Source organism: Beta vulgaris, chromosome 9 (assembly GCF_026745355.1).
Source record: "Beta vulgaris subsp. vulgaris cultivar EL10 chromosome 9, EL10.2, whole genome shotgun sequence".
In the NCBI taxonomy this organism is placed as follows: Eukaryota; Viridiplantae; Streptophyta; class Magnoliopsida; order Caryophyllales; family Amaranthaceae; genus Beta; species Beta vulgaris.
The window spans coordinates 5,782,442-5,900,296 of record NC_079210.1 but is presented as its reverse complement, the minus strand read 5'-3'; the positions used below and the strand labels follow the sequence as shown (position 1 = coordinate 5,900,296).

The window sequence follows — 117,855 nt, the reverse complement described above, 5'->3', positions numbered from 1 at the left end:
TTATCTAATTCAAGATAATAATACACTATTTTAGATAGTAGTCTTCATCTTAAATGCATTTTGAAACTTAAACAAGATAACAATACACTATTTTAGATAGTAGTCTTCATGTTAAATTTAGAAACTCAATTCACAACTTTAATTAAATAATAATAATAATAATAATAAATAATAATAATTTGCTAAATAATAAATGATAGTTATGGCTTAAATAATAATCATAATAATTTCAATAAAAATAACCAAAATTTCAAATTAAAGTTAGTAAGTTACTAAACCAAGACAATAATTAGTAAGATTATAACTTATAATTAAATAATTATACCTAAACACTAATCATAATAATTTCAATAAAAATACTTAAACACTAATCATAATAATTTCAATAAAAATAACCAAAATTTCAAATTAATAAAATACTTGACTAATTATTAAAGTTCAAAGTTACTAAACCAAGACAAGAATTAGTAAGAATATAAAAAATATAATATTGTCAATCATGTGATAAATCATCAATTCATGTGCTAGATCATTCTCTTTTCCTATTGGCCAAAGATTAATGTCATGGATCATGAATTACAACCCTTGATTTGAGAAGGATCAACATCTAACCATCAATCTCTCCAAGACTCAAACTTATCTCCCATTTCTGATTTCCCTTCTCTCTTCCATCGCTCCTTTCTAAAACCCTAATCCCCATCCCTCTCTCATCGAACCACCCTTTATTCCTTCTGTCATTCTCTCTCCTCAACCTACCACCCCACGGCACTACCCCTCCCACTCCATCCCTCGTCGATCTTCGCTCGTCGTCGTCGATCTTCGCTCGTTGTCGTCAGTCTTCGCTCGTCATCGTCGGTCTCCGCTCGTCGTCTTCACTCGTTGTTGGTCGGTCTTCGCTTGTCGCAATCGGTCTTCGCTCTTCGTCGTCGGTCTTCGCTCGTCGTCATCACTCGGTCCGGCCAGATCTAGTTTTGTTCAAGATTTTTTTTCCATTTTTTAGTTTAATTTGTTAATTTTTGTGTTGATTAATTTTGTTTTTGTGTAATATCGTTCAATTCTATCCCCAGATTTATTGACTTTTGTGTAATTTCATATAATTCCACATTTATTCTTTTTGTGTGATTTTTATGTAATTTCACTAAATTTTGATTTTGTTGTATAATTTATTATAATTGCAGATTTTTATGAGCTCGTATGTTGTTGTTTAGTATAGTGTTACGAGCATTTGAGATATTATTTGGTAGAATATTAAAATTGGAGAATTTGGTAAAAAAAAATGAGGAAAATTTAGTAGAATATTAAAATGGGATAATAAATTTGGAGTATAGGATTTAATAAGATATTTTTTAATATTATTTGAGAATGGAGACATTAGATAATTATAGAAAATATAAACAAAGTAAATGATATTTAAAGTTTAACTCTTAAATTAAATGTAATTTATTTTTTTATTTAATTAATTATTAAATATAAGAAAATTTATAAATTTATATATTTAAATGATTTTATAGATATATAAAAAATTGAATTTTAGTAATATCTGGTTAAGTGCGGTCGGGTTCAAGTTTTACTGCAGGTCTGTCTGGTCAGGTCAACATATAATCTTGGCAGGTGCCGGTCAGGTCTGGGTAATCTCATGTCAGGTTTCGGTCAGATTTGGAGACTTATCCTCACAGGTCGAACCAGGTTCAAGTCAGGTCAGAATCAAGTTGACCCAGCGGTCAGATCTGTTTCTGACACCACTAATTATAATGCTTAGTGGGATTGTTAAGAAGTGGTTTGACTTCTTTGTAGACTAGCTTGGTTATGTTGGTTTTTTTACAACAGAATTTACATTAAGGCTCCGTTTGGTAGGGCGTAAAACGTTTTCCCGGAAAACTGTTTTCCTCTATTTTCAGTTTTACATTGTTTGGTTGGCAAAAGAGTGTAAAATCATTTTCCCTTGGTGTAAAATTACTTTCCCAAGGATGGAAAACCATTTTCCTTTCAAAATGAAGGGAAAACTATTTTCCTTCTCTCTCTTGTACACTCCTCTCACTACCTCCTTACTTTTCCTTTCATTTTCCTTTCATTTCATCATTTTTTTACATCGAACCAAACAACGAAAAACTAATTTTGGAATTGTGTTTTTCATTGTAAATTGTTTTCCATGAAAATCATTTTACACTGAAAATATTTTACGCCCTACCAAACGGAGCCTAAGTAAAAACGGAAGTGTAACTTAACACTAATACAACTCAACAAAAGTAAATAAAGGAACTAAATTGAGCTTTACTCGCTCTTACATAACAGTACAATAACATACAAAACTTGGATAAAACTGCTCTACTTGTAGGTCTGTGTTGTACGATAGTGAAGTTCTTCTGCTTGGTTATGTTAAATACGAAGGAGGAGCAACAAGAAAAGGTTGTAGAATGATGTGTGCATTTCATGGTGAAGGCTACAGCATAGAAGAGAAGTGAGATCGTGCACAAATTTGACTAGGACGAGTATACGAGTGGTAAGAGAGATAAATACAATATTAATTCTAAAGGTATTATTTTTTTGATTAATGTTAAAGTATTTTTGTTGAAGGTATTAAGCGTGATCTATCTCAAAATACACAATTTTTAATATTGTAATTGTTGTGGACCTGTGGTGGTTTTTATTATACTCTTCAATACTACTAGTGAAATTTTGACCGTGGAAATCGGAACATTTGTTTTTTTTTTTTTTCTATTGTTGAAAGGGGTTTCCATGTAAGAAATATAATGTATCATATTCTTCCTTTCGTATTGTACTTTTCTTCCCGTTATCTTGCATATTTTTTTGCTTATTTCCCAATATTTGTTTCTTATTTCCCAACAAACAAATTATAGCAACCTTTGTCTTTTCATGATATACTTCGGTTCTTCCATTTCGAAATACTACTAGCTACTACTCTTTTTTTTTTTTTGGTAAGTAAGTATTATATAAGCTCAACAGAACATTACAACCTGTCACCAGGACAACCCTAGCCAATAGCTATACAAATGCTACTGGTAATAGGCACCAAAGCATATAACCATTACAAATTCTAAAGCCAACTAATATCCATATCCTCCATTTTTTGTGCAATCTATTCCCTACTCTTTGTTTGACTGTATATTGTATATGCTTTACAACCTGAGCTACAACTCTTACTTGCATATTCCAAAGAACATTATTACGTTCTTGCCAAATGATATAAACAGTGGCAATGATACCTGCTCTAATCACTTGCTTCATGAACTTGCTCCCCTTACATCTTCTCTTTGTCCAGTCTAAAAGCCTTGTGAGATCTCTAGCAGTGTGGATATGCCCAACCATTTCTTCACCAAATTCAAGCATTGTGTGTTGTAGGTACAATCAAAAAATAAGTGTTGATGATCTTATGTTCCCATATCACATATTAAACACTTTTCATTATCAACTACACAAATGGAAGCTAGCTTCCCTCTTGTTTGAAGTCTCATGTGCATTGCCAACCAACATATGAAGTTGTATTTGGAACATTATGGTGATCCCAGACTTCTTACACCAGGGGAGTTTCTCACCAGCAGCATGCAACTTCTTATACAAATCAGAAGTATTATATGATCCATCTGTCAACCAGCTAGTACCAATCTGAGGACTGATCTCTTGTTTACTTTTGCAAATAAACTTCACAGCCCAACTGGCTGAGGGAGGGGCTGTAAATTGAGACCAATCCTGCTCTTTAATGTACATAACATGCACCCACTTCACCCATAAATTATCATCTTTTTTTTGATGAAATGTTCCACACTTGCTTGCCTACCATAACTAAGTTCTAGTGCATCAAATACTTAAAACCAAGACCATCCTTAGCTTTTGGCCTACATACATTATCCCAGCTCACATAACCAGGCTTAGGACTAATGCAGGTTCCAGTCCAAAGAAAAGCTCTACAAGTAGCATTGATATGATTGATAACTCCTCTAGAAATGAGAAAAATTTGTACCCAGTACACACAAATACTCAAAAGAAATGTGTCTGGTGCTCCACACTCTGATCCTACCTACCATCCTCTCAATAAGCTTCTCACAATCAGTTGTACGTAGTGAGTTTCTTGACACTAATAGGTACCCCAAGGTACCTTAAAGGAAGGATTTCAATCTTAAAACTTGCACTACCCACAATACTCTTCATCTCCTGATCACTCATTCTGAGAGATTGAGGGAGTGATACAACATTGTCATAGCATGCCTTCTAGTAGTCATCTAGGTTCCCAAGCCACAACTCATAGAGTCATTCAGAGTGGATTCTACTAGCTTACAATTTTCAAGGATGCTCGTGCTTTTTGTGTTTCTTGTGATGCTTGCCAAAGGACCAATAATATTTCGAAGAGGCAGCAAATGCCACAAACAGGTATTTCGAAAGTTGAACCTTATGATATATGGGGAATCGATTTCATGGGACCATTCCCTACTTCTTGTGGAAACATGTATATTTTGGTAGGTATTGATTATGTAACAAAATGGGTTGAAGCCATAACATCACCAACCAATGACTCTCAAGTAATGAGGAAAATGTTCAAGAAATAATTTTTTCCCATCTTGGTGGGCCTAGAGTTGTCATAAGTGATGGAGGCTCCCACTTCCATAAAAGCACTTTTAAGGATTTGTTGAAAAAACATGGGGTCACTCACAAGGTTGGCTTGGCTTATCACCCACAAACCAATGGCCAAGTAGAGGTGTCCAACAGACAGATCAAGAGGATTTTGGAGAAATAGTCACGAAGGCAAGGAAAGATTAGTCCTTGAAGCTTGATGATATTATTTGGGCTCTGCGCACAACATTTATGAATCCTTTTGGAAAAACTCCATATCGGATGGTGTACTGTAAAGCTTGCCATCTAAAAGTTGAAATGGAAAATCTATCTGCATGAGCTACTAAAGAAATGAACCTGGACCTACAATCTACAGGTTAGGCACGACTTCTTCAATTGAATGAACTGGATGAGCTTAGACTGGAAGCTTACAAGAATCACAAGCTCTATAAGGAGCAAACGAAGAAGTTTCATGATAAGATGATAGAAAAAAGGAAATTTCATGTGGGTGACAAAGTATTACTATTCAATTCGAGGTTCAGACTTTTTCCTAGAAAACTTAAGTCTCGATGGCCAGGACCATTCGTGGTGCATGATGTCAAGCCACATAGAGCAGTTGAAATTTCCAAGAATGTAGGTGAGAACTTCAAGGTGAATGCGCAACGCTTGAACTTGCACCATGAGGGTGCTTTCATAGGCCTTATAGAGGACATTTGCTTTGAATCTACTCATTCTAAGACATGATTGATGAGATAACATGATCGTGCGGGACCTTCATCAACCAGCGATTTGCGAGAGGCAACCATATCTTTTCTTCCTTTTACTTAGATTTCTTTCTTTTCTTCTTAGTTTTGCTCTTTTTATAGTGAATGAGTGAGAGGGTACTAATCTCCATTTGAAGCCTATTTAATGCAGGGTGGTTGTTTTCGATAAGCCACAAGTTGCCTCGAGAAATAACGAGACCAAGGCAAGCTTTAATTTGAAATGCAGTCCCACTTTATCTTATTCCTCCCATCCTTCAACTCTTACCTCCATCAGAATACCTCCCACCTTCAAGAAAATCACCTCCTTTCTTCCTTCACCCTTTACTTTTTCTCTCACCACTTTCCCCACATTTCTTCTCTACCCATCTCATCCTTCATCGTTCCACTTTCCTTCTTTTGTGGGTTTCACCAAAGGTTTCAAAGGGCATCCATGGAAAATTCCCGAAGATCTCAACGTGGCCAAACTTCAAGGGCTAGGGGGAAAGCACCACCACAAATTACACCGGATGAAGAATTTTTTGAGGTGGTTTTCGAATCTGAGAAAAAAAAGGAGAACTTCCAACGATTGCACGTGTATGAGTTCCGAGGCCCGAAGCCGATCCTTCGGGTGTGAAGAGATTTGAAGACTTGGCGTCAAATGACAATGGAGCTCTTTTTGAAGAAAGTCTGGCGTCATCCACCCAATCGGGCGATCATTTTTCTCCAAGTAGCATATGTCTTGGGCACGATCGGGCGTTACTTGCCCGCTCGCAATTCGCTGTGGGTCCCGATCAGTGTGTCCGCCTGGTCTGATCGGGCGCCCTGCTTTCCTAAGCCTGCTGAAGAACTACATCGCTGGAGGCCCGTCCGACGGAATCGGGCGCCTGACGTTTGATCGGGCAGTTGACCCGGAAGCTAAATTCGGACTTTTTTATTTCCTTTTTTTTAAAATCTTTTTTCGGAGTTAGTATAAATAGCTTTGTGAAATATTTGGCAAGGACCCCTTTTTCTGATTTTGATTTATATTCATTAGTTTTCTAAATTCTATTTCTCTCTCTCTAGCACTAATTATTGCACATTGGAGATTATTCAAGTTAAATTCAAGTTCTTCCTTTTTCGTTTCAAATGATAATTGTCTCTTCCATAGTTCCGTATTTACTTTCAAGTATTTGTCTTTTATTACTTTTAATTGCTTTAAAGTATGAATATTTCAATAGTTATTGATTTTGTTGTCTTTGGCATGAGTGAGTAGATTCGTCTCTTGGGCTTAGTGAGGGAAGCTATGTTTATGCCATGATATATTATTCTTGATTTCTATAGTAATTACATTGTGGTTAGAGGAATTCTAGCGTGATTTAATTTAATTTGAGATTTATGTTAGTGTTCAATTTTATGAATTGTTTTTGGCTAATAAAATTGTTTGTATTGACCAAGATCTTACTTTTAGAGGCCTAGAACACACTAGTGAGTCTGATTATGTGATGTGACCATACTGCATATGTTGACTTGAGAGTGTTAAGACCCGACCATAAGATTAACGCCTACTCTAATTGCTCGACCTTATACTTAAGTATTACTAGTTGTCTGAACCGTCCTGATTGGTATAAGCATGGTGGACCGATCGAACGCCCTAAATTTTTAATTAGTTGATAAATTTTCATCTCTTGTGATCTGATCTATACTAGTTATTTTAGCTTAGTTATTAATCATTCAACAACATTTCTCTCTAAATAGTTAAATAATTAAGCATCAATCTGTAGAATTCCTCTCCATGAGGATAGATCCGTATTTACTAAGTATTTGATACAATAAACATCATGCACTTGCGCTACTATTCTAAAACCCATCACTCGCCTAAGCAATAACTTAATAACTGGGATGTAAGTTATGTTTTGTTACTAGTTTAGCTATTAGTTGCATAGATAGATTTCTCTTGATATTTGGATTGTGTATCTATTTCGTAGTAAAAAATCAACTAGTGTTTAATCTTGTACCTCCCCGAGTTTCACACGTATGTGCTATAATAACGCTCACTTGCGGTATTGAAATAAAACCCCAACATGAGGCTATAATACCGTTTACTTTTGTAAACCTTTGGAGTTACTCGTATGATTAAATGAGGTTACTCGTATGATTTATTGAAGTTACTTGTTTAGATAAATGAGGTTACTAGTATGAATTAATTGGGTTACTCATAAGATTAAATGAGGTTACTCATAGATCAAATAACATTACTAGTATGAATTAATTGATTTACTCATATGATAAAATGGAATTACTCATATAATAAAATGGAGTTACTTTTGTGAACAATTGGGGTTATTTGATCAAATAGGGTTATCATATGATTAAATAAGGTTAATATTGTGAACTAATGATGTTACTCGTATGAAAGAACGAAGTTACTTTTGTGAATTGAATGAATGCGGTTACTTTTGTGAACCTTTGGGGTTACTCGTATTATTTATTGAAGTTACTTGCATAAATGAATGAAGTTACTAGTATGAATTAATTGGGTTACTCATAAAATTAAATAAGGTTACTCATAGATTAGATGACATGACTAGAATGAAATAATTGGGTTACTCATGTGATAAAAATGGGGTTACTCATATAATAAAATGGGGTTACTCATCCATCTGCTTCCTCACAATTGTTCACAAAAGTAAACCGATTTTATTATATGAGTAACTCTATTTTTATCAGTAGATTGCCATTTGCCAAATGAAGATCATAGAACTGTTTAATGGTTCTTTCTCCTTTTATTTCTGTCTTCTCTCTCCTCTCTCTTCTCTCACAAAACCCTACTTTTTAATTTAGGGGCTACCACCACCCTTTTGGGCGGTGGTAAGCCCCCTTTTCTCCTTTTGTTACTAGTTTTTTATATTTATATTTCTAATAAATTTTAGTCTCTCTGATGGAGAGTTTTTGTATCCTTGTATTTTGCTATATCTACCCATATATTGGGTTTTATATCTCTCCATATGAGAGTTTGGAGACTTTATTTTTGGGTTTTTGTGTAATTCAAAATATTGATTTGTTGATCGAAATTTGTGCGGAGTTGCAACAGATGTCAAGACTTCATTTACAATCACTTGAATTAAATCTAGTTCTACTTCAAAACTACAAAAGATCGATAGACCCCCTTGCAGAAGGCTGCATCAGACATCGATGTGAAATACCAGATTTCAGAAGTGTTAAATCAACTCAATGATCGTGGTTTTAGCATATTAGAATTGTATTTATTTCATTTTGATATGTATTTGTTTAGTTTCTACTTCTATTGTAGATGTCGTATGACTTTGAATCAATGAATTAATGAATTAATGTTATTTTCAACAAAAAAAAACACAAACTCCATTTTTATCATATGAGTAATCCAATTAATTCATACTAGTAATGTCATTTAATCTATGAGTAACCTAATTTAATCTTATGAGTAAACCAATTAATTCATACTAGTAACCTCATTTATTTATACAAGTAACTTCAATAACTCATACGAGGAACCTTATTTAATCATAAGAGTAACCCCAAAGGTTTACAAAAGTAACCGCATTTGCTTATAAGAGTAACCTCATTCATTCATAAAAAATATAAACTATTTCGTAACCTCATTTCTTCACAAAAGTAACTTCGTTTTTTCATACGACTAACCTCATTAGTTCACAATATTAACCTTATTTAATCATATGATGATCCTATTTGATCAAGTAATCCCAATTGTTCACAAAAGTAATCCCATTTCATTATATGAGTAACCCCATTTTTATCATATGGGTAACCTAATTAATTCATACTAGTAATGTCATTTAATCTATGAGTAACCTCATTAATCTTATGAGTAACCCAATTAATTCATACTAGTAACCTCATTAATTTCTACAAGTAACTTCAATAAATTATACGAGTAACCTCATTTAATCATACGAGTAACCCCAAAGGTTCACAAAAGTAACCGCATTTGCTTATAAGAGTAACCACATTTCTTTATAGGAGTGACACATTTTATTGTTAAAATTAACCACATACTCGTACAAGTAACACCATTTGGTCATAAGAGTAACTCCATCTATTCATATGAGTAACTCCATTTGTTTATAAGTGTTTGTGCATAAGGGTTAATTTCAAAAAGTCATATCTCACAGCACACTTAATATTTTGATAAGATTTCAGTTGGAGATGAAAATCTGGCTCGATAGCTTTCCAACGTATGGTTAAAAACTCGATTACAATGAGAAACGAGTAAGATGAAAATGAGCTGACGGGCTAACAGCGTGTCGCGCAGGCGGCCACATCTGTAACTTCTCGTGTGGCCGGCCTCATATAAGAATTTGTGGGTTTTTTTAGGAGTTTTTGTGGGGATATACCAGGATAATAGGATATTTTGTGACGATATACCTCACTAATTTTTTTTGTAGGGATATACCAACCTAAATTTAAATTTTGTTAAAAGGTACTAAAAACACGATTTTCGGCGAGGAAGTCAATTTTCCAGCCTTTGACTTTGTAGGAACTCGCAAGTGAGCCACAAATTGACAGTGGGGAAGTTGGAGGAAAATGAATGTAATAGAAGCAATTGAATATCACGCACTATACAAAGAATAATTAAGCAAGTCAAAGGTCGAAAATTTGAATTTCTCGTTAGAAATAGTGTTTTTGGTACCTTTTAAAAAAAACTTAAATTTAGGTTGGTATATCCCCACAAAATGATTTAATACCCTGCTATATCCCCGCAAAAACTCTTTTTTTAATTGCACCATATCGTTTTCACGTTTGGCGAGAATGTCAATATCTATGAATGTGCATAGTATTTGAAATCCTTGCATTGAGACGAATTTATTAATACCTCACTTGACTATGTTTTTTCTTATATAATGATGCGAGATAGGTTAACAATAAAGTTGGTTGATGGATAGTGCAAAAACAAATGGTGGAATAAAAAAAAAACAGAGGAAGTATATGTAGTATTTGCATATACTTAGACACACTTCTCACTAAAAGTTCTCTCATTAAAGGAAAATGTGTGTTATTTTATGATGGATGAAGTATTACATATAAAGTAGGATAACCTCTAGGGAGTATTTGGTCCATATGATTCTGGTATGAGGTATGGGTTTAGAATGAGCAAAACTCATACCTAGTGTTTGTTTAATAAATTGATAAATTTAAAACCCATAACTGAAGCTCATAAAGTATGAGGTTTAGAAACCCAAGGGAGGAGGTGGGTATTGATAGACGTGCGCGCACCTAACAAAAATAAATAACCTAACTAATCCTCCTAACTATGTAGTAGAGTAAGTCAGAGTCGATCCCACAAAGAGAAAGTTGTTCTATGATTAGCCATTAAATAATGGTAAGACTAAAGGAGATTAATATCAATGATCGTCGAATGAACTATACTAATCAATCTATAAATAAAAGACTCTCTATTAGTATAATAATATCAATGATCAAAGAAAGGTTGATTCTTGAAGAAAAATGAAGATCTACAAGTTTTTCTCTCTAACTTCTCTCTAGAAATCCTAAAAAAGTGTATATAATAATACTATCCCGTCATTAAACAAATAAAAGAGTATTTATAACTTTATAAAATAATAAAATCGGCTTCGCAAAACGCATTGACGTGTAACAATAAAAAGTAGTATACGAAAATAAGCTACTGTAAATCAAAAGGACACGGACGTGTCAAAACTCAAAATTGACACGGACGTGTTGCCCTGTAATCGTCGGATTTCTCAACTCAACTTCGAACAACTATAACTTTTGATACATAGCTCCATTTGACGCATGTAATATATCATTGAAAAGCTATTCAAGTATAGTTTTCAAACCATTTAGAATCACCTTATTATCATTTTTGTGTCAAAAGTTATGGGTATAATGGTGCAAATGTGTCATATTTCTCACAAGTACATGCACAAAGTCCTTTATATCTTCTTCAATTCCAATCCGTTTTGAGCATGTAATATATCGTTTTGAAGGTAACACAAGTGTCACAATCATCATGTCCTCAAAAAGGAGTCCAAAGTACCTGAAATTACATTAAAATACCAAACAACTCGTGAAAGCACAATATCTTATAAAATGGGACCTAAATATGCAAAAATACAATGTAGATGCTCTAATGCTACATGAAAATGCACTCTAATATGCAACTAAATAATGTTAGAATATGTACTTATCAAGTATGACTCATACCAATACCTTTAGGTATCAAATAAATGAAAATATTTTAATTTCAAATGAAACCAAACACATGGTATTAGGTATCAAGTTCTGAACCTATAACACCTTGATTTCATTGCTGATTCCAAACTCATATCACTAAATGAACCAAACGCCTAAAGTTGGCCATATATCGATCATGGACAAAAATCTAAAAAAATTAAAAAATAAAATAAGCTATCCAAAGTAATTCCAACTTGGCAACTGATTGTTTACATAGTTTGTGGCCTAGATTAACCCTACAAAAAAATATCCAGCAACAAAATCTTGCAATCCTAGATGGCCAAAAATCAGCCTCTCTTATCAGTTATCACTCAAAAATCCACGAGGAAAATCTACACATCAGGATGATGACCAATAGGATAGTAGTGATGTGTATTTTTCCTCATCCACATCTTAATTCATAACCCACATTACTATATAAAATCCCACTCTTGGCCCTTAAGAATTACAATCACTTGAAGGCAACCACCAGCTTACATAACCCATACCAGCAAACCAGAAAAACAGAAAAACAAAAAAAAAAGGTAGAAGGCATGGCAACCTCAACTATCCAACAATCTGCATTTGCTGGGCAGACCATCTTGAAGCCCCAGAATGAGCTCGTCCGCAAGTTCGGTGGCAACGGAGGCCGTGCTTCGATGCGTCGCACTGTCAAGAGCGCCCCTCAAAGCATATGGTAAGTTCTTGTACAAGATATACAATACTAGCTCATTAATACTTCATGTTATTCTGTTAGAGATATAAGATATAATCAGTATCGGAAAATATATGTTTCCGATACTGATTATATCTCATATCTCTAACATATTCATATAGATTGATTTAAAGTAATAGGGTATTGGTTGGATTTAGATTTTATTAAGTGGATTCAACCCATGTAAGAAAATGAGTAAAGTATTTGAGACAGTCTTGAAAAAAAATTAGAGGGAGTTCTTTCCAAACCATCTAAACTGCTCTAAATTCTCAATATATAATTTCAATATCTACTAACTTTGATAGTTTTACTAATATGTAACGAAAGATATTGGTCGTTAAAGTAGTACATTAAAGTTTGTAAAAGACAAACATGATAATTATCTGAAGACATAAGGAGTATAAACTATTCTAGATGTGCTAACAGTTGCTAATAACAACTTACACGACAATAGTTAGTATGATCTTATAACTTGCAAGTAGCTCTTGTGATATAAACTTTTAATACTAATCATGGAGGAAGAAGTGAAAAAATCACATCATATTGAAACAGAGTTATATGCTTGCTACTTCAATCTATACATTTGTTGGAAGATTATTTCCATAGTAAATTACATGTAACAAGCCACATTTCACAAAATACATGTTCCATTGAAAAATAAAATCAACTACATAATTGTACAGCCTTTAATAAGTTAAAAATCATACATAATTACATGCTCTTCAGTTTTCTAATAAGTTGAAATTCCAATGCAAAAATCCCAGGAATAGTTAATTAGTTATATGGTGAATGAGTAAATAACATATGTTGGAACTGATATGCAGGTACGGTCCTGACCGTCCCAAGTATTTGGGTCCCTTCTCAGAGCAGACCCCATCATACCTTACTGGAGAGTTCCCTGGTGACTACGGTTGGGACACTGCTGGACTATCAGCAGACCCTGAAACCTTCGCTAAGAACCGTGAGCTCGAGGTGATCCACTCTAGGTGGGCAATGCTTGGTGCCCTGGGATGTGTATTCCCTGAAATCCTGTCTAAAAACGGTGTCAAATTCGGCGAAGCTGTGTGGTTTAAGGCTGGATCACAAATCTTCCAGGAAGGTGGACTTGACTACCTAGGCAACCCAAACCTGATCCATGCCCAAAGCATCCTTGCTATCTGGGCTAGCCAAGTAGTCCTTATGGGTTTGATCGAGGGCTACCGTGTTGGTGGTGGGCCATTGGGTGAAGGGCTCGACAAGCTCTACCCAGGTGGAGCTTTTGACCCACTTGGTTTGGCAGATGATCCAGAGGCCTTTGCTGAGCTCAAGGTTAAGGAGCTCAAGAACGGAAGATTGGCTATGTTCTCCATGTTCGGGTTCTTCGTGCAAGCTATTGTTACTGGAAAGGGTCCCATTGAGAACCTCTCAGACCACCTTGCTGACCCAGTGGCTAACAATGCCTGGGCCTTTGCCACCAACTTCGTTCCTGGAAAGTGAAAAGTAACTAGGATGTATGTATAATCACTTAATGAGGAATAGTGTGAACAAATGTATGTTTTCGAGTTATGGCTGTGAACTTTGAGTTGTGCAGATGATGCAACCTTGTATTTGCTGAAGCCGTGGAATGTAAGGACTAATTTACAACAATGGATCATCAATCACCCAAATATTAACTACTGTATTACTATTAATTAACATCATTACAAGCCTATTTCAATTTAATCGAACCAATTACATCCCATATATCAGTGAATACATGATGGCAGTCTAGAACCTACAGGCTAAAACGCACAGCGAACACACAAAAACTAAACGGAAGAAGATATACTAACTTATATCACACAACAATTCAGTACTAAAACACTTCCAACTGTCGCTTAATTTATTTGAATCATACCACATTCGTCAGTCAGCACTTGACAATATAATAGGCTCGCTTGATTACCTTCACTCGAAGCTCCACGAGTATAGCATACATATTTGATTGGAGTATCCACTAGTGGAAGTAAATGCTAAATAAACATTCTTGGTGTTGAACATTTCTGACAAGTCTATAGGGCAATATAACGAGGGATGAACTGGCCTTTTCTCACCCCATCTAGCAACCCTGACTTCAACTTGTTTCAAGCTCGCTTCATAATCAACCCAACAATGCAATCTCTTCCCACTATTCAGCTCCAACTTCACAACACTATGAGCAACCCTATTAACTGATGCAGGTCTATTCACATAAATTCCAACATGATTCACATTACCAAACTCTTGATCATAATTCGTGTCAAGTTGGACCGCCACAAAGTCCCTCGTAAAATACTTCGAGAGATACCCTTCTAAGCTCATTATAAACATAATACCATACTCATTTCTTTCAGAAGACATGGAAAATGAGAAATGAGTGCTAAAAGAGCCTTTTTTTGTGAGCCTAATGGGTTGTTGGTATGTCACAATACCAGCACTTAAGTTCCAGGGTTGAGTCATTTTTATATATGACCCTTCTACATCAAATGTTGCATCAAGATGAATCATGATCTCGGAGTTAAATTTTTCCGAATTCATATCAAATTTTTCGAAATGAAATGAGTCAGTTGATGAACGAACAGCTAAAAACAAGAACACAAGGAAGCAAAAGCTGAAAAAGTACTTGAACATGTTTAGAGCCATTGTTGCTCATGTGGGGGTTCTCTTGTGAGCTTTCCTTGGATTCTTTGAGCCTTTATCGTAGTGAGTTGGGGTTGCTTATTGCATTTTGTTCCCATCTTTGGCTATCTGAACTTTTGGACAGCTTTAGTAAAACTTAGCAAACATCTCAATCAAAATGATGGTGGTCTAAAATATTGTGCTCGAATTTTAGCCTTCCATTACTCTTTATATCATATGAGTAATGAATATTACTATTTTGAATCATATCTAGTTTATTATAATAGTCTCTAGCTAATAGATAGTTATCTTCACATTCATATTTCCATCTTTGGTTAGGTTGAATTTGTTTTTAACTCCTTTATTGCTTTTTCTACAATTTGATGTTTGGCAGTTACAAAATGTAAAAGGGACAATCACATGAACGGAGTAAAATCAAGTTAGCAAATATGTCTTGATTTTCATACTAGTTATTTGTTCAATCAGTTTTAATTAAAATGTTCAATATAATCTTACTTAAACGAGCACTAGAAATGGCTTTAGAACCCCCATCAACCATTTATTATTTCGGTTTTGTTTTTGGGCTAACACTGCAGCATAACATTAAGCTAAGCCAGAGTACAGAGTTAATGGGAGATTAAATCATCAACGCTTGGAAAAACAGAAATGGTGTATCATTCCACAAATTAAAAAAGGTTACAAAGATGAATCTTTTATAACAGATAGCAAAATAAAAAACTGTCAATGGACCAACTCAACCAAAAGCTTAAGCTGATGGTTGAAGTCCTAGGAATAGATTTATACTCTATCAAACCCCCTCACGCAAGAGTCCTTTGGGTTTGAAGTGTGGATGCAGCACAGGTCTCCTTCATACCTAGCGCTAAATATTCCACGAATCCGTGACCTTTTTTTGTCACGCTGGCTCTTGATACCATGTTAAAGGACCAACTCAACCAAAAGCTTAAGTTAATGGTTGATGTCCCAGGATTAGATTTATACTCTATCAAAAGCTACACTATGCTAAATTTCCCTTACATCTTTTCTAGGAATGCAAACATGCATATGAGAATGAACAATTAACTTTGCATCTCTCTTGATCCTAGATGACAACTGACACGGCAGCTATATCAGCTGAATGTAAGAAGAAGACCTTATTATCTTCAGCTTGAAGAAAAACCGTACTAACGCCCTTTGTGAATAGAAAAAGAAGGGAGAAAATGTTTTCAGCGCGACAGAACCAGTATAATATCTGGCTACATCGAAGTTCTGACATGCGGAGATTCCAGCGAACCAACAGCACAAGTAACAGATGAAATGGGACTCCCGACTCCCCACTCGCGTATGCAGACAACAAAACAAATAATCACACATTGTGTGAAGGCTACTGGCAAATCTCCATATATCATAGTAAGCTTTGTCCTCCAGAATGTAAAAACACCATTGCGTCTAGTATGGTACGAACTACGAAGCCCAACTAAAGGTTGTTTTCTACCAAAGTACACTTACTGCGCCTGGAGACATAAGTCTAATATTCTCTAGGGGTGATTGGTACACAAAAACGCGAAATATGCATTCTATTCAAAAGTGTGACATTACAATGCACTGATCTCATAATCTTTTTACAAGAATTTAGTGAGACAGTATATGAACGAGTACCTATATATCTAACTGAGCCAAAAGTTCTTTCCCTGGTTCAAAAAAACACAAACACCACCGAAGTTAAATTAGAAGATCAGGAATAACAGATACCGGTCTCCAGCTTTCTAGCAGCTTCGAGAAACTGGCCTGTAAGCTCAGCTTTTACGAGCATTAGAAGTGGCTAAACCAAAGGGCCATGTTTATTAAAAGTCAATGAGACCTCTTATCAAACTATGATAGGCTTTGGCTCCCATTTCCAAGTTGGCTTTACAACAGTAGAAGTGTTTAACTGACGGATAGTCAAATCTGCACGACATGGTCTGTTCTTAGTATAATACATGCCATGAATATTAAATCTCAAATTTGATCGTCATTGTCAATCAGATATTTATTGTACCTCTTCTCCGATCTTATATAAGTGGCCTATTTGCCATTTTCTTGCAGTACCAAATGACAGCAAAGTGGTTTAGAATGAAGGAAAGTTGTTGATTGCAATGGACAGAGAACTAAGCTCATGTCAGACACAGGCACAATCTGATGACCTGAAGCATGATAAAGGAGTAGAAATAATGGCATCCAAAACATACATGGAAATGAAAGCTTGATAGAGACGTTCAAACTTTAAAGACAAGGCTGATCAGTTAACAACATTACAATCTAACATTTTAATCGAATTAATTGCGTCCCATCTTAATGTGAAGTACAGGATGGCAGTCCAGAACCATACAATCATAGCACAGACACTACATCACACAACAACTTAACAAGAAAATAGGACATTAAAAACTACACCTACTCCAGGTACTCGAACTTCACTTATTCATATACCACAGCTTGAACAGACATTCTTCAGAACCATCAGGCATTCAGACTTAAACTCAAACCAAGCATAAGCTCACTCGAATCACCTTGACTCGAAGCTCCATGAGTATAAGTTGCATATTTGAGTGGAGAGTCCACTAGAGGACATAAATGATAGATAAACATTCTGAGTGTTAAACATTTCTGACAAGTCTATAGGGCAACATAACATGGGATCAACAGGCCTTTTCTTACCCCATTTAGCAATCCTGACTTCAACTTGTTTCGAGCTCGCTCATAATCCAGCCAGCACTGCAATCTTTTCCCAGTATTCAGCTCCAACTTCACATACCTGTTTGCAACTCTATTAACTGCTGCAGGTCTATTCACAAGGATTGCAACATGATTTAAATCACCAAACTTGGGATCATAGTTTGTGTCTATTTGGACCGCCACAAAAGCCCTTGTCAAATGTTTCGAGAGGTACCCGTTTAGGCTCAGCCTAAACAAAGTTCCATAATCATTCTTTCCAGGGGACATAGAGAATGAGAAATGAGTACTAAAAGACCCTTTTCTTGTGAAATTATTATGTTCCATAAGTTTAATGGGTTGCTTGTATGTCACAACACCAACACTTAAGTTCCAGGGTTGAGTCATTTTAATAAATGACCCTTCTACATCAAGCATTGCATTAAGATGAACTCCAATCTCTGAGTTAAATCTTATGCAATCTTTATGAAACTTTTCGAAATTGAATGAGGGTGATGAGTGAGCTGATAAAAGAGCAGACACAAACAAAAACTCAAGGATGTACAAGCTCAAAAAGTAGTTGAAAATCTTTGAAGCCATTGTTTTTCATGTAAGGTTCTCTGGTGAGCTTCCCATATGATTCTTTGAGCTTTTATTGTAGAGGAGTCAGGGTTGTTGATTGCATTTTTTTTTTCCCCATCTTTGTCTATGTCAACTTTTGGAGTACTTTCCCTTCTTATGGTATAGGCCATAGGGGTGTGGGTACTTTGAACCTAATATTTCTTGAATTGATCCCAAGTGAATTTATTAAAACTTATTCTCCTGCAACTTTTATTAAGGTGAATAGAACACACATATACTGTGGACGAATTCTGATCGTCCATTTCTCTCATTGCATGAGTAGAAAAAGTTCGAACATTTTGAATATATCTTTGTTAACATAATAGTGTCTTTCACAATAAAAAGACCGGAACACTTATATCTTTACTTTATTAAAGTAGTGTTTAATGTTGTTCGTTGTAGGGGCAGTAGGGGTATAGAGGGTGATCACTCTTATTCTCCATCTTTGGTTATGTGAAATTTTTCGAACTACAAATTTCTACTTTTTATTCCAGAACTTGGTATCTGGCACGTTACAAAATGTAGAAGGGAAAAATATCAACAAAACAAAAATAATTAAAGGAACAGTCATTGACGGAGTAAAATCAAGTTAGCTGCATATCACCACAAATTCACAATCATATCAGGTAAGACCTCTACCCTTCTTAAAGCACCATGCATAGAAAACGAGACTCAAAGATTGTTAACTAAATATAATTATTATCACACAATCACACAATCATGTAATAATTTCAAAAACTTCACTTCCTTTTTATATATTGCCCGGAACAAACATCATTTTTACAAGGTATCATATTCTGAAATAAGAAGGATCACAACAACTTTAAGGTTATGCTAAAAAGATCCTCGGAGAGCACAAACTTCGGTATAGCAAACCGTTGCAAAGAGAAGGTATGGCCAGGAATAATACCAAGTGAAAGTATTAGCTATACAGCTTTTATCTTGAATCTGGGACGATCATCAGTTATAAGTTATAACTGCTCCACCTGGATGGCATGGGCGAATAATTGGTTGAACAGGCAGCTCATTTGACACCACTGGAAATGGTACCATGCCTGCCAAACAAGGTAGCTGTGGCAATTCCCTCAAATGCTCCACACCTGAGCAACAACCAGCAACAATAGCAGAGTTCACCAAGGACCACTAGACTTCTTTGACGTCAGCCTTGTTGGGAGTTTCAACTTACTAATGATTGTTATGTCGCTTGATGGGACAGAGAACAACACTGTCAGTTGCGGTGGAGACTCGAAGGACGATTGTCCATCAGAAATTGCAGTTAAGCTTCATGGAAAAACTATTGCCTCTCGAGTGCTTGGCATTACTTTAGGATTGATGAGTACAACCGCAGGGGTATATATGGAAAACCACCATCTTTTCAGACAACAATCTATTCCAAAATATTCAAGAAAATTTGTCCTGCAGCATATAGCTATGCTTATGATGATCCCGCCAGCAAATTTACTTGCTGCAATGTATCAGACTACATTGTGATTTGTGACATCCTGTGTTCGAGGTAAAATCTGGTTGAAAAGCATTTATCTATATCAGCTCAAGGCAAAGGATGACAAACATAAAAGTTTCATGTTATCAGTCAATAGAAGCATAAAAATCCTCAAAATGCATGCATGCACATATCTGTTCATACTTTGACAATCCTAAGGACCAAAACTGTGTGCACTTGTCATGATCAGCAGCTAGCCTGCATCAGATTGGGGTTTAAGAAAGGAATGGAGGCACTTCATCGGAGATGGTGGATCGTGATGCTTTCTCTATTTTCAATGATTAGTTGACAGAAAAGAGGAGCAACAAAAAAGGGGGAAATTTTTGCAGAGTTAGCTCAGTGAAAGGCCCTGATTGCTCACTCTTATAGGGACATCTGGTCAATAAAACTTTTGTTGTTCACCAGCCCAAGTCAGTTCATAAAAAGCCAAAGCAACGTGAACTATAATGGTAAAAGGAGAAATTCTAATTGGATGCCCTGTGTTTTGGCAATTCGACTGCTAACCAAGACAAAAAATTTATTAAATCAAATGACCCTAAACTATTTTTTGTTCTAAAGTGTGAACTTAATGATACAATTTTTTTTTTTTATTAATTACACACTTTTTTGAGATTCATTAATGTTAAAGTAACTTCATTAGACCACAAAACAACACAAAGAATAACACAAAACGATACAACACTAATAAATGGCCATTTGAATTAATTTTTGCCCAAGTTTATGATTATTTTTTACGAGATTAGGTTTTGCTTATGTCATTTTGTGTCCTAACGAAATTACACAACCTTAATTAACCTCAAAAGATCATAATTAACGAAAATATTTAGCAAATTTTATCACTAGAGTCATGTAGTAGATTAAACAAAAATATAGGGTTATTTCATTGAATAAGTCATTTTCTTATTTACCAAATATAAATAGCCGAAACATAGGGCTATGAATGAGAATTTCCCATAAAAGAGTGAGTTACCATTTACCTATAAGTTTTGGAGCTCAATGCCATTAGGGAAAAAGAAAAGGCAAGACGGGGAGGGGAGGGGAGGGGAGCGGAGAGGGGGAAGACAGGTTAGGACATCCATTTAGGAATTACCTATTCACCTTCACTCTGATTTCTCTTGTGCCTCCAATTTGTTGGTTTGATGCATTGGGCCCTTTTGATCATTCTCAAATGGCAGTACTACCACTGGAGCAGCAGGCACAGTTTCCCAACGATCTTTCACCAATTTCTTGAACCTTAGAACCATTTCCCTCCGGAATTCGAGTTCACGTGTAAATGTATCAAATATTAAAAAAGAGAGAACATACTTGAAAGGGACAATAAGCAGGATCGTTGCAGACGATAGAAGAACTAGAGCAACTTCAGTAGTTATCTGGAAAACATCAATAAAATATTACAGAAAGATGGATGAAGCAATGCCCAAAATTGGCAAGCGAATCATACAGAAAATTCAATAATAATTACACAAAAATCACATAGGACCGGTCTCCACAAACTTGATTACTGGATATTGCTGGTTCTACAATGCACTTGAATTGTATAATTAGATAGGAAATACTCCATTCACTGCCTAAATTTTAAATTCTGACTCATTTCTGGAAGAGTTATTTGCATACAAGCTAATATAGAATCGTAAATCTTGACGATTCAGGTATTGGTCAAGTGAGGCAAGCGTTCACTCATATTTGTAAGGTTTCAGACTTTCAGTACAATGGGTAATTGGACCAGAAGAAAGTATTAATATAGAATATATTACGTACAAGCAAATATTTGTTTTTTAGGGAGGAATATTTTCCAGTTCATTAGTAAGAGATCATATAGAATAGGAAAAATCTGTTTCGCTTCCTTGGGTCTCTGGGCATCAGCAACAAGTTCCGCACTCATGATTGTGGTCTTCTACAGCTTGGAAAATGTAGATAGAAATTTCGCCTGAATTCTTACCTTCACAATTTGGTTTATTAATAGAGGAGGGAATAACACCTTATGATTCATGCCTCTTATTCCACCATGTTGTATCCAGACAAGAAACTAACAAACCCTCCGTTTCCCTTCTCTCTCTTTCCATCCACATTCTCCTATCAATATAGACCATTACAAAGAATTTCTTTCCTATAGCAGATAAGAAACAGCAAATTGTTGAGTGAGTATAAGATTAGATGGTTAGGTCAAAACGGTTGGCAATTTGTTAAGAAGCTTCTCATGTCAAAGAATTAGAAGAGATGTGAAATGTCAAGTACCAACAAGGGCCTAAACATTCCATTAGATCAAGGCCAGAATCATCTAGAGGATTCTGACAACATATGTCTAAAGCAATTTTTCAATCATCAGGAATTCTTTTCAATTGATTTATTTTACAAAACTTCAAAATCATCTGTCAAATAGTTCTCATTAGGATACACTTCCAAAAACATATTTACTTAGTGGAAGTCTTCTTCATCAGTCTAAATAATTCGACGCATGAAAGCTTAACTCAAGAACACTTAGGGCTCGGATAGTGGTGAAGTCCATACCCATTTCTTTTTGTTTCTTGATATATCTCTTGGAAGGACTAACATGCCTTTTTCCATGGCAGCATCCAGGAGGAAAATCCGTTCGGGAGAAAAAATTTCTATGATTATGATGTATCTATCGGGCAATCTCTGATTTTACTTACGTTTATGTAGTTGTTTTCTTTCTGAACTCCCCCTAATTCGCTTAACAATGTTAAAAAATGGGAGAAAATCAACATTAATAGTCCGAAATATGAGCAATTACTTATGCATGATTAAAGTTATTAATGCTCAAAGTTGTACATTGCCAAAGGTGCCAATCCCTTTAGTACACCTATTAGAAAATGGAGAAAGTATAAATCTCTAATGTCGCCATCTGTTGAAAGCAAAAAACTCTTAGGTGTTCACAAATTTGCTCCATGCTTGGGAAGTTGATTTTGTTCCGCTGAATAATAGTACGAGTGATATTGGTAAGACAAAACAGAAAAAGGAAAACATGGATGACTAAGTAAGTCTGCTTTAGTTGTGCGTAATAATAGTTAGGTGGGATAGATTAACTGGATACGTGATTCTACATCTTCCCTTTAAACTCTTTTCGCTCCTAACAAATCCCTTTTTGACTATAATTGCCACATCAGCAGCAAGCTTCACCAGAGATTCCACAAAAAAAAAAGGTTAGGGAACCATCTTTATAAATAAGTACATAGTTGGGATTATTGGCAAACACTTTAATAGATCGGACCATTATTCTTCGATATCCCAACAGTTGGGATTATATGTGTTGATTTTTCCTAAATAATTCTATTCATTCACCAACTTCTTTCCCCTTGTCCTCCCACTTAATTAGAGTTATTGTGTTAGTGCATAAGTAATCAATTTCCACAGAAAAGACCTAAGAGTCCTTAGGTGGGAGGCTTGTACTCTGAGGTGCCTATATTGTTTGTTAACTCTCCTGATGCCACTACAAATGCAAATGCATACTGTGTTTTCAGTTATGTAGGACTCGCAGCAATTTATCAACAAATATTTAATAGGAATAAACTAATATTTATCAACAAATATTTAATAAGACCTAAGAGTCCTTAGGTGGGAGGCTTGTACTCTGAGGTGCCTATAATGTTTGTTAACTCTCATGATGCCACTACAAATGCAAATGCATATTGTGTTTTCAGTTATGTAGGACGCGCAGCAATTTATCAACAAATATTTAATAGGAATAAACCAATATTTATCATCAAATATTTAATAAGACCTAAGAGTCCTTAGGTGGGAGGCTTGTACTCTGAGGTGCCTATATTGTTTGTTAACTCTCCTGATGCCACTACAAATGCAAATGCATACTGTGGTTTCAGTTATGTAGGACGCGCAGCAATTTATCAACAAATATTTAATAGGAATAAACTAAGGCAGAATGACAAGTTAAGACAGTGATGACCACAAATTCATTCTCCCGACTCCTAACTAATGACCTACAGCTAAAATCAGGTAAATTGAACACATAAGACAAAGACAAACTACAGTTTACACATGTCCAAAGACGTGTCTTATTGTGGGTAAAAGTTTTTAGATATAATCATATAACCTCAATCATTGTGTTTCCTAGGACTTGCCTTAAAAGCAGGTAAAAGTATCTAGATATAACCTTAACCATTATGTCTTTCCTAAGACTTGTCTAACTGAAATTTCTCCACCCGAAATAAAACAAAACCAAATAAACATGTTTACTGAAAGTCAGTCAAACCCTTTAAATCGACAAAAATATTATTTAGTTTGAAAAGCTACAGACAATTCAAGTGCACATCACATACCTGAGGCTGACCAGAAAGGACAATGGTGCGTAATTTTAGAAGTGTGACATTGATATTTTGAAGGAACTTCTCCATATCACGCATGGCTTTCTTAAGAGCTATGATCTTCTGAACTGTGTTCGAAGGTGGCTGGTCACGAATAATAACCTTCCCAAAGAATCTTCCAAGACGACCTTGCTCCCTTAGTGCCTTCAGTGACAGCAGAATGGTAGCTGCTACCATCAATGTTGTTGGAAATACATATGCCAGCAAGTTTCTGACAAGGTTTTGATGAGAGTAACCAATACTATTCATTAGTGAATATGGATGAAAGTACCGCACAAAGTCCTTCCTTCTACCAATACTAGGAAATATAATACCTGAATATAATAGCATATGCCAGTCCAAGAAAAGCAACTGTCATATATGGATTCTCCCAGCGTCTAAGCTTTTCAAAACTCCTAACCATACTGGTTAGAGGGAGGATAAGTTCCTGAAAACATTTAATCATATTTTAATCTTCTCCATGACAAGGTTTCAAGGTCCCATCTTTCTTATACAGTTCTACTATAGCAAATGTAAGCAGTGAGACCTAGCATGCACAACTTCAGTTAAAAAGAAGAAAAAAGAGAAGATAAATGTAACTTTTAGTTCATAAGAAAGTAGACTGACCTTGAAAAGGTCAATGTTACTTGGTATCCCTTCAAGGGTAGCAGCATCGATGGTGGCCTGTGTTTTTTCAATAACTTTACTTTTATCCCTACATATTCTTACTGCCCTTTCGGTCAAGGAAGCACCACCAACTATAAGATTTTTGCTGAGAACTAATCCTTGTTTGAGTGGTGCATTCCTCCAAAAGGATATAGAATTGTTAGACGCCCAGGTTGGAGATCTCATCCACTGGCTCAAATACACACTTCCATCCACGTCATGTACATGGTAATTTACTTCAGAAGCCTCGTCCAGGGACCTAGCATTCTTTGTATAAGGGCTTTTTACTTTCTTCCACTTCGGAACTAGTGATCCACGTCCACCCCAATAGTTCAGAGCAAGAGTTTGGTAAACAATATCACCATAAGGGGCATATTTTAAATATGAGAACTGAAGAAGTTTCAATGGTTCATCCAGTAGCTTCCTGATAGATTGGAGGGATTGAAGTCTAGAGATACTATTAACAGCATCTATTTTAGCTCTTTTTTTCCCCTTGTCAGCACCATAAATGCTAGAAGCAAACTCATCTTCCTGAGGTCCATATTCATGCACAAACTTGTGAAAAGCAATAACTTCACTCATTGACGCATGCCAAACATCTCGCCTCATATCACCTCCAAGATCAATAAACTCCAACACCCACGGTTTGCATCTAATTTCACCAAAAAAGAGAACGCATATTTATGCTGAAAACAATTTTGAGTCGCATCCACCAAACAAGATAAAATAATCTGACTAATGTGACACAAATTATGCCACTACACCACCCAATATGACTAAGATATACCAATCTAATTTTAATTATATGAGAGATACAGAATCACTATACCAAGACGTATTTAGATTTATGGACAAAAGCAACATTAACTGACAAGTATGACTAAAACTGGAAAGGATGCTCATCTGACAAATATTTTTTTTAGATTTCATTAATAGGAAGAATTGTGTACTATTAACTCATTTTTAATAGGGTCGGGAAATAAGTAAATTTCATGGAAATTCCACTTGGTACCACTGTACTTTGGGCTTTTCCATTTGGTACCCAATTTTTTCTTGGATTCTATATGGTACGACAGTAGTTTGGACTTTCTCTACCGTAACATTATGTTAAACAAAACATTAGTTTGGGGATTAAATAAGGTTAGGGATTTGTCTAATTTTGCATAATTAAGATTTTGGCAGTCATTTTTGCCCCTAACGGCCAAATTTAAGGTCCAATTTGGTAAAGAAAAAAAGTAGGAATTTCCTGACACGTAAAACGAGGTTCTTGTCGTTTTTCTCCAATTTCGACTCCAACTTTGACCAACAAGAACAAATATGACTCCCAAACCTTAGCTGAACCGTTCTCGATATACAAGGCACGTAAATGAGGCAAACTACTAACCCTATAGAACCCAAAACTAATGTTTTATTTAACGGAATATTACAGTAAATAATAAGTCCAAACTATAGTGGTACTAGGTAGAATCCAAAAAATAATTTTGGTACCAAATGGAAAAGTCCAAAGTATAGTAGTACCAGGTGGAATTTCGCTAAATTTTAATATCTCATACAATACCACAAAAACTGATGAAAAAACCCTTATACATATAGGTCCCCCTCCCCCTCGAGATTTAAAAAAAAATCTTTCATTTGGTTCTCTCTTTCCTGCTCCAATTTTGTCCAGACATAAATGTCCCAACATTGTTGATTGGGGGGGGGGGAGAGGGCATAGAATAACAGCACAAAATAGAAAGGAAACAGTCAAACAGGTAGAGAAAAACACAAGGACTCTAAAATAGGGTTGGTGTTCTCATAACTAGTATATATCAGATTCGGTCTTCTCCAGATTTTCCTTATATATTTATGTATAAATTTCTTGTAGGCGATTCACCCTAAATCCCTAAAAATGGCCATGACTTATAGTAGCATTGGCTAGATACTGAGAATTATTACTCTTGCAGCAATAATCATTGCAATTCTATTCTTTGGAAGTATGGTGTTCCGTGTACCACAGTGGCTACAGTTCACAAACAGACTGAAGCAGATCATTCTCAAAACTTAAACATGACTTAACATAGGGAGGATACAGAGCTACCAGGTAAAAGCAACATGGAGAAGCTTACTCCTTTTCACCAGAAGATATAGAGACAGCTGAGTCAAAGAGCTCCGATCCAAATAAACCAACTTTAGTCTTGTTCACCTGAGCATCGTGCCCCGAAATATCCAATCTCTCAACTTTTTTGCTCTTTGAAAAGTCTAGTGGCTGCCAAACAGATGCAAGCAGCTAATCTTTTCAAAAAGGACTTGCAATATATAAAATTTCAAAAGATATAATGCAGTGCCTGTGTATTGCAAGATGCTTTTGGAGAAATATAAGACGACTGTGCACAAACTCCAACAATGGTGATGTTAGGTCAAGCAAATTCCTTTACAAGCACTTTCAAGCAGCTTGTAGCTTTTGTGCATGAATGACACCTTAAGTGCATATGACCAACATCTAAACTCATAAAAAGCACTTCTAGTTCAGAAATGTTTTTGCAAATCAAAGTGAACATAACCAACCATGGGGATACCAAGGTGGTCAAGGCCACTAACACGCTGAGGGAAAAAATTATTTTCCTTCCAAGAGAGACAAGAATGGATAAAATAGTTCTTTAGATATCACGGAAAAGCAAATATAATTCAGGTCCAATAGAAAAATGGAGAAAGGTTAGTTCTTTACAATGTAATGGAGAAGCTAGAGTATCATTCTCCAAATGACCTAGCTTTTATTTCCTGGGTCCTACTTCATGTGATATACTTTGGAGCTCAGGCTATTAACTTAAGGGTAGGCTGCTTTTACGAATTCCATTCCTTGATGAAATGTATACTGAGTTACAACCTTTTTAGCAACAAAAATAGAAGATAATTAAGCAGGAGGGCATGGTGCTAGGACTGGCAAGTGGATACAACTATAAGTCTGTAACTCCATGTGTACTTTTATTTTGAACTATAAGCAAATAAAGGCTATTTGACTTATGTTTCCCTTGCCCATCATGTTTAGTTTTAATAAGAGTAACTTCCTTGAGCTAACTATCAACCCCCTTTGTATACCTAGTCAATAAGATTAGGGGACAATAAAGATATTTATTGATAGCACAAGGACACATTTCGTCTTACTTTTCTTCCATATACTCCCTCCTTTCAGTAAAACTTGTCACATGTTTCCTTCACTAAATCTCCTATAATTCAGTCAAACCTTTTCACCCAAAGACAGGGGAAGTATTGCACAAACGGGATGTTTCCTTAGTTTTTCTAATGGCTAAATAGCAGATGTTCTATAAACGGAGTACGAAACATATATAACTGGAAATTTGGAATTGTGCCGAGGTCATAACATTGCTAAATTACTGTACAGTGATTAGTTCCAACAATGAAATAGAAGTACCTCAAAATAAAGGGCTCTTTCCGTCAAAGTTAGTTTTCCTGGCCATGCCATGTTGCCTTCCCATTTAAGAACAGGCTGCTTCCTACTAGAACCCACACACAAAACTTGCTCTGATGGCATGTGGGGAAGTTGAAACTCATAGGATTTCCTTTCGTTGTGCACTCTACAGCAATTATAAGCACACAAAACATATACAATAAGTCACCAAATGATGTAAATTTAAATCAAAACTCCAGTCTCATAAGCTAGAATTGTGTAAAAAAACATTCAATTGATTTAAGCTTATTTGATTATGTGTAGATAGGCCATGAGTTCTGGGAGAAAACCAACCATGTACTATGAAATAACAGACCAAATGAAAAATGATTACAAAGCTCTCAAGAGATCTCACTCTAAAGCTTTCTCTAAGCCTCTCTCTTCAATTTTAGAATATGTGTCAGGTATCTGTGGTACGGTATAAAAATCAGTTCTTTGGGTATATGAAGTGCCACATCAATAAATAATAAGTGGGCAGATATAGGACGCAGCATTGCAAAACTAGGCCAAAAGAACAAGCTTCCATGAACACATAAAACGTTCTAAGTGGGCCATGAGCAACAGGGTTGGCATGCCCAGACGGGTGATAGTGCTGTTGTCGAGCCAGTTCTTGTCGACTATGCGGCCCAACACTTTCAAACTAGCGTGGTGACGCCACTCCTCAGTTATATGCCTCATTGCCTCCAATGAAGTTCCATTCTTAACCCGAGTGCCATCCCTGTGCTTCCACTTTTTTATTGCACGAAGTCCAGAAACCCAATAGAAGTTAAGCTTCCACGAGGAGATAGCACCCATCCAGCCATATAAGGCCTTTAAACTTATAGAATGCAGCATGATGATGAGGAACAACTATAGCAGCCAAAAGCAAATGAGCTTATGATCTAACCTCAAGCAACCATTAGAAAGCAAGAATAATCTGAAAAATATAAAAATTTAACATGAAGGCTTTATACAGAAAGCATGAAATGTAGATCCTTCAACCCCCCCCCCCCCTAACCCCCACTCAATAAACTGCCCCAGTCAAGGATTGGATTAGAATTGATACATTGCCAACGGAAAAAACAATGACTAATAGGAAGTGATCAAAGAACATAAAGAATCTTCAGAGTTGTAACAAACTCCCAAGTTGAAACAATCTGTCAATCCCTTAATAATCGAATTCTGGATAGGCTCAAGTCCAGGTATATTCAGCTTTCCGTCACTCGGATCAAGTTCAAATGGGTCTATTCAATTATAAGGTATTATCATACTTCCGATTGTATCAAATCAAGATAGGTTTTTTTGATGCAGATCTGATCAGTTTCTCCTAATCGGGTCGGCTTTTGCCGAGTAAACTGTAAGTCCTTCAGAAGTGATATCTCCAATCATAACACATGAGCTTCTTACTTAGGAATTAGGAATTTAAGATACTACTGCCCCGTAAAAACCTCCCCTTGCTACCGCAACGTCCTTCCTCCTCTCCTCTAGAAGCCTTGAATTATCCTTTTGGGATTATGTACAACCAGCAAAATCATCCTTCCACAGCCACAGTATTTTTCTCTCCCTCCCCAATTCTGGAATCTGGCGACGCATAGATGCGGTTCACAATGGCAAAACCAGGCTCCTCAGCCCTCCACAATACATACTTGCTGCTCTCTTCTTAGGCAGAACACTTCACGACCCACCTGCAGGAACGTTCTGCCTGTGGCCAGCCCCTGATGCATTTCCCCTCCTCCTGCACACACAACCGTCCCCGGACCCCTGTCCACACCTCAAATAGTATCCACTTCCTCCAGACTACAAACTATGAGTCCCACCCCGTCCATCAATGATACACCCAAGTACATACCTCCCCATGGCATAAAAACTCAAGTACGAGTAGGATAGTCAAGGCTCAATAAAGACATGTTCTCGCAGAAAAAAAAAATGTTCTCACAATCACTTCTTTTGTTGCAGTCTTTTCCCTCTTTTATACTCATCTCAATATTCTCTAAGATTAAAATGCAATGCCACCATGATAGACGAAGATAAATTACAAATAAGAAATAAAACATAGGCTTTAGTACCCCAATCTGAATGGTTCATTATGATTGATTGTATGTAGCTGTATAAGTGCATATCTTGCTAAAATGGGCCTTTCGAATGTCAATGGTGCACCTTTGACATTCACAGAGTACTCAACCTTGCAGTTGCCATAAAATGGTACGCACACCAACTGGCAGACAGAAATATCTTCCTAAGTGGAAATCACCAAAAACATGTGTACATCAGTACATGCATCAACAACCAGGAGTTGTAGACACTATTGCTCCAAAGCATGTATATCTCCTGATGAAGCACAATGGTTTGCTGCAAATCTATACTATCCCTGGCCTTCATCAATTAAAACCGTGATCCCTCTCTTTTCATCTTTCAAAGAAGTAAAGACATGGCTTACCTCCTTTATTTAGATCATATTTTCTTGCTGCTTGTGTCACAGAACATTACCTCTCTGCTTCTTTCAGAGAGCCAATGTTGTAGCTGAAATCTGTCGACCCCACAACTTGCTAAATGAACTACATCATCCCCTATGTCAAATCACCACTATAGTTTAGTACTTTATTGTGATAAATTTGATGTGTTTTACATTAACGTACTAAAGATGTGGAGATGGATATCCAATTTGTTCATGGAAAGTTTGCTCTTGGCCATATTTGTATGTTGCATTCCATAATCTTCCACCAATTTGCAAAAGACCTCGTTCGGTAACTATTCTTGGATTTTCACTCTAATCAAAGCTTTTGCCCTCCTTTGTCTCTGATTGCGAGGACATAATAGAGTACTAATATGATGATAGCTATACATTTTTTTTTCTTATTATACTGTATTTTGTAATATTATCTCACTTAAAAGCTGCTTTCAGATTATGCACTCAGATCAATACTAGTTATGTATATTTTGTGATATATGATAGCCTCCTTAGGGAGGAACCAACAGTAAAAGAAAACAAAATGCAAATCACATTCTCCAAACTCAATTAACATCCTGATCAAGGAATATAAACCACAATCAGATTTTCAGTTCACAAATGAAATGCTTACTTCAGAAGTTTATTGATGTATGAGGACCAAATGCTAAAAGAGATTCCCCCTTTATCACCAGCAAGCGCTTTGTAGATATTATGCACAGTTGATCGATCAGCAACACCAGGTATAGCAGGTGCAATGCGAACAAAAGATTCTTCTCCGACAAGCCTTGTCTACACAAGAAAGAAGTCTTCCTTTAATCCAAACGTCCAATCTATAGATACAGATTAGGTTAGAAAAAGAAGAAATGGCATTCATTATGAAAGCAACTAGATATGCAAAAACAAGCCATAAAATGGGCATTCATGTTTTGGAATCTGGATCAAATAAGAACAGGTAAACTATCACGCGGGAAAACAGATCACTAAAGATGTGTAAAGACGTCTGAACAAACACATGTGCACGCAGTTTATGAGTGCCAACAAGGTCATTGTACTTGATGTTTGCATAGCGTTTATGCTCATTAAGTTTACTGCGCTTCAAACAAGCAGCAGCACTTTGTTAACGGACGGAGTCTGGTAAGAAAGAGACCATATTTCTTCCCATGTTCAATCTCATAATTAAACCATGGGTAGTAATTAGATTTACGGAGGAATAAAAGTAAAATTGCTTTGAACAAATGCTGCAATCATTTGGCATCTATGACTTGCAATTATCACATCATTGCTAATATGGTCTATGACTTGCAAGTATTTGGCATCTATGACTTACGGAGATGGAAATGATCAAACAGTATTAAAAGATCAGACCCTGAACGATATTCAGTCCAACACAGACTTATCAAAAACAAAATAAAAAAAAGTCAGTCCAAGACAGAAAAAATTAGCATTTCCCGACTCCAAACAACACAAAAAGGCAATGACACAATTCTTTTGTGGAGCATAAGCCAACAATAGAGATTGAGCATATGGTTCATGAGAAAACTATAGATAACCAGAACTTGTGAGGATTAAGGACAGTGGAAAAGAAAGGTTGTGAAATGGAAGTTCAGAAGGCAAAATGTGTGATTCGATTTCCATGGATAATAGCAGAGATGACAGCATAATGAAGAATAGATGATTGAAATGTTTGTGGGTAGAGAGCCTACCCTAATATACTCGTAGAAACTAGTTCTGAAACTATTCTCCAGTTTTATTATGGAAACAATCAATGTGTTTTATGTTCTCTCATAAAAAAAAAATATGATAATGGAGTGAGGACCAAGGATGCGCCCTCTCAACCTGCCAGTTTACGTCCACGTCAGCTGATGACAATTTGCAGCATAATTTGCTTCTCATTTTGGCACTGGGAGAGTGGGGTAAATGCTGCCCAAATTGTTAATCGTATCTTTGTTTTTATTTGTTTACTCCATCCCATATTTATTTCCTTGTAGGAGACCTAAATATATTGAGATCCTTTTTGTGCTCGCATACAACCTTTTACATTATGGTTCTTCTCAGAACTTGCACCCACCAACTATACGTCTTCGTCTGGGGTAAAAGAAAATTTGTGCATCATTTTGGGATGACCAGAAATCTTCTAACTTTCCTAAATAAACTGGTATATAATTGACTTAAAAAAAAGCCTATAACTTGATGGGAAGAGTGGGAATGGTCCAGCTATTATAAAAGGTCTATTACTAGAATCACTTCATATTCTTAATCACAAGGGGTTGGGATTTGGGACAACATGACAATTATTTTTTGGATGAACGCTATTTAATTTTAAAGAAAAGCACGTATAATTCGATTCTAGTAACAAGGGTCAACTCAAGAAGCACAAGGATTTTTTTCAGCATATATAATACTTCCTCTGTTCTTTTTTAATTGCAATGCTTCCCTTACTTGGAGGTTTCACATTAATTGCAACATTTTTGTATTTAGTAATATCTTCTCCGTATCTCTCTCCTATCATATGGCTCCTACTTTTTATCTATCTCTATCTCTTTCCTCTTCACATGGCTTTCTTAGATAATGTGTCAAGGGGTGATGTTACAGTAATAATAGAATGGAGGAAGTATATAGATGCAAACATGGTTATGGGCATCCAGAACAAAGACAAGAAGAACATACTAAGAATTTAGGATGGAAGAGCAATAATTTATTACGTATCGCTTCCATTCATGATTTTACAAGGTAGATGAACCATAAGTTGTCTAAGGAGGGCCAAGGATATTCAATATAGAGACTCTGTTGAGGGGTGCGGGCTGTTACTGGACCTGCATAATGTCAAACGGAGGGTAGGGCGTAATTCCCAGCAAGATGTCAGAAATATCTAGTTTCATGATACATTGTCTAGAGAATTCCATATAATACTTTAAGTGACAACCACACGAGCTGGTTTGCCAAAGCTAAGAGCTGTATCGTATTAATTTATGCTTGTTTTTAGTGTAGATTGGGCGGCAGCTCCTGGATTAAGAGTCTCGGTAAAGACAAACAAGAAAATAATCAACTCCACAAACAGAAGCTTCCTTCTCAAGTGAGTCTGGTATGAAGCAATACAACTTTTTGGAGAGAGATCATAGTTGGAAGAACCCCAGAGGCCCAGACTATGATCCCAAGTCATAAGATCCATCAGAGTATTGACTGCCTAAAGAATAGGCTCCCAGGATTACATATGAGGAGGTTCAACACAGGTAGGTCATTGGTTATCCCCCTCCCTCCCACCCTTTTCACTCGGGAACCAAATGAGAAGAGAGGAAATGTGGCTGATTTTTACAAAAAGGAATTGTTTACCACACCAACAGCAAGCAGGGTTATGAAATTTGGAATCCATCACGATGGAGATAAAGGTTGCGAACCACTTTTCCGTGAATTGCGATGGTTGGCTGCCGATGCAGCCTATATGGTTGTAGTAAGCTCAAGAACCATTTGCCATTATCAAGTGATCATGATGCGGCCAAGATTTAATACCCTGGCACAACATAACCTAAAAAAAAGGAAAAAGACTGAAGCTTGATAGAGTAGACTATGATGAGTAAATAAAAAAAATCAAACCTGTAAAGATGCCTCTTCGGAGCCATCAAGATAGGAATCATTTTCTAGTCTGTAAGGCTTTTCCCAACCAAGCATAGTAATGAATATTAGCCTCCGGAAGGCAAGTTCCTGAACAGACAGATAATCGAATGCAAAACTTACATCAAATACTAACGTTTATTTGGCAATGCACTAATGTAGCACAAAACAAAAGTAGGCCAGGCAAGTGGCAATTACAGCCTAGGCCATACTCATAAAAATACCCAAAAGCATATCAATCATGTTAAATGGCCACACCTTAACAAAAGTGTATCCACAATTTTGAACTAATAAATTGAGCAAATGGGCAACTTTGTTATTACACGAAAAGATGGCAACTTCGTCGTAAAGTCAACGGAAGTGTAGATGCTGAAGAAAATATTCTTAACACATGATAGGTTTCACATCTTGAAACGTTAATAATTTGTCTAGATATTGGTTTTTGGAAAATGAAAGGATTCATTTTCCCTTATTTGGACACTAATGTGAGGAAAGGGAAGGAAGAGAAGAGAAGAGAATTGGAAGGATTCATTTTCCCTTATTTGGACACTAATGTGAGGAAAGGGAAGGAAGAGAAGAGAAGAGAATTGGAAGGATTCATTTTTCTTCCCCTCTTAATAAACCAAATCCTTCCACTGTTGGAAAGATCTGGAAGACAAATGCAAGCTCACTCTTCCCTCCCCTTCCTTTCCTTATGCTTGCTTCCCTCCCTCTTCCCTCCACTACCTTTCCCTCCATGAGTGCTAACAAAATAAAGTGTAAGAAACACAATTGCAGATAGTTGAAAAAAGTCGAGAATGCTGAAAGAGACGGTGTAAGCTCCGATCATGAGGATTCTAACAAGGGTAACAAAAATAACAGTGACCTTCACAAGAATTTACAGCACCAGAGACATAATTCAAACATCTAAACTAGCATCGCATGTAGATGCTTAACATATCCAAGTGGTTTGCATTAAAAAAAGGGAGAGAAAACACTAGACAAGGAAACCATCAACTTAACATAAATCCTAAGTTTTCACAGTACAAATTTTAATACCAACACAAGCAAAAGGCATGAATATGAATTGAGAGCACAACCCGAAAATTGACTATGAACAATATCAAACACCATGATGATAGAACAGTTAAGTCAAAATAGGGGAAGAAAAGGACATGGAAATCTAGCCCAATAACTCCTCATTTTCTACAGCTTTGTTTGGTTGGCTGGAAAGATTTCCAATGGGAAAGGATTCTCTATGAAAAAAAACACTTTCCAAGGGAAAACACAATTGTAGATAAGTGTTCCTCTGTTTGATTCATTTCATGAAAAGTTAGAGAGAAATGAAAATGGGAGGACAAATGGAAGGAAGGTGAAGAATAGGAAGGAGAATGTAGCATTCCTTCCATTAAGGAGGAAAATTTTCCACCATTTGAAAAACTGTATTCCACCCTTTACAAACCAAACAAAGGAAAATGGGAAACTACTTTTACGGGAAAATGTTTTCTGCCCAACTAAAAACTATGCAGAGGTAATCTAAGAAATGAAGTGAAAACGACATAATGATCAACATAAGGAATCTAGAAACACTAACCTGAAGGCAAGGATGAAAGTCAGAATTATCTCTCGACAAAAACCTAAAGCAGCAATACTCGACTAAATTACGGGCATCCTTGTGCACCAATTTGGGTACAAGAGCCTCAAACAATTTTTGCATCTTCGGCCCAGTGGATCCGTTCATCCTGCATGATGCATGTCCATGCTTAGCCAATCAGATGAAACATTTCATGAAGTAATTATAACAGCTACAGTTGACTTATAGGGTATGCCTTAAAAGTTAAAACTAATTTAACGATATCCTTTAAGGATTTTCTTTAGAAGGATCACAAGAAGCTCAAAGTTTATTCCAATTCATAAGACAATTTCCCCTTGTTATCTTCGAGGGCTTCAATGCACATGTAACCAAATGTGAAAGACTAATGGCAAACATGGCATCTACCTTGTGGTGATAACGAAGCGTTACCTCCCCTAAGCTAGAATGACTGTTTGAGACTCAAATGATGGATATGCAAGCATAATAACTTATATGCTGTTGAGATGAACTAGTTAAAATTTGACTCAAGCAAGTTCAACCTAAGCTAAAACTCTACGAGACCTACTCAAAAGTCAAGACCCATTCGAGGACTTGATCAAGAAACTTGTGTGTTTATTGTTTAATTTTTTGGAGAGTAATAGTTATCTTTCTTCAACCTTCGCTAAACACTAACGTACACCATACACATAAAAATTCTATATTTATACTTAGATATAATAATAGTATAATAGCAAGAATTATATTATATATATCAAGTAATCCAATGGTTTTATCACCTTAGTACTGCTCCCTTATATGCTTTTATGTTCCTTACCCCACTCATAGAAAATTTTAATAAATTCCAACAGAAAAAGATGAAACAAGGAAAAGTAAATCAATAAAGATAAAAGACTAACTTCAGTTACTCAAGCTCGAGGTAAACATCGAATTAAATACATTCAAGCTTCTCTAGCACAAGTGGAGCCTTCAAGTTTCAGGATCATGCTCTAGAAGTTGATAGCCAAACTAGAGCTTGACTCGTTACACTATCACCCCTAATCCTAACTCCTAAGTGTCAACTCTCAAGGCTCCTCAAAGCAGGAAGTGAATGGCATGAAGGAACATAAACTCCAAAAGAAAGAAGGTAGATGAGTAACAAGATACATCAAATGATAATTAGAAGCAACCAGAATTATTAACCTCAATGGACATCAATCTATTTATGATCCTTACCGGCATATCCTTATGGGAACATACTTCCAAACTATTTCAAAAAAAAATAACAAGCAAATGACAGGAAAATAAACATAATTTGAATGAACTTTTCCTTACTTTCTTAGCCAAAAATACGCCAATTTTGTCGATTTGCATGTACAACTAATACAAGTCACTTAGGAGTCATAAAAGAGCAATACTCTCTAGGAGGACTAGTAACTTGTATTTTAAGTGACATTATGAAATTACATGAAGCTCCTAATTTACAATTAAGGACTTGTTTCACGAGACTAAAATCCACACAAGTATCTTAAAAGAATGTCGTAGGTCCCAATTCTGTGAAGAGAAAGCCGGTAGATTTCTTTTACGGATTAGGAAGCAACTAATAAGCTAATACAGCAAGCATCCAAATAACCAGCATATTCAGGAGAAAAGATGAAATGGTCAGCCCTCAAAACAGCATGTCATAACCCAGCTGGCAATTAATCTACTCCATTCCTTAGTAGAATTGACCCAAGGTACTTAAAGTACTTACTAATGGGCAATCCCTTTCTATCTAATGTTACCACATCCTCAACTGTCTCTCACAAAACTAAAAGTACACTCTATGCAATCTATTTTGCTCTGGCTTAAAGCTAGACCCTCGAGATTCTATATTTGCCTCCATTTTTCTAATTTAAAGAGAAATGTCTCGAAGAAAAAAAAAAACTTCCAATTTAAAGAGAAAAATCAGGGTGGCTTAAACGGAGAAGGGAAACTAGGATTTTGTGAGACCATATGCACATCAGCACATCCAAGATTAATAAATTAAGAGATAGAATTCGGATGAGGATAATTGAATGAGGGTTAGAGTTGTAGACATTAAGGATAAGACAAGTGAAAATTGGTTACATAAAGGACACCAACTAGAATAGTGGGTGGTTGATGAGAGATTGTAGAAGAAGTCATAGGAGGCCAAAGATGACTTAAATGAAGGGTGCTATAGACGAAATAAAAACAAGCAATAGCATGCAGTGACGGAGCCACACTTCAAGCATACAGGTCAAGTGAACCCACTTAGAAAATTGATATAAATTAGATAACAGGGAATAATAGCATAAAAAGACTTCTTGGCACAGTGGTGAATGTCTAACAATTGGTGTTATAGGTCATGGGTTCAGTACTTGATGATTGCATTTTCAAATTCTGTGAACCCAATTGAAATGAAATGCAGATCCACCACTGGGAGCATGTACCACTTGATAGAAGACAATAGAGGCAGAGGTAACATGTACACGACCATCAGAAATAAAGTATTGACTCATGTTGCAAGTACCCATTTTAATGAGACCAAGGTTCTGACATTGTTGTTGTTGTGTACATTTCGTCTCAAAAGAATGTACGATAATTCATTCTTTTTTATAATGTAGAATGAAGGAAAGTTTAAGAAAGGAATGAAAGACAAAGTAGGGAAGAGAGAGAAAGAAGAACGCAGATCACAGAAGACAGGTCACTTGTGCTGCGTTCTGAAAGCCAATCTAAGAGTTTTATAGTGACTCTCTCTGCTGTGATAACGATTGCCTAGGGAAGAAAGGGTAGGTAGAAAGAGAATTGTATTTGTTGAAAACACTATCAACCTAGAGCCCTTGTATTTATGCTTAACATTCCTATTTTGTACATTAAAAAGTTAAAGACATGGGGCTTTAGATTGGAAGGGGGGAGGGAGAGCATGCGTATGCTCCTCCTCTTTGTGGAACATCCCAATCACTTGGCTACTGGAATCTGGATTACGATCAAAGCATATCAAAGATAGCAAGTGAAATGCCATAAATGTCAAACCTATTAATATCATGCCACAAGTTTCAAATATTCACTCAATTTGTACAGCAGATTTGCTGTAATGCTCGACAACTTTAAGTTCTTTCGCAACTAAGGATATACCCCACCAGCAACTTAGTTTACAGCTCAGCACATTCCCGGCTTTTTTCTTTTTCCTACTACAATTTGTGAGTCTGCAACAGCAATTCCCATTTCCTCATTACCTAGCTTACCCATATTCTTCTTCTTATTTCTCTTCTTTTTTTTTTTTAAGCATCCACTCAACAAACTTTCTACAGGCTTAAGTTGATTAAATTCAATGTTGATTTTACCTTCTTCTTCAGTTAGCTTTTTTGAGTTCTTAGTGGCAAAAAACTATAAAACTTACTTAAACAACAGCTAGATATACATGTTGGGAACATCTTTTCCCACATCAATCTCCATATAAGTTAATGTTAGGAAAATGTCCAGGAGGTAGTGCGAGGAAGGTTATTATCTTTTCTTTACTCTTATCCACATTATATAAGCCTTCAGTCTTGGTCTGCTTGGCATTAATCTTGAAAGGGATCGGACCAAAGCGGCTGCTTACTTACAACTTCTTCAGCCATGAAGGGTTGAAATTTCAGATTTCAGGGGAAGATCAAAGGGAATTTCAATATGGAAGATAGACAAAAGTAGCAAGGGTAAGGAGTTTTAGAAGATGAAAGAAATTTGGATTAACAAGGGATGATAGTGAAGACTCTTCCTGTCTTCTCAGCTCAAGCTAATAGAACTGACAAAATGCTTATTCATTTTACAGGCTGCACAGTATGCAGCTATACCTAAAGTTTAGGGAGGACATGTATCTCATGCGCAAACTAAAGAGCAAAGGCTAACCTGGAAATTGTGCCAAACTACACTGTACATATAGAAATACCCTCAAATACTGGCTCTAATCTAATACGTTCCATCATCAACATGTAATACACATCGGCATTGACAAGATTATACTAGCATCAGATTGAATGTTATCTAGTATAGTCAGAAACAATGAAAAGCAGGTTGAAAGAACTTTTACCTACTGAACTGTTCAATTGAAACAACAGCAGCTAAAGAAAGATTCCCATCAAGGAGATCACTCTGAATAGTCTGTTCTCCCACAAGTATATCCTCACTGTCATGATAATCGACATCTTTGCTGTCATCAAGCTTCCCAGTTTTCACCAACGGAGAAGTCATCTCATGAACAAAGTTGTGGGTCTTTAATAACAATTTATTCAAATTTTTCTTTACAGAATCTAGCATGGTGAAAAATAAAATTAGTCACAGCTCAATAACCCTTAATCATCGCACCACATCATAAAATTTATAGGCACAGAAGAATGATTCGTTTAAATTGATGAAGTGCCGTATGTTTTGCAGGAAAGAGAACATTCAGTGTACAATAAATAGTAGTAGTACTCCCTCTCCCTTGAAGCTTGTTTGACAATTTAAATTCAGGACTGCTGCGCCAACTGCCAAGCAACATAACAAGTAATGCCCCTTAATATGAGTGCTTACTATGTTCGACAAGTTTTAAGAGACAAAGGGAGTGAAATAAAGGACCACAAATCCTCCAAACTAAAAACCAATCAAACACGAGCGCGCCAACAACTTGTCAAGATTGTACATGGTTGATGAGACCCTTTAAATCCACACATCTTTGTGAGCAAAGTTTGGGTTGCAACACTTCCCTTTTCATCTTATTTCAAAGTAGTTACAACAATACTTTTGGTGATGGTTCTTTCTATCTGATCTCTTCTCATCACATAAGTCCCTATTATTATTTCTATTATCTCCTCTTCGCATGTACTCCTTAAACCTTGTGTCTCCCCTCATGTTGCAACTAATTCGGAACGGCGAAAGTATCGAATTATGGGTCCATAAAAAATTCCCTCTCCATCATTGTAGGGGTAAGGTTACACTTACATCAAAATCAAAATCAACACTTCTCATCAATCAAACAGAGAATGATCAAACAAGCAACATACAACCCACAATGTAAAAACTAACAATTGCTCAATAATTAAACAATTAACTAAATTTCCTGCAGATTCTAGTCCTTGTTCATGATTAAAACATCAGAAAAATCAAAATTCGTTCAGATTTAAATTCAAGAGACAAAAAACAAGACTGACCAGGATCAATATCAGTAAACTTCCACTTAGAATTCCGCCATTGAAGAGGGAATTTAAAGGGTAATTTGCGATCAGTAGAATCATTTGCAGAGGATCGAAACCTGCAACAGCAAAATTCATGGTGGGTTAACTTTAATGGCGGATGCACTGGAACTGCAAGTACCATTGACTGTTTTAGTGATAATTTTAAGAGCATCTCTCTCTTTTTTTACTGTTTTCTCTCCTTCAAAGTTTTTTTTTTCACTGCAAAAAATGGTGTTGAAATTTTCTGGGTGATGAAAGATTGAGTTTTTGAATTGAATTGTCCAAATGCAGGATGAAGAAGAGTTTGTTTTCGTAATTGCAAACTTTTGAGCAAATACAGCACGACTTCTCTTTTTGTTTGGATTTTTACAAAGACGTCAACCACTAGTTGCTACTTGCGCTATTACATCGCTGCGTTGTCAAAGTCGCTACTTTTGACCCTCTATAATAATGCACAACTATTGTGTTTATCTCATTGTAGTGAACAACATTTTTTTCCAGGGAATTCTAGTGAACAACATAAGAGCATCACCAATGGCTTGGTTGGTCTTGGTTGGTCTTGGAGCTTTTTTTCTTTCTCTCTCCTTCCCTCTTTCTTACACCTCACATCCCACTAAAACTCCAACTAAGGCTATGTTCAGTTCACCTTATTTTTGCTTATTTCAGATCTAATCAGATCAGATCAGATCAGATCAGAAAAAATAAGTTCAGATCAGATCAGATCTGTCAGTTTTTAAACTCATTTTTACTATTAAATATCTTTCATTACATATTAGTAAAAATTATAATAATTGAATATTAAATAGTATTCATTGAGACGAATCAAACAAGACCCCACATGACTATATTTTTTCTTATATATTGAGAGAAATCTAAAAGATAAGATCTTGTAATCAGATCAGTTCAGAAAAAATAAGTTCAGATCAGATCAGATAAGTTCAGATCAGAAAAATTCAGGTGAACTAAACATAGCCTAACTCATCTTTTTTTTGTCACAATGGCTTGGTTGGTCTTACTTGGTTTTTCTATTTCTCTTTCTTACTTTTACCAAACCCCACCATATACTCTCTCTCCTACTTTTACCAAACCTCACCATATTCAATGTTTAATTTTTTTTTATATGAAATAGATGATTTAAATTAATAAAAGCTTATTAGACTACGTTAAATTAATTACGAGCTAATTAGCTTACGTTAAATTAATTACGATAAATTAAATTACGTTACAAGCTAATTAGCTTACGTTAAATTAAATTAGCGTTAACTTGAAATTATAGTAAATATGTGTTAATTAGCTTACTTTAAATGTTTTACATTATAAATTTAAAAAAACGAACACATTACATAAGATAGATAATTAAAAAACACACACTGATTAACATAGATAATTTAAACACAACATACATGATAGATTGATACATAAAGCTAAGATAGATAATTTACACACACAAATACATGAAAGTTGAAATTAACTTAAACCATAATTAATTAAATAAAGTTAGTTAATCAACTTGACGATTAGGCCCAAACTTACGCCATATGTGTTCAACCAAGTTATTTTTTAGTGAGATGTGAGTTTCCGCATCTCGCATCTCAGATCTTCTCTCCATGTATGCACCTAAATTTCGCGCATCGAGTCTTCCGTTGTGCACAACGAATGAGTCTTCTCCGACTTGGTTAGATGACCCCTCATTATTTTGAGTTTGAAGCTGATCATATTCGTTTGGATTTCGGTAATTTTGATAAGTATCACGCTCATCTTCAACAATCATATTGTGCATGATGATACATGCCATGATTATTTTCCACAATATGTCTTTATCCCACGCGAGAGCGGGTTTACGAATAATTGCAAATCTAGCTTGCAATACTCCAAATGCACGCTCTACATCTTTTCTAACAGCTTCTTGATGTTGTGTGAATAGTCTTTGTTTGGGGGTTTGGGGGAGCTTTATTGCGGGGATGAATGTTGACCATCTCGGGTAGATGCCATCAGTAAGATAGTAACCCATGTTATAAGTTGTCTCGTTCACCGAGAAGTTGACCTCTGGGGCTCTTCCTTGTAGGACATCATCAAAGACGGGAGACCTCTACAATACGTTTATATCATTGCATGAACCCGGGGTGCCAAAAAAAGCATGCCATATCCATACGTCACTTGAAGCAACCGCTTCTAAGATTATGGTTGCTGTTTTGCTTCTTCCTTGATACATTCCTTTCCAGCCCCAAGGACAATTCTTCCAGTTCCAGTGCATGCAATCGATGCTTCCCATCATGCCTGGGAAGCCACGACGCTCGCCTTCATGTAGGAGACGCTCAATGTCATTTGCATTTGCCTTCCTCAAGTATTCATCTCCAAATCTAGCAACAACCGCTTCGACAAAATGAAGAAGGCACTCTCTAGCGGTACTTGAAGCAATTTTCAGGTACTCGTCAACAGCATCAGATGATGAACCATATGCCAACATCCTGATAGCCGCTGTTCATTTTTGTAGTTTAGATGCACCCATCCTTCCAGTAGCATCTGGTTTTTGCACAAAGAATTTAGCATCTTGAATTGTTACACCTTCGACAATAAAGGAAAACATGCCTATGCATACGAAACCTACAACGAAAAATATTCTCGGGGTATAGAGGTTCGTTGCTGAAATAATCATGAAACAATCTTTCATGAGCTTCCTCACGTTCCCTACGCACAAAATTTCTAGTGCGGGGTACAATTTCTTCTTCATTTTGTTGCTCATCATCAACGGATTGACTCCATTCTATGTAATCTTGAACCATGTAATTAAAAAACTCAGAACCTGAACTAGAAGAACTTGAATCATAGTTCATTTTGGAGATATGTTGATTGAAGAGGTGCTTTCTAGAAAATAAAAAATTGAGAGAAAAAGTGAATGGAGTTGTGATTTTATTGTTGAAGTTATGCTCTATTATATAGGAAAAATCCATCATATGTACATAACATTAATTCATTTACAGATTAGACATATCAATGCAATGTAGGAGCAGACAATTCAATGCAATGTAGGAGTAGACAATTCAATGCGGCACTATGCATCATACTATTCAACGTCAGGTGAGTTGACAATTCAATGCAGTACTATTTGTGAGTGATTAGACAATTCAATGCAATAATAATAATAACAATAATACTACTAATACTAGTACTACAACTACTAGTAGTAGTAGTAGTACTACAACTACTAGTAGTAGTAGTAGTAGTACTACTACTACTACTACTACTACTACTACTACTACTACTACTACTACTACTACTACTACTACTACTACTACTACTACTACTACTACTACTACTACTACTACTACTACTACTACTACTACTACTACTACTACTACTACTACTACTACTACTACTACTACTACTACTACTAATAATAATAATAATATAATAATAATAATATATAATAATAATATATAATAATAATATATAATAATAATAATAATAATAATAATATAATAATAATATAATAATAATAATAATATAATAATAATAATAATAATAATAATAATAATAATGATATGGTAATAAATAATTATAACGATAATGATAATGATAATGATACATTCATGATCAAAAGTTAAGACACATACATATTCATAATTAAAAATTATGATACAACTAAATTGCAAACTAAAACATTTAAAAACATGAACACTAACTAAACATATTTGTCCTTAAATTGTAGCTTAAGTTTTTATACATCTCTCTCTCATCCGGATCAAGGGAAGACTTAGCCATTAATATATTCCAAATTTTGAACTTTCTATCTTCCTCTTTCGTTGATTCTCTCAAGGCATCACGCTCCTTTTGATACTCAAGTAAGTCCTCTCCCACACGAATCCTCCTCGTAAATTCCGAAGAGGATGGAGATGGAGATGTAGAACTTGGGGCTTTTCTCCTACTCTTGACTTTCTTGACGCCGTCAGGACGTATTGAGCTCACACCTTCATCTGGACCAGACCGTTTTGAGCTTCCGCCGCTCATTTGGGTGCCATCTGTCCATTTGTCGTAGTGTTTCAGAACATTCCATGCATGCTCCAATGTAAATCGGGGCCCATGGACTTCTATCCACATCTCACGGGCTTCAGTCAGGACGTCTTCAACATTGCAGCCGGACCCTTCTTCCTTTTCGCCTCGGTATATACCCGACCCATGCATTCACATCTCCGTTGATTTTTTTCCAACGACTAGTGATAGCTTTGAATGTCCTTGGGCGTAAAGTTGGATTGAGTCGTCGTGACTCTTCAACCCTCTCAAATACCGAACCCCAAAAACCGTCACCATTTTGGTCGGTTCCCTTTAACACATCTCCTCCACACTCTAGATATGCCGAAATGAGTGCATGATCTTCATCTACACTCCATTGAAACTTTGATGTTGTGGCTTTTTTTGAAGTAGGGGTGTTTTCATTTTCCTGCGATTGGATTTCAACTACATCGTCGTTTTCGTTAGGTTGTCATGTTGTTGTGAAATATGTTGGGATATAGGAAAAGATGGTTGAACTTGTTGTTGGGATAGATGATTAGAACTTTGTGGAGATTGTTGTGTAACCTGTTGAGAATTTTGGTAATTCGATTGGCTTTGGAAAAACATAAACATTCTTTGAAATTCTGGATTTTGTAGCACACTTGGATCGAATTGGAAATTATTTTGGGGATTTTGTGGGTGGTTTGGATTATTTTGGGAGTAATTAGGATTATTTGAATCCATAATATTGACTTACTTTAAGTAATATTAGGTAGAGAGCTAATTAGATAAAAAAATATATTAGGAAGAGGTGTGGTAAAATATATGAAATTTGGGCTCAATTTATAGATAAGAATATTTTATATCCGTTATTGTAATTTTTTTTAAAAATTTTAACGTCATTTTTTTTTTACCGTTACAAAATTCGTAACGTTACAAATTACTGTTTTATGGAAACATAAATTTGTAACGTTAGACTGCAACTGATTTGCTGCAACTACGCTGGCGGAAGGCACACTTGGCAGCAACTGATTTGCTGCTCAGTGGCATCTGACGCGCATCAGAGCCACTGACAGCTCATCAGTCACTTTGCCCCACACGCAAGATGAAACGCTACACTTTCCTTGCTTTCTTCCACCTTTTCACCCTTCAACCCAGCGTTTCACGCTTTTTTTCGCCAGTTTACTTCGCCACGTGGCGGCTCGTTATTAGCTGTGTGCACGCCATCCGAGGGGTTGTTGGTCTGGAATTCTAGACCAACCAGCTCCAAGGACCAAGTGTCCCAATGGTTAGACTAAGTAAAGCTAGCTTTATTTTTTGCTAGACCAACTAAAACCAAGCCATTGTAGATAATTATACATTGAGTTAAATCTCAAAATCCGGTCAATAAATAAAAAAGTCAACACATATCTCATGTATTTAGATTTTTCTATAGAAAAAAAACTCAATTTTGCATTAAAAGTTTATTTTTGGATCCCCGATATGGTAAGATGAAGGGCCCTGTCAAATCGCAACCTCTCACAAGTTAACCCAACTTGGGTTTATAGGCAGACATTTCGAGAGCGGGAGAGATGGTAAGGGGAAACCCCTCTCGAAATGCACCTAGTGGGATCAAACCTCAACCTTGAGGATGGAAGGTTGTTTCCTCACCACTAAGTCAAGCTTAGCTTGGTATTTGGCATCAAAAGTTAATGATGGATGTAAACTAGATGACAATTAGCATACAACTTTTATTATGCACCTAGGTGTATTGTGACTTGTGAGCATGGTACACACAAGACTATTTTTTTTTGTTCATTGGAACCTCAAAATGTGAGGTGTACAATAAATGCACTCCAATTAGGACTGCAGATGAGCAATATGCTTAAAAACTACTCAGTAACAAGCTCCATCAAAACTCGTTCAACAAATAAACGAAAATGGTCCAAACAAAAAATTTAAGCTTGTTTAGTAAATGACTCTAACTTGCTTGAAGATTTTTACGTTCGACTCGTTATATTCACGGGAAACTTATTCGATACATACAATTTTTTACATTGAAAAAAAGTTTATCTTGTTGATATAATTATTATTTATTATCGAAAAATAAATCAATACAACCATGTGTACATTATCCTTTGAACCAAGGATGTCTTGGCCTAGTGGTTAAGATTGAGGTGCTGTGAACGATAGGTCACAGGCTTGAATTCCCCCTCCTCTTCTTTGTACTTTGTACCACCTTCGTGGCTCATATGGATCAAAAAAAAATGTGCACATTATTCTTTCCTAATAGATAAAAATAATTTCCATATTAAGCTGGAAACATTTGCAATTTTTGGTAGTTGGACTTCATCTTTCTGAGATCGCTTCATTTTGGACTTTTAGCTATGCATATTCGTTCTAGTAGTTAATTGGAATTGTTGCTTCAATTAGTAAGCAACAATTAGAGTTGACAAGCTCGTGTACAACTTGTTTAATCTCTAGCTTGACCTAGAAATGTAAGTCAACATTATTCATGAACTAAGCTCGAACAAGAACTTTAAAATTGATTCGAGATCAAGTCGTGCTTAAGCGCTCATAATACTTATCAAGCTTAGCTCAAACATAGTGAAACTGGTCGTACTCGACTTGCTTGTAGTCCTAATGGCAATCACAAAAAGCATATTTTTTATGGGACAGCTGGATCCTGATTCTAATTATTCATGTAAACAAGTCGATCTTTAAAGAATATAGGGAGTAATGTGTGAATGATGTTCTATGTTTTTCAATATTTATTTCTGAATATGACTCACAAAATTCCATGAACAATAGTTGATTCAAACTTTTGGAACTTTTACATGTGGGGAACAATTACATTTACTTTAAACAAAATCAAACTTATTTTGAAAAGTAGTATGTATTCTTTTCAATTTATTAGAATACGTTTCACCAAAGGTAGTTCTAATTAGAAAAATTATTCTAAGTTCAAAAAGGATAAGCTAAGTTCAACAAATACTCCCTTTTAGAGGGAGATGTGGTAGCTCAGTAAGTACCACCCCAAATTTCAAGGCATTGTTCAAGGTTTGAATTCTCATCTCAATAATATATTGGGCCATTTAATTTTGGGTTATTTAGTCTTATACCCAACCTATGAGTTGGTGTGCCATACATGCTAGTAGTTTGATAAGCTGTTGTACACCCGTCAAAAATAATTCCTGCAAAACCTTCTAACAATGTAGTAGGGTAAGCAGGGTCGAATCCACAGAGAGATGGTCGTTTTAATCTAGTTTATAAGGTATAGAGAAACTAAACAAGATCACAAATATCTGAATTAAAGTTCTAAACTAATCAAACTACGAAAATCAAATTAAAAAGGATCTAGAGTAATGGTTCACCATGTTAATAACTATAATCTATCAAAATATCATCAAGGGAAATTCCCATTGGTAACCTTGTGTTTTTTCGTTTTCCCATTGGTGACCTTGTGTTTTTTAAAATCCCAAAAATAACTTTAAAATGTGATTAGCTTCACAAACGTGACTTTAATGAAGTGTTAGGCGTTAATTGTCAGTTAAGTTTATGTTTTTTGCTTAACCATGGTTTAATGAATTTATTTCACCCCAAAAAATTACTCCACCTTCTCAACTTCCTTATTTTACTTTTCTCTCTCCTGATCAACTCTTCTTCTTCGTCTCTGTTACGCTTCTTCTTCATCTCTGCTACTCTTCTTCTTCGTCTCTGTTACGCTTCTTCTTCGTCTCTGCTACTCTTCTTCTTCATCTCTGTTACGCTTCTTCTGCTAAATTTTTTTTTTTATTGCAAACTTTTCAATGGTGTGGAACAAGGGTTGAAGAAAAGGGTGCGTTCGAGTTTCATGGTTTACTTGCGTTTTTGTAAGTTTTCTTAGTCTATGAATTTCGTTATTTGCGTTTTTGTAGTTGTTCCTTTTTGAGTTGTGACTGAATTTCTGAAATTGGTGAATATTGCAATGTATGAATTTAAATTCCATTGCTTTAGAATTTTGAACTGGTGAATTTAGAATGACCGATTTTAAATTGTGTTTTAATATTGGTACATCTTGTTGCTTTGTTTGTTTGTGTTTAGGGTGAAAAATACCAGACATGGAAAATATTGTGCTAAGGTTTCAGTATTTAGGGAAGAATACTGATGTAGTTGTGAAGGACATTGATAAGGTTTCTTTGATTGATTGCATTATTGACTACTTGGACAACGCAAAGAAAGATAACACCAAAGTACCCACAAACCCTCAATTTCAATATGTACATAAGATGAAACATGTAGAATTGACTGATGACAAAAGTTTACTGAAAATGTTTGAGAACTTAGGAGCAAGGGATTTAATATACATTTGGGTGGGGAGTGTACCTAAGCCTAGCAAAGTGTTCACAGCTGCAAAAACACTTAGAGAGTCACAATCACAACCACAAGTCACTCAGAATGAAACTGAAACTCAACAATCTGAACCACCTATATCTCCTCCAAGACCACTGAAACAACCTCCAAAACCAGTTATATCTCCTCCAAGACCACTGAAACAACCTCCAAAACCACTTATATCTCCTCCAAGAAGAAGTCCTAGACTTTTAGCAAGTGTGGAAGAAGCTGTGGTCATCCCATCACAAGAAACTGATCCACCAGAATCACAAAATACACAACCAGAATCACAAATATTTGACCCAAGTCATTCACAAAGTTTGGAGAATATACATGATAACATTGTGGACAACCTTTCATACTGGGATAATATAGAACTGACTCCTGTTGAGGAATATGTAGGAAGGGGAAGAGGGAGATCTAGGCTTAGAGGGAAAGGCAGGGGAAGAGGAAGAGGTAAAGGATCCTTTCAGCAACCTATTGTCCTTGATCATATACCTGAGACTCAACCCTCCCAACATGTTGTCATAAGAAGAAGTCAAAGAAACAGAGGTGAAACAACTGAAATGCAACCTAATGAACCACTGGAGCTTGTAGTACAGCAACCTAGTGAACCACCATTCTCAGAAAATACACAACCTGAACCACCATTATTAGGGAGAGGAGAACCATTTATTAGAAAAAGGATACCAAAGTCAACTGCTAGGAGGAAAGGACTACTGAAACCTGCTTCTGTGGGTGGTGAGATGTCCAGTACTGGTGCATTATTGGGTGGTGAGAGGTCCAGTGCTGCAATAGAGAGTAATTTAGGCCATGAAAGTACTGATGATAATGCTTACAGCCCTTCCAATTCAGGGGACACTGATGAAACAATAGGTAGTGTTGAAAATGAAAGTGACTTAGAGGGTGAAGAGGATGACTTTGAGGGTCCACCTGAACATGATATGTTGGCAATGATACATGATAGATTTGATCCTTTTGAGGGACCTATATGGGAGGATGATTGTGAAGATATGGACAATTACATGGCTAGGTTGTACAGGAATGGGGAGTTTTACAAGGAAGAAGAGTTTGGGAAGATTATCATCAGACCCTGGCAATTGTATACAGACAAGAAGCATTTGAGGGATGTGGTGAGAGATTATTGTATACAATGTGGGTTTGCTGTTGTTGTTGAGAAGGCCAGTAATTGGGTATACACAGTGAGGTGTAGTGATATGGATTGCCCTTGGAGATTACATGCTTCAAAGCTTCCAGATGGGGTGACATGGGCCATTAAGTCCATTCAAGGGTCTGAGCACACATGTTTGGGCTTGGAAACAATAAACTCCATGGTGTCAGCTAAGTGGGCTTGTAGAGTGTTGTTGGAAGACATAAGAGCCAACAATGACATTCCTGGTAAGGCTCTTAATGAGCTGCTTTGGACTAGGTATGGAGTCCAGATGAGCAAAAGTACACTATATAGGATGAAAAATATGGCCTTAAAGGAACTTCATGGTGGCCATGATGTATCATACTCTGAGTTACCTGCATATTGTGAAGCTATAAAGACAACTAACCCTGACTCTGTTGCAAGCTGTGCTTGGAATCCTGAATCACACCCAGAGAGTCCATTAGGCTTCAGTAGCATATTCATATGTTTTAAGGCTGCTTTGGAAGGTCTGTTTGGTGGATGTAGAAGCTTAATAGGAATTGATGGTGCCTTTTTGAAGGGAAATTATGGTGGGGTATTATTATCTGCTGTGGCCTTGGATGGAAACAATGAGATGTTTCCAGTGGCTTGGGGAATAGTGTCTGCAGAGGATGAAAAGGGTTGGAGCTTCTTTATTTACCATTTGAAGAATGTCTTGCAACAAAGTGACAGAGGCAATAATTGGTGCATAATATTGATAGACACAAGGTAAATACACAATGCCATTACTTGCTTTTGTGGTTATTTTTTATGAAAATTATTAGCTGACTAACATCATCTAACTTGTGCAGGCCATAGATAAAGCATGTAGGGAATTATGGCCAGAAGTTGGGAGAAGATACTGCACCAAGCACTTGAGTGTGAACTGGAAAAGGGTTTTTTCAGGCCCTAAGATGTGGCAACTTTTTTGGCTTGCTGCTGGTGCCACATCTGAATTCACATTCAAAAAGGCAATGCAACAAATTGAGAAGGCCAATCCTGCTGCTAGGATTTGGTTGGCAAACCTTGGAGAGCAAAAGAGATGGACCAAGCATCAGTTTGATACATCAATTAAGTCAGATGTGAATAAGACTAATTTTGTAGAGTCTTTCAACTCCACTCTGGGAATTGATAGGTGCAGGCCTGTCTTAACATTGCTTGAAGGTAATTAACATTAAACTCAAGTATTTATGTTGGTTAATACTAGTACACTTGTTAACATTAAGTTGGTTTATACTAACTAACTAGTGCATTTGGTGATAATTTCAGAATCAGGAGAGTTACAATGGTCAGAATGGCCACAAGAAGGGAAATATGTGAGAAATGGGAGAGGTCAGATATATGTCCTAATATTGTGAAGAGGGTGCAAGCTCTTTGTGTGGAGTCAAGGGCATGTAGGGCCTATCTGTCAAGCCAGGGAGAGTATGAAATTGTTGATGGGAAATCAACTCTCCCTGTTAGCTTGAACAATCACACATGTGTGTGCAATGCTTGGCAGCTAAATGGTATCCCATGCAGGCATGGAATGAGAGCCATTTTGATGGCTGGCCTTGACCCACACAAATTTGTACATGAGTGGTATTCTGTGAAGAGGTACAAAATGGCATATGCAATGGAATCAAATCCATCCCTGACAAGGATCAATGGCCTGAAACTAACCTTCCCACTATTCACCCACCTGTTCTGAGAAGGGGTGTTGGAAGGCCTGTGAGGAACAGAAGAAGAGGTGAAGAAGAACAGAGGAAAGGAAAAAGGAGTACTTCAATGAGGTGTGGAAATTGTGGTGATTTTGGCCACAACAAGTTAACTTGTCAAAGAGCACAACAAAGAAGCAGAAGAAATTGAAGGAAGCTGCTGTTGCAAGTACAAGTGCTGCTGGGAGACTAAGAGAAAGGCAAGTACAAGCAACAAAGGAGCAGCAACTAAGAAGAAGAAGAAGAATTAGGCTTATATTAGGTTAAATCAATTATATTCTGCTCTATTTAGACCATTATTTGGCAACTGTACATTGACCTTTTGTGGTGAAAGTTTTTGAGATTTCCTTTTTTGAAATTCAATGTCAATTTCCTTTTTTGGCAGATTATTCAATGTCTCTAAACTGAAACTCAATTGTATTGTGGGTGACATGTTATTTAATGGGAAATAGATTGCAATTTGAAGAATTTGGAAGAATGTCACTTGAATGTTGTTAAGCATTTATGATTTAATTTGGAAGAATGTCACTTGAAATATAGTTACAACCAAGGTAAAAGAACAGTACTTTTATTCCATCCAAATTCAATACAACCTGAACCATTTAATTCACTTAAGAATCACACAAATTAAAAGACAAAGAACATCACCACTGCCAACTTCATTACAACATAAAATTTCTTCTCCAACGCCCTAATAATAGATTTCAACTCAGAGATGTCCCCAGCCCTTGTGTTGCTTGCTTCACCATTTTCTTGAGCATCAAACAGTTTTATATCATCTTCACCAACCCACGAAAACTCACCACATTCATAGCACTTATAGTATGGCCTCCCAGGGTTGTTTCGGGATCCTGAAATTTTGATGAGGCAATACTTCATTGGCTGACACTTGCTGCAGTTTCTGATTTTCACCCATGCTTGACCTCCATGGATGAGCCTAGCAGCATTTGAAGAAAAGGAAGAAGATGAGAGTTGCGACATTTTTATAAGAGGGAAGAACGTTAATGGGGGCAAAGAAGGAGGGGTTTTATAGAGTTTAGGGTTAAAAGAGGGTGGGAAGCTTAACATCTGATTTTGGAGGGAAAAGGAAATAAGGAAAACCATGGTTAAGCAAAAAACATAAACTTAACTGACAATTAACGCCTAACACTTTATTAAAGTCACGTTTGTGAAGCTAATCACATTTTAAAGTTATTTTTGGGATTTTAAAAAACACAAGGTCACCAATGGGAAAACGAAAAAACACAAGGTTACCAATGGGAATTTCCCTATCATCAATGGTTCAATCAATCAGATATCTAGAGCACAGATTAATCCTTGGTCAGGCATTAACGCTCTCAAATCAACATATGCTAGTACGGTCGCTCAACATAATCAGATTTGCTAATTGTAGGTAAGCCTCTAAAGAGTACTATCTCTCGATCTATGACTCGATATTAGCAATATTTAGTCAAACAATTGATCAGATTGCAAGATTAACAATAAAATACTAATCAATTAGAGAAATCAATAAATAATCAAACTATGAATAAATATCAATCAAATCATAGCATATAAACATGGATTCCAAAACCCTAGAAATAAAAAACTACTCTAACATGAAATAAAAGATCAGATTTAAAACTATAAAAGAAAATATAATTATAGAAATCAAGGAAAGAAACTAAAAGAAATCATGAATTAATGAAAGAGATGAAAACTAGGGTTTACAACTAAGAACTAGAGAGAAAAGAAGAGGACTAAACTAAACCTAGAAAATATAAAAAAAATAACGACAAGGAGAGGGCAGGAGAGAGAAAAAAGAATAAAAACTAATCTAAATAATATTCTTTAACCTAATATGACTAGGAAAGTCATTTACAAGATTAGGAAAGTCTTAATCAAATCATTAATAGGCGGATTAGTGATCCGCGCGTACGCGTGCAAATTCCAGCAGAAACAGTGCAATCTTCCGAAAAGCATAACTCTTTGACTAAAAGTCTCCTCGGGGCGTGCCACCTATCGTTGGAAAGTTCTTCAAGTCTAGTTTCCAAATCTGCTGGAATTACTCGATTTTAAGTAGCACATCAAAAGTTATGATCAGAAGAGTAGACGTGACTCTTTTTCACATTTCTTCTAATGATTTTCCGCTTCGTTTTTGCTCAAACTCGTACTATGACATATCCATACGATCCTTATGCATTGTAACTCCTTTCCAAGTGCTCCTAATCCTCAAGTTTAGCTAATCATACTCCAAATACGTCTTCAATGCCTGAAATTCATCAAAAACAAGAAAACATACCGAATACAAATAGAAAAACATAACTTAAGACTACAATGCAATAATGAACCTAAATATGAAACTAAATGCTCTAAAATACAACCTAAATGCATCTGAAAACTATATATAAATATGGCTTATCATAGTTTAACAGAAATTGGTCTTCGAACCAATTTCCTAATGAATAAAAAGAACAAATACTCCCTTCAATACAAAATATGTACTCTTGCCATCAACTATCTTGAGTGGATTGAGCTTTGAGCATATTATACTTGTAATTCAGCGTATCTAATTTGTTCAATTCCATAATTAAAGAACAAAAGTACATTTCAACTCCAAATTAAATAGTAGTAAGATCTTAAAAAACAGGGTATCGTTTAATTTTAAAGGTATGTTCTTTTACTCTTACAACTATCTAGTTCATCTTAATAGTACTCTTCTAATTTAAAAGGTATGTTCATTTCATTAATAGTACTCTTCTAATCTAAAAGATATGTTTGTTTTATTAATAGTACTCTTCTAATTTCAAATAGTAAAATTTACTCTTACTATTGTCAGAACAAAATGAAATGTTTTTTAATACATAATAATCACTACACGCAATCAAAGTTTTCTAATTTTGACTAAAATATTCCAGGTTAGAAAGATAAAAAAATAAAAAGAAAATACATAATTTATAATCAAAGACCATACGTAATTTTCATTCATAAAAAACATATATAGTCATGAAAAAACACATAGTAAAAGGAGATATAACATCAACTTTATATAAAAAAAGGTAAGACCATAAATAGAACATCATCTTTTTCACTGAGCCAAAAGCTCTGATTACATCATTCAGAAACTAGAAAAAAATAACAATTAGGAAAATTTGTTTTTAATAAGTCAACTTTTGGTTGATCTTCTCAAAATAAGTCAATCTTTTGATTATCATAAAATAAGTTAACCTTATATCTACTTCTGCTGTAAACGAATTAATGCCGTTGAAATTATGGTACATGTCGCATTTAACTAGGAGTTCACTCATGGTACACCCAGGGGTATTTTTGTAATAACTTAGAACTTTAGGTGTTCATTTGACACCAATTTGCTCATATGTGCATTTTGCTCATTTACTCATTTGCTCATTTTGTAATAAAAGGGTTTGCTCATCTCCTTAAATGAGTAGAAATGTTTGTTCATTTGTTCATTTGCTCATTTGCTCATTTGGAGGAAATAATCTTGGATGTACCATGAGCATCGTACATCCAAGTGTACTATAAATATTCTCTTTTATTAGGATACTATTTTGATTTAACTTATTTATAGCAAAAGTAATACGAGATTAATTTATTCATAGTTAATCGAAACATTGACTTATTTTAAAAGAACGCGTAATGGTTAACTTACTAAAAATAATTTTTCCTAACCATTAAATAAATTTTTCAGCAATCCAAAAAAAAAGTGAAATAACGTCGTTTATGAGGTTAAATCAGTAAATTGCGACTTCGAGCAAAGCTGCAGGAGTGCAGGTTTGATCTTCAGAATTTGTGGCGTAGGAGGAAGAAAGATAACAGAAATAACGATTTACGCACGTTAGATTTTAAGAGCTCTGACAAAATAACACCACCACCAGATCATCAAAATAAACGGACATGATTAATTTTCAGTTCTTATTACCATGAATAGTAGAGATAATGCAGCTCAATCAAATACACACAAAAAAAAACATGAGTTGTAACGTAAGCTTCCACCCTCTCAAAGCTCTGCCTTTTCTCTCTCCTCCAAAATGCAGACCTTCATTCTCCAGTAAATACACTCACAAGCTAGTCTGTAGTTCGAGGCCGAATCAAGCATCGGTATGTTTAATTTGTCCGTTTACTATCTCTAAGACTCTAATCTAATTTGTTCGTGCCAAGTCCTTTGGTACGACTGATGATCAAGGTTGGCCGAGTGGTTGTAAGACCCTACTTCTACTCCTGTGACATGGGTTCGATTCTTACCCCTTGTGTAGAAAGGATTCCCGGAAAAGAAAGTCATCTAGATTTATTTTATGGTAATCAATTTGATTCTTATTTATGAGCTTCATGTAGTTGTTTGATTTGCTAACAGAGTAATGGAAGCATTTCATTGAAACCCAACCAGAATCACTTTGGGATTAATTCTAATTGGGTGATTTCAGCTGGACTTTTTGCCATCACTGTATGAAATTTCTATCTTTAACTTTATTTAATTTGATTAATGTTGTACATATTTTTGCTTAATTGATAAATTCGATGGGTAATTTTTTGTATAGGTTGCTGAACCAGCATTAGCAGTTACAGGAGTAAACAATCAAGAAGATTTGATTTGGGTTTTGATAAAGTGTGGAGTTCTAGCTTTTGGGTACTTTCTCATCATGCCAGTAAGTATATTTCTCCCTTTCTGCTATGATTGTTAAAAACTTAAAAATCAAAGCAAATACTCCCTCCGTTTCCTAAAGATCTTCCTTGTTATATCTTTTGGAAACACACTTAAACGAAAAGAGGGAAGATCTTTAGGAAACGGGGGAAGTATTATTGTACATTTTGTAGGTAGTTGGTTTTAGGCCATGTTCTTATCGACTTCATTCTAATTTTCGGTTTAATTCTGTTCACAACTAATAAGTTTAATTCTACTCGGACCAAACAACAAAAACAATAATAGTTGTTGTTATTGGACCCTTTGAGAAAGGGCGAGACTCAATCCCAAAAGTTTTTTTTTTTTTTTAAATGCCTGTGAGATCAGATTATATGAAAATGGGTCTGGATTACCCAATAAGGAGGAGGAGAGTTTCGCCCACTTACAAGTTAGGAGGTTTCATCCTAAAACCAATTGGTGATAGGATGAGTAACTCCTAATCTTATAAAGTAGTTTATTCTCTCCTCTTTCTCCAATGTGGGACACTCACAAGTGGACATTTAATGGATTTCAATGGAAACAAACCAATAGACATTGAATTATAGTACTTGTAACACAACCTAAATACTAACTGGAAAAAAGTTTGATGTTATTGGATCATGGTTATATGACACATTTTTATGCCATCTATCTATTACATAAGGAAAGGGAGGAGCAACGGTGTCCTCTTTTGAATTGACTATTTTGCCCCCTTCCCTTTCTAAATTACAAAAGAAATCTCAATACCAAAATGGGGGTCAAACAAAGCCACCGAAAATTAATTTTCAACAATCACTCAGAAATCACTTATATGAGGAAACTTTACAAATCACTCATAGAATTGAGAAAATCACGTTGTAAAAATTACGCAAACCACTCAAATGATCAGGAAACTTTATGAAAACTAAAAATTAACTTACAAACTAAAACTAATATACTAGGACGTCAATACATACAAAAACATTCACAAAATTCACTTATAAATCATTGTTCTTAATAACCATTCACAATTACATACTCACAAAAATTACCTATAAACATAAATTTGAGAAAAAACATAAGATTTTGACAGTGATATCACACATTCGTCCATCGGCGACTTGCGAACTTTCAAATAGGTACATAATTCTTTTCATCTTCAAAGTTATTTCACATTAGTCGATTGTTATGTAATTGAAAAAATGGAGATAATAACAATTAGTTGAAAAGAGCTTTTATATAATTAGACTTAAATTTGATTCATTTTCATATAAAATCAGATGACAAGATGTGTATGAAATTTGATTCATTTATGACACTGATGAAAAAGTTACAAATTTAGTTCTTTTTTCAAAATTCCAGTATAAATTTTTTGCAGAATATCCATGTTAAGAAATAAATTTTGAAAAACAAAACAATATCAAACCTTTTTGCGAACAACTTTTGCAAAAATCCATTTTTAGGAAAAAAAAATTTTTACATTAATTTGCGAAAACCATTTCATGCGAAATCAGGTTGTGTATGAAAAAATTGAAATTTCATTTCACTTATAATTGAAACTCAAAGTGTTCAAATTTAGAAAAGGAGAAAAATTAAAAATGATCATTTCATGCGAAATCAGATTGTGTATGAAAAACTTGAAATTCCTTTCAACTATAATTGAAACTCAAAGTGTGAACATTTAGAAAAGGAGAAAAATTAAAATGATGAAAATTCTTAAGTATCAGTTTGTGAAATCAGAATTTAAAAGTTAGACAAGGAAAAAAAACTGAAATTGTATTATACTTTTCTGTTACAATTTTGGGTTCATAGAGAAATTACTGAAATCCATATCAAAAACTATTATAAATTACAAAAATGAATAAAACCAAAAAAAAGAACATGACGATATTTAGTAAAGAACATCATATTGATTATAAAAGAACATGCGCATATACGACTTGAGAAACAAAAAACTATTCAAAATCACAATAATGAATAACAACATAAAAAGAACATGGAAGAATCTTATTCACAAAATGGAGGTGAACTTAAATACTAACTTGCATTTTCAGTTTGTTTACTACTTAGTATTAGGCCTAAAAATATCATCGCACACATCGCGTGCACAAAAGGCTAGTACTAATATATTAAAAGGCGTGTGTAAACCAGGGCGTGCGTAAACCAGGAACGGTGCCACGTGGCGCTCTCCCTAGGGAGTTTTAGTTCATGTAATCCATGTACAATAAAAGAAATTAGAAATTGCATAGTTTAGGTTTTAATCCCGTGACCTCAAGTTCATGTACTAAAGTTTTAAGCACTAGACCAAGTTGCATTTAGTGCTATCATATCAAAGTACAATATTAATAAATGAAGTTTTTCTTACCCGGGGCATAGCCCGGGCCTAATAACTAGTTGACTCACAAAAGGAGACATTCTTTTGGTAGTTAATTAGTTGCAAGGGTTTTTTGTTCAAATGTTTCCCCGATTTTTTGTAACTCAATGTTGTTTTATATCTTTAGCTTGTTGTCAAAATGTTCTTATTTTCAAGATCGGTTTCTTTCTAATACTACTAGTCTTACATGCACGCAATGCGTGCGATAGCATGTGAAGTAGAAAATAAAATTAATTGGGTAGAAATACCGTCTTTTTTTTTGACGGAGTAGAAAAAACCGTCTTTACATTTTATTTTTTCAAAAAATTGATGTTTACTTTAAATGTCCTACTTTCCCCCTTTTTTTCATTCAAATTAGAGAGTTAGTTATGTCTCTATTTTTTTTCTTTTTTTTCTTTTTCTATTTTTTGGTGTCCCCTGTTGCCTTATATAATAGAGATATATTTGTGATCGTCGGGTCTTGTTTCCCACCCATCGGCTATGAGTACAATAAATTGTAGCACAAATACCATTTTGGTGTTCAGATGAAATGAGTTTATTAGCAAAGTAAGCGATTATGAGTTTCGATTCGGGAGAGATGGAGAGTGAAGGGATATAGAAGGTAGATCAATATGTGGGCAGAGAAGGGAGTGTGGATGATTAGTGAGTGAGAAGATATATATGTCTCCTTTAATACACCTAATTGAAGCTTAGCTTGTTGAGGATAACATGATTACATGACATAGCTTGTTGGAGATTGTTGAGGATAAATGCCCTGACTTGTTAATAGAGTATAGGTAAATATCACCTCCTAAAACTTTGCCAAATAAGTTACTAGGCATACGAAAGTGATTGTATTACTAATCATATATTAACAGTTTCTTCATTTTTATTTAAATTTTATAATATTGCATAGTTTATATTTGACATTTTATTTGTATTTTTATGGCAGCCAATAATCTTGAACTGGCTAAGGATAAGATTTTACAGAAGAAATCTACTTGAGATGTACTTTCAATTTATGTGCGTCTTCATATTCTTCCCTGGGTAAGTAATTGAATATGTATATATATTTCTTTTTTGAGGCCCCCTTTCGAAAACCTCGTGATAAGATGAATTTGATTGAAATTTATTGTTTCCACCAAGATTTGAACTTTGATCTCCCACGTGAGAGATAGGAAGCCATACCATTGGATCAAAGGGTCCTTGGTATTGAGTATGTATATATGTATGCAATATGCAACACGTAAAAAAAATCATATACCACATAAATACATGGTTTTTTTTTTTTGGCAACAAGATCACGTGAACTAACATAAACAGCCTTGCGTTGCCTTAACAATTAAGTCATTGGCCTGTTCGACATGGTTTCTACTTACCTTATACAACTCACAGTTCTCGAAACTATTACATAAATTATCTATATGCCTAGTAGCTTTATAAACGTGAATGAGTTGTGCAGAGTCCAAAAGGACCTTTATTTCATGTATTTGCCGCCTCTTTGCTTCCATAAGTCCTTTTAGCAGAGCGTACGCTTCCACTTGAACAATAGTAAAGATTAAATTAATTTTTGAACAAATGTGATGTAGGGTTTTGCTGTGGGCACCATTTCTAAACTTCAGGAAGTTCCCTCGGGACCCATCATTGAAGTATCCTTGGTCAAAGCCTGAAAATCCCTCACAGGTTAAGGGTGGATTTCGTAAATATCCTTGGGCTACCATTGATGATTACGAATGAAGGATTCACCTTCGAGTTTTCACAATCAATCTTGTATATTGCTAATGTTTTACTTATGTATATTTGGTACATACCCTTCAATTTGTAAATTCGGTAGTCTTAATTAATGACATTGTGATACTATTTTGGCAATAGGTTGTACTCACCTCTACATTTTCTTGATTTCTATCTAATTTTGGTTGGGTCGAGGACACACAGTTTGTCAAGTACGTATCCAACCCGAACTTGACACAATATTAGCTATTTCGGGTAAACAATTTATAGTTTTATACCAATAATATATGAATGCTTTAATATTTATTTTTGGTATCTAACTGTTAGAGCTTTATCATTCCTAAAGGGGAGGAGTTTCATGTGAATTTTTCTTCTTTTGGACAAGAGACACCATCGTGTATTTAACTGATTTCGTAGATCGAATGATGAGTTTGGTTAGTGGTCATAGATGATGTTAATGGTGATGTAATATAGTGTAAATTTATAAATGAAATCTCATGCCATTACCCATGGTAATGTTACTTCATCCCAAAATATCCATTTTTTTTCTAAAATTTCATTATCATTTATTACAAATTAGGAATGTGGTATTGGATGGTAATGGAGATCTCTAAAAAAAAACCATGTTATGTGATGATATTTCATTACCATGGGTGTTGAAATTCGAATACCTTTTTAAATTTTCACTCAATTACATTATCATTACTATCAATTAAAACCACTAACCAAACGAGCCATTAGGTGTACGGTCAACCCAAGGTTACACTAAAGTACAACTAAATTTGTTTTTTGTTTCCACCATGGAAGAAACAAAACAAAAGTTTGGTTCCACCATGGTAGAGCCCAAAAAAAATTTTGGTTCCACCGTGGTGGAAACGGTGGAAGCAACATGACAAAATCGACAAATTGATTTAGTTGATACTAAAAAAATCTGAAATTTTAATATTTTTGAGGTAAAAGAAAAGCTAAAAAAAGGAAAACACAAAATACGTATAAAAATACGAACGATTTTAATAAAATACGGACAATTTTAATAAATACAGACAGTAAATAGTAAACCCCAATGACAGTTTAAAGTATTTTTGGTACCTTATTAGATGTACGCATATACTTTTTAGATATTCAACAACAAAATTATATAAGCAAACATAATTTTTGGATATATAAAAATATTTATGGATACAAAAAACATTATTGATGTGTAAATATAGTTTTTGAATGTATAAAAGAAATCATAGATGTACAAAATAGATTTCGAATGTGCAAATATAGTTTTAAAATACAAATATGTGGTAGTATGGATGTGAAACATAATTTTTGATGTATAAACTTTGTCTTTGGATGTACAAAAGAAATTATAGATGTGTAAACATAATTTTGGATGGTAAAAGTATAGTTTTTAGATTTGCAAAAAAAAAAAAAAATATCATAGATGTGCTGCAAACATAATTTTTGGATGTACAAACTTAGTTTTGGTTATACAAAATACATTATAGATGTGCAAACACAATTTTAATTTGAAATGTTCACATTCTTTGATAATTTTAAACGTATTAAAAAATTCCCTTAACATAGTTTCTTTGACGATAAGAAGTTCTAAGAATTAAGGATGTTCATACTCTTGAATACAAAACACAAAATTGAAGTCACGCAAATCCGTTATAATAGAAGTAAACAAAATAAAAACAAATCATCTAAGCATGGTTTAGCAAGAAGGGTAAACAAGACTTTTGGCTTTGTTGTTCGCTGGTGAAAGGTACGCCATCTAGCCAGATTTTTGTAGGGAGACTACGTGTCATGAGAGAGAAATAAGCTTGCGTAAGAAGACAACAAGATGCTTCATCCTAAAGAGACAAAATATGAGTGTATCAAAATTCCCTTAAGTTAGGTTTTAGGGAACAAGTAATTAACACTAATCGCTCTATTTAATTTAGTAGTAAGATATATTGATTGCCTTGTTTTCTATTCATTTTACATTTATTTAGGCAATTTTAAGGATATTAAAGTCATGCGTTGTTTTTTGAATCAAAATTTTATAACATACAAGACTTTGGATAGACCTTGCGTTTTCAAAACCTATATCATAAGCTCTTAGATTGACTCAAATGATCAAGTTTGCAAGATTGTCCTAAATTAGATCGAGTGTGTACAAATCTTTAGTCAATTTATAGGCTTAGTTGAAATGAGTTTTGTTCTATGTTGAGTTCAAAATTAGAATAGTTTGAGATTTCAAGAAAAATGTGTCGCGACTTTTGATTGGTCGCATATAACCAACTTAATAAAGGTTTGAGAAGAGAGATAAAGGAGTATCTCGCGGAGAAGGCGGAGAAGAAGGCGATGAGTACACTGTTAAGGCTAAGAACCTTGACAAGCGCATACCTTTCTCTCTCTCCATGGCGTGTCGTCAATGCACTACCTCATTTGGAGGCGTTTCACCTAGTTTATGTTTTTATTTTGATGATTTTGATTCAATATGTAGGAATTAGGGTTTGGATGTCAAATTTGGAGAAATCTGAAATTTGTAGTAGAGGAGAGAAAAAAAGATAATAACTATACAAGTTTGTTGGAAAATAATATAAAATTAAGTGATAATGATATCATTTCTATTATAAAGATATCAATTTTGTCTAATAAAGATAAGATATATAAAGAGTTGAAAATTATAATACAATAACGGAAAATGATACAAGTATTTTGAAAAATACATAAAATTGAGTAATGATGATATAAGTTTGTGTAATAATGACAAGATGTATAAAAAGTTGAAAAATAATAATGAAATAGGGAAATGATACAAGTTTGCTCAAAAGCGACATCAAAGTCAGTAACTGTAAACACAAATTTTAGATGTTTGCAAAATAGAATCAAAAGATGTGAACAAATGATAATCTAATTAATATAAAAATTTGAGTACAATCTCTAATATATATCCACTGATTCAATCTCCAAGAATGATTTGATTTTCTCAAACGAGGGCCTCCGAGCTTGATCTCCTTCAAGTATGGTTTCTAGAACAGAACGACTTTGATGCTTGTTGTTCTTCTTCTAGGTTGAATGATTTGATTTGGATTTGTAGACTGGGAGAGTTTCTGAACTCTGGAGCAGCTTTTTTCTCTCTATCCTATTAGTCTTCTGTTTTTCTCCCCTGGCAAATGAAGAGGAGCTCTCTATTTATAGAGTTAGGAGAACCCTATGGTTTCTACTTATCCTGCCTCCTGGGCCTCATGGACATAACCCACTTAAGAGTCCAATTTAGATTTAATGAGTCAATGACCCAACAATAAATAAATTAATTAAAAATAAGTCATGTTTGATAGTAAGCCCAAATTAATTAATTTAGATGATCACCCATTACAAAAAAGTCAATATTTGACTTCAAAACTTTAATAGGTCAATTAAATGTGTGACGTGGCATATGATAAAATATTCATGCCTATAGTAACAATAATATAAACATATATGAATAATGACATAAAAATATATTTAGAAATGACATTAAACAGTTTCAAAATGATATGAAACTCAGCAATAATGACAGACAACAATTATATTAGTTCTCACATGTCACATGTGAGATGTTGTTACACAATAAGTTATGGTGTAACATGTCACACCCAAAACGCACTATACCTACTTAGTAAGTTAATAACATTACTCATACTAGATTTAGGTTTTTTTAAAAGAGAAATTTCATTAATTGAAGGTCAAACGTTATCTACAATAGGTATTAAAGAAAAACAAGATACAATCAAACAATATCAAATCAAATTCGTCTTCGGAGAAACTATAATGAACCAGATCGAGAAATACAACGCAACCCCTTATATTTGCTGAACCAAACAACTATTGATGGAAAAGTCTATCAATGTGACATAGTTTTAAGATTGTTTTGAACTTTAACCAATAATATTTTTCCGTACCTGCAAACAAACTACACTCACAACTCTCATAGAGGAGAAAGATATCTCTATAATAAAGACTAAAATCTCAATACCAGAGTTCTAGAAAGTCTTATAAAGAAAAACTCATTTATTCAACAAAATAAGAAAATAAACTAAAATCTCTATTATCTAAGCCAAGGGGGGAGCTATCGTGTTTCCCTTGAAAAGACTTTTTAACCCTTCATTCAATAAAAAAGATTACTTATTAAGATTTTGAAAATTTTCTCAATCATAGCCCTTCCTAATTTAAAATATGTATATCAAAGGAAGTTCAAAGTAGTTAAAATAAACTTTCATAAAAATATGTGTATTGAAAGAAAAAAGTTTATGATTGAAGAATAAATTAACATAATTAAAGCAGTTTTCAAATCAATTACAAAATCAAAGACATAAAATTTTAATATTACCTAAACTTTGAAATGCAATAACAATATACCAACATCCATTAACAAGTAATAAAAATACCAAGAAATGAACTTCTTCATCAAGTAATTTTTATATCGATTTTTTCACCAAATACCCCCGACAAATCGCGAAATTCACCTTATACCCTCAATGTTTTAGATATTCACCATATACCCCTCAGTTTTCAAAACTGTGCACCATATACCCATTTTCTAACGGACGTCAAGTCGTCGTTAGCTTTATTTACGATATTGCCATTATTAACCTCTTACCCTAACTTCTAAACCTAATTCCTAACCCTAATCCCTAATCGTAATCTAACCTAATCTAACCCCTAACCCACCCCCACTCCCAACCCTTCCCCTCCACTCCAGCCCAGCCCCCACTGCCCCACCACCTCAGCCCCCCACTGCCCACCAGCCTGCAGCCCCCTGCAACCCCCTCCCATGTCAGACTCGCAAGCCCCCTTCCTTTCAAACCTGAAACCCCCCTCCCCCTGCCTCGCAACCCCCATGTCCCGCAACCCCCTCCCTCTGCCTCGCAACTCCCATATCCCGCAACCCCCTCCATCACAACCCCCTGCCCTGCAACTCCTTCCCTCGCAAACCCATCTGAAATCGAATAACCCATTTTCGACAGACCCGCAACTCCTTTCTCCCTTCAGGCCCGCAACCCATTTTTGACAAACCCATTTTCGAAAAAAAAAATCGAAATTTGAAGGGGAGGGGGAGAAGGGTTGCGCAATTGCAAGGGAAGGGGAGGGGAGGGGTTGCGCGATTCAGCAGTGGAAGGAGAAGGGGAAGGGAAAGGGGAGGGGGGAGGCGGGGGCAGTTACGCGATTCAGAAGAGGAAGGGGAAGGGGAGGGGGGATTCGAGGGTGGTGGGGAAGGGGGCTTCGGGGGTGGTGGGGAGGAGAGGCTTCGAGGGTGGTGGGGAGGGAGGCTGCGGTAGTGGAGTGGAGGGAGGGGGGTGGAGCTGGGGTGAAGGGGAGGGAAAAAGGGAGGTTGGGCGGGCTGACAGAGGGTGGGGGCAGGGCTGGGGTGGAGGGGAAAGGGTGGGGTGGGGTGGGGTGGGGTGGGGTGGGTTAGGAGTTAGATTAGGTTAGATTATGATTAGGGATTAGGGTTAGGAATTAGGTTTAAAACTTAGGGTTAGGGGTTAATAATGACAATATTGTGAATAAAGCTAACGGCGACTTAACGTCCGTTAGAAAATGGGTATATGGTGCACAGTTTTGAAAACTCAGGAGTATATGGTGAATATCTGAAAAATTGAGGGTATATGGTGAATTTCGCGATTTGTCGGGGGTATTTGGTGAAAAAATTGTTTTTATATTTTGTATTTACACCACATGATATTTAGTTAGAATTAGAACTAATGATGATTGTAAATTACATCCTTCAAAATTGCATTTAGATGACATTTAATAATAATTGCTAAAATAAAATCATCCATGACAATACTAACTGATGAAGAAGGGATAGGGGAGAAAAGGGGGGCGACTAGAGAAAAAAATTAGGTTTATGGAGAAGAGAAAATGAATTACTAGCTCTAGATATTTGTATAAATTATCATGGAAAAATGTTATTTATCAAACTACTTTTGACAAAATATGTATAAAAGCTTAAATTAATGATTGAAGTACGTGAATAGTTTTTTTTTCAAGGGAAGTACATGAATAGTTTTATTTATACTCTATCATAGATGAAATTTCTCTTTTTCACTAGCTCATAAGTCATTATTTACTCAGAGGGTAGATTAAGTGTTTTTTTTTTTTATATTTCCTTTGTGTTTGATGATCTTGTTCTTCAATCTTCTTAACTACTTGACGTGTCGTGGCTCCCTATGGACCAACTGTCAACTTTGCGCTTCACAAAACACAAAGAAGAGATACTGTTACCAGTTACTCTCTATTTCCTTGAAAGAAAAAGAACAAGAGAATACTGTTAACACCAACTACTACACATATAATTTAGTCAGTTAACATAACAATGGCATTATCTTGTGTGACTCTCTCCAAGTCTTTGCCACCAAATAATTCAATCAGAATACTTCCCATTTCTCTTCTTTCTACATCATCAAACATTCAATTTTCAACATTTCAAAACCTCTCAAAAAGGCCACTTTCTGAGCAATACATAAAAAAGCCAAGTAGTAGTATTAAAACTCAAGTGTCATTCTTTCCTGCCTTCTTAACTAAAGGCAAAGATGCTAAAACTCTTAAGCTGGACCTTCTTGAGGCTATTCAACCACTTGATAGAGGAGCTGATGCCACCCCTGAGGACCAGGAGATAATTGAACAGGTTGGTTTTTTTTATTAAGAATATATTTCGTCTCGTCTATTATAAAATTGCAATGTTTTGACTTTTACGCTATTTATTTTATATCCGAACTTTGTCCAATTCAGAACCATTCTACATGTTTTTTTGGTACATACCATAAACAAGTACTATATCTAGTGAAATAAACAAAGTACATTTATTCGATAAAGTAGTGTATATCGGAACCAAGAACATTTAATGTCTACAATTGGATAATTTTTTTTAAAAAGGTAAGGAAAAAGAGGGAGAATTAGGAGCCCTCCGCGAGGGGAACTCCTAATTCATCGTTTACAAGGATAGGATTTAGGGCGGAGTTGAAACAATTATCAAAATAGAAACAGAATCAACTAAATGACCAACATTTGCAATCTAGTCGGCTGTTTGCTTTTATGTAAATGTGCCTGATGCCTGGTGAACGATTTGAGAAGAGAGCGAATGTCTTGAATGATGTGAGTGAGCTATTTGCCATGAATCTTCCTAGAGGCCTTGAAATATGATCTATAATCAGATCATATTTTAGGTTTTTATGTAGTACTAGTTTTTGTGTATAAATACTACCTTTTATAATCAATATACTATTTCTGAACATACCCCAAAAAATTGTTCTTCACATTATGTTCAGAAGAGTTCTGATTTCACTATTTCTCATTCATATCCTTATTTTATATGTAAAATTAATGTCATCATGTTAGTACTATATTGTTAAGATTTATTTTTTATTTAAGTCTGAAACTTCCATCTGCTTAACGCAAAATGCAGTTCCCTACCATTTTCAATTCATATAATCATAACCCAATTACCCCAGTAAAGAAGCTTCAATTGTACTACATGTTGCCATAAACGTCTTGTTGTGTTGAGATTCATAAGCTAATGACAAAATTAAATTGACAGAAAAATAAGGGTTATGCTCAATTAATCTCCTAGATACATATGGGAAGTAGATCAAGTGACATTTTGGTAATAAAAACGAGCACAGTATGGAGTCGAAATGATTGAGTATATGGTCTATGAGGTTGTTATGCTCTTTTCCTTTTTTGGAAAATTGGATTTCCAAAAGCACGTATATTTAGGTGCTGAATATGCAGTAACAGATATCGAACATACAATAGCATATTTGAGATATGTTTTCCTTAGTTAATCTAGGAGATGGAAGCGCGCATTTAGAGAACCATAGTTGCCAAAGGTTTGTGAGGAGTAGAGATATAGGTCGTTAATGTGGCTGTGAGTATTAATTAGTTTTAGTTGTTAGTGGAGAGTCTTGTAAAAATTAAGTGCAAGGATAGTGAATTTCTTTAAATTTGTCTAATCTCTATCTTTATTTCTGGTGTTCATAAGCTCACCCGCAAGCTCGAAGCAGTGAATCCAACCAAACAACCACTCAAGTCTGATTTACTGGATGGGAAATGGGAGCTCATTTACACTACCTCTAAATCAATCTTACAAACTCAGGTTATATGATATCTCATTCAGTTCATTTTCTTTTATGTACTGTGCAATGTATCACATATGTGCTCAATGTTACTCTTGTTGCCATTGTACCGTACAGTTGCTTGCTCTAACTCCTGCTTCTTTTATTGCGCTAAAATTATGCAATAGTTTTTTTGTCGGATATTGTAGTAAAGATTTTTGCCGCTGCATGTGGTGATACTTTCGTGAATCAGATGCCAAAATTATATCTAACACATCACGCATGAGGTTCAATGTTTTTTCGGTCCAGGTGGTGGCCCAATTAATGATGAAATGGTTAGATTACCCCCTTCAGAAGCTTTAGCTAATCAAGCCCATTACTCGGAACAAAACGTGTACATTATAACTGAAATAGCCCTCATCAGTTCAACAAGTACAAAACTGTCACAAGAGTAGGCCTATAAAACTCACACCTGTGGCACAAAGTACATGTTTTTTTTTCAAACTTGCAACGAATGGGTGTTCTTGCCTCTATGGACCAACCTGGGGCAGTTCACTTTCTCTTGGACACATCTTCAAAGATACCCCTCCAATCTGCTAGTAAGGCCACTTTTAGCTCAGCAATCCCCAAACACCTTGATAAACTTTTATTTCCGAAACAGATAAATTATGGCCTATGATTCTAGGGCGAACAATTGGAAAATAAGCAAGTATCTATTATATGCCAATTTCCATGCAATCAATCTGTAGTCAGTAAATGTCTACAGCCTATACTCTATAGTTTTTGAAGGGGAAGTAGTACTTACTATAAGGCTGCGGTTTTCGAAAGCTGATTCGAGATTTTGCTAGTGCCTAGCTTGAAACGAGCTTGAAATTCCTGCTTAAAACAGTAATTCGGGCTTTTCCTGTTCATGCATGTATGCAGTTTATAAGTTGTTCCTCTATTTTTATCTTGACAGAGACCTAAGATCTTAAGATCAAGACGCAACTACCAAGCAATTAATGTGGACACCCTTCGGGCTCAGAACAACGAAACCTGGCCATTTTTTAACCAGGTAATATTGTTGCCTTTTGTTATATGTGCCGTAATACAAGTTATACTGGCGTAATGTTTTGAGTAGTTAGCTGTAAGTGTTATTGTCTATGAGCTCATCCCACTGTTTACCTCATTTTGCAACTGATGAGGGCCAGCTAAGGTTAGATTATTGCTATGAAATCCTCAAGGCTGAAAATTTACTTCCTCAGGGCACTGCACTTGCTTGTCATATATGCTATTTTCTTATAGAGGGCCTGTCATGTTGCTTGATTTCTGTCATCTTTCAAGCTGTTGATGCATCTTTATGCTTACATGGATATCTTTCAGGTCACAGCTGACCTCACTCCGGTAAATCCAAGAAAAGTAGCTGTGAAATTTGATTACTTCAAAATTGGAGGGCTGGTAATTTTTCCAATTATTATGATGTATAATGTAGTACTGGTGTTCTATTGAATTTTTGCAGAGAAACAGTGAAATCGAGGTGCTGATTCTTTTGATTAAGAACATGCTTTCATAAATTGTGCACCTATCTTCATTTACTTAATATAGAAGTTTGCATTAGCATCTATATATGAGCTTATTATTTTTCCTTCACATTGTTTATTTGAGCAAGAATTGTGATACGTGTTAGAGATCCATGAAGAAAAAGACAAGTTTGAGTTGCTAGCTTGTAAATTGTATAATATATAAGGGCTGGAATCACCATTGGATTAAGTTGCATCTACTTACTGAATCACTGTTATCAGTTTAGATCCTTCTTGCTTGCTGAATCTTGTGTGATGGACCAAATTTCTCTTTACCCTTTGAAGATTTCTTGAGATACTGTTACCATCAAAGTCCGACTTTTATGTTGACATCATCACCTCATTGTTAAAGTTTTAAGCCCACGTGGCTTGAAATGTGGCAAATCTCTTATGTAAAACCTAGTCCTCTTAACTAGTGAGTAGTGCCAATTTTTTTTCTTTACTAGAATATAAATGCACCTCTGTAATGAGATTATTATGTATGCTATGTTGTGTTTTCTAGTCAAGCGTGGTTAATCATAATTTTCCTTTTCAGATACCTGTTAAGGCACCAGATACTGCTCGTGGTTCATTGGAATTCACTTACTTAGATGAAGATTTACGGTATGTTTTGCAGGGAACTCTGTAGTTTGTACATTATACATGCAGCATATATACGTGTAGATACTCAATATGAAATAGAAAACTGTAATTATTTAACAAGAATAGGATTCAAATTCATTGCAGGGTAACTCTAAGTATGTTTAATTTTTAAAATTGTAAGTTCTTTGCATTATGACTTGTGTTATTTACTTCTTTTATAAATAGAGACTAGAGTCACTCAGCATATTATTTGATTTTGAACTCTGTGTTCTTTTTACCTAGAAAAGTTGCTGGAAAAGGTCATGTTCTTTTAATTGAACGATATGTTCTTGTCGGGAAGCACGATGAACATTGCGAACCCTTTGTGCATCTTCAAAATTGCGCCAGCAGAAAGGAAAAACCCGATAAATAGTCATGTAGTAAAAATAATTTAAATACTCAGGTCTTCCATTAGAACTTAATTACATTAGCTTTTATTGTAAAGGCAATTCAACAAAGCTCCTCAACCCTTGCCTATATGAGTATATGACACGATTTGATCAAATTCATTTTAAGTGGTGTTTGCTTGAGTATGATCAGTTGCAAGTTTTGTGTTCCATGTCATTTGGAGTAAATTTCACCAATAATATTAGAACCAGTTCGAGCTATATGCTGCTGTGATTTTCCCTTTCCTTGGTTTTGTGCGCAGATATAAACAGTTGCCTTCTGATTGAAATAAGTTGAGATTCTGACCGTCTTATAGTCTCTTGTTCTGCTTTATTATGCTGGTTTGTAGCTAATGAAAGGGTGTTACCGTCTCTGCAGAGTATCAAGAGGAGACAAAGGAAACTTGTTTATCTTGAAAATGGTTGATCGGTCATACAGGATTCCAAGTTGACAACCAAATGTATGACTGTCAACTGATCTTATGTCTCTGGCTTATGAGCCAGATCAGAACTTTCCTTGTGGTGCTTTACTGGGAGATTGTCAAGAAACCAATATCCCCAAGCAGTACAGGAGTATTTTTGTTTTAATACAAATATATACAAATAAATTAAAGCTCAGATTGAAAAGTGTTACTGAAATACTGTACATTACAGTCATATAAGCTTGTATTCTGCACTGTATGGAACTTGTATATTCTCAACTGTCTAACCTGGAATTCAATGACTGATTTGAGTTTTTAGTTTTCTCTAGGTGTTGTCTAGAATTATGTCAATAATTATATGACTGAATTCTTCTGGGTGCTTTGGCATCATGTATCAGATACAATCATATAATAATACCTTGTACTTCAAATAACAGCAAGAGATTAGGCAAGTTAAATATTTTTTTTTTACTATTGAAATTGACTGTATTCCCCTTCATATGTAACAGTCATAAATGGACTGCTATCTTGGTCCTACCAATTTTTGTTTGATGTGGCAGTTCTATTAGCTTTGTTGCACACTCTTGTCAGGACTCACTTATGTGAAAAATAGCCTCAAAGAGCACAGATGTGGCAATGTTTAGATAAGATTGAATGTTCATGCTAGTGTTTAGATGTAATAATTTGGGTTAAACATGCTAATTCTTGATTTCTGATAATATCGGAGTGAAAAAGTATCATGTATGGAACAAGATGGGTAGTAAAACAAATTCTATAAGGTTAAGGTTGTGTTTGGTTTGAAGGAAAACATTTTGAGTTGAGTTAATATACGTGGAAACTAGAAAGACACACTTTAATAGATATTAGATTTTAAACAAAAACTTCATTCTTTTGGTTCCCTTTCGGAAAAATTAGAATACAAAGAAAATGGGAGATGGAGGAGGGATATGAAATTTGCTAAACTAATCGAAAAAAATAATAAATAATTAAAGATAAAAGGGGTTTGGTGTCCCATTTTTTTAATACGTTGTTTTCCAATAAAAAATAGTGGAATTTGGGATGATTATTCAATAGATACAAACTATAACTATTGAAATTTTAACTCTTTATTTTATAGACTAATCTTGTCCATTAATTCAATTAAATCTTAAAAATATAGGAAAATAGAGAAAAGACTAATTTCAATTTAAAAAAATGAAAACAAAGATTTGCGGAGTATTATTACTTTATTTCCTTAGATTTTTTTGGTAACCATCGACCAAAGATATACAGATTTTAATATACAATTTTTTTGAACGTAAAAATGTGAATCATAAAGTCAACCTGATGAATGATGTGGATCTAAAACTAAAAATAAATGGTTCAAATTACACAAATTAATAGTGGTTACAATTATATTGTAGCTAGCCATTGTAAAATTGTCCTAGAATTTTTTATTTTTTTTTTGATGATTTTCAATATTTCTAATTCAAGAACATGTTATAGCAACTAAAAGATCACAAATATCTAAGGATGAGGAGCTAGCTCATGTGGTAGAGCACTCCCCTCTGATCCTTGAGGTTAGGGGTTCGATCCTTACCCCTAGCGCCCTTGGGCTGACTTAATTTCCCAATCAAACAAAAAAAAAAAAAAAAAAAGATCACATATATCTTTGCTTTTTTGTTCTTTACAATATAGTATCTGATAGATACAACTACCAAAAAAGAGAAGGGCCAGAAATGTATTGCATCTGTAGCACTTGGTGAAGAGTTACCAAAGGCCATTCCTCCTAGACTTGAGCCTGAGCCTGAGCCCAGATGTTCTCATGCAGCTAAGAAATAAAAATGTTTACGCTACTAAAACCATATACAGTATACTTGGTGATGGTTGTGAATCTCCTAGTCCTAGGTTTAGTCTCAAAGACAAGCCTTGCTACTGTGCCTGATGAGGGTGTGGCTAGTTCTCATATTGCCTTTGCTCTTGCACCCTCAAATAGCTAATGTTCTCTTTCACCACCTGCGCGCGCCGCCTTGGGCAGGCTGTCTCATCATTTTTAGGCCAAGATCAAGGAGCTGCCGAATGTGTTGGTTGGCAAAAAGTTGAGCAGGAAAAAACCTCTTTCCTTACGAGGTAGCATTGCGTAACCTCTTCAAAGTTTGGACTTTGGACTACTATTACAAGTACAAAATAATTGGTGTCTTTTGCGTGCTTCTCAAACACATTCCAAGCTCTATTTGCCACAACACTTGAAAAATTGATGTGAAACGAGATTCACCAATTCGAGCTCGAAAATTCCTGTATATGTGAAGGAAGCTGAGAGAGTAAGAGGTTTATAGAGTGTAAGCTAAGTCAGGAGACTGGCAGTTGTGTTAAATTGTCATAGAATTTGACAGTATACGTAACAACTTAATCCATCTCACTTTGTTAGTTAGTGTCCTCTTTAATTTACAGTAAGAATCCGGTGAATAAATTTAAGTTTCCTAAGCATACTTAACTTAGTGTCTTCCGAGTTATATAAGGATTAGAATAACATAGTGCCTTGTGTATCAAGTGCAGCTTATATATATGTATATATATGTATATATATGTATATATATGTATGTATGTATATGTATGTGTATATATATATGTGTATATATATATATATACTACGAAGTACGAACATAATTATTGCATTATATTTACCTCCTCCTATCCGTTCATCCCTAGTTCCATCCGAGCTACAACAACAATTTTGCTTAGCTTCACGCCATTAAAGCCAACGTCGTCGTAAAAATTAGCGCAGCTGTTTAGTTTTTCTGTGGTGGTGATATAAGGTATGAATCTATTCTTGAATTCCCTTAATTATCAATGCAAGTTCTATTTTTTCAATTTTAATGATCTTTGTTTGTTAAATTTTTGTGTTCTTTTTGTTAGTTTTAGGACTTTCGTTATCTTTCTTTATAATATGTTTGTGTCGACTTATTCTACTTGTTAGTTTTTGAGTTTTGATGATAATTTGCTAATATTGACGTTGATTTAAGTTAGTTCAGTTTTTCATTACTTGGTCGATAATAATCTGATTCTTTATTAGAGTTAAAAACTTTCCTTGTGTTTTTTATTTTGTTAATCACGTACACTATGTTAAAGAAAAGTGCAAAGTTACTTGTCTCTTATCATGGGTCATTTCAGTTTTTTTAAGAATTAGATTAATGTTTATATACTCATGTATTCTTAGACAATAACCTTAGATGATAAGTTTTTGTCATGTTTTATGTTACTGATCTGGTTTGTATTCACTAAGAACGAACAGTGGCACGTTAATAAAGTTTTTATGTATCTTAAATATTACTTCTTATTCCATTATTCTTATTTTATTTAGTTGATATTTTGCAGCAACATGGAAGAAACTCCATCCTTACTATACATGAATTTCGGATTCAACGATGACGTAAACAAGATTGTTTCGAATCTAACTACTATTAGTCGCTCATGCTTTCATCTCTCATTCATGCACAACAAATGTATCGAATGCCACAAATCAATATGTGTTAGAGATATATTAGGATACTAAAGATATGATAAATATCTTTAGGATATATTAGTAGTTAGGATATTAATTATCTTAGGGAAATATTATCTTATGATTTATTTCAGATAAGTATTAAGAATAATATATCTTCTGGAGATGGTTTCCGGATAGGATTTTCTATGTACTCCTATATATATTGTAGTCATCGTTCATTATTGAACACACCTTAATAAAATTATATTGTTTCTCTCCTCTCATAAACTTGTCATGGTATCAAGAGCCGGTTAGATTTTAGGATCGTCTACAAAACTTTTCTCCCTACCGGTGGGTTAGAAACTTAAACCTATCGGTGGGATTTATTGTGTGAATGGGTGATGAAGGTGCTGCATAATCAATCATAGTGCATCAAGCGTCTCCGTGATGTTAAGTATGTTAGGAGTTGGGATTGGATTTCTTCTTGGTGGCGCACAAGAAAGCTCAGCAGTCAACACTATTGGTTTAATTTTTTTTTATTTTTTTTTCAAAAAAAAAAAAAAAAAAAAATTGGCTCTCCCTATGTTCGCGGGAGGGAAACAGAAGAAAAGTGATAGAAAGAGAACGATGTTTTCCGTGGATTGATATATATGTGATAAGAGATTCGAAAAGAATGGCGTCCCTCGTATACTTAACGGGTTCGAAAAGAATGGGGTTCCCGTTTTGCTGAAATATTTGGTGAGATCGAAAAGAATGGCGTTCTCATCAAGAAAAAAAAATTATTTGCAGGTTCGAAGAGAATGGCGTCCCTGTTTGACTGACGATTGATGGATTCGAAAAGATTGACGTTTTCATCTTCAAGAAAAAGAAAATTACGGGTTCGAGAAGAATTGTCGTTCCCGATTTATTGAAATATTTGGTGAGTTCGAAAAAAATTGGCGTTCTCATCAAAAAGAAGAAAAAATTTGGCAGGTTCGAAAAGAATGACGTTCCCAACAATATATCTATTTAATTTGATTTGACTTAATTTTTTTGTTTCTCCAATCGCAACGTTCGTATTACTGCTGTTGCGATTGTGGGAGGGTGTTAGAGATATATTAGGATACTAAAGATATGATAAATATCTTTAGGATATATTAGTAGTTAGGATATTAATTATCTTAGGGAAATATTATCTTATGATTTATTTCAGATAAGTATTAAGAATAATATATCTTCTGGAGATGGTTTCCGGATAAGAGTTTCTATATACTCCTATATATATTGTAGTCATCGTTCATTATTGAACACACCTTAATAAAATCATATTGTTTCTCTCCTCTCATAAACTTGTCAATATGGGAGTGCGGTAATCCGGCCACCATATACCTCAGCTGCATCAACGTTGACTTTAGCCTCACTTTGGAAACGCTCCCATCGAGACGCTCACATGCGAAGGCTCTTCAAGGGCAAGAAGCTCCATCTTGTTCTGGACTTAGACCATACACTTATCCATGCAAGAGAGATCAAGAAACTCAAACTTACTTAAAAATATAGAAAGTATCAAATCAATGAAAGATGTGTTGGAAACTTCGGACGGTCAATTTATAGTGAATATTAGGCCGGGTGCTAAGCAACTTAGTTTCATGTCTGAACTATCAATATTGTCAGAGATATATTAGGATACTAAAGATATGGATCATATCTTTAATATCCTAATATATCTCTAACAAATATACACCATGGGTACTCGACACTACGCACACCAAATTCTTGAAAAGCTCGTTGATTCAGAGAAGGGAACACGGATATCGATGTTCTCGTGGGTAATCACCAGGGATGATTGTTGGGTATATGGTAGTATATGAAGCTCATGGAGGTGTATGGGTGTGGAGATGAGGTTGCGTAGAAGGAAAACGTCATTTGGGACATAAGGCTGACTTTGAATGCACATATCTTTCAATATATAAATGATTTTGAGGTGATTCAAATTGGAGGTGATAGCTTGTTCCGAGAGCTTTCCAACGATAGGTCATATGTCCAATTCCGGTGAGAAACAAGAAAGTTATGACTGTTTTACGAAGAACTGGCAAAACTGCGAGAGCTGACCGCGACTCGCGGCCATTTCCGCGACTCGCGGCCATTTCCGCGACTCGCGGTTTTGCGGGGAAAAGTTCGACGCGTTGATTTTCCTTAATGAGGGTATAAATAGGTGCCCTAATTACGATCAATGTATTCTTCATCTTTAAACACAGATTAGAGAGAGAAAAAGCTATAGAGAGAGTTCTTGAGCGCCTTTTTGTAATCTTTATTGAATATTCATCGATTCCTAGTGCATATTCGTGGTTTTTCTCCCAGTTCTTGGGTTTCCACGTAAAATTTCTGGTGTGTTCTTTCCTGCTTTATTATTTGATATTCTATTATTGTTTGATATTATTCTTAGATTGATAGTCAATAGAACTTACAAGTGGTATCAAAGCTAGGTTGGTTTATTGTCTAGATCTAGAATAATTAACAATGGAGGATTCAAAGATTAGAATTGAGAAGTTTGATGGGACAGATTTTGGATATTGGAAGATGCAAATAAAGGACATCTTATATCAGAAAAATTTGTATCAACCTTTGTCTGAAAAGCCTGCTGAGATGGAGCACAACAAGAATGTCACCTTTTTCCGTCCGCCAAAATCGGACGCTAAAAACACGGGATCGGACGCTAATGAGATTAGCGTCCGATGACGGACGCTAAAAGGCTGATGCAAAACCCCTGGTCGCTAATTGTCCAATTAGCATCCGCTAAACGGACGCTAAACATTTAGCGTCCGATTTTTCATCATTAGCGTCCGCCTGGAAGGTTGGACGCTAATTAGCGTCCGACACTAGTAATCAGCGACCGCTTATAAGCGGATGCTAATTAGAGTCCGACAGTAATCGGAAGCTAATTAGCGTCCGCTTTTAAACGGTCGCTGATTACGAGTATCGGACGCTAATTAGCGTCCAACCTTCCAGGCGGACGCTAATGATGAAAATCGGACGCTAAATGTTTAAACCAAATGCTCAAATAGACCCATCATTATCAGCTTTCACTTGCCCAAAGTTTTACTTTATTATTTTTATTTAATTCATTTTATTAACTTTCAATTATTATTTCAAAATGAACAATGTCAGAATAACAAAAATTGAGAATTAAACAAATGAGAATTTTATTTAAATTAAATATATATAATTACAATCTAATACCAAAATTTAGTACTATAATAGTATAATTACATTGTAACTAAAATCTAATACAACAACTTTAATCTAATACAAGTCCAAGCCACTGCCAATGCCGAGGTACTGCACCACCAGGCCAGCCACCTATTCTCATCTTTGTCTTAGCTGACATTTTCAGCTGTGGTACACTCCCTTTTATTTTGTTCCTTCTCTTTCAATTGAACGACAGGTGCTCACATTTCTGCATTGCAATGAACATTTCTGCATCACATAACGGTAACATGTCAATTAGAGAAAGCAGCCAACTGATCACATTGCCATGACAAGAACGATTTAATAGTGGATCATGAACAAAGATTGGATCAAAAGAAGTCTCGTTATCTTTCTAACTCTGTAATTTATCCTATGATCATATACTACGTATATCAATTGAATAGTTGAACAGTGTGCTCAATAACCAGCCAAGCAAACCTCAGCCCACTAGAAAGATGGTTCAGGTTAAGACTTGAGACCTTAAATGCAATAAATCTCATGATCAAATCCTTAGAATCCTTGTATATATATTAAGTGGTTGGTATTCAGCAATAACCATTACAATGCTTTAATCTACATCGTTGATCTACGTTAGCGATTTTAAGGTTTTTGACCTCATAAATAATCATAAAAATGCAAGTAAACTATCCATAAATGTATTCTTGGGGGTAAAAAGTGATAGCTAATTAGTGACTACCCACAATTTTGTTATACTATTTTAGATTTTATTAATATTTCCTTTTGTTTGTTATCGTGGTTGGCATCGTAGTTATAATGGATTTTTGAACCTTCCAAAAAACATAAACAAATCAATTTAACATGGAACATCTACAAAATATAATTGACTGAAACCTAAAAGATCTTACCAACTACAAGCCTGAAATTTAGACCAAGGGGATCTGATGTTTAAACTCTAAGTACAGATTTTCAACTACTATAATAAATTCAATCCCTGCCAATGTTCCTTCCTCCCCTTGTTTCCATTGTACAATCCTAGATTCCTAGTACCCCTACTATGGAGACCAAACTTCGTTTCTCATCAAGGAAAGAACAGGCAAGATTGCAGCATACATTCTCACTAGATATTAAACTCATATTGACAATCTTTTAGCTGATATTTCATTTAGGAAATCTTTTGATCAAGAAAGATATCAACAGAATTCATTTAGTCAAGATAATTAACTAAAATAGATGATTTTGTGAAGAGATTAATAGAATCCATTTTCTAGATATATTTTAACTTAAGTAGAGAATCTTTAGCTGGAGTTAGGGAACAGGAAATAAGAGGGATTGCAGCAAAATATCACCTTCATGATACAGCAATGTTCAACACGATAACTACAGCCAATTGCAGCTCCCCACGCACGAGACCGAACGTTGTTTCGCAAAGTAGACACATAACCTTCAGGAAATGGCAAGTTTACTTATCAAAGGACAATATAAAATACACAACTAAACAGAATAAGAATGGCTAGTTTAAGCTGATTAGGGCAAAAATGGGAAATAGATAGCCAATGTGTTTGATATCCCATTGACAAAGCATGCAAAAACTACCAAGAAACAAACTCCTTGGGGCTAATGGATAAAACAAGCAGCAAGCAGACTTTTTCTTGCACAAAATTGATAACACTTTTAAAACTGCATGAGCAACAACATATCTGCAGCAATTACCAATTTTCTGATGTTCGTACTAGTTAACTACTTCATGTTCAAGATATCTACATGCCTCATCTTTGTATTAAGACAGGTGAAGAGAAATGAGAAAAAAAATGAAAATTCATGCCAAAAAAAAAAATGAAAATTCATGCCCAAAAACCAGATCTGGAAACAACATTCATAAAACAAGAAACAACTCAAAATCTCAGAAAAATCAAAAGATTAAACCGAAAAACCAAAGACAAAAAACCCAAAATCGCGAAATTGAATAACCAAATCGAAAATAAAAACACACAAAATCAAAATCTCAAAACCGAAAACTCAAAAAAATAAAGAAAAATCGAAAAACAAAAAAATTAAAAAATCTTAGGGAATTCAGATCCAGGAAAAACCGAAAAACCAAGAACAAGAAAACGCAAAACAAAATTAAAAAAACAAAGAAAATCGAGAAAAATAAACTACATAATCAACAATCAAAACTAAAAAAAACAAATTTATTAGTTAAATCTGAGTAGAAATACCTGATTTCGTGAGATCTGAAAGAAAGATAGAGCACCAAAATGTGAGATGAGAGTGAGGAAGAGAGAGAAACGTGAGATGAGAGTGAGGAAGAGAGAGGCGTGGTGAGGGTTGTCTGGTTGATAGTTTGGTCGACTGGAGGTATTTCTTCAATTTATACCTCTGATTTAGCGTCCGCCATTCAGACGGTAAATTAAGTAAACGGACGCTACTTAGCGTCGGTTTAAAAGTACGGATGCTAAATTTCATAAAGCGGACGCTAATTTGCATCTGTCGTTTATCAGACGCTAATTTTAAATTTACCGTCCGCTTATATCGTCGGACGCTAAAGTCATACGCTACAAAGGCGGATTTTTGTTGTGGAGGAGGCTAGTGGAAAGTACTGGACAGACAGGCACTAGCGGTGGTGCGTTTGACATTGGCTCGGACTGTGGCGTTCAATGTCAAAGATATCAAAACAACGGCTGGATTGATCAAAGCACTGTCAGATATGTATGAAAATCCCTCTGCAATGAATAAGGTATATCTGATGCGCCGTTTGTTTGGTTTAGAGATGAATAATGGTAGTTCTGCTGCTGAACATATTAATGAATTTAATTCATTAGTAAGTCAGTTATCTTTGGTTAATATTGTCTTTGAGGATGAAGTGAAAGCCCTAATTTTGTTGTCCTCCTTACCTACTGCATGGGAAACTGTAGTAACTGCTGTTAATAATTCTTCTGGTAAAGAAAAATTGGTTTATGATGTTGTCCGTGATCTGATTTTGAGTGAGAGCATTCGAAGGAAGGAAAGTGGAGAATCATCTGGAGCATACAGTGCAGAAGGTAGAGGGAGGGAAAAAGGGAGGAACTTTCAGGGAAAATCGGAGTCAAAGGGGGACCGGAGTAAGTCAAAAGGCAGGGCTAGTGTTACTTGCTGGGGGTGTGGTAATGAAGGACATTTAAAGAGAGATTGTCCTAGGAAAGAGAATGGGAAATGGAAGAAGAAGGTTCAAGAAAGTGATGATGAAGAAGAAGCATCAACTAACTTGATTTCTGAGTACGATTCCGATGCTTTGATGGTAAGCATGGATGATCAGGGAGAGTTGGTTGGGTGCTCGGGATCATGGGTCTTGGATTCGGGTTCTTCTCATCATTCCTCATCATGCAGGGAGTTGTTTCGGAATTTCAAATCCGGAAAACTTGAAAAGGTCTATCTTGCGGATGGCAAGACAGTGGAAGTCATGGGGAAAGGTGATGTGAGTGTGAAACTCACACATGGTTAAGGCTGGCAAAAGCTGACACGACACGATAACACGACACGAACACGACCTGAAAAAACCGGGTTAGGGTTGAGATTTTCGACACGAAAAGTTAAATGGGTCGACACGAACACGACCTGAAAGTAAAATGGGTTAGGTTAAGGTTGAATTTCCTAACACGAAACCAACCTGAATTGACCTGAAAATTTAAAAGCCCAAAAAAAAAATCATTTAGTCCGAAAAACTATCAGAATTTTATTTAAGCCCAATAGTAAACTTTGAGCCCAAACTTAAAATAAACCCTAAGATTCATTTCTCAACTTTAGGTTAGGCTGGAAGTTTCAAGAATTCACACGCCGCTTTCTTTTTTTTCCATTTCAAAAAGTCTGAAGAACTTTCAACTCTCTCTCTCTCTTAATCTCTTCGTTCTTCTCTCAAAAAATCAGAAAAAATAAAAAAAAAATCGAAAAATCAAATAAAAATAAGAGAAGATTGTACAACAAACTTTAAGGTAATGTTCCTTCCTTGTTGATCTTATTCCAATAATTGCATGTTTGTTTTTCAAGTTATTACATGTTTATTTTTGAAGTAATTACAAGTTTTTTTTCGAACTAAGTAATTACAAGTTTTTTTTCGAACTAATTACATGTTGATTGTCGATTAATTATGTGACTAATTTTATAGTAATTTTATGACTAATTTTTGAGTAATTATTTACATAAATTTCGAGTAAATATATATACAATTTTAGAGTAATTATATTAGATATATTTCTGTCCGTTATATATATACTTTGTACAATTAAGATGAAGCAGATTAGCATTCAAGATGTTTGTGCTCGTGGACTCATCGAAACTTTGCAGTTCTCAGATGGACCTGTTCTCTCTAGTCTCTACACTTAAATATGTTTAGTGGGAAAACAGAACTACATTCTATATATCGCAAGTTTTTTAGTTAATTTATTTTGTGTTACGAATTTTGAGTAGTAGATATATAATTTTTTTGACACAATCTGTTTTTTTTTTTTTTTTGTTCTGATTATTTTAATTTGTCATTTTAAAAATTACAGTGGAAGGAATTGATGTCTTCCCATACTGCTGAACCAGTTTGTCTCAACTCTGATGAAGAATTGGACTCTGCTTGTGTCAAAAACGAGATTAAAGATAAGAAAAAGGGTGCTCTTGATGTGAACTGTGAACTTTGTGTTTTGGTTGTGATTTGTGAACTTTGAACTTTAATTTATTTTGTGGTTTGTAAAAATTAATATGGGATGCATTTGAATTTAGATTTTGGATGTCAACATGAACACCACACTTTGTAACTTCATGGTTTGACACTTGACAGCCTGACAGGTTCATGTGGATTAATCATTATTGTGGATGCATTATGTAAAATCATGGTTTGATAGTTTTTTAATATCAGGTTGTAAGTAGGTTTAAAACGGGTTACGGGTTCGGGTCAACCTGAAAATTTCAGGTCAAAACAGGTTCACTTAACCCGGTTCGAATTATGTCTAAAAAAAATCAGGTCAAACAGATCAGGTCAGGTCAACCCGGAAAAAAACAGATCAGGTTAGGTTTCAATTATTTGACCCAAAAATTAAACGGATCAGGTTAGGGTTGGGGGGTAGCTGACCCGTTTAGATATGACCCGAACACGAACACGACACGACCTGATCTGTTTGCCAGCCCTACACATGGTGGCTCGTTGGAGTTGAAGAATGTCAAGTTTATCCCAAGGTTGAAGAAAAGCTTGATATCAGTAGCCCAACTTGCTACATCGGGTTACAAGGTTGTGTTTGATGGTGGTTCTTGGAAGATTGTCAAGGGAGCAATAATCATAGCTCGTGGGGCAAGGAGTGGAACACTTTACACCATGGGGAGCACAATAAAGGGATGCAAGATTGGGATGAGAACTTCATGTAGGGTGTCGTTTGGTCGGAAAACTATCGATAGTGAGCCAAGGGATGAGAGCCGTGGTGAAGCGGTATCCCGGTGGCAAATTGACTGGTAAGCGTACAAGGTGAAGGACGGCACACAAGCATGATGTGCCGGAAATCCTAAGTGGAACAAAGGGTGTATTATTCGAGTGGGAGCAATATGAGTTTGCTTTTAGAACAATGAGAAGCTTCTTTGGCTTAGGTGGTAATTGGTTTTATTGAAGTTTGATGAGACTTCAATGTGCTTCTTTGGTTGGAGAGGAAGTGGTTATCTTCTTTAGTTATAGAGGAAGGGATCTTCATTTGGTTGTACTTGTCTCTAAGGTGATCCGACCTCCGGGGTAGGAGGGTGTGTAGGTTCATAGAGTGATGGTGCAATGATTTGGAGTTTATTTATTAAGAATCAAAGTCGGTGTAGATTTTGATGTCTTTGAATTGGAGTTGGTGCAAACTTCAATGTCAGTTTCCTTGGTGTAGAGGAGATGTTGTCATGAGATGCTTGATGTATGTCATGGTTTGGACACGACTCGAGATTGCTTTTACAGTGGGAGTTGTGTGTAGGATGATGAATGAGAGGATGATGAAGGTATGAAGTTTTCTTCACTTACACCTATCTCCAAGTGGGAGATTGTTGGGTATATGGTAGTATATGAAGCTCATGGAGGTGTATGGGTGTGGAGTAGAGATGGCAGTGGGTAATGGACCCTACCCGGATCCGTGGATCCAGATCCATTTTTGACGGATCTGGATCCTCAAATTTTGGACCCTATGGATCCGGGTAGGATCTGGATCCTCCTTGAAAAATATGGATCTGGACCGGGTTCTAAATAATTACCCAGATCCAGATCCGTTTACCCGTTTTTTTAATATTATTATAATTTAATATTATATTTTGATAAAATTAGTTATTACATGTAAAACGGATTTTCGCTTAAATTTTGGATTTGTTCCAATTAATGTGCGATTTTTGTGCGAATTCACTAGATAGTTAAGTTCGAAAATTGGGTTGATAACTAATCTACATTTTGATAATTGAATAGTTGTAAGTAGTTACAATGGTTATTTTTCAAAAATAAAATGTATTTTTTGGTTTATATTAGATGACTTTATTGTTTAAAATCTTTAATTATTGTGAAAATTAGGATAGTTTGAAGACACTAAGCAAGGATCCGTTTTGGATCCATTTAGGACCCGGATCCGTAGGATCCATACGGATCTGGATCTGGATCCTCATTCTTATTACCCAGCGGATCCGGGTAGGATATGGATCTTTGCCTAAAAAACGGATCTGGATCTGGATCCTAGAGGACCCTGTCCAGATCCTACCCATTGCCATCTCTAGTGTGGAGATGAGGTTGCGTAGAAGGAAAACGTCATTTGGGACATAAGGCTGAATTTGAATACACATATCTTTCAATCCTTAAATGATTTTGAGGTGATTCAAATTGGAGGTGATAGCTTGTTCCGAGAGCTTTCCAACGATAGGTCATATGTCCAATTCTGGTGAGAAACGAGAAAGTTATGACTGTTTTACGAAGAACTGGCAAGACTGCGAGAGCTGACCGCGACTCGCGGTTTTGCGGGGAAAAGTTCGACGCGTTAATTTTCCGGTTTTGCTTAATGTGGGTATAAATAGGTGCCCTAATTACGATTAATGTACTCTTCATCTTTAAACACAGATTAGAGAGAGAAAAAGCTATAGAGAGAGTTCTTGAGCGCCTTTTTGTAATCTTTATTGAATATTCATCGATTCCTAGTGCATATTCGTGGTTTTTCTCCCAGTTCTTGGGTTTCCACGTAAAATTTCCGGTGTGTTCTTTCCTGCTTTATTATTTGATATTCTACTATTGTTTGATATTATTCTTAGATTGATAGTCAATAGAACTTACAATGATTGCTTGAAGAAATGTCAAAAGAATTTAGATGTGGTGTTAGCTGATAGAAAAACTTGTTTGATTGTGGATGATACTGAAGAAGTTTGAAAGAAGATAGATATGGATATGGAACTCAATAGAGTTTTCAACATGCTAAAGTTGGTACATCATACATATTTTGATGCTAGCTTTGAGTTTGACAATGATACTCATGATGACTATTGCATGACGAGAGAGGTAAGAGAAGTGTTGAAGTTGGTTACCTCGAGTTTGGTGATGAATGGAGGCACCCAAAATTTAGGAGTTTAGAAGATTGAAAAATCACATCAGCAAAAAAATAAGAATATGCAGAAAAAGGTCAAGACCAGAGGATATTTGTGTCCAAGAAAAAATTGAATTTCAAGGTGTAGTACTCAAAACAATGTGGGGAGAGATGCTTGCCAACTAAATACAAGTCGTGTTCCGGAAAAAGAAGCAAGAAACTAGTCAAGCTGTAGTTATATATGTTGGTGAATGGTGATCATGATGTAGACATAATGTTGGAGTTTAAATGGGCGTTGTAATTTCGAGCTACATTTTTCTTTGATCATTAATAAGAAGATATATGGGTGGGCCCCCTAGTCCCGTGGTTTTTACTCTTCACACTGTAGAGGTTTTCCACGTAAAAATGTGTATTGCTATTTGCAAATCTTGTCATTATAGTTTGCATTGCTTGATTTATGTGATTTCTGTTCAACTTATTTTTTCATCATGTTTGAATTGTAGAAAGTAGAGATAGAGACTGATATGTGCACCTTATTATTACAAGGTTATGAGCTATAGGTTTAATCTATTCATTAGGTCAGGCAACGAATGTCGCACTAGGATAACAAAACAAGGACATAGAATCAAGACTTTATTTTGACCAATATTATAATCAATATGGAGTATTATTTGATAAAATTATTAATAGTATAATCCTAGAAAATTACTTTTAGAAGTAAATAATATGTGTTATTGCCTTCATAATGTGATTGTTTTTTTTACAATAAAGTTTATAGATTTTTGACCATATTTTTACCTATTTCATATAGTAAGATATTTTTGTGTTATCAAGTTAAATTAATTAATTTTGGTTCGCTCATTCATAATAGGAACTTTATCACTGATAAGCTAGCAATATAGTCTGAATTTGTATTTCATATTTGCATCTGTAAAGTTTGATAAAAAGGAAAAACTGCAAACTGATTCTTGAGTAGGTGCTTTCTGGCACGTACGAGGCAGTCTTGATTTCTAGTTACTTGACAACAAGATCTCAAGTTGAATTGTTAAATGTTTTTTTTTTTGACATCAAGAAATCGTACATTAATTGAAAGAGGAATTACAGCCTAATACTAATACAACTTCATCTACAACAAGCAAACAAACTGAAAGAAACTTTAAGAGTTCTTACAATACATAAAAAACAAAACCAACATAAAACTAGAAAGAGTCGTATATGACGGAGGGCATCGCTGGTCAAAGTTAGTGATAGTGGAGGTAAAACGTGGATCGCTGATGAATGTGGTGAGAAGAACGATTGTCGTTCACGATTTGGACGACGAACAACCAATGGCGAGCGTCGTACCTCGCCGCATGAGCAATCCCAACAAACTGTTATTGCTTGGGATTCTGGGCTCATGATCTTGAGAAGAGTCACAGTCCTATGTGACTCGATACTCTCGCTCGAGAGTATTGCATGTTTCTCCAATAGAAGATAGAAACGCTGTCGTGTGGGCGCACTGAAAACCACCAGATACAACTGATGTGCCGCCTGTAGATTTGATGTTGTCAAGGCAAAGATCAGAAAGATCAATGCCAAGCTAGAGAGAGAGCTAAATAAAGTGAGCTCTCGAACACTTCGCCGGTTTGCGAAACCGGAAAACGAAAAACCCAACCATGAAAAACGTGCATCACCCCGACCATGAGCACAATCCACTTGAATCACTTGTATCCACAACACAAATTCCAAAAAGACCACAAATTTGACTGTGTTGAAACCTCATGCCTTATCCAACCAATTGACCCTTAAACTTTTAAGAAACATTCTGATAAACTTCTTGAAACTACTGATAAACAACCGTAGGAGGAGCCCACTTAGGGAAGCCCGACGCGAACTAGGGGGGAGAGGATAGGGAGGCCCGACGCGAAACTTGGGAGGGAGGGGATAGGGAGGCCCGACGCGAAACTTGGGGGGAGGGGATAGGGAGGCCCAACGCGAACTAAGGGGAAAGGGGACTGGGAGGCCCAACCGGAAAACCGTGAAACCAGGACAGGGTAAAGGGAGGGGGATGCCCGGACTCGACTGAAAACCAAAGAACAAAGGGATGGGGAAACAACACAATAAACCAACGAGGAGAAAGGACCTGACGACGACGACGACGGCGGGAGGGGGACGCAAGCAACCAACGACGGGGGAGGGAGAAAACTAACGACGACGGGGGAGGGGGGAAACCAACTACGACGGGAGGGGGAACACCTTCCAGCGACGACGGGGATGGGGACACCAGCTAGCCCAGACGACGAGACACCGAAAAAGAGAGAGAGAGGCGGGGCTCGACTGCCGGCGTGAGGAGCCCGCGGTGGCTCACGCGACAGTCGAGCCCGCTAGGGTTTACGATGTGCGGCGAGAAGTTGTAGGGTTTGAAGGGAGAAAATTTTAGAGAGAGAGAGAGGTGTAGTTAACACAATCAGGACGAATTGTTAAATGTTAATACAAGCTTTATTGGGGTTCTTTGGAAGCTCCATTCAAAAAAACAAATACATTTTGATCTACATTCTGCCATTTTTTACCATTGCAAAGTCTGACAATAATGTACTATGATTGGTAAATTTACCCTCAGTGAGGGTAAGATTCTGATGTATTACAACTATGGCAACAATACAGTAAAAATGTCATCAAAGTTGGTGATTTTACTTAATTATCGGGTTTTAATCACAATCTAGTACTTGTACAAGGATGTCAAAACTCAAAATATTAAACTTGCTAAAAGGTACAAGTTAGCTGTTTCACAACACATCAAATTACAACTAAGAGTGACATAATATCATTGTGATAAAAAGATGGTGCCTCATTGGCATTTTGGGGAACGCAAGGCTGCAAGGTCATCTAACTAACTATTTTCACGTACAATCCTAAATGCTAGGAATAATTCTTCCATAGGTAACTTCTCACTTGGCTGAATTTACGTGCAGGTTACTACAAAATAATTCCAATTCCTTTTCTCTTTATATATAGATTCCAGCAAAAAGTACGTCCGCAGAGCCATTCAGGACTAAGGATGATCACTTATATACAGTAAAAGCTATGTTAACCCTCAGTTACAGCATACAAAACTGCTCTCCTACATTATCACAATCATCCAACTGCTACTAGCCTACTACTCCATTGAAACTGGCCCATCTTTCCCACCAACGTCTACTTGCGCACTTCCCCACATCAGGGTGGTCAGCATTAGCTTGCCAGCATCTGAATAGTCTTTATGCTGCATCAAAATTGCTTCAACAGAAGAACCAGAATCCTTCATACTTGGCAGCTCAGTGTTCTCTTGCCTCAATGGTAACACTTCATCAAAGCCTCCATCGTACATTTCTGATTCCTGCCCATAACACCTCCTTGCTGCCTGGAAAAGCATAGTCTTCTGCAGAACCCGTATTGTGTCCTCATCGCTCCATCCTTCCGCGATAGAGAAATGATAGAGTTTTTCCCAGTCATCATGATCAACTGCACTTTTCCAGCACTCTTCTAAAAGTGATTTGTTGGAATTTCGGAAGGAGGAGCTAGTCCAAGCAAACACATCAAAAGCCCTTAACAATAGCTCTGGTGTTTGACCTTTGAGGCACAATCTAACAAGATCCCAAGGAGGAAGGAGTCGGTGTCCAATTTTCTGCTTCTCCATGTCATCAGGACATAGATTCAAAATATCTTCCTGCAATAGGCAGAAATCATTCAACCATCTATTCGCAGCTCAAGTAGCAAAATTATGTGCAGTACAAGCAAAGAAGTAGATAGACAATAAGTGCCAGATCCAACTACTTCCAAAAGTTTATTTTTTCTGTTGCTTGGTTTTGGGAACAGGTGGAAAATATATAAGTAGTTATCAAGCAGTCAATTAACAATGCATAAGGTGGCAACAGAAATGGCGATGATAGTACGTCTATCAAAGCAGTCATTTTCGAGAGGTAAAACAAAAATTTTAACAGCTACTGTTTTGTAATGAATCTAATGATGTGAGGGTTGCTTATAGGCTAGCTAAGACGGATGTGTGTTTTTCTTATAAGATAATCAGGGTGAATAAATAGAACCTCGCATATAATGTTGCTCACTGAGAGCGATTCTTCTAAAACTTAGGAGGTGAGTTGCCAGTGGGACTGATGTGTATAGATGACAGTGGTGTGACATTAAGAAACAGAGAAGAGCAATTGACGGGTATGTCCTTACATTATACTTCTTATATTCTGTAAAATGGCTCTAGGAATAGAGAAGAACAGTTAAATTACAGCGTAGAGTAATACTCCCTTCACTCCAATATATTTGACACTCAACTGACTTTTACTATTATTTGTTTGTTCAAATTTCAAAACACCAATACTATTACTACTCAATGTAATAACTAACACCAATCAGAAACTCCGCTTTCCTGTCCAATGGTCTGACCAAAAGCTCTTTGATCAGACCAAAAAATATTTTTCCGTATTTAGCTCAAGTTTTTAAGTATTTAAGGTTATTCAACATCTTTTTCATAGGCTACCTTTTAATCGATTTTTCGTAACTTCACTGTTTATTGCTTGACAAATAATTGGTCAGACACTCTAGGCAACAGTTACTACACTGGAACTATGGAAGGAGTAAATTAGTTTTGAAAACCGAATAGAGAAACAAAAATAAAAACATTCCCGACATATTGTAAAGATTGGAACAGCTTTCACAAGGAAGTCTATATGCAAGCACCATATTTTAAATTTGATTCATGTTTAATAGAATTAGAAGCGTAAAGCATTAGGCTCATCAAGTTCCACAAGACCTTGCCCCAAAACTTATCATAAATGTTCAAGTAAACATGTTCTATCTGAAGGTACCTGTGACTTCAAAATTTTCAAGTCTGCATCAATACGTTCTATGTCTGCCTCATAGTCTGCATCTTTGCCTGTCAAATTGTAAATATTATTAATCTATTAGAGAAATTGTGCAGGATACTAAATTCAAGTAAACAGGTCGCATGAAACTATGAACTCTGAACAATGGGCCAACGAAGTTTTAGATCGAATTATCAAAAAGCACACTACAGAAAAGATGGGTAAGGTAAGACAGACTGACAGATAGCCCTCAATGAACAGAACCTCATTGAATAATCCTATGATCTAGCTGCCACTGCTTGTTCTTTCTAAGCTGTTTTTCTCCCTTGAAAAAGAAGATACAATATACTTCCTCCGTTCTATTATTATTGCAACATAACCCTTGATACATTTTTTAAGAAAGCTATGTGAAGAGGAGACAGATAGAGATAGGAAAAAAGTGGGACCCATGTGATAAGAGAGAGATAGAGAAAAGGTATTACCAAACAAGGAAACATTGCAATTAATGTGAAACTTCCAAATAAGGGAAACATTGCAATTAAAAAATAACACAGGAAGTAAATTTCAAGCTAAGTAATACAAAAGGGCAAGCTGCTCTCATAGAAACAGTCGGACACATCAGCTACCCCGTTATCAACTCTTTTGAGTCTTCAGGACGAGTAATTCATAAAAGACCCCACCACCCTAGCCCACAAGGAAGTTAGATAGGTGACCACATCACAAAGCAAGTTGCACAATAAAGGAGGGCCGTACAAAGACACTCAGTGTTAAGTTCGTCTCACCTAAAGCGTTTATATAGGAAAGAGTAACATGTGCACTAAGTATTTCAAATAAGTTCCACTCCCCTCTAATTGAAGTAAGAACATACTGCTAATCAAACAAAGGCTAAAGACAACTATGCCCATAAAAAATTACAAAAACTATGACACGAAGAATCTCAAGCCTGCCCTACTTAGTGAAGTAGCAAATTTCAAGCTTGTAATCAATGAAAGGACCATCAAGACACTACTAGAGCACTGTCACTCCAGATAGGGGATTTTACAGAGACTATGAACTTTATAGTTGCAGCTTTTCATCCCTTCTTCTCCCTTTGCTCCTCTCTGTAGACTTTCCCTCGATACATGCACACTAAGATAAAGTTATGCAGGCACAACCACAGCACATAATCAAAAACACAGATTCTGACTCTTTCAGAAAGCAATTGGATGGAGCATTGAAATTGAAATATTAAGAAAAACAGGAGCAACGTGTTGTACGATGCAAGGCATAGAGGCAAACCTGCAATCGCAGCTATCTTTGATAGATGCAAAAGACGCTTCCTCTGGGGCAATGTATATACTGTTTTCCTCAAATCTAGTTCTGTCTCCTTTTCAGCAGCCGAAAACATTTCATCTCCAGAAAGGGCCAGGCCATGAAGAGTTTTTGAAGCACCAGAATATTGATGAAGAAAAACTTCATGAAGCCACATAAGATCTGAGTGATCCTTCAGGAAAATGACAAGCTCCTGAGGGAACTCTTCCCCTAGCCTCAGAAGTTTTGGAAATTGCCCGTTCTCATTCAATTGCTCAAACACAAAATAACTGAACCCTCCTCTTGGTCCCATGCTTTCATTCTGCCCAACGTAAATTATTATTAAGGTTTGACACAAATAATGCGAGATATAAAAGATTAGAAGTTAAAATAAGAACTGTTTCATAAATATAGAATTTTTTCTTCCAGGCCAAACAGTAATGCAGACCCCAACTACCAGAATCACAGTAAATGTAAGTTCAAAGGTCAAGCAATTTATTAGAGTTACATACAAATCAATCAGCATCCTTATTCCAAGTACAAGGGATATGTTCAGCATTTGGCAGGTGAAGCTGCTCTAAATGCTAAAGTACTTGTTCAAACTTCAAACACACAACCTGTAAATGCTACTTTTCAAAAAGACGGAATTACACTTGCAAAAGCATATCTTTGACCAATTTCCACACTCCCCCACTTTTCTAATAGATCTCCCCTCTACCTTTTTCTCTTCTCGGTTAGTAGCAGTCCATACACAAAAGAGTTTTGGAGGTGAAACTTAAAAATCCCATGGTAATACACACTTAAAGAAAGAATACACCATTGAGACTATGTAACCTACAAAAATTGAACTCAAATTTATACACAATGATAGTTTTGGAGGTGAAACTCAAAAAGCCCATGATAAAACACATTTAAAGAAAGAAATCACCATTGCAGCTTTTAAACTAAAGCAAGTAAATAATCTCAACTAATCCATGGTAAAGTACACCCTTACATCTTTGTTCTTTGCTTTATAAGAAACTCACCTTATCTACACCTCTCGCGTGCATACAAGATACAACGGATTTACGATTGAGAAAATAGCACTCAATGACCACTTCCTCTCTGCAAACTAATGACCAGCCTTCTAAGCAAGTCGGTGACATTGGCAATACAGCATGCTATCCTCTCACATGAAATTCAAACCCTAGATTTTTCTCTTTCATATCCACTAGATCATAATTTGATGCAGCGAAGCGTGAGCGAGCACAGACAAGAGAAGGCCAAACACTTTGGCTTAACGGGAATGAGCAACGACGAAATGAAAAGAGAAAGTGCCCCAGGCACCCCATTTAGAAAGAAGGGTCGAAGGGATTGGACCCTAAATCAACTTCGAAATCCTCTTTTTTGAGTCATCAAAAGACTGATCAGGGACTGAAAATATGACATTTATGTCCATTGGGTTTCTAGTATTATGGAAGTAGCCTAATCATGTTTTTATTTTGCCAGGTCAGAGACATTTTGTGGTCGTTCCAGGGCCTGTCGTGTCACCAAAGGTAAGGCAAGGCAAAGTGGCGAGTACGAGCATAATAGCACGTAACTTGATACTATATTCCTTCCAATAGCAATAAAGGAATAAGGTTGTGCCGAAGTTGAGCTTACAACTGCATTGCAGTCAAACATCCCTCTCTCACATCGTTTGAAGACATAAGGTTTCTTCTAAAGGTTGGTCATTCACTTTGAAAAATAACATAATTTATAATCTACAATATCCACTTAAACATGTTTAATGTTTGAAGTCCGAAATATTAGGTGTGATTCAGAAACATTGATCGGACCTAAGCACGTAACTAAGTGAAAAATACTTTAATGATTGACTTCTAGAGTGGGAAGCTTCCAGATCATGATAAATTTCAACAACGGAAACATCCAGCAACATCTAAAAACTAAGAAGCAAAAAAAGTCAATGCAAAACTTGTGGGGATCTAACAATTTAAGGAAAATAGGGGGGATTTAATCCCCTTTGGTCGCCCGTTCAATTTTCGCAAGGAAATTAAATGAGGGCGTTCCTCTCCCTAGGGGGGGTCACGGGGGGATTTGATCCCCTTTGGTCGCCCGTTCAATTTCCGCCATCATTTTTCATTTACTAAAAGTAGTAATTCAATTACCAGTCGAGTTATGATCAGTTAATTACTGTGAAATCGAATTGGAATGGCTTTCGAATAAGTTCGGGAACCCTCGAAAGGCACCCGAACGTTTATAAATAAGCTAGTAAGCAAGTAACTTCCTTTTAAGGGTAAAAGCGAGTAGTTCGTATGAGATCAATCCTTGAACATGGGATCAATGATCATACCATAAGATCTTTAAGAAGGGCAGAATCATTGAGGTCACAGCAAATGTTCCAAAGAGTTCGGTAGGCTTCATGCCGCCTTGCCACAGACAACAAATTTGATGACAGTTCTCTAAGAATCATGTCTTTCTGTTCTTTCTCGTCACCTGAATCCTGCAGAATTAGAAGTTGTAAAGAAATTAGTTCTGCAGTTGAAGACACTCATTTGCTATTTCCATGAATGTGGGAGAGGGAATCAAACTAATCATGCCCTAACAAGACCAAAAATTGTGATAAACATACACAAGCCAACACTGACACACAAACAGGGATTTGAACTGCAACTTAAACATTAATAAGGCAGTCTTGCACTTGTCCCCATTTTCAGGCCATCTCATTAGATAAGACAGAAGTTACATCTGTGTTCCTGACAATTAAAAAAGACATGACCTGAAGGAAACAAAGCAAGCTATCAAAATTCAGGGTGTAAGTGCACTTGAAAATGTCCCAAATTAAGTCTAATCCAGTTCAAACTTATTGAACTAGACTGGAGAGGCAAAATGATTGAATTGGATATGGAATCAAATTTCTGAGTCCAAAATAGTGCGAGCTGGACTTGTACTCGTCCTTTTGGAGTTTAAAGTCCAATCTTAAGTTTTGAAGGGGAAAAAGAGTCTGCATATGCTCCATAAAAATAATTATCGAAAAGAAAACAATATGATTTAGAAGTTATTAAAATTTATTTACAGCACTTTTAAAATACGTGAAGATGTTATTAAACTCTATCTCTAATATTTTTCCAAAAATTAATTGGGACAAAATGGTTCAATTATTTTTTTCAGTAAAAAAGAAAGGTTTAGTTGGGCCTAAAACGAGAAAAACAAATCTCAATTCAAAAATTTGGACTCAAGAACATTAATTTGGATTGAACTTGTGAAAAGCTTGGACTGGTTAGACTCAGATTTTCAAGCCAGGCATATTTTGGACTGGATCCAATCTAGAACATCCAATTTACCACCATCAAAATCAACTTAGTGATGTATTTCTGTCAAGATAACTAAGGCTTGGAACGACAAAAATTCAGAATTCGGAAGCCTAAGAACACTCAAAATGAAGGCAAGTACAAACTCGGCAGAGTTCAGCTTACTAGGTTCACAAGTATTTAGAAAAAAACTACCTTCTTCAGCTATGCATTACTATTCATTCATTACTAAGCAGGTTGATGTGTATGATACTCCTTATTTTTCCCCACAGCCACCTATTCCCCTCAGCAATTACTCACTTCATGGTACATAGTCTCTGACACAAATGAGATATCGAGATAAACCATCCACCACCACATGACATCCTTAGATGGATATGGATGGCTTTTACCAGTCTTTAACATGTAAAATCTGTATATTGTGCCAAATAGGAACACCGTCAATGGATTTTTTGCCAAGGTCCTTAGCTAAGAAAGACTATGTTCTTATTTTCTCTTCTTGACCAAACTCCAAAAGAAATCTGAACAATATGACTTTGAAAATGATGAAAAAAAAAAAAGTAAAACTGATCGAGTTAAATTATTAGCACATAAAATTAAGCAAACAAACTAGATTGGAGAAGTATTCATTAAATATTAGCAATCAGATTATAATTCTTGGATATAACATTAATGAGAGGAACCAGAGAATTAGTAATTTTCCACTAAGGAAACACAATAGTTATGTCAAGCCACAAAGTTCACTTCTTGTGGTAAACAGACTTTTGAGGGAAGGGGGGGAGCAGGTGTGCACATCTTACAATGGCATTTCTAGTCTTCTTGGACATTTTTGAGTAAGCATTTAGAGGAATCTTCGTCCATTATTAATGTATTCTTTTTTCTTAGAAGAAGCAGCTGGAAATAGGCATATTATAACGCTAAATTGGGCTTCCAAGTTCCAATAATAATCGCTTGATATGTAAAGTGCAGATAAACGAACCTGAAATCTAGCATTCACAAAGACCTTGATCTGCTGATAGAGAGAGTCCAGAAGTGCATCCCTTTTTCTCGAATACTCATCTGAGAGGCCTTTATACTCTTCCCCACGCTCAATTTTAGCAGTGATGGCACCAACGTATGCCTCTAGTACAACGTCAGCTAGCACCTCCAGATGGGAACATATATCTGACTTAATAGACAGATCAATTCCAGATGAATCATCTAAAATCTTAATCATAAAAGAGGCGACGCTCCAGATCCCATCGCGCACAACAGGCTGGCTATACCAAGGAACCAAGCCATCAGGAGGTGGATACCACACATGGTGCTCATTTCTATAGTGCATAGCGCTGCGGATCAAAGTTACACATGCTTTTGACAATTCACAAACTCGCTGGACCTGAGCTTTAAATGGCTGCCCCACATTTAAAATGTAATCCAAGTGCTTGTCCAAGCAATAAAATACCTCTTCCAAGTTAGAGATCTTACTGTAAAACACTTCAGCATTATCCCTATCCATCAAAAGAACAGCATTTCTGCGGGCTCTCTCACCAACAATCTGAATTAAATCCCATAAAGAGCCTGAAACTCCTGCATTGGCACTTGAGTGCTGGGAGCTTGAATGGCTCTGACTGATCATATTTTGTAATTCCCTAAGCTGAATCATGCCAATCAGCTTTTCACCGTCTTCCAATATAATTTGGAGAGCATGTCCTACAAAAATGATCATGCCAGATTGATTATGCCATTCTCAGTCGAGAAAACATAGACCAATGCAGACTTGGCATGTTGTAGCCCAAAGAAAAAGGAAAAGCAAGTAAACTAACAAATATCAAACACAGAAGACAAAACAAAGATGAAAGAGAAAGAGGAAAAGAAGCAATACCCTTAAATAACCTAGGAGAAGTTTCTGAATATATTATCAATTTTGTAAATTTGAAGTCTATCTATCATCCACATACAGATTTCTGTAAGTTTTTCTTCTATTGCTTAGTTGTATGAACTTAGCATATTTATGAAATTATTTTATCACCAAAAGCAACACTCTGAATAGAAAGAGAACTAGGGAGGGGGAGAGAGAGAGAGAGAGAGAGAGGAGAGAGAGAGAGAGAGGAGAGGGGAGAGAGAGAGAGGAGGAAAGAGATTATGGAAAGGAGTGGTTCATTTTGTAAAGGAGTAAATTACTAAACTTCAGCACACATATCATAGATATCTATGATATTATACAAATGGCAGTTCTTTTACACATTACTTAAAAGTTAACCAAGAACTTTCTTATAGAAAAGAAGGAAGCATTCCACTAAACCAACCACTTGAAGTGCATGTTTTCATTGTTCTCACATTCTCAAAATACGACCCATGAGGCCATTAATTAAAAAATGTCTGGAATCTACAAGGCATTGTGAGTTGATATACCATATTACCATTAATATTCCCCAACTTCTTCATACCCACTAATTCCATTATACGAAGGCATCAGAGTCAATGAAGAATAGTGTCGTCCTGGCTTTAACTTAACACTAGTGATTTTGTCTGCATTTTATCCCTTCGAGCACAACTCTGATGGGGAATAGGGATGCAAGAGTAAACTAGGGAGCGGAGCTCCTTAATAAGACTATAAAAGCGAGGAAGAAATGCAAGATTCCAATCAACTACTTCATCCAACAATATAAACAACTGAGAGTAATTCTGTCACAGTAGAATTCAACAAAGACTACAATATACTCCTAAGAAAAGAGCCCATCTCCAAATGGGTAGTCAAGACTGTCTAAGCAGTCAGATAAAGAACAGTTGCTAGAATGCTTTTGATCTATGGGTAAAAAGGGCTTTCTCCTTACATCCTGTACACAAATTAATATAAAATGCTACAACCCAATGTTTGTATTTGACAATAAATCAAACCAGTACAACAGGCTATGTAAAGTTTATGCTTCATCCCCAGTACATATATTTAGAGACAGGTTGACCAGAAAGTGTGCCAAGCATATTCAAACAAGAGAAAAATGCAGTAATTTATCGACTCAGATTCCACATTCGTCTTCTGAAGAACAAAAGTAAATAAATTTAAAAAGAGGTAAAGTGGTAGCTACCATTACTTGCAAGTGGATTGGTGTGAAATTCCTATGAGTAAATGGAAAAAATATTAGAATTGCTTAGCCGAAATGTTATGGCCCACATTGGTCATGTAGGAATGTCATGTAACATTTGAAGTAGACTTTCCAATACTAAATCTCATTCATGATTTTAATTCATAACCACAGTCAAGAAAAGAGGCAAATAGTAGGGGTCGTGTAGATATTTCCAATCTCACTAAAACCAGACAGAAATGACAAACAACTTCCCGTCCGCGGCCTCGAGCCTGGACGAAATTGAGTTAAAAAAGAGTACTGGAATACTACAAATCCAAATTTACAGGAAAAACAACGTAGCCTGCATGTAGGAGGAATACACTTACTCTGCTCCAAACACAATTCTTCATGGCACTTGGACAAAGCCAAAAACTGAAGAAATTTTTCATGTTTCTGTTGCTTCTCTATAAGTTGGTTTGAAACAACAGCCAAGGAAACAATTTCAGCACCTCTAGTTGTTGTCCAGTGCTTAGCCAGAGAATCAACAATTGATTTACTTGCCCGAGCAAACACATTAGTTTCTCCATCCCTTTCAAATGCCCTGACATTTTTCAGTTTTTCAAGAGACCCATCAACCTGACCTGACAAGAGAAAATCATGAAACAGACGATTAAGTAGAGCCTCTGCTTCCTCATCTTGAGCATTCTTGCCTGCAACCCCTGTAAAACCAGATCTCTGCTTGCCACCAACATCCCGAGCATCTAGACCAGCTTTCCCAGGAGATACACCAGCTGCATTCAGAAGGTTTTTATTTTCTTCTGCAGGAGACTTCTCATTTGAGCTTCCTTTGCGTGACAAGCTTCGCTCTGGAGGTTCAACTCCACCAAACAATACAGCCTTCTCTGGTATTGCCCAGACTCCAGCTTTCTCAGTCAGTACAACCCAGGCGCCCTCCTCTGTATCATCAGTCGAAGGGAAAACAGAAGCATCAATAACTTTTCCAGCATCATATGGCAGATCAAATTGGTAAAGCCTGGTTGAGTTTCTCCAAAAGTAAGACACAGTCGCAGTTCCATCTCCAGACAGTATGATAGCTGATCCTGAAGGCTTACCCCCAACTCTCAATTTCATTGAAAACAAGAATTCCTCCTCTTCTACTCTGGCTTTTGGAATAATAACCTGTATAGGGGACTTCTTCTCTAACACCCTTCCCTGTGTAAAGTCCTTTGAGGTTTCATCTAAACCAGATTTATATTGCATAGTTAAGAGAGAATATTCTGTGTAGCTTGAACTGCTTAGACGATCCTTACAAAATATAGCAACAAGAATGGTTAATTCTTTACCACGTTCATCGACCTGAATATCCAAAGGCCAAATTCTCTTCTGACCAGCCAAGTCCTTCTTAATTCCTAGTTCGTTATCAGTGCCAATGATTTCATGGCACCAGACTTTTAACAAAGTTGGATTAGGTGAAAGTTGAATGCTGAAACACTGTATTTCATGATCGGTCAATACGAAAAACTGCCTATTAGATTTTCCAGTCAAGAGGGATGGAAAACGCCATATAAGAGATCTTGGATACCCCTTACTCCCTGACGGATGACTATAGCCACTAATAGAAGTTGACAGGATATCACATACTTTTTGACGGAGAACTCCAGCAGGAGTGCAGATGAATTGCCAGAGTTCACCATTGGAACTAGTGGCAAGTGCAACACAAGCATGGTGATTGAAAGGGATGGTAGATGCAATCAAGGAATTAAAAGAGCTCGGATTAGTCGAAAGCCTTTCAAGCCTATTTTCTGATTGCAGTTGACGTGGAGGACTCCTACCATGCCCCATTGGAGAAATAATCTCTGGCTCTTCAGAAGATGCAAGACTGATTCTTGGAGTCGCACCGTCATCTGAATATATATCAGGCCAGTATACAATAGCTCGACTTCTTTGATTGCATAATATGACTCCAGCTGAGGTCAACTGATTTACTATACTGCTACTCTGGTGAACATTGTCCCAATTGATGAGACAAAGCAACCAAGTATCACCAAGGTATGCATTTCTACTGCAAATATCAGATACATCTGCTGGAAGATCAAGAACAACACATCTCTTTGAAGCAGCAGGTGATAGGTAACTCCATAGAAAAAGTTTACTTCCGCAAATCATCCAAGACAACCCAGTTTCCTTGTCCATCCCACCAGAAATGCACGCTTCACCTGCCACAACAATTCCAACAGTGTCCCACTCAGACATACATATCAACCTCACAAAAGGCAGACAGAAAAGGCAAGGTTCTTGTAAATGAAAAGACAAACTCATATCATTAACCTGGGACCGAATTCCGCAGGAAACTTGTCTGTTCATCATGAACAGCTTGTGGAAAATCTCCAACATACACAGGCTGTGGTAGATCAACATTTTCCATCTTTTCATTTTTCTTTGCCGAAGGGATTCTGCCAATAAACATACAACGATTAGTTTAACACTACCCTAACTTCAAACTGGCAACTATAACGGCAGTTAATTCAACAACAGAGGGAAGAAGAAAACTGCAGCAGCATCTAAGCAAAAGCTAGATGATAGTTAAAAGAATATTGAACTTGAAAAGCCATGATGAACAGCTTTCAAACAAAGGATTTCCACATTTAAACCAGATGGGTTTTCCACATTTAGTAAAGCATATCAGCTAGGGTGACTCCAACAATAACAGTTGCTCCAAAACACAATCCCCTACAACAGGCCTATGTCCTTATCAGCTACTGAGTTTTAGTCACTTCTCCACTGGAATTTCTGAGTAAACAAAATGCAAATTTGTGCATTCAGCAAGCCACAAACATTATACCCAAAAGGAACCAAGTTTGAGGTGCGGATAGTATACAAAGGTTAGGAAGGACATAAAAGCTAGAAAAACTGCCGGTCATGCTTTACAAAGGCCAATGCGTATACCAAACAGGCCACACAGCCATCATGCTCATCAGCTCAGAAAGCTATGGTATGAGATGATACTTGAAACTCTAAATAGGTTGGGATACTCCAAATAGTTTCAGGACTCTGATCACCACTGACTCACTGAGTACATGTTTTGCAGTTTGCACATAACATTCTATGAACGAGAACACCATAAAATTAAAAAAACACCTCCAACATGAACGGGATATTGCTAAAGCAATTCACACACTAATTGAGATATGAAATTGAAAAATTCATGACCGCTTTCCTTTTACCTACAGCTTTAGTAACAATGTCAAAAAGTTAAATTAAAAGTTAAGCAATCAATAACAAGCCAAGTCACCAACTAATTCAGCATATTCGCCGCCAAATATAACATACTTGTATAATACATAATTAACTCCTATCATAATACCAACGCCAACTAATTCATACTCATTCCAGAAGCTCCAATACTACAATTTCGCTCTAGTATATCTAAATTAAACACAATGTCCTTCGACATCAAGCCGCAAATGAGCCAACTAATACATACTCATTCTAGAAGCTCCAATACTATAATTTCGCTCTAGTATATCTGAATTGAACACAATGTCCTTTGACATCAAGCCGCAAATGAGCCAACTAATTCATACTCATTCTAGAAGCTCCAATACTACAATTTCGCTCTAGTATATCTAAATTAAACACAATGTCCTTCGACATCGAGCCGTAAATGAGCTAACTAGTTACCACCATCAGTTCAACAAAAATCGCCTAAAATCAGTTAAACAACAGTTGCCACACATACAATAGCTATGCAAATAAACACTTAAATTGCAATTAAACTAAAAATGAGCAACAAAAACTACTAAAACTCATAGATAAGTTGAATTAATTAGAGAATACCTGGCAATAACAGATAGACGAGAAGCCCAAGGAGCAGGAGTACCACTTTGAGGACGATTAGGGATAGAACCGTCATTTATGGAATTGCGATTACCGGCTACCGGAGTTATCGGTGACGAATCGAACAACGGCGTTTTCTGCTGGTTGACATTTCGGTCTTTCAAGGAACTGTAAGTCGATTTCTTCCGCGAAGAAGGAGAGAACATTTTGGGGAAGAATCGAACTTAGAGAGAGAAATGGAGAGAAGAAAGGGTTTATTGAGGGTTTTTAGGGTTTTATGAAGGAATTAGGGGAATGGTGGAGGAGAGAGAAAGATGGAGGTTTGATTTTGAAGGTTGAATGAAGCTCAAAGCCTCAAAAAGCATAGGAGTGTTAATGTTATAGTGAAGTGAAGCTGTGAAGGAAAGAAAGAAGAAACTTTGAATTTTCTGTTGTGGTCTTAGTCTACAATTACGAGGGCGGGCGTTTTTTCTATTTTCCTCCTTCTTGCTTTTGGTTTACACTTTACAACTAGTTGGTGATTCGGGTGACCAAATTATTTAACAATGTGAATTTGAAATTTTAAATTAAAAGTTTGAGAGAAGTGGGAAAAAAAAGTTATAGGTACTTCATTAGAAATTTAGAATGTGTTTAGGAATTATGTTCTAGTTTATTTTAAAATTTTTAGATAGTAAATTATAATATGAAACATTCATTAATATAACATTCGACTTTAGGAGAGTACATATATATACATAATAATTACTTATAAAAAATATGATCCAATCTTGTTTTTGGATTTTAGGTTAATGTGTAAGAATATAACCGATGTAACTAAATGGTGAAATAGTACTAATTAATTACGGAGGTTATAAAAATCTGAATATCTTTTTCTTTGTTTCTGTTGATGGGGTTCTTTCCCTCCCTCTTTCACCAAAAAAAAAAAAAAAAAAAAAATCTGAATAGGCTTTTTTCTTAATATAAGAGTATTGAAAGGTAAGTGATATGTCACATTTATATATAATTTTAAGATGTATTTTGATTGCATTTAGAACTCCTTTTAGAGCATTTAGGTGCATAATGGCATGAATTGCGTAAGTTGTGCTCTACTCCCCGTTTGCGTGTTTCGATGATTGATTATCTAATATCAAGCCTATTAATCATTGAAAATGAAGATAGCTTGCGCAAGGATCACAATGCATCCGTTTGGGACAATTTCGAGTTAGAATGAAGCAAAGAGTTAGTAAAAGAAGTGCCAAAACTGACACCTGTTTACTATTTTAATCATAAATTTTTATAAAAAATTGATAATCAAAAAATTCTAGTTGGAATAGAAACTAGACTTCAAAGGCTTTCCAATGATAGGTCACACACCCAAATCAGACTTATGTTTTGAGAGATACAAGCTTCGCAAGTTGACGCAAATTTGCAGTTTCCCCGCCCGGTCGATCGGGCGAAAAGAAATTTTCATCAGAATCCAAGTCTTATTTGCCCGGCCAACCGGGCGAGAAAAGATCCCAAACTGGTTACGTGCCCGACCGAGCGACGTTGCCCGGTTGACAGGGCAGAATTTCCCCTTTTGTCGTAGATTTTAATCACCGTCGCCCGACCGGGCGGTTTTTTGGGACGGTTAATTTTGCCTTTTTTAGTCGAATTTGTAAAAACTATAAATAGATTTTTAGTATTTTCGATTAGACCATCTTATTAGGTTTGAACACTTAGTTTTTTTCTCTCTAGCTATGTAGTAACTCTTTACTTTGAAGATTATAAAGATCGTTAATTTTGTTTTTCATTGTTCTTCGATCATTCGGTATTCTTTTTTACTCTGTTTAATTTGATGAATTCTTCTATTTGCATTATGTTTATTGTGTTTATCATTATCATGATTGAGTAGTCTTTTTCTGGGGTTTAGTAAGAGAAACCATGTTTATAACTTTTTTTAATGTGGTTTAAAGTGCTTCAATTCAATATATGGATTGAACTAGTAATCCCTATTGATTTATTATGCTTGTTTAATTCATGTAATTGTGCAATATCATGAATTATATTTAGCTAATAGGAGTTAAAATCGAAAGATCGTATTATTTAGAGGCTTGTTACAATAGGTATGTTTGATTATGTTGAGCGATCATACTGGCATATGTTAATATAAGAGTTGTTAATACCCGACCGTAGGATCAACGAAATACTCTAATTATTCGAACCTTAATCCAAGTATTGTTGAACTATATTGTAGTAATTAAATTGGTATAAGCATAGTGGACCGATCGATTGCCTTAGGTTTTAAATTATTTGATAAACTTCCATCTTTTTGTGCTCAAGATTATTCTAGTTTAGTTGTTAATTATTTAAACAAATTTCTCTCTTGAAGTAGTTAAATAATTGAGCATAAATCTATAGAACTCCTCTCCTTGTGGATCGATCAGTATTTGCCAGTTTCTGTTAAACAGACACCCTGCACTTATGGCATATATTTTAAAACCTATCAGTAAGACATGCTATTATTAGCATTAGCTTAATGAGTGTTGATATATATATATATATATATATAAATATTATATATATATATATATATATATATATTTAATTGTTTCAATAATAGACACATTATATTATTTTAAAATAAATTAATTTTCCCACGAAAACAAAAATAAGATTATAGAGTAATTGTTTAATGCATTTGTATCTCAAATGAGAGGTTATGCATGCGAGTCTAAAAGCAACACATTTTTATTGTTTAATATATCTCGTTTGATTTTGTACGGAAAGGGGAAGTATATATGACATCATGGCATATTTTTGTCTTGGGTTTTAGTTATATAAACAGATAAATCTTCTAGGATGGGAGAGTTTCCGAGAAGAACAGAACACTCAAAGAATGGTGAGATAAAGGAAAACTGGCCCATCTAAATCAAAATAAATTGTAAGTTGTAGATTATTATTAGCTTGAAAGAGAAGGCCTTAGCTTGACCAGAGTGACCTGTAAAATAGTGTAAGACACGCACAATTGCTTTAATGTGCTTGCCGAGGAGAGTGCATGAGTTGGGACAAGACATGGTGTACATGAGATCTAATCGAGTGAGGGTTAAATAAAATCAAACAATTGATGAGTTAGCGATAGTGCATATAGGGTCATGATAAAGAAACTCATCATCTAACATAAGTCAGTGATTAGGTTGCATAAGCGTATCCATGGGGAGTGAAGAAGGGCGAACATATGAACTAGGTTTTTGTAACACCCCCAAAATCCATACACGTCTAATGCTACGTCGCATCGACTTTGGGAGTGTTACCGCCGCGATGGAACGCAAGGCATAATTAGAAATACGGTAACTCAAATTCATTGTCTCAAAACCAAATTGCAGCGGAATAGAAAATAAATACAACTCGGGAATCATAGATGACCCCTCTTTATTCAAACTCAAACCATTTAACAATGTTCATAAAATCAGTAATACTTAAACCAAAAGTTTAACTTCAAACTACAGCTAGCCCCCTTATGCTTGATATCATGCAGCAGCACCAGCTCACCTAGTCTGCTCCCCATTGAAGTGTCAATGGTTCATCACAGGTCAACAAACACATAATAACACACAGAGTCAGCTATGCTGAGTACGTAATGGACCATTGAACTATATGAACATAAATGATGCACACCTTACAAACTGCTATATGAAACTACGTTATCTCACATCCTTTAATCTTTCATTATTTGGCATCGAACGGGCACCATCATCTTACTAGAATCATACGGGCTACTGAATCCTTAATAGACAACTTGGTCTATTAGATGAAATGCAAATACGGTTTTGTTCCGTCTCACACCCATCACCTTAGTATGCATACCCCCAAGATCGAACGGAACCTTCCGCCTACTTGAGTTATCAAAATATAAGGACACTACTGTCGTCACAGTAGGCCCGTAGGAGTGTAACAAGTCCCACACTCCCCCATTGTTCTATACTTGTAGGGAATCCAACTACAAGCTATTGCCATAATCTTCTTACTACTAACTATTCTTTTATAACTTTAAGAGTCATTTACATGCTCTCTTAATTACCAAACTCAATCTTATCTCTGGTAACACTCTTCGTACTCTATAGATCAGATTAATAATGCTGATGTTACACTACGATAGAACTTCGCATTTCAATGCAACATATTTCAATGCATCATATTGATTTCACGTTATAAACGTCTAACCAAACAATCACAATCAAATGTTCCCTATCATGGTACTAGGTTCCAATAAAATGAACTGCAACCTAATCATGATACTAAACTGGTACGCGTACGTACCTTGTAGCAGAGAATTTTTGCTGACTTAATTGAACGAGCCGCTTATGAAATTGGGACCTAAACCGTTAATACAAAGCTTTAGTGTTACGTCCTTGATAACACTAACAACTACTACGTACTAAGACCATAACGATCTAACGATTCGAATTAAACGATAGTTAAAACCTGATTCCAGAATTTGTTATATTTCTATCTAGGATTTAACGTCTTTTAGAAGTCAAAGTTAGTGAGTAACTAAGCTTAGTTAGTAACATTAGTCCACTATTTTACCAATCCAAAAGGTCATAAGTCCAACCTGTCTTATGTCCAGAAGTTAAGTCATATGTCCAAAAGTAAGTCATATGTCCAAGAGTAAGTCATATGTCCAAAAGTAAGTTCCATGTCCAAAAGATAAGTTCCATGAAACAGGTCACTCATGAAACGATAATAACTTTAACTAATAACATAACACACTTTTCCTACTTTCAACTTATTCCAATTACAAACCTAACCAGAATTTTAACTTAAAAACAGAATAATAACTTAACTAGTTAAACAATCTAATAATTTACTAAACACTCTAATTACTAATTATTAATTACAAACCTTACGTAATTATCAAAACTGTAAATATAAATAATAAAACTGATATAATATTTTAGGTACATAATAGGGTAATACCGCTAAATTTGCCGACGATAAACACCGATGACGAATTTCCGGCGACCCTTGCTGCCACGCACGCTCGCGCTACTGCTTCGCACGACGCACCCGTGCGGTCTCCGTCGCCCAAACACACTCGCGCGACCCAGATATGTCGCGTCACCACTCGTACCAACGGAACCACTCGCACAAACCTTCTCGCAACGTCGCACAACCCTCGTCGTTTCTCGTAAGTCGCACCATACTGCACGACACTCGCAAGACGTCGCACACCCTCGTCCTCTCGTGAGCCTCGCACGAACCACAACACTCTTCGCACCAAAAACTCTCGAACAAAACCCTCGACAATCGACAAGACCCTCGAACCACACAACCACTCGCACCAATCCCTCGACAAACTCGCACCAAACCCTCGACGAACTCCGTCACGCACCACGCACACAATACACCAGCGGCGCGAGAGAGAGGAGACGCGAGGAAGAGCAGCGAGAGTTAGCGAGAAAATCCGAGAGAGAGAGAGAAAAAAAATCTGAGAGAGAAGGAGAGAGAAGTCGGCTGAGGAGAGAGTGAGGAGAGAGAGAAAAGTCGGCTGGGAGAGGGAAAGAGAAGGGTTTAGGGTTTTTCTGATTTTCCCTCTCCTTTTCCTTTTTATACTCCCCTTTTAACCCTAGGCTAAGTAAAAAAAACCCGTTTAACCTTTTAAAAACTCCGAAAGTTTCCCAAACCTACTCGTATTATCAGTAATTTAATCCTATTATTTTGTAAATAAACTAAAATACCTTTTTATTAATTCTTTATATTTTCTTAATTAATACGAAATTACTACTAAAAATATGGAGTATTACAGTTTTTATCATAACTACCTCTCTCACACCCCTAACATGGTAAATTTTATCATGCATCCGGATGTACCATGCTCATGGTACACCCAATGTTATTTTTTTGCTCATTACTCATTTGAAACCTTCAAATGAGCATAATCACATAATAAGTATAGATCCAAAAATGCAAAAAATAATCTTGAATGTATCATGCACATGGTACACTCGGGTGTATGATGAAGCACTCCCCCCCCCCCCTTCTGCAAAGGCCATTGAATGTATCATCCCCATTAAACAACGGAACCAAGTTATACTTAGCTCCCTTATTCGAGAAAATCTATAGTAGACATCATTCTAGAGATGTCCATTCTTTTCCCTTCACATCACAACCATACACACCTCGTTGGGGAATCAATAACTTTGGCAATTTATCTGTCAAATCTGCCACTTGGCTAAATCACGATAATGAATCCTTTCTTACACCGCCTTAGCTCTTTTTATTATGGACTTGATATATTTTCCCAAAAGTTAGTCTTTTTATGTCAACCCCTTCGTAAGAGTCTCTCTACAAAAGATAACTTTGCAAAAACACAAATTCAAGCCTTGTCGAATTACCCTTTTTGCCAAAGTACGTAATATATATAGAATTCACTGATTACTTATTTATCCAATGTCCAACAATTTACTCCTTTAGGCTAACTAACTAACCTAGGGATCATACTATACGCTACCAAACGACCCACTTGATCATTGCTCGTTTAAAACATGATATCAGTCTCTTTCTCTCTTAATAAAGTCATCACTAGTTAGTGTCCCGTGTGATGCCTCGGGTTGTTTCTTTTCGTAAATTTTTGTCTTGTCGGAAAAAAACTGATGTCATAATTTAAGAAATTGGAGTAAGTTAAGAGTTTATGTGACTTGTGTAAGTCTTTTAATGAGATATAATTACAAGATTTTATCATATTTAATTTTGAAATACTAAATAATGATGTTATGTTGGATCAATTATTAAGCTCTCACTTTTCATTTCAAAGGCCACGTGTTCGATACCTTGTAACAACATTATTTTTTTAGTTGAAAGGTTTGACGTGAAAATAGAGCATTTGTATTAGAGCCTTAGAGAAGAGTGCCACATGGCACATAGACATTCTTAGGAACGCCTTTTAATATATTAGTATAGATGCTCCTTTAGAGTGTTAGGGAAGTAATGAATCTTATTACTCTTCCATACTGAACCACTCAGCACTAATATTCTTCAAAGTAAAGCATGCCATCCTCAAACGGGAAGCACAATATCAAGATGACTTTCAATTTGACAATGTTTTTCAGCGTTGCAGGTCCGATATTCAACCGCAACGGGTGATATATAGCTCTAGAATTGTCCTTAATAACCAACACAAATCCTTATGGCGCATTTTGTCCTCACTCATATGCACAAGGAGAAACTTTCCAATAGGTCAACCATTCATAGACTACTAATAGCCAAGCACACATAACTTTAGAATAGCCTAAATAGGAATGAGGCCTCTAAAAGAAAGATGATTCATATTGGAATAAGTAGCTTGCTAAATTCCTTGAAAGCAATCATGAGGGTATTACATATCTTTTGTAGCATGCATGTATCATTCTTTGAAACACCAGAAGAGTTGTTTTGAAAGACCCCACTTAGAAATTGGGCATATCCCTCCTTTAATGTCGAAAAGAGTGGTGTTTTCCATAACAAATTAGTACTCCATCCGTCCTAGAGTAGTCTAAATATTTTACTTCTCTGTTAGTTAGTTTAAACCATAGATGATCAAATAGCGGGTCAGGTTCGGGCTGGTCATCCCTAAAAAGCGGCCATTAATCAAACCGACCCCGACCAAAACTCGGGCCAAAATTTTGTGCCGAATGCTCGCAATTTTTGGCCAAAAATTGGGCTAAGACAAAATTTAGACGAAAAAGTCATTTTCGACTTACCCAAAACCCATCCTAAAGTTAAAAAAAAATCAGTCCAAGCCCGGGAAAATTCAAGACGGGTTGGGAAAATTTGATAAACTCTAGTTTAAACACTTTCATTTCTTTAACGCGGTCCCACTATTATTATATAATTATTTTACATCAAATTGGTCCACACTGTATCTCTCAATAAAACAAAATACACAACTTTTTTTCTATCTTTCAATAATAATAAAAAATACCCCATCCTACATCTATTATTTAATAATATTATTTGATAACAACATTATAACTTATCGTGTTAAATAAACGTTCCAACAACGCAACAAGTATTCAACATTTTTGGAACAAATGAAGTAACCGCAAAATGCACGAAAATATATAAGCTTATTATCGAATGAGAAAATCAAGTTTTGATCAACATACTGAAACAAAAATATAAATCCCAGTGGACCATCGCAACCCTCATCAACAATATTCATCTGTTTGAGTCAAAGCTCCAACTAATTAATTCAATTTATTCACATCTTTCGTGAAGCAAATTGAGCCATTGAACATCTTTCAATAAAATGCCATCACCTATCATGTTCAATGGCAGATTCTGGCATCAACAATATACTCCATCTTCTTTGTCAAATTACTTTGAAAGAAGAATTCCTAATTTTTCCTTGTACCTAAAAAAACCCAAAGGTAGTATCGTGTATCCACTCCCATATCCCGGGTCAACTTGAATTGTATTCCATATTTCCATATATAACATTTGTATACGTCTTTAAGTATACATTTGTTGCATTTAATTCGAAATAGAGGAATGTTGACAATGATTTACCATCAATATCGTATAATTCTTATAATCCTTGCTCTAAGTAGTTTTATATGAGATAGCGTGGACATGTTAATAATCTTATTTTCTTTAATTTAATTTTATCATATGGTCGATTTTATTTGAGATAATGTGGACATACCATTGTTACAGTTCAGTATGCACAACTATATTTAGTTCTTTTGGGGGAGTGGAGGGTGGGGGAGCTATTTCTTTTTTTTTTAAGTTAGTGTTGCTTGTTCATCTTGTGGTTGTGGCTGTTGAATTTTGATTGAATTATTTTCACTTATCTTTCTGACTTTATATTTGTATTCTGTAAAGATTATTATAAGATGATATGTCAGCCATTTTCCGGTTTGTTGTTGCAAAATGGGTTGTATTCCAGATATACTCTTTGAATTTTTTTTTATATAAATGATACTTTTTCATACACAATGTGTGACTTAAATGGGAATATTACTGCTAATTTTTTTAGTATACATTTCTATGCCTTATTATTGGATTAATCAATAATATTCCTGTTATGGCAGGTGTTGGCGACTGATACACTAATGGTGCAAATTTGGAATCAAAATTGTCAGGTCTTGTCCTGCAGTTGTAGTTAAGATTTGCAAAGTATTTCATCTATTTCTTGCAGAACTTTGTGTAAATGTCAATTACACCTCAATGTGAATATATATGTTTGTTATATGAGCATTTGAGGATAAGGACATATATAGGTATTATCATATATGAACTATGATTGAAGAACATGCAAAACATACAAAATGCGGTAACTTAGAGAGAGAAATGAAGAGAAAGAAATGCTCTCAATTAGTTTGGTGTAAGCCACCCACTTTCTGTCCCATCCAACAACAACTAAAGAAGAATGATGTTCCTAACCCCCATAGCCGAAGCTCAAAACCTCTATACATGCTCAAGCTCCATAGTTGTGACACGTCAACTCCCCATAAGAACTTTTTGCAAATCAATTGACACCTGCTTATCACTTAGGTGTGTTACTGTCCAAAAATTATTCCAATTAGCAAAACACTTGCACAAGATGTAATCCAATATGTGAAACTTTCACGGGTTACAACTGGTTCAACTCGGATGGATCAAACGCAAACTGGCGGTATGAAGCGCGAATCTCAGATGGATCTACTTACTCTAACTAAGCTACATGATACAGAGGACTACATCTCCATTACGTAAGACCTGCTGGAGCTCCATGGGCAAACTAATTTTCAGATAAGTGTTCCTCTTCTTTTTCTTAATTTCTATTTAATTGTGAAAATTTTCTCAATGAAATGCAACGTGGCGGGTTATAGCCTTGGATTAGTGTCCTATTTCTCTTGGTTTTGGTGTGTTGTCACTGTTATAATGTACTTCTACTCCATGGACAATGTTAATTTCTGCAAATTTGTATTATGGGTAGGTTTCAATTTGCCGATATATGGGTTTATAAATTGGGACTTTGAAAAGTTAGTTTCTCCCATAAGCCTTGTAATCTGCCTTCCGTCTTCCTCCCCTGAATTAGATCTACTATTGTTTATGTCTCCTACTAATCAATCAGAAAAAGCTCAAAATATGCGGATATTGTCCGATCCTTTTCACGTTCCAATTTACCTGTTCACTCCCCACCACCAGATGGTGAGGGTGGAAATTTTGATGCACCTAGAATTCATAGCCTACCCCAGGATCCCAGCTCCTCCTCAAAACACCATGCCTTATCAGGCATAGATGTGGAACTTAACATTGTCACTTCTGCTGCCACTCACTCACCTGAACATGTTAATGCCCCTGTCCATAATTCTCCTCCAACAGACCCTTCTAAACTCCGCATGAAAGTAGGGGTGGCTGGGAGCTCTCAACATTCTCCAAACACAGAACCTGATCCGTCTCTTGTAAATGATCTTTCAGTTTCTTGCCTTCTAGGTAAGCCTTTTGGTGACTCCATTCCAGTTTCTGTAGTGACAACCAAGCTTCGTCGTGAATGGAACATGCTCAAAGGTCATGTCACTTTTGTGGATATGGGAAATGGATGAATTATGTTCAAGTTTGTTAACAATGACGATAAATTATCAATCTGGAACAATAGGCCCTAGTATGTTCAAGGATTAATCTTAGCTCTCTTTGCTTGGCAACCTGCTTTTAATCCTTTCACATTCCAAATCCACACCCTAGCAATCTGGGTACGTCTTAATCTTTTGCCTCTGGAATTTTGGTCTAATCAGTGCCTCTCATACTTGCTTAAACATGTGGGTCCTATTATTAGAATTGATGATTTTACACTATCACGAACACGAGCACGCTATGCTCGGGTTTGTGTAGATGTCAAGGTCTTACATACTGTCCCTGGATCATTGCTAGTGAATCTTCATGGGCATACTAGAGAAATATTTCTTACTTATGAAGGTATGTTAGAAGTATGCCCTCTGTGTGGTTCTGAAGATCATACCTTAGACTCTTGCAAGGAAAAAGCAAACCATACTCTTCAGCTTGTGGTTGATAAACTTCAGGCTAGCTCTATTAATCCATCAAGTAAAACCTGCCATCCTAAAGAAAACCAAGCTGAAACTGAGTCAGGGGAATCAAGTGGCAGGTGGATTAAGGTTATGCCTATGCGAAAAAGTCGTACCCCAGCTGCTACAAAGAATATAAAGGCAAGAACTTCCTTTCTTAAACCCCCTCCTCCCGATACTACAAAAGATGCTGCACCAGAAGTCAAGGAGACCACCCAACCAGTAGAAAATCAAACTCTACCACCTAAAAAAAAAGCAGAGATTATTCCAGAACCACCCCAACCTCCAAACCCCATCCAACTATCTAATGAAAAGGATGTGGACTCTCTCTTAGCAACGAAAACTATTGACGAAGCAGATCCTCAGGTTGCAGAGGTCCTCCAGATCCTGGAAACTCCCATCCCGCCCATCAAGTTTCCTCCTATGTTAATTAAGTATGGATCTAACATACACCAGGTTAGCCCTTCTATATCAGACTTAGCCCTTGCTCGTGAACTGTCAGAGGCGGACAAATTATTTTTTGACGCCTTAGGTCCACACAAAGAGATGTCTATCTCCTCTGACTCTTCCAAGAGACGCAGAACTAAAGATGAGGCTGACTCAGCATCATCTAAGCAAATAAAGAAAAAATGATGCTGAACAAATGATACACAACTCGTGTAAGTTTTTGTGGGTTACCTTAGCAAGGCCAATTATGCGTAGGCCTTACAAGGCTACTATTTTACTGTCTCTCTATACTGGAGTTGTCAGTTTACATCTACGTACTACTAATATGCTAATGAATCATGTACTAGAACCCTATACTAAACTGTCCTATGTCTATCCTGTTGCAATGGAGAAAGATGTCGAGTTATGCAATATGGGAGAAATTATCTACTTATGTTCACAAATGTTTAACCCTTGTTTATTTCGTTTTATGTGTCAATCAATCCCTTCTTTCAAGTACTATATATTGGCAAAATCATTTCTTTATGTTGCCTTACATTGTTATGCGAGGTGGTTAAATTCAATTTATATTTTCATCATCAATGAGCATGCTAGCAGTATAATTATAATTACCACCCAGAACGTACTCTTGAACTTGTGGGCCTCCCCTTCTGGTCCGATTCATGTTTCATATATACAAGATATACTTAGTTTATGGTTATGGAAATTATATATATATAGTCATAATTGCAAGTATGTAATGCTAGCAGGACCAAGGATGCTGCAAAAGCTTCAATTGGCAGCAATTTTACACATTAAATGGGCTAAAAAGTTATCATACATATCTGGACAATTAAATTGCCACACTTTATGTCAAGGAAAGGTTAGAGAATGGTGTTTAATCTGGTTGTATTTTCTTTATTCAGCTTATTTAAGTAACACAAAAGATAGTACATTGTGTATAACTGGTAGCTATATATATCAATGCATAAGTATTTGGTGCAAAACTAGTGTCTAGATATGGAATGACACTTTTTGGGATTGGCTCACGTCCTGCCCACCATCTTATGATGCCTGCCATAGACTTGTATGTCTTTGCCAAATGTTATCTTTGACAACATTCTGTGTCACAAGCTGCTTTGTACAACTGCGTTGGACATTTAACGGTACCACACTACAGGTACCATTTTCGACTATGCCGATGATTGTCATTCTTATTACGAATACGTGTTGGAATTGGAGAGATGTGAATCTCGTTTTGATTCACAAATATGTACATAAATATATAGATTATATTACGAAACGACGAGCATTAGCAAATTTTGTTCATTTGAATTCTCAAGAATTGAACTACTGGACGATTGTTATCTTCCATAAGGGTGAATTTTACTATTGGATGCAAAATGACAGAGCCACAAGTTCCTTATGCAATGTGATGGTGACAAAGCGAATTACATGGAAAATGATAGAATTATCAAATTTCTGTATAAGAACCAGCTACTTTCTAAGTATTAACGGTTCACATTTGCCAAACATTTTTGCCAAACATTGCTTAAGTTTGCAAATCAAACCTAATCATGAAAACTGTTAGTTGGAATATTCAAGATGCAAAAAAAAGGTAATGCCCTTAGTGAGCTCCTCTTCCTCACGCGGTAATATAAACCTGATATCTTAATCATAATTGAAACTATGAGCTCACAAATAAATCGACATAAAATTATGACCACAATGGGGTTTGAAGATATATGCATTATAAACCAGATAGGACATAGTGGTGGAATATGGATATTATGGAAAAATGAATCCTATCTAATTTCACCGCAACCTTCATCATCCCGATTGGCGCACTTCTTGGTTCAACACAAAAACTCGCAATTTTCCTTTTGGCTTACTGGTATATATGCCCCCGTCCAAAATATTGATAAAAGACTTTTCTGGACAGAGGTGACAAACTTCTTCACAAACTTTCACCTACCTTGGTGCTTGATTGGAGATTTTAATGAGCTCCTACATATCACTGATAAAAAAAAGGGGGGGCATGTGCCACCCCATCGCAGTGCCAAATTCTTCATGAATTCATGATAACTTGTCAGGCACAAGATATTCCTAGCCAACCCAACACATTCTCTTGGAAGAAGAGGCTAAATAATCAATATATATATATATATATATATATATATATATATATATATATATATATATATGGAAAAGTCGATCGGTGTCTAACATCCCCTATGTGGGCAGCTTATTATCAGAATGCTTTTGTTCACTATGATGCTTACACTTGCTCAGACCATGCTCCCATGATATTAGAAACATTACGAATACGACAACACAAGCAACCCAGATTTAGATTCCAAAATGCTTCGCCTAATGATCCTAATACGCAAAAAATTATAAACAAGCATTGGCACCGGAAACATTCTCATTCGCATTTTTATAATATAACCAGAAATCTTCAGTTCATTAAACAAGATCTCAAAAGCCGGGATAGGAGAAATTATAGCCACATTCACCAAAAGCTTGACCAAAATCACACTCGACTGATAAATGTCCAACACCAATTGATACAATTTCCAAACAATCCTCACATTGAACAACACTTAGACCACCTAGTGAGACAAAGAGAATGCCTACTAGCATTTACCCAAAAATATTGGGGTAAGTACTCTCGAAAATAATGGCTGACAAAAGGAGATCGAAACACTTCGTTTTTCCATTCCAAGATAACAACTAAAATCAAACGACAACAAATTTTACGTATACGAAATCATTTAAATCAATGGCTTGATTCCCCATCTGATATTCAAAACGCCTTTATTTATGAGTTTCAAGAACGATTTAAATCCGCTCACCGATATCCTCGATCTATATCTTTACCTTATATCTCTTCCACAATCTCTGATTCTGACAATTGCAAATTAACGACACCTGTCACTGACAAATAAATTCGCGATGCTATATTTAGCATAGATGCTACTAAATCGCCAGGATCTGATGGATTTGGATCTAAATTTTTCCAAAGATACTGGGATATTGTAGGACCGGATATTTGTAAAGCAATTCATGATTTCTTCAATCACGGGTTCTTTCTTCATAGTATTAATCATACGTTAATTACGTTGATCCCAAAAGTTGCTAATCCTGAAAAATCGAATCAATTTAGACCTATTAGTTTATGCACCACACTATATAAAGTCATCTCCAAAATATTAGTTGAACGCTTGTGACCAATACTAGTTAAAATTATTAGTCCCTTCCAAAATGCTTTCACTCCTAGAAGATTAATCCATGATAATGTCCTTATTGTCCAAGAAATTATGAATATCTTTAATAAATCAAAAACAAAAGGGGATGGTTCACGCTTAAACTAGATATGAAAAAAGCATACAACCGGATAGAATGGGATTTTTTACACCAGGTCCTCCAAAGTTATGGTTTCCATCACCAATGGATCAAAAGGGTTATGCAATGTATTTCCACAGTCTCTTACTCAATAGTCATAAATCAAGATACTACTACTATATTCAAACTCTCTCGAGGCATTCGCCAGGGAGACCCATTGTCGCCATATCTCTTTGTTCTACGTATGGATGTCCTCTGTAGAAAACTAGATATTGCATCAAAATCTCCAAAATCAAGAATCGGAATTGACCTTGATCCACATGCCGAGACAATTCCAGGCCTATTTTTTTTGCTGATGATGGACTATCATTTTGTAAAGCCAATCTAACTTCTGCCAACCACATAAAGAACATACTAGAAAATTTCTGTAATAATTTAGGACAAATGGTAAATTTTCACAAATCATCAATCATGTTCTCAAAACACATACCCAACTCTAGACAAAGAGCTATCGCTGGTATTTTCAATATGACACCGAAGGCTGTCTTAGGGAGATACTTGGGAGTTATTTTCTCAAGTTATAAACCAAGGACTACTGATTTTCAACACCTACTTCAAAAAGTTGACAATAAAATAAACACCTGGCACAATCATTGTCTTTCGAAAGCAGAAAAATTGATACTTATCCAGAGTCACCTAGAATCAACCCCGACATGTGATCTTATGGCCACAACTCAAGTTC

General features: G+C 35.9%; 10 protein-coding genes and 1 long non-coding RNA gene across 15 annotated transcripts; 4 read left to right on the top strand and 7 right to left on the bottom strand.

Moving 5' to 3' along the window:
* Positions 1–11,984: 11,984 nt before the first annotated feature.
* On the top strand, positions 11,985–13,860 carry LOC104883168 (chlorophyll a-b binding protein 5, chloroplastic). The gene is made up of 2 exons (XM_010667637.4): positions 11,985–12,216; positions 13,059–13,860. Exons 1-2 carry the CDS (start codon positions 12,074–12,076, stop codon positions 13,708–13,710), a joined length of 795 nt encoding a protein of 264 aa, XP_010665939.1. The 5' UTR covers positions 11,985–12,073; the 3' UTR covers positions 13,711–13,860.
* LOC104883167 (L-type lectin-domain containing receptor kinase IV.3-like) lies at positions 13,502–14,954 on the bottom strand. The gene has a single exon (XM_010667636.4). The coding sequence runs from the start codon at positions 14,872–14,874 to the stop codon at positions 14,161–14,163; it is 714 nt and encodes a 237-aa protein (XP_010665938.1). The 5' UTR covers positions 14,875–14,954; the 3' UTR covers positions 13,502–14,160.
* Positions 14,955–16,582: 1,628 nt separating this feature from the next.
* Positions 16,583–18,138, bottom strand: LOC104883188 (L-type lectin-domain containing receptor kinase S.6). The gene is made up of 3 exons (XM_010667670.1): positions 17,545–18,138; positions 17,397–17,447; positions 16,583–16,669 (listed from the first exon to the last, which is right to left on the bottom strand). Exons 1-3 carry the CDS (start codon positions 18,136–18,138, stop codon positions 16,583–16,585), a joined length of 732 nt encoding a protein of 243 aa, XP_010665972.1.
* Positions 18,139–18,882: 744 nt separating this feature from the next.
* LOC104883166 (hypothetical protein) lies at positions 18,883–41,248 on the bottom strand. Of its 5 annotated transcripts, none has more exons than XM_057391910.1 (12): positions 40,848–41,248; positions 39,749–39,968; positions 35,701–35,848; positions 34,110–34,217; positions 31,150–31,307; positions 28,055–28,217; positions 26,751–26,890; positions 24,607–25,297; positions 24,315–24,427; positions 23,956–24,241; positions 20,751–21,030; positions 18,883–19,661 (listed from the first exon to the last, which is right to left on the bottom strand). In XM_057391910.1, the coding sequence occupies exons 1-11, from the start codon at positions 41,041–41,043 to the stop codon at positions 20,761–20,763; spliced, it is 2,493 nt and encodes an 830-aa protein (XP_057247893.1). In that variant the 5' UTR covers positions 41,044–41,248; the 3' UTR covers positions 18,883–19,661; positions 20,751–20,760. The 5 variants fall into 5 exon arrangements, with proteins under 5 accessions (XP_057247893.1, XP_048492355.1, XP_010665937.1 ...); XM_048636398.2 differs by having other exon boundaries at positions 18,883–19,679; positions 40,848–41,247; XM_010667635.4 differs by having other exon boundaries at positions 18,883–19,679; positions 23,956–24,211; positions 40,848–41,246.
* Positions 41,249–42,372: 1,124 nt separating this feature from the next.
* Positions 42,373–43,338, bottom strand: LOC104903628 (uncharacterized). Its single transcript, XM_048637342.1, has 2 exons — positions 43,024–43,338; positions 42,373–42,960 (listed from the first exon to the last, which is right to left on the bottom strand). The coding sequence occupies exons 1-2, from the start codon at positions 43,336–43,338 to the stop codon at positions 42,373–42,375; spliced, it is 903 nt and encodes a 300-aa protein (XP_048493299.1).
* Positions 43,339–44,549: 1,211 nt separating this feature from the next.
* Positions 44,550–45,053, bottom strand: LOC130590142 (uncharacterized). The gene has a single exon (XM_057392139.1). The coding sequence runs from the start codon at positions 45,051–45,053 to the stop codon at positions 44,550–44,552; it is 504 nt and encodes a 167-aa protein (XP_057248122.1).
* Positions 45,054–56,015: 10,962 nt separating this feature from the next.
* On the top strand, positions 56,016–61,105 carry LOC104883164 (NAD(P)H-quinone oxidoreductase subunit L, chloroplastic). Its single transcript, XM_010667634.4, has 5 exons — positions 56,016–56,177; positions 56,431–56,520; positions 56,615–56,722; positions 60,021–60,115; positions 60,658–61,105. The coding sequence occupies exons 1-5, from the start codon at positions 56,016–56,018 to the stop codon at positions 60,803–60,805; spliced, it is 603 nt and encodes a 200-aa protein (XP_010665936.1). The 3' UTR covers positions 60,806–61,105.
* Positions 61,106–67,014: 5,909 nt separating this feature from the next.
* LOC104883163 (probable plastid-lipid-associated protein 4, chloroplastic) lies at positions 67,015–72,296 on the top strand. The gene is made up of 6 exons (XM_010667633.4): positions 67,015–67,448; positions 68,802–68,915; positions 69,833–69,928; positions 70,237–70,311; positions 70,969–71,036; positions 71,820–72,296. Exons 1-6 carry the CDS (start codon positions 67,137–67,139, stop codon positions 71,890–71,892), a joined length of 738 nt encoding a protein of 245 aa, XP_010665935.1. The 5' UTR covers positions 67,015–67,136; the 3' UTR covers positions 71,893–72,296.
* Positions 72,297–78,487: 6,191 nt separating this feature from the next.
* On the bottom strand, positions 78,488–81,022 carry LOC125493406 (uncharacterized). The gene is made up of 3 exons (XM_057391874.1): positions 80,728–81,022; positions 79,858–79,952; positions 78,488–78,778 (listed from the first exon to the last, which is right to left on the bottom strand). Exons 1-3 carry the CDS (start codon positions 80,993–80,995, stop codon positions 78,713–78,715), a joined length of 429 nt encoding a protein of 142 aa, XP_057247857.1. The 5' UTR covers positions 80,996–81,022; the 3' UTR covers positions 78,488–78,712.
* Positions 81,023–82,192: 1,170 nt separating this feature from the next.
* On the top strand, positions 82,193–83,359 carry LOC104893984 (uncharacterized). Its single transcript, XR_790172.3, has 2 exons — positions 82,193–82,476; positions 83,035–83,359. It is a non-coding gene; the product is annotated as an uncharacterized LOC104893984 (long non-coding RNA).
* Positions 83,360–88,689: 5,330 nt separating this feature from the next.
* Positions 88,690–102,774, bottom strand: LOC104883162 (nuclear pore complex protein NUP133). The gene is made up of 8 exons (XM_010667632.4): positions 102,337–102,774; positions 100,828–100,952; positions 98,886–100,715; positions 96,432–97,144; positions 94,495–94,644; positions 92,151–92,484; positions 90,876–90,943; positions 88,690–89,725 (listed from the first exon to the last, which is right to left on the bottom strand). The coding sequence occupies exons 1-8, from the start codon at positions 102,540–102,542 to the stop codon at positions 89,177–89,179; spliced, it is 3,975 nt and encodes a 1,324-aa protein (XP_010665934.1). The 5' UTR covers positions 102,543–102,774; the 3' UTR covers positions 88,690–89,176.
* Between the last annotated feature and the right edge of the window lie 15,081 nt (positions 102,775–117,855).

What these genes read in the sequence shown, in the direction of transcription:
- LOC104883168 (XM_010667637.4), top strand. Translation starts at nt 12,074, where the DNA reads ATGGCAACCTCAACTATCCAACAATCTGCATTTGCTGGGCAGACCATC. An exon ending in AGCGCCCCTCAAAGCATATG is followed by an intron (nt 12,217 to 13,058) that starts GTAAGTTCTTGT and finishes ACTGATATGCAG; the next exon opens with GTACGGTCCTGACCGTCCCA.
- LOC104883167 (XM_010667636.4), bottom strand. Translation starts at nt 14,874, where the DNA reads ATGGCTCTAAACATGTTCAAGTACTTTTTCAGCTTTTGCTTCCTTGTG.
- LOC104883188 (XM_010667670.1), bottom strand. Translation starts at nt 18,138, where the DNA reads ATGGCTTCAAAGATTTTCAACTACTTTTTGAGCTTGTACATCCTTGAG. An exon ending in AGTCAGGATTGCTAAATGGG is followed by an intron (nt 17,448 to 17,544) that starts GTAAGAAAAGGC and finishes TATGTCCTCTAG; the next exon opens with TGGACTCTCCACTCAAATAT. An exon ending in TCATGGAGCTTCGAGTCAAG is followed by an intron (nt 16,670 to 17,396) that starts GTGATTCGAGTG and finishes CCTTTGGTTTAG; the next exon opens with CCACTTCTAATGCTCGTAAA.
- LOC104883166 (XM_057391910.1), bottom strand. Translation starts at nt 41,043, where the DNA reads ATGCTCTTAAAATTATCACTAAAACAGTCAATGGTACTTGCAGTTCCA. An exon ending in GTTTACTGATATTGATCCTG is followed by an intron (nt 39,969 to 40,847) that starts GTCAGTCTTGTT and finishes TCACCATGCTAG; the next exon opens with ATTCTGTAAAGAAAAATTTG. An exon ending in GTAACATTGACCTTTTCAAG is followed by an intron (nt 24,428 to 24,606) that starts GTCAGTCTACTT and finishes AAATGTTTTCAG; the next exon opens with GAACTTATCCTCCCTCTAAC.
- LOC104903628 (XM_048637342.1), bottom strand. Translation starts at nt 43,338, where the DNA reads ATGTTGGCATATGGTTCATCATCTGATGCTGTTGACGAGTACCTGAAA. An exon ending in AAGCGGTTGCTTCAAGTGAC is followed by an intron (nt 42,961 to 43,023) that starts GTATGGATATGG and finishes AACGTATTGTAG; the next exon opens with AGGTCTCCCGTCTTTGATGA.
- LOC130590142 (XM_057392139.1), bottom strand. Translation starts at nt 45,053, where the DNA reads ATGCATGGGTCGGGTATATACCGAGGCGAAAAGGAAGAAGGGTCCGGC.
- LOC104883164 (XM_010667634.4), top strand. Translation starts at nt 56,016, where the DNA reads ATGCAGCTCAATCAAATACACACAAAAAAAAACATGAGTTGTAACGTA. An exon ending in CGAGGCCGAATCAAGCATCG is followed by an intron (nt 56,178 to 56,430) that starts GTATGTTTAATT and finishes ATTTGCTAACAG; the next exon opens with AGTAATGGAAGCATTTCATT. An exon ending in GGTACTTTCTCATCATGCCA is followed by an intron (nt 56,723 to 60,020) that starts GTAAGTATATTT and finishes TTTTTATGGCAG; the next exon opens with CCAATAATCTTGAACTGGCT.
- LOC104883163 (XM_010667633.4), top strand. Translation starts at nt 67,137, where the DNA reads ATGGCATTATCTTGTGTGACTCTCTCCAAGTCTTTGCCACCAAATAAT. An exon ending in CCTGGCCATTTTTTAACCAG is followed by an intron (nt 69,929 to 70,236) that starts GTAATATTGTTG and finishes GATATCTTTCAG; the next exon opens with GTCACAGCTGACCTCACTCC. An exon ending in TACTTAGATGAAGATTTACG is followed by an intron (nt 71,037 to 71,819) that starts GTATGTTTTGCA and finishes CCGTCTCTGCAG; the next exon opens with AGTATCAAGAGGAGACAAAG.
- LOC125493406 (XM_057391874.1), bottom strand. Translation starts at nt 80,995, where the DNA reads ATGCAAATTAGCGTCCGCTTTATGAAATTTAGCATCCGTACTTTTAAA. An exon ending in TTCAGATCTCACGAAATCAG is followed by an intron (nt 79,953 to 80,727) that starts GTATTTCTACTC and finishes CATTTCCTGAAG; the next exon opens with GTTATGTGTCTACTTTGCGA. An exon ending in AACATTGCTGTATCATGAAG is followed by an intron (nt 78,779 to 79,857) that starts GTGATATTTTGC and finishes TATGTGATGCAG; the next exon opens with AAATGTTCATTGCAATGCAG.
- LOC104883162 (XM_010667632.4), bottom strand. Translation starts at nt 102,542, where the DNA reads ATGTTCTCTCCTTCTTCGCGGAAGAAATCGACTTACAGTTCCTTGAAA. An exon ending in CCCTTCTTAAAGATCTTATG is followed by an intron (nt 92,485 to 94,494) that starts GTATGATCATTG and finishes TACGTTGGGCAG; the next exon opens with AATGAAAGCATGGGACCAAG. An exon ending in TGAAAATTTTGAAGTCACAG is followed by an intron (nt 89,726 to 90,875) that starts GTACCTTCAGAT and finishes TGCCTATTGCAG; the next exon opens with GAAGATATTTTGAATCTATG.